This window comes from Cervus elaphus, chromosome 23 (genome assembly GCF_910594005.1).
Source record: "Cervus elaphus chromosome 23, mCerEla1.1, whole genome shotgun sequence".
Classification (NCBI taxonomy): Eukaryota; Metazoa; Chordata; class Mammalia; order Artiodactyla; family Cervidae; genus Cervus; species Cervus elaphus.
The window spans coordinates 61,614,987-61,731,949 of record NC_057837.1 but is presented as its reverse complement, the minus strand read 5'-3'; the positions used below and the strand labels follow the sequence as shown (position 1 = coordinate 61,731,949).

At 48.0% G+C, this 116,963-nt stretch overlaps 4 protein-coding genes, 3 long non-coding RNA genes, 1 other non-coding gene and 1 pseudogene across 16 annotated transcripts; 4 read left to right on the top strand and 5 right to left on the bottom strand.

Moving 5' to 3' along the window:
- Positions 1 to 5,337: 5,337 nt before the first annotated feature.
- On the bottom strand, positions 5,338 to 40,527 carry DNMT3B (DNA methyltransferase 3 beta). Of its 8 annotated transcripts, none has more exons than XM_043883644.1 (22): positions 40,196 to 40,527; positions 27,765 to 27,945; positions 26,971 to 27,032; positions 25,403 to 25,510; positions 24,387 to 24,512; positions 23,544 to 23,753; positions 22,397 to 22,555; positions 19,999 to 20,106; positions 19,024 to 19,168; positions 17,328 to 17,453; positions 17,171 to 17,215; positions 16,001 to 16,080; positions 15,586 to 15,698; positions 15,043 to 15,226; positions 14,476 to 14,560; positions 13,458 to 13,603; positions 13,063 to 13,153; positions 12,603 to 12,751; positions 11,502 to 11,587; positions 9,011 to 9,080; positions 8,196 to 8,314; positions 5,338 to 6,908 (listed from the first exon to the last, which is right to left on the bottom strand). In XM_043883644.1, exons 2-22 carry the CDS (start codon positions 27,937 to 27,939, stop codon positions 6,767 to 6,769), a joined length of 2,529 nt encoding a protein of 842 aa, XP_043739579.1. In that variant the 5' UTR covers positions 27,940 to 27,945; positions 40,196 to 40,527; the 3' UTR covers positions 5,338 to 6,766. The 8 variants fall into 8 exon arrangements, with proteins under 8 accessions (XP_043739579.1, XP_043739580.1, XP_043739578.1 ...); XM_043883645.1 differs by lacking the exon at positions 40,196 to 40,527 and adding an exon at positions 39,898 to 40,091; XM_043883643.1 differs by lacking the exon at positions 40,196 to 40,527 and adding an exon at positions 28,111 to 28,554 and having other exon boundaries at positions 27,783 to 27,945.
- On the top strand, positions 39,714 to 43,967 carry LOC122681493. Its single transcript, XR_006337010.1, has 3 exons — positions 39,714 to 39,790; positions 41,987 to 42,169; positions 43,834 to 43,967. It is a non-coding gene; the product is annotated as an uncharacterized LOC122681493 (long non-coding RNA).
- LOC122682278 lies at positions 43,456 to 43,560 on the top strand. The gene has a single exon (XR_006337296.1). It is a non-coding gene; the product is annotated as a U6 spliceosomal RNA (small nuclear RNA).
- On the bottom strand, positions 43,863 to 52,553 carry LOC122681492. Its single transcript, XR_006337009.1, has 4 exons — positions 52,426 to 52,553; positions 50,908 to 51,009; positions 48,066 to 48,122; positions 43,863 to 43,992 (listed from the first exon to the last, which is right to left on the bottom strand). It is a non-coding gene; the product is annotated as an uncharacterized LOC122681492 (long non-coding RNA).
- On the top strand, positions 52,377 to 75,777 carry COMMD7 (COMM domain containing 7). 2 transcript variants are annotated; one of them, XM_043883650.1, is made up of 9 exons: positions 52,380 to 52,780; positions 60,657 to 60,710; positions 60,808 to 60,910; positions 72,303 to 72,359; positions 72,442 to 72,479; positions 72,910 to 73,000; positions 73,315 to 73,364; positions 73,986 to 74,034; positions 75,025 to 75,777. In XM_043883650.1, exons 1-9 carry the CDS (start codon positions 52,697 to 52,699, stop codon positions 75,099 to 75,101), a joined length of 603 nt encoding a protein of 200 aa, XP_043739585.1. In that variant the 5' UTR covers positions 52,380 to 52,696; the 3' UTR covers positions 75,102 to 75,777. The 2 variants fall into 2 exon arrangements, with proteins under 2 accessions (XP_043739587.1, XP_043739585.1); XM_043883652.1 differs by lacking the exon at positions 73,986 to 74,034 and having other exon boundaries at positions 52,377 to 52,780; positions 75,042 to 75,777.
- Positions 75,778 to 83,823: 8,046 nt separating this feature from the next.
- LOC122681929 (coiled-coil domain-containing protein 167-like) lies at positions 83,824 to 84,131 on the bottom strand. The gene is given in 2 exon segments (XM_043884529.1): positions 83,824 to 84,074; positions 84,077 to 84,131. Coding segments are annotated over 2 exon segments (273 nt in total). The 3' UTR covers positions 83,824 to 83,856.
- Positions 84,132 to 85,478: 1,347 nt separating this feature from the next.
- On the top strand, positions 85,479 to 95,148 carry LOC122681930. The gene is made up of 2 exons (XR_006337149.1): positions 85,479 to 93,121; positions 93,513 to 95,148. It is a non-coding gene; the product is annotated as an uncharacterized LOC122681930 (long non-coding RNA).
- Positions 95,149 to 96,408: 1,260 nt separating this feature from the next.
- Positions 96,409 to 101,926, bottom strand: LOC122681103 (annotated as a pseudogene).
- LOC122681762 (60S ribosomal protein L38-like) lies at positions 100,007 to 109,411 on the bottom strand. Its single transcript, XM_043884191.1, has 2 exons — positions 109,093 to 109,411; positions 100,007 to 100,017 (listed from the first exon to the last, which is right to left on the bottom strand). Exon 1 carries the CDS (start codon positions 109,325 to 109,327, stop codon positions 109,115 to 109,117), a length of 213 nt encoding a protein of 70 aa, XP_043740126.1. The 5' UTR covers positions 109,328 to 109,411; the 3' UTR covers positions 100,007 to 100,017; positions 109,093 to 109,114.
- Positions 109,412 to 116,963: the final 7,552 nt, after the last annotated feature.

The window sequence follows — 116,963 nt, the reverse complement described above, 5'->3', positions numbered from 1 at the left end:
CTAGAATGACCCTGTAATCTCATCATCCGTTTTTTTCTTAGTATAGTCATCCCGTTTAATTGTTTATGCCTTTATTGTCTGCATTTCCGTAAGTTCCACGGAAGAAGAATCTTCTCAATCCTGTTACCACGGTGTCCAAGAGCCTGATATTTGGAGTCTTAGAGACTTGTTCAAAGAATGAGTTACACCCACTTTACAGAAGAGAAAACTGAGTGTCAGAGAGATCCGTTGCCCTGCATCACAAAGACTGATCCAAGTTTTCAGCTGGTTTTCTTGTCAAAGTATCATTGATTCATGTGTTCAGCAAATATTTCTTTTCCCTGATTAATCAAACCCTAGGGATTTGGCGGTAACCAAGAAACAGACATAGCCTCTGAGCTCTTAAAGTTTCCAATCTGTCAGGGAAGGCAAAGCACATCACTAATTACACATCACTATTTAAGTACAAGGGCTTCCCTGCTGGCTCAGCGGTAAAGAACCAGCCTGCAATGCAGGAGACATAAGAGACACTGGTTGGATCCCTACGTTGGGAAGATCCCCTGGAGGAGGAAATGGCAATCTACCCCTGTATCCTTGCCTGGAAAATGCCATGGACAGAGGAGCCTGGCGGGCTACAGTCCAAAGGGTCACAAAGAGTCAGACACCACTAAGCACAATGAGCATGTTTAATTACAAACCAGACTTAGTTAGACAGGAACGGGCTGTGGCAGGAGAGATAGCACCTGCGTTGCAAGGAGTAGGGGCCTAGAGGCCTCTTCTGGGCTGGATCTCACCCAAGTAGTTGCTGAAGCAGGGGGAAATGTTCAGGGAAGACTGGGTTAGGGAGCTGGGGCAGGAGCTATTTATCAACTGGTCTGGAGGCATTTCAATATTTTAACCACCAGTACTGCTGGGTTGTCTTGCTGGTTAGTAGTGCTCCAAGAGTATATAGCAGGAAAAAACCTGACCTCACCTAAACAGTGTGGGAAGGCTTCCTAGAGATGATACTTGCCCTAAAATATAAGATGTTAACCTAGCGAGAGTTAGGATAGAAAGACAAACAAAAGGATGCAGCAAAGAACCCTATAACAAATGATTATAGTAATAGTAGTAATAGTAGCACTATATGGATAATTGAATAAAAATAGTCATAAGTGATTTGGGCATTTGTGTTAATTACCCCCAACTTATACACAAGGATGTTAAGTTTCCAATGCTTTCAGTAAATTTTGTAAGTAGCAAAGCCACCAAGTTTGGGTTCAAATCCTGACTCTGCTAGGGGTTAGAATCAAATGAGATGTATATAATGTTCTTAGACCACTCCTAGCACATAGTATGTGCTCAATCAATGTTAATGATTTCAAAGTCCCTTTCAGTTGATGTCAATATTCAATTTCTGTCAACTGATATGCTGTCAGCAGTACCTGAAAGCCATTTGGGGTGGGGGAGGAATGGGTGTGGGAGATGAAAGTCAAGTCAAGAAGGGCCTCAGGTGTCGGACTAGCATTCGAACCTGATTCTGGAGACACAGGACATCACAGGTCTCTGAGCTAGAGCCTCAGAAATAAAACTCATCTGCCCTCCCAGACAACAGCAACCCAAAGAGATGAGAAAGGGCCACGTGACCTACTTAGGCTCCACCCTCCTATCTGAGAAGGGGGTTAAGCCAAGGTTGTCTGAGTCACATTAAGCTCTAACTGTGAAAGACCAGAGGGTAAAAAGAAAAAAGAATTTCCATCCAGTAGGACAAAGTTGGGAGATTTTACTATGTGCTTTTAAGTGACTTTTAATATATGTGGTAATCTCTAAACTGTAAGTATCCTCCCTGAAAACAAAATAAATAAAAAACTATGACTTCAAACCTGAGTTTTCCAAATGTATGACAAGCTTATTGAACTAAAAACTGGTGTTAGGAGGGCTCATCTGCCTTGAGCACCTCACAAGCTCATGGAAGAGATGGGTACAAAAATAAGTAATACAGAGTACTTTGTGCTGAGATATTCTTCTATCAGTCCACAGGGAAGGACAGCTCAGATTAGAGGATGTCTCTTAGTGCTGCCTAGAATGGGGGCAAAGAAGGCTTCCTGGAAGAGGTGAGAACTGAAGGACCAGGCAGAGGGGAGAAGGCTGTTCTGGGGAGAGAACAACATGCGCAAAGACTCAGTAAGCAGCCACCAAATCCAGTTAATAAAGTTAAACAGAAAGAAGAAAGGAAAGAAGGCAGAAAGGAGAGAAGGAAGGTAAGTTGGAAAAAAGTAAGAGAAGGAAGCAAGAAAGGTCAATTGTATCATAGGCTGCAAAGGGCAGCAGGTAATTTCAGAATCCAGACACACACACATACACACATACACAGATGCAGGGGAGACCAATGGATTCACAAAACAGATTTCAACTCAGAACTTCTTTGCACTGGCTGTGTGACCTTGGGTACTCACTTCTGAGTCTCAGTTCTTTTACCTGGGATCATGGTAACCACTGCCTCACTTCAGGGTTGCTGGGAGGACTCTAGACAGTAAACAATAAAGCAGCTGCTGTGTACTTAGCACTCACTACCCACAAGCAGTCTGCATGTGCTTCACACACACTGAATCACTTGATCCACACATCAGCCTTATGAAGTTATTATCCCTGTCTTAACAGCTGCATAAACGGAGGCTCAGAGGGGCTACGGAGCACATTCAAGGTCACAAGCTAGGAGGAAGTAAAGCGAGGAGAGGCATCCAGTCTGGCTGCAGGAAGGAGGTAAGGACCAACCAAGCACAAGCCTGGAACAGAAAATCACTCAAGAGCCGGTTGACTGGAAAACCAGAGGGACTGAGGTAGGGTGGGGGACCCCCTCTGTCCAGTGCCGGTCCCCCACCAAATAACCATGGAACTGTTCAGAGGTCAGTCAAGTACCCCCAGGGAAGATCCCTTCCACAGATCTCTGGGGTACCAGACTCCAAAGCCACCCATACTCACTCTCCCTAACAAGGGGCAAGGGGACCCCAACATGTTGAGGGTGGGCTGATGGACACAATTTCAGCACTAAATACAGCTGTTGCTCAGCTCTTTTGCAACACCTAGATGAAAATTACCTGTCCTTCTTTTTTTCAGATTTTACTAATAATTAATATTGGATGTTACCATCACTATAAGGGTTTTGTTATCGCAATGCCATTCAGTACATGTGAGGGCTTACTGTGTGCCAGGCACCAGGCAAAACAACTTACCCAGGTTACAGCCTTGAACATTCACAGCAGCCCTAGGAAGCAGGTAGGATTTATGATCCTCACCTTTTAGAGATGGAAAGTTCCAAGGGTCACCTGCCCAAAGTGATACAACATGTGAGCCCCCAGATACAGCCCCAGGCAACCAGAAGATATTTTTAGAAAAGGTCTACTTGTAGTATCAACCCCAGCTGCTTCCCCAAGATCAGAATGTCCATCACATTCTCCACTTGGTCCTGGTCCTAGGAGCCCCTGAGATCCAAATCTTGAGAAAACAGAGAACTTCCCCCCACAGACCCTCCAAGGTCTCCCCTTAAGGCTGCTCACAAGCAGGCCACAACACCCCTCACCTGGAGGGCTAGTCCATCTCCTCTCTTGGGGTTTCGAGGCCGAGGCTGTTTATTTCGCTTCATCCTGTCCTGGCACTTGGTGCAGCACTGTATACAAGATGGCTTAATAAGGCAACCAAGGCCCCTGGGGCCTGAACACCCGAGCAGAGCACCAGCAGGATTGGCTTGCTAATTGCCAATGTCTCACCATGGTGACTTGCACCCAGCTGTTCTAGCCTAAGCTAAGTTGCTTCAGTTGTGTTCGACTCTTGTGCAACTGCAACCCCATAAACGGCAGCCCACCAGGCTCCCCCGTCCCTGGGATTCTTCAGACAAGAACACTGGAGTGGGTTGCCATTTCCTTCTCCATGTTCTAGCCTAGTGGTGCCTAAAAACAGTTTCTCATGCTCCACTCCAACTCTGGGCCAGATTATTTCTGAACTTGCTTTTGAGTTATTAAGGCTCATCACTCCAATAGTGGGCTTCCCAGGTGGCTCAGTAGTAAAGGAGCTGCCTGCCTGCCAATGCAGGAGATGCAGGTTCACTCCCTGGGTTGGGAAGATCCCCTGGAAAAGGAAATGGAAGCCCACTGTTGTATTCTTGCCTGGAAAATCACATGGACAGAGAAGCCAGGTGGGCGACAATAAGAGGGTTGCAAAAGAGTCGGACACAACTTAGCAACTGAACGGCAGTGATTACAGCCAAGCTTATGTGAAGATACTGAGGCTCAGTCATGCCAACTGAGATATTCAACTGATGCACAAGGGCATCCCTCTTTCCTCTTAAAGGAACCAGATGACCAATATTAACCCCTGGAAAGCTACTGGAATCTTCAACAGGACCATTTCACTAACCAAAGGCTAGAGGTAGTGACACAGAAAGAATTATGACATGATGGACTCTGAGCTTTGGGAAACCTGGCTGGGTGGGCCCAGGTGAATTACTGAAGGGAGTTGCAACGTTAAGCTTACAACGGCAAGAAACAGTCCACCCAAAGAGTTGGGGGCCACAGGCAGCTGTGTTAAAAATTGAGCCTGGGTCATTCCCCAGGAGTCTTCCCTCACTGGAGCCAACTCCCCTCACTAACCATGGCTCAGTTATGACATGACAACTTAGGAGCAGTGGAACAAACTGCGGGAGAAGCCTACAAAGGGACAAGGAACTGGACGGTCAACCCTGGGATTTAACTCATCTCAACCAGCTACCCAATAGCTATGAGAAGTAACCTGGACATGACTGTTCCAGACATCAAGGCTTTCAATGAACTTGTTATTTGGGGAAACAAGGTTTAGATATCCATTCACTATCCCAGATTGATCCTTGGGCATAGAGGGTGGGCATAGAGGAATTCTCAGGCTCCACTTCAGAGTTAATGCATCAGAAACTCTGGGGGTAGGTCTTGTTCTCCACTGAACAAGCCTTACAGGAGATGTTGGAGTTTGGGGACCATTGTACTAGACTTGGGGGGCACCTGTGGTACTTAAAAGGGCTTCCCAGGTGGCTCAGAATCCACCTTCAATGCAGGAGACACTCCCCTGGGTTGGGAAGATCCCCTGGAGAAGGAAATGGCAACCACTCCAGTATTTTTGCCTGGAGAATCCCATGACAGAGAAGCTGGGTGGGCTATAGTCCATATGGTGGCAAATGAGTCGGACATGAATGAAACGACTTAGCATGCATGCACAACTCAGCTCTCATGCACATGAAACTTCTGCACTGGACTTGAAGGTAGGTAATTTCAACCAACTATCTTTCCACTTTCCCTCACATGCCCCACCCACCCATTTGATCTGCAAAAGAACAAAAGGGACACCAGATTGTTAGAGAAATACTGATTTTAATTCAACATAAAGTAAACTCTAGGCATCTGTCATCTTTCAGCCTAAAAATTAGCAAAACTGTTGAAACAAGGCACAATTTTTCCCCATACTTGTTACGTGGCTCCAGTTACAAAAAAAAATTATGAAAATGTTTAAACAAAAATAGAAGTCTGAGATTTTTTTTTAAAAAGTGAATAAAAAAACCTCCCACAAAACCTGTCAACATTGTTCCTTATTCTACAAAATAGCACCAGTAAGAGTAAAAGGTGTTAAAAACCATTACGACAGCATTTCTGAAATGCAGCTTGTCTGACCTCCCATTCCCCCTAAAAAAAAAAAAAAAAGATTTATCGATTCACCTTGGAATAAAAAAGGACTTTAAAATCTCAGGAGGGAGGGAGGGTTGAGCTTTTATTGCAGTTTTCCCCCTGCAGTCTCTTAGAGAAGGGGAAAGTGCGAAGACTGTGCTTCTGCCCCTGGCTGAGAAGTTGGGGTGTCATACTGGGGACCTGTGCCTGCAGAGTAGCCTGGAGGGGTGCGGGGTGGGGTGGGGGGAGGGTCTTATGTAAGCTTCCTCCTCCTCTCACATGGGTATAAAGGGGGAAGACAGTGAGAAGCCATACCTGTCTATACCAATATATGGCAGCTTATAACCCAGCCCACCCCTTCCTGAGTTTCCAGAGGGTTCTATTGCAGTCACTGGGAGGGATTTAGCTAAGGGTAGCCCTGCCCTCGGATTTATGGGAAAAACATAGCCCTGAATGTGATGATGATGTCATCCCTGCTGAAATCATCATCCTTGTGGAAAATACTCTAAATGGGCCAGAGATCCCAGCCCTTTACACTGAGGTGGGGGCGGGGGAAGAGGGGTGGACGACGAGCCAGGGAAAACTCAAGACAGACATGGACATCATGTCCTCTCATGCTAGCCCTAGAAAAAAAAACATACTGGGCCCTTCAAAGGTCCCTTAGCTACCTGTCTACCGCTGCACACTCCTGGAAACAAGGAGCTGCAGACATTTTAAAAAATTAAAGTCTTGCAGTAACTGTCTTGGGTGATTTTTCAGCATCAACCTGAGTCTTGGAGAGCTGTCGGCACTGTGGTTTTGGTATCTTAGCCATCGTTTCTCTGAGCGGTAAACCCAGAAAGGAGAAAAAAAAAAAAAAGCCATCTTACTACCTATTTCAAGTTTTAAAGTTTTAGGAGAAGATAAAACGAGCACCATGTCTGGCCACTCCGAGCGGCCAGGTCTGTATTGTGCAGAAGGAGGTGGCACCTCGGGGTCCCCCGGCCAGGAAGGGGACAGGCAGCTCTGCTCCCAACGAGGTACTCGGCGCGACCCCGCAAGCACAGCTGGGCTGGCAAGGGCAGAGCCAGGCTGCACCTCCTGGGTTGTGGCTCTGCCCACCCGCCCTGGTGCCTGGGGGACTATTCACAGGCAAAGTAGTCCTTCAGGGGGGCGAAGAGGTGTCGGATGACAGGCACACTCCAGGACCTCCCAAGCAGCTTCTGACGGGCCACGCGGCCCATGTTGGAGACGTCTGTGTAGTGTACAGGGAAGCCGAAGATCCTGGGGGCGGGGTATCAGAGTGAAAAGACGGGGAGTCAGATGCGCCCCCACCAGCGTGCTTAGCGCCTCTGGGAGACTCCTGGCTGTGGCAGCCCATGTAGCTCTCTGCTCTTCCTGCCCTTTGACCCTTCCCTTCCGCCAGGCCTTCCCATGAGCCCCCTTTTGACCCCCAAGGTCAAGTCCACCAGGTCTTCGGCTCACAGATACCCGTCAGGAGGGCATGGTCCCTCTTTTGAGGACCCCCCTTTTTTTGTGCATGCCCCCACACTTGCACTGTACTGTTGCCACAGAGCTGATGCTCGCTGGACTTTTCTTGTATGAATGACTGAATGAATGCCAAGATGGCCAGCCAGCCAGCAGACAAGTACCTATCTTCACATCACAAAAGGTGAGAAAGTTAAGCCATTGCCTTACTAAGGAATAGGGACTCTCACAAAACAGAGCTTATTTCCAATCATCAGATGCTCAGGTAATTGACCATGAGTAAACTGAAGCATTCTGCATTTTCTTTCCCTCTTCAAAGCAAATTGCTGGATCAAGGCCCAAGCTGGACTTAAATGGCAGATGGCAACGAAATATACCAACAGCCTCCTGAGTGGAATTCTACCACAGAAGAGGTACAGGCCTGGAAAGAGGCTACAGATACACTGGACCTCACTCTTTCCCAGGTTTACAGTCCTATACTACAAATTAAACCAAGAAATACATCCAGTTATAGAACTAAACTATCTGGAGTGAAAATACTCTATCAAAATAACCCTAAGACACTGCCAAAAATGTAGTGTTCACAACCCTTACTACAGTCTCATCACAATAACAAAATAAAACGAGGAAAGAAAAAAGTTAAATGCAGAACAGGAGAAATTAAATCAAAGAGTTGGTTCTTCAAAATGGATAAAGTTCCGACTTAGCCAAATAAACGGATAAGGGAACAAGCAACTCAGGAGGAATCCTGAGAAAGAAGCAACGGCTTGCTGGTAGAACTTCCTTTAGCTGGATCCTCATACATCCTAGCGTCCCAGCATGTTAGGGCAGGCAAATGCCAGGGAAACACAGCCAGATGAGACAGATGTACTGTCTCATGGCCTCAGGTTTCAGATTCCTCACCACCACAGCCCTTTGCCATTTCTGCTAGGAAATAAGCACCAACTGGAAAGGTTACTCCCAGCCCTGCTAATGTAGAAGGTCAGCAAGACTACGTGGAACACGCTGCTGGCTTTAACCATGGTTTCTACCCCTTTTCTCTCTGTCTGCTTGATTTCCCTTTCCATGAACATCCTTGCTCACCTTTCTAGCTCAGTGCACCACAAAATATCTTCTTTGCCATTCATGACAACGGGGAAAAGTTGGTTTTTCCCCTGTCTGATCGAGTTCGACTTGGTGGTTATTGTCTGTACTTTCTTTAACTGGAGAACAAAATGACATCATGGAGTGAGCACAGAATGAACGGTTCTGGGTCAAGGCTCAGAAGCACCTAGGGAAGGTGGAGGAGGGAGGGCAGGTGGGGGAGAGAGGGTGGCAGGGCCAGGCTCGGATAGGGAATGAGAAAAGTTGAGAGATGAAGGACACACTCTGTGCTTCCCACAAAAGCCAAGAAGTTAATGAGCAGGAAGGACCAGCCTCAGAGAGAACAAAGAGATAAACAAAAAGTGACCATAAATGAGATCAGATGGGCGTCAAGGAAACAGTTACTGATCAAGCAAGATTAAGCAAAAGGAAAAGTTCCCCCAGATTATAGAGGATGGTCAAGCAGGGTTTGAATGAATGGAACTTAGCTTAATGGAAGCTTTGAAAATTAAGTTTCTGGAGATATTAATAGAATTATTTATAACTTAATAGCAGATTTTTTTTTTTTTTGCAAAAGTGTACTCATTTCTCACTTGGGAGTCTCCATGGAGTGTGCATTCACAAGAGGAAACTCTAGTTGCCTTCTCTCATTTTTGTTTATCAAGAACCTCTCCTACTCTGTATTTGAAGATGTGATAGAACAACTGTGTGGGGAAGGAAGCCCGGCACCAGGGAGTCGTGTGGGGGGAGGACACCAAGGTCAAGTCCCATGGAAAGGTCACCGAGTGGTGGGCCAGGCACAGAGCACTGCTTACCTTTGCTGTCCTATTGAACTCCAGGCAGTCCTGCAGCTCGAGTTTATCATTCTTGGATGCTATCACAGGCCTGGGAACATCCAAAACCCATTACTTTCTACCTCCTGGAAAAGGGCCTTGGCTTGGTGCCTCCCAGGGTGGGAGTGAGAGCCCAAGCTGCAAAATGTGCTCTGGCCGTAAACTTGCTACAGATATATGATAAAAATGGCCCAGGCGTGAGCACAAGCCTGGCTGTCAACTCAGGGACAGGCTAGCTGCTTGGGGCAGGGAGCCCTAGGTGCAGCAGTGAATGTTCCCCCTACCCAATGGTAACAGTAGTCCAAGCTCCTTCACTGAGGAGAGCAGGATGGTGAAGCATATGGTTAGAGGGGTCAGGAGACACCTCAGTCTCAGCCCCACTGCTCACTGGCTGAATGAGTGACCCTGAGCAAATTCTGCCATCTCTGAGCCTCAGGAGCCTGGATGAAGTCTTTGTGGGTCTACTCACTACAAGTAGCACATCAAACCCATGATTTGGTGGCTTATTGCTGGAACACAGCTTCAGGAGGCTTTAACAGTGGGGCCCAGGTAAGGACAGTAGTTAAGAGGTTCACTTAAGGGCTACAATTCCCCTTGTAACTTTCACCATTGAAACCTGCAAATGCAGAGAGAGGCAAACAGATGCTTGACAAGGAGAATGGATAGAACTTTAGATACTGAAGTGGTTAAGCAGGTCCAAAGCAGAAAACTAGGAAGAGGTCTGAATGCACAGGGGTGATGACCACCACAGCATCCCTGGGTAAGGAACTCAAGAGGCCAAAAACAAATCAGATGTCAGATTGGACATGGTGTCCACAAGAGGAGCCACTGAACACAAAATACCACACTGACCTCACCCTCTCTCCATTCCCAACTCTTCCATGGACTAAGGGAGCTAAGGGTTCACAGCCCTGCCCTACATTCTGTTGATTCTAGGACTGAAATCTTAAAAACCAAGGTGTTTAGTCCAAGGGCTAGATTTGGTCTGTGACCTACGGTTGATGTTGTCACTGATCCTATAGATCCCAACTGTAGCAGCTCACTGCTCATCCCAACTCGAAGTTCTGCAAATCCCAGTATCTAGAATCTGACCCCTCTTTGCACAGGACGCCACGCTCACCGATTTTAGTGCACGTGGATGGTACTTCTTGGTACCGACACAAGCACAGAGCTGTCCTCCTCTGAAACACGTCTGAGCTGCCTCCCCACGTCTGTTCTCATAATAGTCTATTCTTCCACCAGAAATCCCAGAGAACAAGAAACACATCTCATGCACCGAAAAACTCACCTGAACTCCCTGAGCCAGAGTACATTTAACTGTTGCCATGACTACAGGCCTCATGTAATTTGGCCCATTTCACCCTCCTCTCCCTGAGTCCTAGAACACTGTTTTTTGGACTGCGATCCCTGACCTTTTCACTCTGAACTTCATGCCTCTGGCTCCTCCTCTTCCGGTCCTGCTGGGATAAGAAGCCTCCCCATCAACTTTTCCAGTGCCCCCTCCAGCCCTGACCCTGAATTCATCTGTCTTCCCTGTGCCTACCCCACTGGTAGGGTCAGCTCTGTTAGAGCCAAGACTGGCATTGTCACTGAACAACTGGCAGCAGGGACTACAGTGTCTGGCAGAGTGAGAGCGAAGGAGTGGAATGAAGAAGCAGTTCCCGACCTGGACACTGCTCCATGTGACAGGCAGATTAGCCAAATGAAAATGTAATATACCCAATAGAAATTCCAAGCTATTCCAGTACCTTCTCACCTCTGTCCACACTTTGCGTAAATGCCTAAGTTATGCTTCCAACACTTCCTTTTAAAGAATCTTTTTTGTGAAGCTAATTCATTTGCAAGTCCTATCATCATCACATTTGGTATCTTAATTAGCAGATTGTTCTCCCTGAAGCTACATGAAAGAGATAATTAATCGTCAGTCATGCCACTTGTTTTTTGGCTTTCAACATGACAGGACTAATGAAAAGTTGGGTAAAGAACTCAGTTAAGAAAAACCAAAGAAGACAGGCTTTGGGCTACTGATGGTTATCTCAGCTCAGCTCTGCCACCTGATTGGTTACCTCAGGTCTGGTCCAGGGATTATCACTTCATCCTGGAGGTAAGGAGACTGGGAAAGTTCATTTCCCAATGGACCACAACAGGGAAGTGGAGAAGCATCAGTGTCCCTGGCTGCAACAAAGCCTGCTCCAGCACATAGTTACCAGGTTTAAACACCAGGCTCGTGGGCAGAGCAGGAGAAAAGTATATTGTGGAATCCTGGCCTGAGTCTCAGGCAGTTGCTCTACAACCTAACAGGCTTCAACAGTAACACTAAGGGTTGGTCTGAAGCAGAGGGTGAGGCCTTTCTCAGCAGAGCAGCTCTTTATACAAGGTTCCAATGTGTCTCTCTCCTAAGAGTTGGTGGTTATGGCTCAAACCATTATATTTAACTTGGCTGTTACTGGTCCCACTGGGAGCCCCTTGTTACCTGTTCATCCCGGGCAGGTTGCCCCAGAAGTATCGGGCTCTGTGAGCAGCAGACACTTTGATGGCATCAATCATCACTGGGTTACACTGTGGGGAGAGAGCAGGGCAGCTGCTGGGAGCCCAGGGCAGAATGCAGGCAGCACTGGAGACATGGCTGTCCCTGACTGTGGGGGAGCTATGACTCCTGCCAGGCAAGGGACTGACCACCCCTCAAAGTCTGAAGGACCAAGCTTGTGTCTCTCTGTTAATGGTGTGGCAAGAGACCAGATCAGACTGGCTACTCTAAGAGGCGGTATTTCCTTGGCATGTCAGATCATTACAGAAGCTCTGGGTATGGGTGGTGAAGGCAGCTCAAAACTGAAATCCAGCAAAATGGATGCGGTCCTGGTTATGGAAATGCAGTGCTGGCAAAATCTGCCTTCTGTCACTGATTGGCCAACGTTCACAAGGCATGAGGAATGGACCAACCAATTCCAGAACCTCCCTAGCAGAACAGAGGCTTTAAAGTCGGGGGGAAGTAAGTGTATATGTGTGTGTGTATGTGTGCTCAGTCTTGTCTGAATCTTTGCAGCCCCATGGACTGTAGCCTGCCAGGCTCCTCTGTACATGGAATTTTCCAGGCAAGAATACTGGAGTGGGTTGCCATTTCTTCAAGATCTCCCTGACTGAGGGATCAAAACCTCCTGCATTGGCAGGCAGATTCTTTACCACTAGCACAACCTGGGAAGCCCTTATATATATACACACATATATATATACATTTATAGTATTTACTACAATGCTTGATGCATACTAAGCAGTAGGTAATTATCTTGCTTATGATCCCTAAAGCAGAATTTCTGAACATACAGGAGAGAAAATTTCTGGTAAAAATGTCTGGTCCGCTCTCATGGTGCCTCCAAAAGTATGCTAGTTTCATCATCTTGACTTCAGTGGGTTTGGAGTGAGGCGAGAGATCAAACATTTCCCACATACTCTCAGAACTAGCCACGCCCTCCATGGGAAACCATCAATTCCAACCCTGGAAATAACCCTCACCCCAGTGCCAGCAGGGCCTTCCCATTTGTGTTATCCTGAGAATCAAGACTCCAGACATCCTCACCTCTAAAAACCGAGAGATGTCCCGCTTGTCGCCAACCTTCATGGCCACCACGTTCTCAAACATCCAGAAGAAAGGCCGGTCTTCACCCTCCTTGGGGCGAGTGTAATTCAGCAGGTGGTAGAACTCAAAGAAGAGCCGTCCTGTGCCCTCTGAGTCCACGAAAGACAAGGGCAAAGCCAGATTCAAACCCTTCAGCCCAGTCTTCCATAGTAAGAACAATGTATTCCCAAAGACTAGCTATGCTGATGACTTACTGTCCCCTCTCCCTGCTACCCTCTAGACGCATCAGCAGTGTGAGACTCATTCTTATCTCTGGGAATTGAGGAGTCACAATGAGGCATGAACAAAGCCAACAAGTACAGCTGGCCAGAAGATTACAGTTCCTCCTCAGGGCACTCTTCCTATCTAGCAGTCAGGGGACATAGGGTCTCTTGGGGTCTATGTGAGAAGGGATGCTCACCATACAGGCCTTTCCTGGCAGGGTTCACATTGGAGAGATCATTGCACGGGCTTCCACCAATCACCAAGTCAAATGGGCCCCATTCTTCAATCTGCAGAAGAAAAACAGTCAGGGCTGGGGCTGGGGATGGAGAGATTAACAGCCTGGATTCCAGGTAACTAGCTACAAGAAAACCCACTTCCAAGTCTTGCTTGGTCATTTAAATTTCCTAACTTCACTTTTGACCCAAGAAATCCAAAAGCTCAGGCTTCTCTGAGATTGATTTACATCTGAAGGATTTTCAAGTTGTAACCAAAGCTGCTCTTCTGCCACAACCCTGGGCAGGTAGGCGGTGACCAGTTGGTTGTAAGGATGTGTGGGGTTCAGGGAGAAGAGGAACGGGGTCTTTCCCTCACGTTTTTCTTTGTGATGTTCCTGACGTCATTCACATATTTGATGTTGCCCTCATGCTTAACGGTGCCAACGGCAATGGACTCTTCACACACTTCAGAGGCCACATATTTCTCCACTTTGATGCCCAGTTCTTTGAGGACCAAGTACCCTATAGGGTGGGGGGGTTGTCAAGGGGGAGAGAAAATGAGTCAGGATTGTCCTGCCCAGGGCCCATCCTTCCAGTGATTGTCTGGAAGCCATCTCCAGACAGTCTTCAGAACTCAGACCAGAGACATAAAGATCGTGGCAGTCCTCAAGGGAACCCGTGCTGACAGCAATGAAACTGGGCTCCCCAGACCCTCTGCTGTGTCCACTGGCAGTTATGTAATAAAAGTGACTGGTGCATAGCCAAATGCAAGGCAAAGCCTCAAATCTGGCGAGCTATAGTGGGAATAAGCCATTGTACAAACACAAATAGGAGGGGAAAACAAGCCACTGGTGATGACCTGGTAGTCTTTTAACGCTGTCAGTATTTTAGGCAGGGGGACACTGGTGAACAAAAATACATATTGATACAAGTGATGCTAAATGCACAGCAACTGATTCCCACTGCTTCCTACTCTGGTAAAAGGGAAATGTTCCTAACAATATATTATACGGCACTTCTGAGAAATGAATCAGGCAAAGCCCCCAGAGCCAACACATGTTGGCTATGCTAATTCTACACATGGGAAACCTGGGGGAAATGGGAAGGAACCAAGACTCAAGATACTAGGTGATGAGTTCAGAATTAATCTCCAATATATCTATGATATGAAACAGAAAATAATTTCCCAAGATTGCTAAACATAATAAAAAATAAAATCCATGCCTTTAAAGGAGGACCAGTTGGGTGAAATGATGGAGAAGTTCAAGGAGAGAAACAAGGAACCAATGGATTTCTCAGAACAGGTGACCAATGGGTAATCCCAGGAGTCTTTCCTAACATTGAAATCAGATACCTGAGGCAGGTAAACATCTCTAGGTGAACTCTAAACTCACCTGTTGCAATTCCATCAAACAGTGACAAGACTCGAATAGGCCGCCTTCGGTTTGCAGGAATCGCAGGGTATAACTTGGGGGCTTCCTGCCAGGTTAATTAAAAAAAGAGGTCATAGAGGTGAAGCTGTGGAGGTGGGGCTGGCCTTCCTGAAGGGCTACAAGCCATGTGTTTTAACCTTTCTGAGCTGGGATGCCCTGAGGAGCTTCAGCACAGATGACCCTTCTACCCTTAGGACATGGAGTAATGATACTTTGACACTACTCCAGACATGTGTTCCTCCATGAACCACAGCATGCAGCCCAGGAAAAGCCACTTTCCGCCAGACCTGAGAGTAAGTCTAAGGCTTCCCTCCCCGCTGCAGTTCTACTAAAACTAAGACTGGGTCGATTCCATCTTATTTCTTCAGCAGGCCCTTGAAAACCCAAGCCAAGGAAGGGAGGGATGAACCCCAGAGCCGCCTGGGAACTGTACCCGGGACCATTAGCCAGGTCTCCAGCCTGAGCTCTCAGATGCTCCTTTGGACAGCGGAGCTTTGTTTGACAGACTGGGGCGGACGCCAGGCTTACGTATTCGAGCCCAGGGTCACTGGTGAAGAAGGCCTGCAGACGCACACTCCAGTCCTTGCGGCGCCGCAGGACGCCGTGGCAACGCTGCGGGAGACACATGTAGCAACTCCAGGGCTCCTGCAGCTTGGCCTCCGCCGCTGTGCCCGCGCCCACCAGCACCTCCAGGCACTCCACACAGAAGCACCTGTGCCAGGCAGCGGGGAGGAGGGTGCCTGTCATCCGATGGCTCTCCTGCAAACCCACCCTCCCCATGGAGATGGCTCATGCTGGCTGAAACCTTCTCAGGCCCCTAACTGCCCTCCCCATGGGCGGGAAGGCCTGTGTCTTTCTTGGCGACCCATGCCATCCCCAGAATTGGCTGAGCTCTGGGGTTGATGGAGAGTCATGCCAAGCCTGTCCCTACATCCTAGTTCTACTGTAGGGATGCACAAGCACTTCAAGGACAGGACCCCACAGAATAATCCTGCCTCCGGGTCCTGGCTCCAGGTTAGCGAGGCGCTGGTCCCCAGGCCTGGATCCCGGTGGGGGAGCTCTGTGGCTCACCGGCAGCAGCTAGTGTTGCTACATAGGAGTAGCTCGCGGCCCTCGCAGCACACGGTACAGTAGGACTGGTAGCCGTCGTCATCGTACATGTAGAAGAGCTCAAGGAAGCGGTCCTGGCAGCCAGAGAGAAACACCTGTGAAATCGGAGACTGGGGACAGCCAGCCAAGCCCGGCTGGCTCAGCTGCCCTCGGACGCAGCCACACAACAGTGGCTTGGTGACCTGGCGGCTTGGTGCTCTTTACAGGGACAACTGGCCGGGTCTGCAGGCCAGCACCCCTGGGAGGGAAGGGTAGGGAGATCGGCTCCCCTAGAACCTTTCCTGCTGCCTACACTCGGGAGGCTTTTCCTGAGTAAGTGTGGGAAGTCACGGAGCAGGCAAGGGGCAGGAAAGTTCAGGGTGGGGATTGGACTTACCCGGCATGTCTGGCAGAGCCCACCCTCAAAGAGAGGATGGAAGGACACGGGGTTTTTCCTACCACAGGACAAACAGCTATCTGTAAGAAAGACAAGGCCGCTGCTAAAGCCTTGGGTCTCACTGCGCTTTACTCCATGCTAGGATTATGCAACAATTTGTCTCTGGAACCATCCTCGATCCCACATGGAGAGGGCTAAATCAACAGCTCCAAGCAGAAGGTGCCACAAGACAGGCAAAGGATCGGCCCAGAAGGAAGACGCAGGGGGCAGGGGTGGGGGGGTACCTAGGTGTGCTGGGGGGCAAAGAACAAGTAGCTGCACCAGCAGAGGCATATGCTTGGAGAGTCTGGTATGAAAATCTTCACAGACTGGGACTTCAATTTGTGGTCATGCCAATTTGCCCATTGTCCTAGGATAGGACTTGCCTGTGACCAATCCTACACACAGCCTGTAATCTGTGATTTCAAGAGCCAGGGTCCTTTTCCTATTAGGCTTTCCTGCCTCCTGTCCCATCAGCGGGTCTTATAGATCTGACCAAGTGGGCCAGGCCTATCGAATACCAAGCACCCTCACCCCACGCCAGTCCAGGAAGCAGACAGATGGCCGAAGGAGTCTTGAGGGCTAGGGAAGATCATGGGTCCGCATCCTAAGGATTGTCAGGGTCTGCTCCAAAGGTGGACTCCCTGGGTCAGCAACTGTGGTTTTCTGACCCTGAAGTGACTAACCATTTCATATGTTGACTAAAGGACATGGGGCTGAGGATGCAACAGATAGCCTTCCTCACACATTCCGAGGTCCTTTAGAAGTGTACTGGGTTCCCAGCCAGGGCAAAGGAACCAGAGCTGGTTTGAGAATGACAGTCTTTCACCTCTGAGCCAGTTGCAGTGCTTATTCAGGGGGCTCAAGAGGCCACAGATCGTGGTTTCAGGTTTGTGCCTCTCCTGGCCCAAGTGTCACTTCCTTCCTGTCCCCAAGTATCCTTCGTGAATCATCCTCTGTGAAAATCGGGCAACTCACTCTAAGTAGCACCTGAGTAAGGTAGGTGTCTACACCTTGCCCCAAGGTCGAGGCTCGGGGTTAACTTCTGCAGGGCAGGGCAGACCAGCAGCACGGGAGCACTAGCTGGGAGCACCACTGAGGAAGGGAAGCCAGCAAGGGAGAGGGCGTTACCTTCCAGATTGCCTTTGTTGCTGGCAACATCCGAAGCCATTTGTTCTGTTAAGAAAAGACAAGGTAAGGTCAGAGAGCCTTGTGCGGGCTGTTCCTCCCTACCTGCCCACAACCAACTGAGGTTGGATGGACCCCCAGCCTCCTGCCCCATAGTCACCTCGACTCTGGTCCTCCTCTCCTCGGTCTTTGCCATTGTTATAACAATTTGTCTTGAGGCGCTTGGCTGGGGGACAGTAGTCAGAGGTGGCTGAGTCATCAGCTGTGCGTCTCCGCGTCTTATTCTCTGTGAAAGGTGAGGAGAAGGCAGCCGTGGCTGGGTGGGAGGAGGGTGCTGGGAGCAAAGGACCCTGTGTGCTAGCTGCACCCGGCTGTGACCCGCTGGGTGTCACATGGCCCCTCTATGGACAACTTGGATGAATTATCTGAAACTCACGTGCCTAACCAATGAACAGGACCTCAAACAGCTATAGGTGCAAAATACCTCCTCTAGATCCAGCACAAGGGAAGTAAAAACAGCTCAGTCTACAGATGTAACCGACTCTGCCCAAGATCTCTAATAAGCTGAAAGCCACAGGTAGCTACTGAGAACTGGCAATCTCACCAGTGTGGCTGAGGGACTGGGTTTTAATTTAATTCTGATGCAAATTTTAAAACTTTTGATAGATCCCATTAACTAGTCCATTTGGAACAAGTTGGACATTGGTGAAAACAGAGATCAACTGTTTGTGATGAAAACTCAAGTGTCCCAATTGAGATGTTCTAAGACACTTAATAAGCTATGGAAAATAGACTATGATTTTTTATACTAAATGCTGGAAACAGATTAAGCGTATGATCAATATTAATTTCACTTTAAGCTTTTTGAGGTGGCTACCGTTTTTATTTCTATAAATTCTATGTTTTATTCAAGCTACACAGCATAATCTATTAAGGGACGTAGTTTAATTTGACTCTGTCCCTAGGAGAGAAAATTACACAGCCATTAATATCATAAGGACACTTCAGTGAAAAAATGACATTTAACAGTGTTTATACCATAAATATTGAAAAATGAAGGGAAAGCAGGAATCCAACCAGTGTATAGAAAGAGCTGGAAGGAGGTGCACACCCAACCACAGTCACCTGGAAGGCAGTTGTGAGGGTTGGAGTGAAGGGGGAGGTAAGAGTTCAGGGTGACTTTTAAACAGATTTGATTATTTTCAGAGTACTTTATGTGCAAACAGATTGAAAGAAAGTGCAGAGAAAAGAGTGCATAGTCAAAAGATGGTGAAGGAATACCGTGTTTCCTGGCTTCTAAGCTCCTACTGCCTGTACGACGAACCTTCGATTTATTAACCACTTTTTGGGGGGGAGGGACAAAACAGAACAGAGAACACTGCGTTAAATGGAAGGATGAGAAGACACATCCTGGATTTCTGGAGAGACAACAGGAAAGCAGCTGTCTAAATATGGAGGCACTGCGATATTGGTCAACATGAGGGTAGATGGTGCCCCTTCCTAAAGGGAGGTGACCTAGATTTGGGGTGTCTAGTTTTCTCCAATATGCAGAGCTTAATTTTTTCCCCTTAAAAAAAAAAAAAATAAGGTGCTAGTGAACATTCCACCTTGAGTCTGTTTACTGAAGCTTTCAGAACAGATTCAATCTTTGTTATTTGTACTTGACCGTTTAGCAGGAAAAGTAGCCAGTGAAACTAGAAATGTTTGGGTTGTTTTGGGGGAAAAAACTAACTAGCCAGCCAGGGATAGCTGACTGCTGGGAAGCCGGGGTGAGGTGAGAGGCAGCAGGCGTGGCTGCACCGCCCAGGAAGCCCTCACCAGCAGCGGCGGGGTGTGCCACAGGGACTCACTCTCACCTGGTTGCTTGTTGTTGGGTTTGAGACCCTCAACCCCAGTGGGCTTAAAGCCTCCATGGGCCCACTCCAACATGGGCTTCAGCTGATCCTCCAGTGAGTCTCCAGGGCTGCTGGTGAATGTCTTGCCAGCCCGGATTCTGGCTTTCTGCCGAGATAGAGATAGAGATAGAATCTGATAAATAGGAGGGGTGGGTATTTGCCTGGCTTGCCCCACCCAGGCCTCCCCTTGCTGGGGCCTCATTCCCCTTCACACTGGGCCCTTTCATAGTCGGACAGCTGTCCTGAGCTGTGGTATGTGACAGGGAGGGAGGAGCAGGGACAGTGTCCCCGCAGAGGCACCAAACATGATCTCTTCCCTGTAGAGAACTGGATGGTCAGCTCAGAATTAGCTGGGCCACTCTTCGCTACAGGAGAAGTATCAGTCAGCGCTGGCTCATGGTCTCTGAGAAAGCTCCAAGTTATTAATGAAGGTGTGGAGGTGAAGCCTTAATGATGTCTAATTAAGCCTAGTGCTTGGTCTCACCCATGCTGGACAGATGACTCTGATGCCTGCAAATCCTAAGTGAAGGTAGAGGAAAGGCAGAGCCTGACGGGTCCCAAGGACAAGGGGAGGAAGCAGCTGACCTCAGCAGCTGCATAGTCTTGGCCTTTTGAACCACAAGCTCTGAAAAAGCTTGCTCACTAATGCTGATATCGCCTCCTCCTTCCCAGGGCTCCTCCTTCCTCATTCTGAGCACAGTTCAGACAGACACCAGCGGGACACAGGGGCAGCGCTGGGAAATTATGGACAGTCTCAAACCCCTTCCTTCTTCTCAGCATAGCCCATTAGACCACTGTCTTTTAACCTCCTCCCACTGGCTGCCCAGGTCCCCTCCAAGTCATTCTTGGCCACACTGTGAATTGAGTTGGCTTTCTGTATGTTTCTTGCTTTAATCCCATTCTTGGGGCCAGGCCAGCCACCCACTGCCAAGTTACCTCCAGAGCATGGTACATGGCCTTCCTGTAAGAGACCAGCTTATTGAAGGTCGCCAGGTTAAAGTGCTGGCTGAACAATCCCAATGCCACCAACTTATCTGCTGGAATCTAGAAGAGAAAGTTGTCATCAACATCCACCCACAGCCTGTATCTGGGGTGCCCTGGGTTTCTCTTGAGTTTATCTCTGGGGATCAAGTTTACAGATATTTTAAGAGCAAATGACCTAAATAGTCCCTGGCGTGGCCCCCTTGCAGCTCAGTTTTACTATTTGCCATGGATGCTCCAACTTTCAAAGGGTTTGGCACATGTTCTTACCTCCTTCCTAAGCATGACAAATAGCTATGATTACTATTTACTATTTATTTCAGCCATTTATTAATTGAGCTAAGGGATGGGATTAGAGAATAGTACTTGGCACACAGTTAAGCTCTTTTTAGTAATTATGATTTGCTGATACATGAATTCCACTGGGGCTAATGATCTAAAAGTCTCATTCCCACGTCCCCAGGTCATGCATGAACCATTCAGGTTGCCAATGATGAGATGAAACTGGGCATTCAGGTTTCAGAGCTCAAGAGACATAAAATGTCTCATTCTCCTCAGTGCTGGCACTCATGATCACCTCTATTTACATTTCTAAGTCTGGTCACCCATAGGTCTGTCATCACCACTGATGAAAAGAAACTGGGGTTCAACAGCTGTGCATGGAAATGCAGGTGCCACCGCAAGGCCAAACTGTTTCAATATAGCCTACAGCCTAAGCAGGCCCCATATTGCAATCACATCCTGTAATGCTAAGACAACAGCATCTTACTAGAATCAGATGCGGTTGTGTCTGATTTTATGTCTCACTCGCCAAAGAAATTACAAACTTTCCATGTTTCTTTTAATTTCATTTCACACAAGTCATTGTCCACATTCTTAGAATTAGATGCTTCAGGGGGCGCACAGGTCCCAGATATTTGTCCTTTGGCTCCCCCTGCTGGCCAAGGAGGACCTCTACATGTGAACTCTCCCTATCAGGGAGACTTCAGGTCATAATTGTTACCCTTTGAGAACAATGTTGCTAATGGGAAAGATCCAGTGAGAAAACCAGAGTCTCAACTTACTAGCTGGTCCTTCATTCCCAGATCTGCCTCCATCCCTGCCAACCTGCGAACTTGTTCCTCACCTAACCTCTGGACACACTGAGGGATGAGCTAAAGACAACATCACAGGAAAAGTATTGTTCATTGCATTCTAATCAAAACCTGGGGTCTAAGAAGATGTCTTCAAAGGTGGAAGAATCAAATCAACCTGATTCATCCCCAACACAGATTCTCAGTAAGAAAAATAAGCTTTAAATGGCTAATATCAATAATTAAGAAACGCTGAAATCTCCAAACGACTTTCCCATAACTGTCACCAAGCAACCCTGGATTCATCTCTAAACCCAGCCAGGTGGAGAAGGAAATGGCAACCCACTCCAGTATTCTTGCCTGGAAGATCCCATGGACAGAGAAGCCTGGTGGGTTATAGTCCATGGAGTCACAAAAGAGTTGGATACAACTTATCGGCTAAACAACAACAATACCATTCTAAAACAAAAAAATAGTGGAAAAAAATTTGCCAATCTAATCATCAGAAGAGGTATTTTGAGCTTTCCTGGTGGCTCACTGGTAAAGAATCTGCCTGCAATGCAGGAGACCTGGGTTCAATCCCTGGGTTGAGAAGATCCCCTGGAGAGGGAAATGGCAACCCACTCCAGTATTCTTGCCTTGAGAATTCCATGAACAGAGGAGCCTGGCTGGCTACAGTCCATGGGGTTGCAAAGAGACATGACCAAGCAGCTAACATACTGAAGAGGCATTTTGTAGTTATTTTAATTTGCATGTATTTAATCATGTGTGAAGCAGAACATTTTTTCTGCATGTTTATTTGTTAATCATTTTTTCTCTGTTTTTGTATTTCCCGTTGCTATCCTTTGTTCATTTTCCTAATAGGTTGTCTTTGTACTTTATATAAATTAAAGAAATTAACCCTTAAAAAAAAAATAAAAATAAAAAAATAAACCCAGCCAGGGATGCCCTGGACCCCAGGGATAAATGAGTCAGAGACACCCCCTTCCTATCTCTTTCAGGCTTCTCAGATGGAATACTTTGAGAGTATTTTCCCAGGTGGCCACTCTCGCCCCTCAGAACCTATACTGGTGACTGCCACAGAGAAATAAACCGGAGGCCAATTTGTCATTGATCAGAGCTCTGAGCTGATGTGAACCTCTGGACAGATGGAGTCACTGAGCCACATCCAGCACAGAGCGCAGGCTGTTGTGTTAAAGGGCAACTGTAAAAGTAAGTGAAGGAAACCCTGGCTCTGTCCATCAGCCCATTAAGTAAGGTCCATCTCACCCTGGACTCACCTCAGAGAACTTGCCATCACCAAACCACTGGACCCACCGCATGCCAGACATTGCCTGCCGCTTGGAGGTAGCCTTCCAGGACACCACCATGGCAGGCCACCAGGAGAAACCCTTGATCTTTCCCCATACAAGATCTCCTATTCCAAACTCTTTCCCATCCTGCAAGAAGAAACACCACATGAACAAAAAAATCACAATGAGACAGATTGGCTGGACTGAGGAAAAACCTTCCTTGTTCCACTGACCCTGATGGTAATTGCCTTAAGAGTCCAGCACAGGGCTTCCTGCAAGTGCAGGCAGAGTTCCTCAGGAAATTCCCTACCCCCTCCAATACTTCCTGGTTGAAAACTCAGAAGAACTGCCTGAAAATAAGGAGCAGAGGATGGGCAGGTTTTGTTGCATGACAAAAACATGGGCTTTTACAGATTGGACCTACAGTATGTCACCTGTAACATCTGACTTTGTATCTGGGAAACATGTTAAACTGCAAACTAAAAAAAACCTGAAAACTCACAGGAAGAATTCAGCAAAAATCCTGGATATTCCCAAAGGCCATCAAATGGGATAGTACAAGTCATTAAAATGAAAAAAGAAAAATTTTGCACATAAAATACTTGCTACAACAAAAAAAGGGGAGATGCCCATGGAATCATGCAAGCTATTAAAATGTTTAAGATCTACTCTGAAGTCATGTACTCAGAAAACAGATTTCTATATGTACATACATAGGGAAATACATATGTAGCAAAGCCTGAGTGAAGCCAACAAGCTCAACTGGTTGATGATGAACAAAACTCGATGGATTAGACATGAAAGTGAGGTAACTTCAGTTCCTAAGGAAAAGAAGCCAATCAAAAACTGTGTTTATATATATATATATATATACACACACGCACATACATGATGAATAGAATTATGAATTATCTATGTATATACATTTCTAAGCACAAAGATGTAATAATGTTCAGAAAAAAATAGGAGGCAAACTAATCTGGTGCCTGAGTTAATGTCAAGATAAGGATACAGGAAGGGCCACTCAACACATGGAAACACACTTGGAGAATGAATCAATTATTGTGATGAAAGTGACAAGTCATAAGTCACCTCTGGGTAACTTTTCGCTGTACTCAGCCCTTCCCAGTAGTACCTGATACTCAGTGCTGTCTGCATCTCTGCTCTCTGCGTCCACCTGCGAGGTCTCCATGCTCTCCTGCTGGCTGTCCTGGGCCAGGCGGGCGTAGGGTGTACTGCTGCTCTGCGGAACCACATCCTCGTCTGTCAGGTCGATGGTGAGGTAGGGGCTGGCAGGGGACGGCCACGGCGTGCCTGCAGAGGATCCTGTCCGTCGCCTCAGGGACTGTGAACACAAGGACGCACAGCATGGGCCACAGCAGACCAGGGCGGTGACCAAAGACAGAGGCGCCAGCAGAAGTGAAGCAGAGTGAAGACATAAGTTCATGGAACAGAGACCAACAGGGATAGTTTCCCAGGAACAAGTACGTGTCTCTTAGGTGGGGAGAGAAACAACTTCCGGAAGAACAAGGACAGAATTAAGGACCAAGACAGGATAACAAGTGATGCTCAGAGAGGGCTTCCTGGTGCCTAGCCTTGCCGTAGGAGTTGAGACTTGCTGTTACCCATGGGGTTGGCTCTAAAAGAGTTACTGAAGATACTAGGGAGACAAGACAGTTCTGAAATCAGCGGTGTGAGCTTATTCTGAGGAAGTGTAAGGACCTAGTCCACAGGAAATCCTTGTACTTCCCACCAGGGTTCCATCTAGGGATTAGGCCAGGAGAGAAGTCATCAGGCTTAGGAAGAGCTTAGCCAGCTCCCAGGAGAGAAAGGAAAGGCAGGAACCTGAAAGGGAGAGGAGTGTGAAGAAAGGAAGCAGGTTATATATATAGCAGCCACTTGGCATGGTGAAAGGGGCAGAGTTTCCAGTTAAGAGACTGGGCGGGGGGCTAGGGATCTGAGCATCCGGGAAACCAACCCTGGTAGTTGAGAACTCCACGGGGGACTCGTCCACGTGGTTGCGGCCCTGCCGGCCTCGGGTGGAACGTGGGGAGGGCCTGTGCCTCTCCCGGCTGGAGGTACTGCTGTTATTTCGGGTTCGGACCTGGAAGCAAGAGCGGATAAGCACAAGGCCTTTGGTGAATGGAGGCAGGGGGCTCAGCCCGTGGGCCCAGAGGACTAGACTTGAGAGGCCGCCTCAGGCCAACAGGAGTGAAGGCAGTGGTTGAGTCGCTCTGGTCTGGTCACTTCCCACCCCTGAATACCCTAGTAAGTGGAATAAGGGGGCAGCGTGGCTGGCAGGGCTGCCTGACAATCCACAGCAGGTCCCACTTGGCCTGGTACAGCTGAAACTGGCACCTGCAAGTTGAACTGACAAATAAAATCCACATTTATTCCCAAAGACTTCTTTTCTGCAAGCATTATTACAATTGTTGCATTCTTCAAGACAGATGAGAACTCCCTTAGGCTTTCTTCTCAAAATGGCATGAGCTTGAGTGTTGCAAACCGTGTTCAAATCCTGCACACAAGAGTTAATGCTTAACCATGGGTAAACTACTGACATTTTCTGTCATCTGTAAAAAAAAACAGGACGATACACATCATGTGCTGGATAAGATTATCAATGGCACATGCCATGGTCACCAAGTGTCAGTCTGCTTTCTAACAGCAGGCTGGGTGACCATGAGCAATAACTGCCTTCCCATTTCCAGACTTTTTAGTCATAGAATCCACCTACATAAGCAACTCGGTCCCAAAGGTAACTGCACCACAGTCATCCACCTGTAAACTATACCCCTCGGCACTTCTTAGAATGCTCCCCAGAAAAGTAGAGAACTGCCATGTGAAAACCATCACCATCATAATTAATGAGGTTTGCTGTCATTTTCCAATTTCAGAACACTTGTTCAAAGTTCCTCAGGGAGATCCTAGACAAGGCTTTCAATGCAGGCATGTGTGTGTTTGAAGTGCCTCAGCTCAGGGGTAGACACTTACAGCTGGGCTTTCAGACCGAGTCCTGGTTTCCCGGAAGAGCTTTGGCATCACTGGAGTGTCAGAGCCATCCCCGTCTTCTCCCTCGCCATCTCCATCACCCGTCAGGTCCTTTATAAGTGAAAAATTGTGAATTTTAGGTGTCGTATAACCGAAATAGTTTAAAAATGAAGAGTCAATCATATTGAAAGCAATACTGGTCTGAGTGACTTTAAAGATCTGCAACCTCATTTTGTTCAAAAGATTTTATAGGTATGGGCACAAAAGGCTTCACGATGCCCTTTGCATTGACACCTTTTCTTTGGTTTTCTAATTCCACTGGGGTTTCTCCTGAATTCAAAAATCATGATTTCATGGTTAGACTAACTTGCTATGCCCAGCAGGGAGACCTGGTCAGTTTCCACAATTAACAGCATCTGGGAGAAACAGGCTTGAGGAAGATGCTTCCTGATACAATAACCAAGAAGAAATGGCACCAGTCCTGTGTGAAGTACACGTCCCATGCTGCACACCAAACCCAACAAAAACTGAGCACAAGAGCCAGAGAGGTGGGGAGTGGCCCCATGTCTGGTCAGCGTGTGAAGAACTTGACTTTTCCCTTGCCAACTAAGGTATTGAGTGGATCCATTCCTCTCTTTAAAACTAGTACAATGTTTCTTCCCTTATAGCACAACAGAGTTATAGTGAGAATCAAGTAATGCATGCTTGGCAAGGCAGGGCACAGAGGAAGTTCCAAAAGATCAGAATAGCTGTTCTGAGCCTCTGTTCCAGTGCTGTCCCTACCGGGTCCCCACAGCTCCTGATCCTCATTATCTGGGTGCCCACTGGTGGTCCTCCATGAGGACAAGACAAGCCGTATGAGGGGGAGTTTTCATTGTCTAAAACTTTCAACCGTGACTTTGTCCCCAATGCCTGATACCAATCCTTTGAAAAAATTAACTGAATTAACAAAACTCTAATATGATTCATAGGAAAACAGAAGGCATAAATAGTGTCAGGAATAAAAAAAAAACATGGAAAAGCTACAACTTGGAAGAAAGTAATCAAGTAGAAACCTTGCCATTGCAACATTGGTAAAAGATTTCAGTGATTATTGAAAATCCCCTAATAAGGCAGGCACGTTCTTTCCAAAAGGAAAAAAAGTCCTTGAGGCCACAGGGCCACAATCTTGCTATCAAACCAGACACAGGTGTATTATAAGAAATAAAATCATACATTCATTTTACTCATGAATAGATGTTAAACTCCAAAATAGATCAAATTCAAAACATACCATGAGCAAGCTGGATTCCTTTCGGGGATAAAAAAAATCTTGTTACAGTATAAATTTATCAGTCCAATTGATCATCCAGATTGAGAAAAACATTCATTTCAAAAACTCAGCATGTGACAGCAGCAAATGCCATTCTAAGTGAGGTTGTTCTAAGTCTTCTGTGTACCTAGCAGTGTTGAAATTCCTCATTCAGCAAGTATTTGCTAGCCACCAGTTTAAGTGGGCCTCAGGTTCCCTACTTAATATGCAAACCATAGAGTTCCCCTGAATCCCAGAAATGTGACCACAGAACCAGTACCTGAGTGTAACTTAGCAGGCTGGAGACCTCCCTCTTGGACAGTCGTGAGCTTGATCTGCGGCCTGGAAGAAAGAACCAGAGTCTGTTGTGAGGAAGGGGCTCTCCTGGTCTCCCTAAACCCACTGACATCCTCAGGGGTTAACTCCTAGCCCTTGAACAGTTCCTTCCTATGCTGCCCAAATCAGTGGCCACTAATTCTACTAAAGGAGCAACCCAGTGCTCACATGTGGCTCCTCGCTGTTGTGTGAACAATGCAGAAAGAGAATACTTTCACACTCTAGAAAGTTCTATGGGAAGGCGTAACTTGAAGAGTTCGCTTGACAGCAGGATGAGACAATACAGGGATTTCCAAACCAGCTGGGCCAGAAAATCTCAGCAGGGAGGATCCCAGGTGATGTGATCTGGGAGCAGCAGAGGGGAGGGCAAGAGAGAGGGTGGGAGACTGGCAGCAAGCCTGGGATGCTAGCTGCCTGTTTCCTCCCAGAAAAATGACAGGCCAAGCTGCAAGGGGAGAGGGGTGTCCCCCACAGAAGTGTCAAAGACCCCAGTCTACCTGTGCTGTGTCCACCCCCTTGTCTGGAACAGAAGGGCTCATTGGCTTGGGGTCACCTACTCTGTCCCAGCGGAGGGGACAGGAGAACAGGCAGCAGCTCTTACCTTCCCTGGGGCTGGGGCAGGAGTTGTCAGAGGAACAGGTCGTCACAGCCTGCCCTGAGCCTGCTCAGGGGCCCGTGTCCCAGCTGTGGTCCACCATAACCACCCTCCCCACCCCTCCTGCCCACAGGCCACGCCACCTCTGCCACCTCTGCCACCTCGGATCTCAGGGGTGCTGATAGCCTCCAGGATCGGGGGCGAGGGCGCATCCTTGGAGTCAGAAGACTGGTCGCTGCAGCCCCCATTGGTGAGGATGGAGTCTTCCCTCCTGCTGGCGTCCTCCTCTCCGTTGAGTTGTCTGGTGTCTCCCTTCATTGTCTCCTGTCGGAAGGCCAGAGTGAGGAGGGTAGCAGAGATGCAAGGGTGGAAGGGGGTAGTGTGCCCCCAAACCTCTGCCAATGTAGCCAAGTCCTCAGGCCAAGAGAGGGCCTGTCAGTGGTTCTCAGGACCCCACCCAGGCCGCCCCCCAGAGCCTGCCCCCCTCACCAAACTCGGAGGCTCGGGACTTGGTTCCATGTGGCCACTCGACCCGAAGGCTCAGAAGCCAGCACCCAGGACAGAAGAGGGGGCTGGGCCGTGGTCTGAGGCTCAGGCTGCTCTGTGCAATTAGCCGGCCACTTCAAACAATGCCATCTAAGGCCGGCCTGCCTGCCGCCAGCCTTGGTCCCCTCTGCCCCTGGCGCGCTCTCCCTGCCCAGTCTCTGCAGGGCCTCGGGAAGTCAGTGCATTATTTTCCCTCCTGACCCCTTTGTTTGCTCTCTCCCTTCCCCTCAATCTCCAGGTCCTCTTCCCACCGTCCCCTCCTCCCCCACAGAACAGCTTCTCTCCTCTCCATGGCAGCACAAGCCCCGCCCCATCACAACCTCGGGGGCCCATTGGTCTGCTGGCCTGTCGCTCACTCTCCTCCTCCCTTACCAGCTGGGGCTCAGAGTCCCAAGTTCCCAAGAAGGGAAGGAATGGAGGAGACACAGGGAGAAGGACTGGGACGGGTTATCCAGGAACATGTTCCCCATCTGCTCCAACCCCACCCCACCTCTGGGCCTTTGCCTCCCCTCCCCTGTCCACCCTGGTAAGTGCATCATCACTAGGCTATTAAGCTAAGACCAGCTCCAGCCAGGTCTTCAGGCATGCATTGGAGGGCTACCTTTGACCTGACCCTACTGCCTGCAACATGTTGGCCTCAAGAACATGCACCTTGCTCTCATTTATTCCTCTTAATGTGATTGTGGGCCCATTTTATAGAACAGGTAAACTGACCCACAGACCTGGTCAGTCTTTAACATCAAAAATAAAAACCTCACATGTAAGAGGAAGGATGAAGCCCCAAATGGAGGTGAAGTATTTGGTGCCACAGCCTCCTGGTCCTGGAACCCTGCTTGTGAAGTTTCCCCAGCTAACAGCTGCCTATGGGCGCTGAGCACTCCTGGCCTGTATTCCCTATCATGGAGACAGACTCACCACATAGTACCCAATGACCCAAGCAAGCCTCCCAGGGTACCTTCTAGAACCGTCATCTAGGCTACAGGGCTGTGAGCTGCAGTGGGGATGCTGCCAGCACACCCACCAGGGGGCGCTGTAGGGCTCACTGATGAACTTCTCAGCGCCCCCGGGTGGATATGCAATGTCCTGGCAATGGCACCCCACTCCAGTTCTCTTGCCTGGAAAATCCCATGGATGGAGGAGCCTGGTAGGCTGCAGTCCATGGGGTCGCTACAAGTCGGACACTGAGCGACTTCACTTTCCCTTTTCATTTTCATGCATTGGAGAAGGAAATGGCAACCCACTCCAGTATTCTTGCCTGGAGAATCCCACGGACGGGGGAGCCTGGGGAGCCTGATGGGCTGCCGTCTACGGGGTCGCACAGAGTCGGACACGCCTGAAGCGACTTAGCAGCACCATGGATTCTCAATTCCACACTGGGAACCAGTCCATCCCCCAGGTAAGTAAACCTGATACTCCCCACAAGGCAGAGGGACCACGGAATCATCCTGCAGAATTCTCAGGCACCTACTAAATCAGGATCAACATTTTCACAGGATCCCTTGGTAATCAATATGCAAGTTAAAGAAACACTGCCTTGGAATTCCCTGGCAGTCCAGTGGTTAGTTCTTTCGCTGTGGAGCCCGGGGTTTGACAGAAATTCTGCAAGCTGGATTTTGAGCAGATCAATGAAAAGGGAAAAAAAAACAAAACTGCCTGGGTCACAAACGCATACACTGATAATAGAGCGTTTAACTAACCCAAGTGGTCCAGAGTGTGCAGGTTCACAGTTCCTGGTGTATTTTCACTCAGTTCATATTAAGGAATCTTACCAGCCCCAAGGAAAGGGAGGACTGCCTGACCCAGCCTGATTAGCTGCTTCTCTAGCCCTTTTTTACTCTCAAGCCCTGACCCGGAAGAACAGGTTGTCTGACCCCATGACCAGTTCCTGTCAGTCCAAGTGGCCAGTATCTCAGGAAAACTGCTGGAGTGTAGTTCAGAGTAATCATTAATTTCCAGTGTTTTGCCTCAGGCCAAACCAGTGAACTAAGTCACCTCGATGGCCCGGCAGAGGGTGGGAGACTTGGCTGTGGGGTGCAAGACAGCAGGAGGCTCCACAGCGAGCTCTGGGGAGGGGAGAGGGGCAGACTGAAGACAGGGCTTCGGTCAGGAGCGGGGAGCAGGTCAGCAGCTGAAGTCTAGGGACAAGGCTTCCCTCTTATGCGGGGCTCAGAGCTCCCTCAGACAGTCCCCACCTGGGTCAACAGGAATCTCCCTCCTAGACAGACCCATCTGGAGCCTGCAGCCCAGAGCAGACAATGATTAACTATGACTAACCACCTCAGGCTTCCCTGGGGCCTCAGCAGTGCCAACTTGTCTGCCAGCCTGCTGGAGGGATGGACAGGTGAGCAGAGCTCCTTCCCAAAGCCAGATCTCAACAGTCAGGAAAAATTCTGCCCCTAGAACCAAACCCACAGGGACTGGAGGAAGATTCAGGGAAGGAAACCAACCTGCTCTAAGACCAACTACCTGGGTGCCCTGGGGTGAGCTAGGTAGGTAAAATATTCTTACTTCCAGTGGCATCATTCAATGTGATTTCATTAAAAGTTCCTTCCCTGTAGTTTTCACCAACCAGAATTTGCAATGACATTAGATTCCTGGGTCGGGAAGATCAGCTGGAGAAGGGCTAGGCTACCTACTCCAGTATTCTTGGGCTTCCTGGTGGCTCAGCTGGTAAAGAATCCACCTGCAATGCAGGAGACCTGGGTTCAATCCCTGGGTTGGGAAGATCTCCTGGAGTAGGAAGCCAACTACCCATGCCAGTATTCTGGCCTGGAGAATTCCATGGACTGTATAATCCATGGGGTCGCATAGTCGGACACGGCTGTGCAACTTTCACTTTCACTTCACTAGTTACAACACACACACACCTGAGTCCAGAACTGGCAAGATTTAAAGATGCCCAGCTCGATTCCTCAACATTTTACCCACATTATATATCTCCTCCACATTATATACATGACCCAAACAGCTGCAGGCATGTGCTACTGTTAGGCCCTCAACCTGGAAGCCCCATCACATATTCAGATTTCAGAAACCACAGGTCAAAACAAGGAAGGCTTCTCTCAAAGGCTTCCATAAGTAATCATCTGGTCCTCAAGAAGATCCACAAATCTTGATCACTTTTCTCAGTATTTACTACCATATGCCAGGCACCCTTCTGTGCTTTACCTGTATGAATTCACTTAATCCTTACATAACATTAATGTTATCCCTGTATAACAGATGAGCAAACTGAGGTTAGGCAACATAATACGTACTCACTCAAAAGAATGCTCCCAGGGAAGAAGGTGTGAATTTTAACCACATGCTTTTGGCAACAGGAAGATCTTAGCACCAGGGATTGGTTTGTAATGGTAGATAATACATCTCCCTCATGAAGTTGTTTAGCTTCTAATGAGTCAAAATTGGCATTTCCCAGATAATGTGGCCCCCAACACAAGCCAGTTCCTTTATCTAGAGGGATCCCAACCCTGAGAGGTGGCATCTTTCCCAGGGATTTTCCCAGAGGGGCTGACACACCAGCTCCAGGACACTTGCCACTTGGCTGTTAGCACGTCCCAGGCCCCTCCTGTCTGCTAAAGGCAGAACTGACACCTCTTAACCCCCACCCCAACCCGAGGCAAGTCCTCTCATCTACCTGCTCTCAACAGGCTCAGATGAATTAAGTCACCCAGCAAAGTGGCAGTGCCAAACTCATGCCCAGGCAATCCAGGGCACGTGCCTGCACTGAGAAGAGTTGTGAACAATGAACCATCCGTTCCAGGAGCTTTAGGAGCTGTATGGCTGAGGGACTTAACACCAGCTGAGTGTTCACCTTCACAGGAGGTGGTGGTCCAACCTCGTGACGCAGGTGAACTCTGACCCTTTCCCAGAGGCTGGGGTCCAGCACGTGACTTCGGGGTAGTCAGCGGTGCCGGGTGGGCTCACAGGCAAGGTTCCCTCTGCAAGACCCTGCCTCATTAGTGCAGGATGCTTGTGTCCTGACTGAACCAGGTCAGACGTGTCCAAATGCAATGTGGCAGACAGAAGGGTGGGTGGCACCCCCAATTAGACTCAGGGAGGAGGAGGCCCAGGGACTCCCCACAACCCAGCTATAAACCTGAGAAGTGATGTCATTCATTTCCTCCAGGCTGGTACCAGCAACAGAACTATTTCCTGGCACCCTGTAAATGTTAATTGCATTAATTAAACTTACAGTGCAGGAAGGGGGTGATGGTGGGCTTGATGGCAAGGTCAGTGGGGAGGATATTGGGCATCCCTGTCCCACTCTGTCCACCCAGGGTTTAAAGATTTGTGAAGCAAAAAAGGGAGAGAGGGTGAAAGACATTCCCACCTCCCCTATTTAAAAAGCTCCTCCTCGGGCTGTGGGAAGGGAATCGACTCCTGACTCCTCCCCTTGAAATGCTCAAGTATTTCTTAGCTGTTTCCCAAAATGGCTGAGATAGAGCACTCAGCATGTACCGCAGAAGAGTTAGTTACTCTTATGATCCCCATTCTGCAGATGGGGAATCAAGCTCAGAGGAAAGAGATAGGTGGCTTCCTTGATGAGGTTCCCAGAGTGACTGCGTGATGGAGACTGCGGCCTTAATCCAAGAGGCAGATCTTAAAGACATCATAAAACAATGCAGTACACACAGTTTTTAAGTTTAAACAGTTGAAAAAGCTTAAGGCCGGGGAGGGACAGCTCGTCCAGGTGGGTGAAGAGAAGGGAGGCAGGGGAGACAGTGCAGAGTCAAGGACAGAAACAGCTGTCCCCCTGGCTGGGGACAGGGCACAGGGTCCCAGGTCCCTGTGCCTGATCAGGAATCTCCAGTCAATTCCATAAAAAGGATCAGGTTCATAGGGAAGCAGGGAGAAAATGTCCTCATTGTCCTTCTCAAGCCTCAGTCATACAGCCTAGGCAATGAAGTGCCCTCATCTAATTCCCTAGGTGGTTGGTGCTACAGATCCCAAAGCAGATGGCAAACCCTTAAAACCTGGAGATTACACAGTCTTGTGTACTGTCGTGCCAGATTTCCCAGCTTAGGCTCACAAAGGGATGCATCCCTTCATCCATGATGACTCAAGTTTGGAGAATTTTTCAGTGCCTCTGGGTCATGGATACATGCACCACTGCCATTGTACGGTAATAGTTGGGCCTGGGCATATTTATCAGAATCATCATAAGGACTGACCCCAGTAGTCAGTCTGGGCAAGTATGAGAAAAGCTGTCTATGAAGATGTTCCTTTGCAACACTGCTCATTAATAGCAAAATAATAAAGAAACATCGGTACAGCTGGATATTTGTCAATAGACTGTAATAAAATTATATACCATTAAACTTCTAGATAATTTACAGGAAAACCTAGGAACTTACAGAAACCTCTGAAATGAGAGCTTCAACTGGAGTTTGGAGTCAAACTTTTTACCCTATGGAAACAAATTGCAAGCAACTAGCCCCTTCTGCCTTCAGGTTATTTGAGAAGCCCTAGGAAGGTCATGCAGATGGAGACAGGGAACCCATGGGTCACCCAGAATGCCAAGTGGGGCATCCTAAGGCCGAGGATTTGGGAGCTGCTTTACCCACTCCTGTGGCCTTGTTCCTCTAGGCAAAATCCAGCCAAAGTGTCCTCTGCCCTCTTCCCAGCAGGGATGGAAGAAAGAAGACCGCTATTCTCAAGGTCACTCCCTCAGCTCTGCCCCTCGCAGCAGCCTGCACCTCTTGCTACTACCATTGCCTAAAACCTCAGCCCATCTACATACCAATGTATGTATGCTGTGGGGATACTGATTCAGTATTGAAGATGGCAATCTGACAGCATGACCTCAAGTGCCAAGTGTCCATATCCTGTTATACAGGAATGCTACTGCTAGGAATCCACTCAGCGCAAAGCTCTTCCCAAAATCTGTGGGCAAGACTGGCATTGCTTTCATTGTCGAAGTAAAAGCTACCAACAAATGATCAACGGGAGACTGTCTAAATTACATGCAGCCACACTGGGGAGACCACCGAGAGGCAAAGAATAGGGCAGCTGTTGCTAGATGAAACCATGTAAAGTGAAAAAGTCCACCTAACAATACAATCGCATTTAATAGGTTACTGTGTATATTAAGCCATGCTCCTCCAGCAATTTTTAACTTCTCAGGAAGGTGGCTCGTGGAAGAACTGACAACCATATCCCCATGTGACTTTTACAATCAAAAAGTCAACTTTAAGATGTCACTTTTGAAAATGACCATTTTAGTCAATCTGAAGTTTTTTTGAATGGTATAAGGTAGAACTCTCAATTTTCTCTACAAGGAAAGTCAGACATACAATGACTAGTATGACCTAACTCTACCTCCTCTATATGATTCCCCTATATACATGGGATGTTTCTGGTTTCCCTTCTCTTTTTGGTATTTAGCCCTTGCCACCTCTTTTAATCACGATACCTTTACAATAAATGCTCATATCTGCTTGGACAAGCCTGCCAACATTAAAGCTTCATTGATTCTCAATTTCACCCATACCTCTATGTACATTTGCTCAGAACTGTCCATATCCTATTGTCCAGGTACACGCTGCCTCCCTGGTAACCAAGAAAATCCCTGAGGACAGCACCTGCCCATCCAGGCATCTCGCCTAACACTGCACATCTCCCTATGTCCCAGGTGAGGTTTCCTTTTGCTCACCTGCAGTGTCTCCTCCGGTTCCAGTGCTTCAGCTACAGGACACCCAGGCTTGTCCAGGGCCTGCTTTGGGTGTCACCCAGCACACATTCACGGAGCCAGGACGCCAAGTGCCCCAGCACCATGCTGGCCGCTGGGAACATCCACTGGGAAGGCACCATCCCTTCTCCAGGAGCTGAAGGGCAGTGGAAGGCCCTGGCTCTGACCCCAGAAGAGCCATTTGCAACCAGAAACAAATGCAACTGGAAATAAATGCTGCTTAGGAAGCCCCATTAACCTCAGAAGGTGGAAGTACAGGAAAGGACGGAGAAGAAATAGGTGGTCATTTCTCCACCCAGGCTGCAACACCAGAGACCTGACTGAGGGGAAAAATTAATGCCAGACTGAGAACTCCCTGGTCCCTTTTCTAGCTGCCAGACCTGTAGCACTGGGCAGGGCATTGGACCATCCCTCTGCTCCAGGGAATGGGGAATAAGACAAACCAATATCAGAGAGCTACCTTCAGATTTTGGGAGACCCAGAGACAAGTTACAGTCCATGTCCCACAGTAAGCCTCCAGTTTTAAATCCTTCTCAATATGGAGATACAGTTCAAGACTAAAATATGAAAAACAAAAACAGTAAAAAAAAATATTGGATGGAGCTCTACACACTAAAATTAAGACAAGGGGATAAAGGATGTGTCCAAAAACAAGATGAAGAAACCATTACAAATGAAATTCTTAGGACAAGAACCCTTCAAAACACAAAAGCTGAGGACACCAGAAGGCAGAACTAAGAACAAATGGCCAAAATGCCACCAGGCCAGGAGGGGCTGCATCTGATGAATGAGTTGTACAGAGTACAAAAAACAAGGGGTGTGATAGCTGAAGGAAATTTATTCCCTCAACTTTAGGATAGGAGCCCTCAGTGACACTGAGCCCTTCTCCTCCCACACCATCTCCTCATACACACCTGGTCAGCATCATCTATCCCCGAGAGGAAATTAATTGGTTAAGAACATTTCCCCAGGACCTCTCCCACCCATCAATTCTTAACAATGCATTTTTAATTTCCTGCTCATAATTTCTCAATGACTAATGCTCTACCCACAAATTTCATAGACTATTAAAGGCCATTTTTCTAGAAGATCTAAGTATGATCCCTGTGTCAAAAAACTGAAAGGCTGTGGAGGGGGGGCAGGGGGAACACCACCACAGGCAACAGCTTGCCTGGGGCACAGTCCATAGACTGCATCCTTTGAATGGAGAAATCTCTGCAGGGCTTCCCTGATGGCTCAGCGGTAAAGGATCTGCCTGCCAGTGCAGGAGACCCAGGTTCAATCCCTGGTCCGGGAAGATCCCACAGGGCAACTAATCCCATTGTGCCCCAACTATTGAGTCTGTGCTTGAGTCAGAAGCCCTACTACTACTGAATTCACACTCTCTAGAGCCACTGTAATGAGAAGCCCACACCACCAACTAGAAGAGAGTACCCGCTCACAATAGGGAAAAGCCGACACAGCAAGGACCCAGAACAACCAAAAATAAAATTTTTTAAATATATATATGAAGGTGAAAAAGTTACTCTAAAAAAAGAAGAGAAAAAAAAAAAGAGAGAAAAACCTCTGCAGGTGAAGTTATTTAGAAAAACTTGGTCAGGCTGAGCAGGGAAAAGAGCAGAGGCCAATGGTTCTCTAAAAGTCCTCCCATTCACTTGGGGAGCTGGCCCCAAAGATGACCACAGTGCACTGGGAAACCTCGCCAGTGGAGGGCCTTTCCTCCCCACACCGCACTTTCCCTGGGTTCTTGTCTTTTTACTTAGGATGGACTGCTGCTTCTCTCTATGCTTTCTCCACTTCTGGAAGAAAACTGAGAAGGCCCCCAAACATTGATTACCTTGGAACTGTGAGATTACAGGCCATGATCTGTTTTTTCTTTACATCTGAAGATGGCAAATTTGATTTTCATTTGTATCAAATACAATGAAAATCCTTTTGATGAAATATTCCAATTCCCTACACAAAACAGATCCTCCTCATTTTTCACTTACTTCCTCAGGAATGCTAACTAGGACTGTTTCTCTCAGCAAGTAAATAATGACCACTAGCCATCATCTCAATATTGACTACACAATGTGACATTTATCAAATCCTCATTATGTGCACTTTTTAATAGGATCTCAACTGACTTCAACATCCCTTTAACTGGGCAACAATGCATCCCCATTTTACAGATGGAGCAACTGAGGCTCAGGTCACTAGCTTATAAATGTAGTGAATTGGATATAAATCCTGATTTGATTCGGCAGCCCAGGCCGCACGAGTATGTTGATTTCAATGACTAACATCACCTACAATATAACAGACTTTTTACAATACTTAGGGGCCCCCACCTAACTTATTTTGAAAAGGGCCTAAGTCCTAAAAGGCTGCTGAATTCCATTTCATCCTCCTTCCAACTCTACTGGGGGTGTGTATACCTTCACTCACTTCACATACAGGTAGTAATCAGCACTGGGTCCCCACATGTGGTCTCCCTCTGCATTTAGGAGGCCACTTCCCGCTAGCCACAGCCAGATACATTTGAACACCTGGACTTGGCTTGTTCCCTTTTGGAGGATCACTCTTGTCCTGGGATAGTGGCAGATGTGAAAGCTTGTAAAGCACTCATCAGCAGGCTGCCGAAGTACCTGCAACTCTCGAGTTCCATCAGCGGCAAATTTTTGACCCTGTGAGAACATAGCCCATCGCTTTAGAAAGAGAGTGCTGACAACATGAGAATTCGGTACTCCTGCAGCCCTGATCTGCCATGAAACTGGAAAAAAAAAAATCACCCTAAATTCATGATTTTAAAACTCCAAGAGTGTGCCTGTACCTCCAAAGGGTTGGGGTATAGGCCCTTGCCATGGTGTCAGACCAAGCAGCCTTTCAGATTTAGCGAGGATCATCTCAGGTGAAATGGAAAAGTATCTGAGCCTGGAGGGACAGCAAGCAGGAGAGTTGGTCTCAGACAAAGGAGTTAGTCCCGGGGAAGTTTTTCTGGGAAGAACTCACCCAAACCCTCCATCAAGGAGCTTGGAGCTGTAGTATGAGAAAGGGAGACAGGCCCCTCTGGGCTGCAGGCCCCACATCGCAGGAGGAAAGGAAGGAGGGGAAGCAGCTTCTCACATCCCCCTCCCTGGCTCCTCCCCTGCACCCCCTGCAGCTCCCAAGTATCCTCCTACCCTCCCTGAAAACTTTGCAGGGGTGGAGGTACTGCTTATGGCTTTAAGGAGCGGGATGGAGCAGGCCCCGGCCCCGGCCCCGGCCCCAGCCCCAGCCCCAGCCCTTGTCTCAGCCTTCTCCACCCTAACAGAAAAGGAAAGGCTCTCCCATGGTTCTGCACCCTCAAGGCAGGTCCCAAACTTGGGTGGGGGTGTAAAAATGGCCCCAACCCATAAGACAAAAACCTGCTCCTTTCAAAAAGGAACAAAGGCACACTTTCCTCCAACTTCCAAATCGAGGACAATGATTCGGAAAACCTTCCATAGTTGAGAGGAGTACCTTGGTGGGAGGAGAGAAGGAGGGGATGGCAGAGTTGGCCTGCATCCTCCCCAATTCTCATTAATGGCCACCCTAAAAAGAGGGGCTAATGGTTAATACAATACCATTCACCACCTGCTATACCAAGCACTAAAGTATTGAGTCCTAACCCAAGCCTAATGTGATAGGAATTATCACATCATCTGAGGAACACAGAGAGTTAGAGTTTAAATTGTATAAAACTGGTTTCCTTCTTACCCAACTTGGAGATATTAATATGCCTGTTCCTATTTCACAAATGTAATAGGCACAGAGGGCCGCAGGTTTACATGGACAGACTTAAACACATGGCAAAGATCTATGCATCCCCCTAAAGGTAGCAGCCTACTTATCCCACATGATAGATAAGGAGTGGCAAGACTTTATTGGGGGATTTCTGTATGCCAGCCCTATAAAATAGGTAGCATCATTTCAAAGCTGGAAAGACCAAGTCTGCACCTGGGGATTCCAATGGCTGGGGTGCAAGAAGTCACAGCAGTCCTGGTGGAGAACAGAGGCATTTCAGTGTCCTGGATCCTGGAAATGGGGGCCCCAGCAGGGATCTGGCTCCCTAAAACAACTGCCACCAGTTTGCCAAAACTCACAGCATCCAGAAATCAGGAGGCAGAAAGTCAGACATCGTAACCTTGTCCTTAATTCTCTTTAATGGATACACCTCTCTGCTCGGGGCGGGGAAGCATCAGGGCCCAGCCAACCTCTTTCAGCCTGGGAGTGAAGGAGGCAGCGTGGACAAGCTGGCCTGGGCCCAGAACTCCTGCAGCCCTTCCCTGCCACAGGTGAGTGACTCCAGCAGGAAAACCCAGGCGCAAGAGCAAGCAACTCTGTTGCTAACTTGCTAACTCTGCCGGCTCTTCCCCAACTTCCTTTCTCCTCTTGACAGTGGGACTCAAAACCTACCCACCCGCGGCAAACAATCTCACTGGGCACCGAGGTAGCGCTGGAGGCTTTCAGGCCTCAGTTTGCAAGTTTGCGAAGTGGGACCAGGCTGACTCTTGGAAGAGGGGGGAAAAATGGAAAGTGAGGCCCCAGGGCAGGCAGCGTGGCCAAGTAGGGACGCGCCGCTCCGGGCCGGCTCCTCCCCGGCTAGGTGTGCACAAGCGTGAAGGCAGCCTCTCCCTAGGGCATCCCCGCAACCCCGCCGCACCTCGGTCTCCGTAGGTTCCCCAGGGGGGACCACGCGAGCCCGCCCCTCTGGCACATGCCCCTGGGAAGCGCGCACATACCGGTCCACCTGCTCTCCCGCGCCCATCCACTACCTCTCCCCTGTCCCCGGGAGGCAGAAAGAAAAAAAAAGTTCCTTGGCTGAACCCCCAAGTCCCAGTTGTAAAGGACGGACGCTCGTCTCCTCGGCAGAACTCTCTTCTGCTCCGTCCCCCTTCCCAAGTAGACTCCCTCTGTAGCCGAGGCCAGGTAAGAATACCCCTGCTTCACTAAGTCCACTTCTCACCAGTAGGAGACCTCCTCCCCTCGACTCTAGACCCCGGGAAGGCCGCCCGGCGCCCTCCCTGGGGACGAACCTCTCTCCTCCTCTGGGTCTCCGGAACACCGCAAGTATCCCTTCCACTGGTCTCCCTGTAAGACACATGCCTTCGCCGTCGCCAATTTTATCCTCATTGCCCATTTCCCCGCAGTAGGATCAGGGACTTCTCCTCCCCAACCATGCCCGGTCTCCAGTCGTGCGGGAACCGCCTCCCCAGGACGTCCCGGAACGGGATTCCCTCCCTGCGGTGCCGGGACCCCTCCACGGTCCCTTCCCCCACCAGCCCACGGAGCCCTCGGTCTGGCAAGCCTCCCCGGGGGCCACGGGGCGCTCACCTGCCGAGAGCTTGGCTCGGGCGCGGCTCCGCGGGTCGAGCCGCGGGTTCGGACAGGCGGGCGGGAGGCCGGCGGGCGGCCGCGCAAAGCGCTCGGCTTGCGAATCTCCGGCGCCGATCGCCGAGCTACGTTTACTTGGGTCACTTAACCCCCGCGATGCCGGCCGGGCGCGGCCGCCCGCTCGCCTGCCTGCCTGCCTGCCTGCCTGCCAGTGAGCCGGTGGCGTCCGTCGGGGGGCGCTCGGGGCGTCCACGAGGGCAGCTGCAGCCGGGCTAGGGAGGGGGTGCGGCTGCTGCGATGAAGCGGCGCGGGCAGGACCCGGCAACAGGAGTGGGTGGGGAGGGGGCGGTGCCGAGTCCCCTTGTAACCCCGGCCCGGCACTCGCCCCGCCCCCGCCCGGGGGCGCCCCTGCCGCAGCCACTCAGAGCCGGGCCTCGGGCGCGGGGGGCGGGGGGCGGGGACGAGGGAAATTTGAAATCGCTCCGGGGCCTCCCCTTCGCCCCTCCTCCACAGGCGCCGCCTCCCGGCCCCCCCCCCACCCCCACACACACACTGGTCGGTTAAATCTCCACCCGGATAACAGGCGCGTCTTGGGGACCCCGCAGACGTCGCCCAAGTCTCGAGACTCCTCCCGGGGCCCCTCTTCCCCGGCCCCCACCCCGACCTCGGACATACGCGCCGTTCTGGATGTCCGGGGGTGGGGGGCGGAGAAGGAAGAGCCCCCCCGCCTCCCCCTCACAGAGTCACACAACAGCCGGGTCTCCCCTTTACCCCAACTCCCAGTCGCAAGGCCACCTGGGCGCTGCGGTGCCCCCGCGGGTCAGTCAACCCGCTCTGGACCCTCAGACTAGTCCTTTCTCCCTTCCTCCCACCGCGCTGGCCCTTTGTCGGCCATCTTGAGCGGAGGGGAGGGAGAGCGGAGGAGCCAAGGTAGTCAGGTCCCTGGCTGGCTTCTGGGGTACAGTCGGCATTACTTGAGGGAGAAGCCCCACTCTGTTAGCAGGTCTTGATGGCCTCTGCCCTTTAAGGGACATTGTGTGTCAGTCGCTCAGTCGTGTCCGACTCTTTGTGACCCCATGGACTGTAGCCCGCCAGGCTCCTCTGTCCAAGGGATTCTCAAGGCAAGAGTACTGGAGTGGGTTGCCATTTCTTTCTCCAAAAGGGGCATTGAACTATTGGAAAACGCACTTCCTAATGTTTCCCACACCTGGCATCTGCACTTACTTACCTGCTTATTTTTGTGTTAGTCTGCAATGCAGGAGACCTGGGTTCGATCCCTGGGTTGGGAAGAACTCCTAGAGGAGGGCAAGGCAACCCACTCTAGTATTCTTGCCTGGAGAATCCCCATGGACAGAGGAACCTGGTGGGCTGCGGTTCACGGGGTCACAAAGAGTCGGACATGACTGAGCCATTACGCACAGCGCGTTATGTGTCTAGGTATCTGACCGTGAGGGCAGTGTCTCAGTATGTCTTAGCACACAGTAGATGCCAAATAAATGTTGAATGAATGAGAGAGCAAATGAATGATGACACGATGGCCTGCAAAGGCCCTAGGTGAGCTGGTTCCTGCCTGCCTTCCCAGGCATCTCCTATCCTCATCCCTCCCTCACTTCACTCTAATCTTCTAATCCTTGCTGTTGATCCTCAAACGCATCAAGCTTGGCTCTGGGTGTTCTTTGTCCAGATCTCTACCATTCAGTTTTCTCCCAAAATGTCACCTTCTGGACAGACTTTTCTGACTAAGCAACCTGAATAGTCCTCTCATTCACGCCTATTTCATTCTCTCTGTAGCACGTATAGCTATTTGGTGTTGGAAATGTGAAAGTGAGATGGGCTCAGTGACCAGGCAAGCCTCATGTAAATGAGTGACAGGAACTCCTTGACCTTCTGGCACAAGCATCCAAAACTGGGTTCCAGTCAGTTGGTGCAAGAAGATCTCTCAAGAGGGCCTGTCGCTTGTTACCACCATCTGGGGTAAGTCTTCAGAGGAAAGAAATTATATATGAAGCTGGTGGGTCTGTGGGGAGGGCTGCTGGGTCTCTGTTTTCTGATCCATAAGCTCTAAGACCTCCATGTGTCAAAGGATGTCTGTATACCACCGGGAATGCCTGGAAGGTATAGTTAAGATGACAAAGAGTAGGGTTCAGGGGGACATGGCAGACATTTCTGGGGACATCAACGTGCCTAACTCCAGGAAGAAAAACAGACAAGGTCTGAATAAGCAAGTGGTCTCTGTCCTGTCATTTGGAAAGGAAGTGAAACAAAAATGGCATGTTTCCCTGTGGCACAGAACTTTACAGTTTACAAAGTTCATTGATCATATTCACTACCTCCTTTGAGCCTCTCAGCCACTCCACGAGAAATCAGGGCAGAGAGAATTGGGTGCTCATTTCAGATTAGGTGACTGAGGCCCAGAGAATAGAAGGACTTGTGTGAAGTGAGTCAGCCATGCAGCCTGACTTTGAGCACCTACTACCTGACTAGGAATTCAGAAGGGAAGGTTCAGAGCTTACCTGATGGTTGGGGAGGGTAGCTAAATCTGGGGAGAAGATAAAATGGAGACTGGAATGATGTAGCCAGGGGAAGACCCAGGTCAGGATCCAGCTTGGCGTGTGGGAGGGACAGCCAGGAAGCCAACGTGGCCAGGGCATAGGGAGTAAGGCGGGAAAAAGTAACAGGGGCCAAGCTGTGGTGGCTATGTCCCCATTTAAGCCACGTTCTGACTCAGATGATTAAAACACACCTGAGTAGGATGCCAATCAGTATTTATTAAGGATACAACAAAAATTCTGTGATTAAAGTACATTTGTTTTCAAAAAGATAGATAGATAGATAGATAGATAAGAGGGAGTACTCTGGTGGTCCAGTGGTTAGAAAGCCAGGCTTCCAGTGCCTTGGCCTGGGTTCAATCCCTGCTCCTGGAACTGAGATCCTGCAAGCCAAGAGGCATGGTCAAAAAAATAAACAACAACAAAATAACATAGGGAAGAGAATACTCTTAGGAAATAAACAGGAAAGTATTGAAGCATAAATGGGCACAATATTATCATCAATTTGCCTATAAAAAGGTTCAGAAACAATAATATGCATATATATGGCAGAGGGAGAGTGGATAGCAAATGGGGCAAAAATGTAAACAAATGGAAAATCTGCTTTAAAAAGACATTCTTGAGTTCCTTATGCTAGTCTGTAAATTAGGAACTATCTCAAATTTTTAAAATCCTTCTCCTAAAAAAATTGACATTAAAAAGAAAAAAACAGTGCTCGCCTCGGCAGCACATATACTAAAATTGGAACAATAGAGAGAAGATTAGCATGGCCCCTGCAAGGATGACACGCAAATTCGTGAAGCGTTCCATATTTAATAAGAAAAAGAAAAAAACACACATACCTTACACCCTTAATGCCCTCATGCTAATAAACCAACGGATGATGGATTTTTGCCTGTGTTGAGATTAAATATTCTGTATGTGTGGAATTGTACCATCCTCTTTTCAGCAGCTGCAGCTTTTCCATAACACATGAAAGTGCCTGATGCCAAGTAGGCTCTCCGTATATGGTCGGTATTTTTTTGTTTGTTGGTTGGTTGGTTGGTATTTTTTAAATATTATTTTTGTTTATTTATTTGGCTGCACCAGGTCTTAATTGCGGCATGCGGGATCTAGTTCCTTGATCAAGAATGGAATCCGGGGCCTCTGCATTCGGTGCATCTTAGCCATTGGACCACCAAGGAAGTCCCTATGGTCGGTATTTTTATCAGCAAGTAATTTCATCTCTGTGTGCCTCAATTTCTTCACCTGTAAAATGAAAGTAGTAACTCCTTCACAGGGTTGTTGGAAGATCTGTATGGGTTAATACATGGGAGGCATTTTGAACATGTAAACGACCATAAAAGTGCTTATTAAATTATAAAACTACCTTGTTATTAATGATGAGTATGTGCTACACTGGGCCCCTGGCTGGTACAGAGATGAACATCCATCCTTCCTCCTCAGGGTCACACAACCCAGTCCCTTAGGCTCCCAGCTGCTGAGGCCAGCCCAGTTCACCTCTACGAGCGGAGTCTAGTAGGATGAGCTCCATCTTACAGATGAGACTGCGTAGTGAGGTCGTTAGGCTGAGCCACAGCTGGTGGGTGGCAGCTCAGGACTAGACTCCCCGCTCAACCCCCACTCACTGTGACCCCCCCCCCCAACTCCTCGTGTGCTATGCTAAGGAGTTTGAGCCTCAGTCTTCCCCTTCTAATTGGAATAATAATAATAGTGATGCCTACTTCCAGGAGTGACTGCGGGGATTCTCAGAGCCCATGTATGTGAAAGAACCCCATTGTAAAGTACTCAGTCTTAATTGCAGTGTCATTAGAGGCCACGTTCATTTGCAAAGTGGGTTCCTCACCTTCCCTTTTCAACAGGAACACCCAGACTTCTTCCCTGATTGACCTGCTACCAGGGAGCTCCTAGACATTTTCAGTTTTAAGAATTACTGTTAAACTGTCACAGGTGACTGACTATATAACAATTTATTAATTTTTATAATGTTCTGACATTTTACTATGAAAACGTTCAAGTATTCAATGAAGTTGAAAGAAATTATGAAGAACACTCTTATACCCACCAAGCTTCCCTTGTGGCTCATTTGGTAAAGAATCCGCCTGCAATGCAGAGACCTGGGTTCTATCCCTGGGTTGGGAAGATCCCCTGGAGAAGGGAAAGGCTACCCACTCCAGTATTCTGGCCTGGAGAATTCCCTTGACTGTATACTCCATGGGGGTCGCAAAGAGTCAGACTGAGTGACTTTCACTTTCACTTTCCCTTATATCTACCACCCAGCTTACACATCTATACTTTTATCCATCTTACTTTTAGAAGCATTTCAAAATATAAGTTGCAGACATCAGTATACTTCCTCTAAACATTTCAACCTGCATATTACTAACGGGAGTTTATTTTTGTTTACAGTTGCTTTGTCTCCAGGGTAAATTTTTCACACACTGATACACACAAATCTCAGATGTACATTTGCTGAACATTCATATACACACACACATGCCTGTGTAACCCATCCCCTATCAAGATATAGAACATCACAATCTGATATGTAGTAATAATAACAATTATTGTTGCTGTTGAGGGACTGGAAAGGAAGAATTCTACTTCCTGAGTTTGCTCTGGATCTGGACTCTGCCTCCTCTTTTATTTCAGGATAAGCATAGAAAAGATGGAATCCCCTTGTCCAGACCTGCCCTTATCTCTTCTGGGCAGGCCCTCTCCCTCCAATCTGCAGGAAGTCTATACATACAGGGTGGCGATAACCCTGCCTGCAGGCTGGGCTTTGGAAAGTGACTGTGAGTTGTGGAGTAGTGAAAAAGGCTGGGTGACATGCTTAGGGCCCCAGGACTTCCATCGGGTTGTTTAATTCATATGTTCAAGGCCTGAGGACCCTGCTTAACTTTCATCTGTCTACTCATGCCTGGCTTCTTCTACCCCTGTCCTCACTGAACCTGCCCACAAGTTCCTACTGTCTTCCTGGGATTTATCCAGGAAGTGACTCTTGTATAAAAAGTGACTCTTCAAAAATACAGCATGTCTCCTCCATCAGATTGGGAGCTGCACGGAGGCAGTGCAGTAGCCTGTCTTGTTCACTGCTATGTCCGGGGCACCTAGCACAGGGCTGCCTTGGGGAAGAATGGATACATGTATATTTATGGCTGAGTCCCTTAGCTGTCCACCTGAAACTAACACAACATTGTTAATGGGCTATATTCCAATATAAAATAAAAAGTTTAAAAAAAAAGAGTATCTGCTACTTCAAAGAATCAGTAGGCTCCTCCAGGTTTCAGATAATCAAAATGGTCTAGAAGAGAAAGTTCCCCAGGGACTCCTCCAAGGTTACACCCAGGTTGTGTTCACAACACCCAGCAGCAATTTGCATTGCAGTCCTAAATTGGGGCCCAGGCCAGGCATTCACTTTATAATCATCCTGAGGAGAAAAACAAAGCAGACAATAGGGATCCAAGGCCTCATTTTCTCAAGCAAAGTGAATCCCACCTTGAATTTGAAATAAGTGGTGAGATTCCGAAAGGGTAGAGGCATTATCACCCCCACCCTCAAAACTAGGAAGTGCCAAAGGGCCCTTTAAGAAGCAAATTTCTGGAGGGGACAGTGTAAATGTCCACTGGAGCTAATGCCGAGGATCTTAAACAGGTTTAAACTTTACCCCAGGAATTCCACTTCTCAAATTTGTCTCAAGGAAAAATCTTGAGATTTATTAGAGAAATATTTTTGAACAGACAAGTTAAGTATTAATACATCACCACATCCTATATAAAAGTAAAAAAACTGAAACTGTCCTGGGAGTCTAATAATAGAGTATTGTTTACATTCATTTACATGCATAAGGATAAAAAACTAAAAGTGGAATGACTCCTCTCCCAAGGTTTCTTTGGTCCACAGGGTCGCAAACAGACTCAAGTAACTCAGCATGCACGCATGCACCCCTGGCTTCCAGCAAGCTCAGAGCCCATTTAAAAAGTAATCAGTAATGCCTCCAATGCCCCATGTGTTAGTAAATTTGCTCCCTACCTGGTCCTGATTTACTATCTTTCTATTTTTTAAATCTTTCTATTTTAAGCTCTTTATTTCCTCTGCCCTTAATAGCCTCCCAACCAGGGCATTTTTGCCTAGCTCACTGCTTTGCCCCAGCATCCAGCACTATGCCGCATAATAGGTGTTCAGTGAAGATGTGTCCCATGAATGGACAGATGTATTCACAAAACTGACTCCAAACCTTCTTGGGCGTTTGGCAAATCCTTCCAAAATGGAAGCTACTGACCCAGTGAGAATTCCCTAGTCGTCCAGTGGGTAGGGCTTGGCCCTTTCACTGCCAGGTCCCAGGTTCAATCCCTGGTCACAGGGATTGAGGGGCCTGACCCTAAGTGCCCTGACCGAAAAAAAAAAAAAGGTACCGACCCAGCAATTCCACTCATTAGAAAGCAGCTATCTGTATATGTAGGAATGTCCCCTCTAGCTTTGTTCTTAAGTTTGTAATAGTGCAAACATGGATAAACCCTAAGTGTCCATCAGTGGTAGCCTGGTTAAATCAGGTAGGATTTATCCAGGCTATACAGCTGTTATTAAAGGAAATAGCAAGTCTGTAAATGCTGATGTGGACGGAGCTACAAGATATACTGCTAAGTGAAAAGGCAAGATGCTAAGTGCTGTAAACTGTGTGTGTGTGTGTGTGTGTGTGTGTTTCGTCGCTAAACTGTGACTCTTTTGTGATCCCGTGGACTATATAGCCCACCAGGCTCCTCTGCTGATGTGGACGGAGCTACAAGATATACTGCTAAGTGAAAAGGCAAGATGCTAAGTGCTGTAAACTCTGTGTGTGTGTGTGTGTGTGTGTGTGTGTGTGTGTGTGTGTGTGTTTCGTCGCTAAACTGTGACTCTTTTGTGATCCCGTATATACTGCTAAGTGAAAAGGCAAGATGCTAAGTGCTGTAAACTCTGTGTGTGTGTGTGTGTGTGTGTGTGTGTGTGTGTGTGTGTGTGTGTGTGTGTGTGTGTGTGTGTTTCGTCGCTAAACTGTGACTCTTTTGTGATCCCGTGGACTATATAGCCCACCAGGCTCCTCTGTCCATGGGATTCCCCAGGCCAGAATACCGGAGTGAGTTGCTTGTTTCCTTCTCCAGAGTATCAGACCTGCATCTCTTGCTTGGCAGGTAGATTCTTTACCACTGCACCACCTAGCAAGCTCTGTATATATGAGTCCATGGTTAAAAAAAAAAAAAAAAATATGGAGAAAGAAGTCTATTAGGCCATTCCAGAAGGATCCTGAGAACACCTTTGGGAGGTTTCAACCTCAGTCCTACCTTTAATCAGCAAGTGTCCTTGATTAGCTCCTTTCTTCTCTAAGTGTATCCCCCCTTCTACAAAAAAAAAAGACCAAGGTTAAGTTAAGACTTCCTGGTGGGGTTACTGCGAGGATTAAAGAAGAAAATGCATAAATGCCAGGCACCTCACCCAGAATGAGTACTCAAAGATATATTAGTTAAAAAAGAAAATAATTTATCATCTGACAGGATGTGAGAAAAAATCCTTTAAAATATATTCTGTAAATAAACTGAAATTTACAAAACAGTTGCAAGAATAATACAAAGAATCCATGTATATTCTTTACCCAGTCACCAACTGTTAACATTTGACATATTTGCACTATCCCCTCCTCATTTCTTAAGTCACTTTATCCCTGTTTACCTTAATACATTCAGCTTGTATTTCTTAAGAAAAAAAGACATTATCTTACATAAATCAAACAAAAAGATCAAATTCAGGAAATTAAACATTGATACAATATTATTATCCAATCTATAAGTTGTATTCAAATCTCATCAATTGTTCCAATAATGTCATTTTTAAAAATTGTGGTTAAAAGAAAAGCACATCACATAAAATTTACCATCTTCTTTCATTCTTTTAAAATATTTCTTGGCTGTGCCATGCAGCTTGTGGGATCTTAGTTCCCCAACCAGGGACTGACCCCAGGCCCTTGCCAGTGAAAGCTTGGAGTCCTAACCACTGGAGCACCAGGAGATTCCCTTAGCCATTTCTGTGTACAGTTCAGTAGTGTTAAGGATATTCACATTGTTGTGCCAATAATATCTTTTATAGCAATCATTTACCTCCACCCAGGGTCTTACATTGCATTTATGTAATCACTTTGTATTTTTCAGTGTCTTTTAATATGGAAAAATTCCTGCACCTTCCTTTGCTGATGACTTTCATAACATAGGTGTTTTGAAGAGTCTAGGGTAACTGTAGTCTTGTGGCTTTTGTTACATGTTTTTATAATAAAGAAGATAATATTGAAAGTATGATGAGGATAATCACCAATGGAAACATAAAAATATCCATAGCATTTTCCCCCTAGTTTTTGGTAGAAGAAGGATCTGGAGTTTGTTCCTTCTGTTAAAATGCAGGATCCCTGTGGTGATGGAGATGTTCTGTATCTTTGTGCCAAAGTCAGTATCCGGCTTGGGAGATTTCACTCTAGCTTTGCAAGATGAGATCTGTGCTCAGAGAGAAACTCGGAAAAGAGTACAGTGGTCTCTCTCTATGATTTCTTACAAGTGTAAGTAAATCTACAATTATCTCAAAATAAAAAGTTTAATTTTTTTTTTTTAAAGATGCCTTTTGGCATATCAGAGCCTGAAGTGTCAACCATTCTCCTGGGGAGAACCTAGCCCCTTGGTGAAATTCCCAGCAGGAATCCTCTAGCTTGAGAAAGGACTTCTTAATGAACCCCTTTCACTTGCAGGGGTGGGGGTTGGGGGCCTCTTTTGCCCTCCGCGGGGACATTTTAAAGTGAATGGAGGGAGCAAGGTCCCTCATTAAGGCTGAAATGGGAGCTGCTGGGGCGGGGGTTCTCTAGAAGGAGGCTTGGCCCCAGGTCTGCATTTCCTGCTACAAAGTTATCTCATTAACAGTAATCACCACTCCTTTCTGTCTGAGTGGGTTGTGAAGGAGAACATTGGAAAGATAATTTTTATCTATTGTCTTTGTTAGTTGCCAAATTCTTAATAAAATTGAAAAATTGTAAAGACCTGAACAGGCAACCAATGGGGATTCGTTACGAGCATATTTTCACTCAGTAGAATATTATGCCGCATTTTATGATGATGTTTTTGTAGCATTTATAATTGAAACCAAGATGCTGTTGTGTGAGGTTTTGAGGTTTCTCTTAGAGGACTTGGAATTCTCAGGGCTGAGAGATGCAGGTTAGGGAAGCAGGGTCCTCTTCAGGGAAATAAGCCAGGTTTCTGTTCAGGCTGAAATGCTAATTTCCGGGTGTTCTCAATCATTGTCTAGTCTGTCCCTTACTTGAAAGTTTGTCAAAAAAACACACACACACACAAAAAGAAAGTTTGTCATCCTAGCACTATTTTGAACCCTGAACGTCTGAACATAACATCCTTTGACCTTCTAGGAATTTCTCCTCTTGGAATAATCAGATGTGAAAAATGAATGTGTACCAGCATGCTTATTGCCATGTTCTTTTTATAAGATTCAAAAATTGGAATACTATTCCTAACAAGCATTTGCTGAGCACTTACTGTAGGCCAGTTGCTGTGCCAAGTGTTTTACAAGCATTATCTCATTTCATCTTTTCTAGTAGGTTCTACCATTGTCTCCACTTGTACAAATGAAAAAAGAAATGGAAGCACAAAAAGGTTAGTAATTTGCTCAAGACAACATAATTAGTAAACAGAGGAGACAGATGTATAAATGATAGCAAAAACACAATGTGATAAACATTAAAGCAGAAATAAAACGAGGGACACGACGTAGACAATTGGAAGTATTAATCTCATACAAGGTGTGTCTTTGGGGGCTTAAAATAAAGCCCAGCATGTGGTGGGCATTTTAAAACGGTGATTATTTGTACCTCAAACTTGAATGTGATCATGAGTCACCTGGGGATTTAGTTTAAAATGCTGGATCAGCAGGTCTGGGTTAAGCCTGGGAATCTGCATTTCCACCACTCTCCAGGTAATGTCCTAGCTGCTGGTACAAGGACCACACTCTGAGTACCAGAGATCCAATAGCTTGGCAAAGTGGGAGAGCCCCAAATATGTAAAAACGAAACAAATCACAGAAGCCCCAGTGACCTGTGAAGTAGAAAAAGACTGGAAAACAATACAATTATTGTCTCACCTATGGTATTGGGCTGCAATTTCATGTGAATGTCTTTCCCTTTATCTATTTTCTGTCACATTCAATTCCACGAATATTTGTTGAGTGCCTCAGCACCAGCCACTGTGAAAGCAGAAATGAAGGAAATCTAGTGGTTTCCGCAAGGTTCTTTTTTTTTTTAAGTTAAAAATAATTTAAAGAAACATACTAAAAAAAAAAAAGAAAAAAAAAAAAGAAACATACTTAAAATGGGAGCATTTCACTGTATATAAATTACACCTGAACAAAGTTGATTTAATACTCAAAGATATGAATAAATATAAGGCCCTGACAGGGATCATTTTTAATAGGTTAAGACTATTTTAAAATTAAAATTCCTGGACGGTGAGTCAGGGGGTCTGAGCTCAGTCCCTGTCTGTCAGTAACTTGAAGGTTTACTCTCTTCCAGGTACTTCGGACTTGGACAGGTGCCCTGTATACATTCTCAAAGCACTTTGTTCCTCTTGGCATCAGTTAATAATTTCACACACACACACGTGTGTGTCTGTCTCCCAGATTACACTCTGACTTCTTCTAGAAGTCATGCACTACATCTGATTTTGTCACTGTGGAGTCCCAGCACCTGTCAGGACATGTGCCCCAGGGGTGGCACTCACTCGGATTATCTGTTGAATAAATGCATGAAGGAGTTTTGTTCATACCTTTCCAGAAGGGATTTTTTTTGGAAGGGTAGAGGAATGCCAGTCTTCTCCACACTCCCCTACCCAGGTTTCTAGGCACCCACTCCCTACTCTCAAGTCTGGGCTAAGAGGCAGGTGAAGATGCTTTGGGGCTTTGGTGTCAGGACCTAGATTCCAAGGAGCATGCCTTTGTTTTCCCATCTGCCCAATGGGAATCAGGTAATACCTGGGACTTCAAGGGATCCTTGGGAAGAGAACATGGGGGTTACAGTGTTTCAAGGACTGCAGTGATTGTCACTGTCCCCCAACTCTCCCCTCCACCAATCTGACCACCTTCCTCTTCTGTGGGTCAGTTTCCTCCACGCCAGAGTTTCCCCAAGTGTGGTCTTTGGGAAGCTGTTGGAAATGGAAAATTCTCAGGATCCATCCCAGGCTTTTCTAAGCAGAGCCTTTGGAGGTGGGTCCCAGCAATTGGCATTATAGCAAGCCCTCCAGATGACGCTGGTGCAAGTCCAAGTTTGAGATTTTATTGCTTTGCTCTGCTCTGACCCAAGCTCTCTCAGGGACACTGGGCCTGTCTGTTCACTTTTCTATGGCCAGTGCCTGGCATCTAAGAGGAGGCATGCACTGAATATATGCTGAATGCATCATAACGATGATAATGATAGCAGCTAGCTATTGATTGGGGACCTTCAGTGTGCTTGGCTATCTTCTGAATATTTTAGGAGGGTTAGCTCATTTAGGGCACCACCCCCGCGATCGTTTACACGGAGAGTGAAGCAAGTTCCAAACGGGCAAGCGCAGTGCACAGGGGTCATCCAGCGGCGGCAGAAGACCCCGCTGGGAGTCCGGGTCTCACCGCTTTGCTGCTCAGGGTCCTGGCCTGGGCACAGCGATCGCTGGTATCCTGGGCTCCACCAGGGCGCCGCTGCCCTGCCCCACCCGGGGTCCGCGCGCGAGTGCGCGGCTCGGCCAGGGCACCCCCGGGGGACCCGCCCGGGAGGAGCGCGGCGGCGGCGCCCGCGCCGGTGGCGAAAGTGCTACTGCGGAAGCGCGGCCAGGGAGGCCGCGCGAAGGAGGAAGTCGGGGGAGGCGCGGGAGCCTGGGGCCTGCGGGGCCGGGCGGACGCCATGGGCCGGCTGCACTGCACACAGGACCCCGTGCCCGAGGCCGTGGGCGGCGACATGCAGCAGCTGAACCAGCTGGGCGCCCAGGTGGGCCGGGCGGCCGCGGCGCGAGGCGGTGCCCGGGGAGGGCTGGCGGGTTAGGCCGCGGCAGGCCGCGGTGCGGGGTGATCCTGGTTGCGGGGGCGGAGGGGTTCGGAGGGGGGCGGAGGGGAGTTAAGGGTCTCAGGCCAGTTTTGAGGGCCGGTCGATTAAGGGAGGCCTGAGGCCAAGCTGAAGGGTCCCAGGGAAACCTCGGCGGCCCAGAAATGGTACTAGGAGACTTCCGGGGGTTCTGGGGACGAGAAGAGTTTGCAGGATCCCGGAAGAGGGGCTGAGGGGAGTCTTGATGTGACCGAAAGGAGTTTAAAGTAATGCACTATGCGCTTTGGGAGGCCGATGGAGTTTGGGAGAGCCGTGGAATTTGGTAGGTCAGGTGAGGGACTGAGATGTTTAGTAGGAAGACGGGGGTAGGGGGATCTTGGGGGAGACTGAGGGGGGTCTTAAGATCTCAAGGGGGCAGAAGCTGCCTGGAGTGGCATCTGGGGATGGGATGTGGGTGCAGGTAATGGCCAAGCCAGAGTGGCTTTGTGGGCAGGCTGGTGATGACATCCCTTCCTCATCTCCACCCCCACCCCCCAGTTAAGGGAGATACTGGTAGTCCATGGCAACCCTCTCCAGTATTCTTGCCTGGAGAATACCCATGGACAAAGGAGCCTGGCGGGGGCTACAGTCCGTGGGCTCGCAGAGTCTGACACGGCTAAGCACAGCACAGCGCTTGTAGTCCCCAAGGAAAGAACCATGTACCCTATACAGTGGAGGGCAAGTCCTTGATGGTAGTGGAGCTGTCAAAGGCTTTTTCTTACTCTTCAGGCTGCAGGTGCCAGCCAGTCAACCTTGAAGGCTTCCTGCCCCTGTGTTGTTTGGGATGTCCCTTTCCTACCACCAAGGCAGCCAAATTAAGCAAGTTAAAATGACAGGTCTCAGGATCACTGCAAAGCTGCATCTATTCCCCCCACTGCGTTGTAACTTCCCAGGAGGTGGGGCCACTCTCTGTCATCTCAGCACCTCACAACTTGGTATTTTCTCATGAAGGAACACTAACTGTGATGGCAATCATGTTCTACGGCCATAGTGTCCAAGAGAAATAAACTACAAGCCGCAGGTCTACTTTTACATTTTCTAGTAGCCACATTTAAAAACTAAAAGAGGAAATGAATTTAATGTGCTTTCTTTAATCCACTATATCAAAGTATTATCATTTTCAATGTGTAACCCACATAAAAAAATAGTGATGAGACGTTTCACTTTTTTTTGGTATTAAGGTTTTTGATTCTAGTGTGTATTTTAAAGCACATCTCAAATTGGATTAGGTTTTTTTTTTTTTTTTTGGATTAGCCTTTTTCAAGTGCTCGATATGGTTAGTGACCATTGTACTATATAGCACAGTTTTAAGTGCTTTTATGTGTATCAAGTCACTGAGTTCTTGCAACTACCTAGGTGTCAGGTACTATTACCATTCCCATTTTACAGATAAGAAAAAATGGTTTAGGGAAATAATTTGACCAGTTTAAGAGCACACAGCCCTTATCAAAGCCCTTTGGGCCATTTTCCCTCCTTTTCTTGGGTGGTCAGACTTCTCTGAGTAGGCACTCTATTAGCTGGCTTTCATTAGCTGCTAGTCTGGCTATTTCTATTAGCTATTACTTATTAGCTATTAGCTATTTCTATTAGCTAGTACTTTCATTAGCCTTTTACTTGAGACCTAGGCCTCAAGGAGAAAAAGAGTCATTGTGTTAATGTCCGCATCACTATTTATTGCTTATTTGATAGATGTTTATCTGAATGCCTGCTATGCACCAAATAGCCGCTAAACCCAGTAAAGTTTACGAAGTCTTGATGAATGAGGCCTGTTGTGCTGGGAAAGTTGTGATCTGCTGTGGCAGGTCAGAAAATGGAGACATGGTACATTACTAAGTGAATCTGCATGTTTTCTGTGATGCTGTGATCAGTTCTAGGTAACATGGAGCCTTGAGAGTAGGTGGGATTAAAATAATCATTTTTAGCATGGTTATCAGAGGAAATTAAGAAAAAATATAAAGAAGGAAACAAATGGTTGACAGTCTCTCACCTAGCAGCACACAAGTTCAGAAAATTCAGAGAGTACTGAAAGATACAAAGTTAAAATAAAAATGCCTATTTCTCTTGTCTCCAGAAATCATCATTTTAATAGTTTCTCATATATCTTTAAAGAAAAAAATCTGCATCTGCCATCACATTTATGGGTATCCTTTAAAAACTTTTTTTTTTTTTACAGTAAAGGCATTTTGTGATATTCCTTGAAATGGATATAGCATAATTTAACCAGTCCCCTGTTAATAGTCACTTCAGTTGCTTCCAGTTTTTTTTTTTGTTTGTTGCTGTCAACAAACTGCCTTGTTTATGTCTGGGTTTACTTTTTGGGACATCTCTGACGGGTATGCTTCATGCAGTGGAATTACTAGGTCAAAGGGTTTGATCATTTGAAAAATTAGACATGGATTGCCAAATTGTAATCCAGAAAGTTTGCTCCAGTTTATCTTCTCAACAGTGTGCAATCACATCTGTTACTTTCCAACCCTGGTGCCATCAGACTATTAGTTTTGAAGATCTGACAAATGAAAAATGGTATCTCCTTTTTCTGCTGATTTGCATTTCTCATCTGGAATAATCTTGGGCATCTTTTCATATGTTTAACTGGTGAGAATTCGTTAAGATTTTGATTTCATGGGTAGTCCTGAGCAGGTAAGCATTCCAGGGAGAGAGAGTTATGCAGGTACAAAGGCAAAGAATGGGGAAAGTGTTTAGAGAAGATTTGTTCAACAGATACTTAACTATGCACTTACAATAATTAAGATACTATGACCCTAAGAAGCCGGAGGAGAAACCTTCTTTGTTAAGACAGGTTTGTACTCCTTATCAAGATTGAAAATTCTAAGTGCCCCCAGGTGAGGTTCCAAGAGGGAGCCTCAGAAGTTAAGAATCTGGGTAGGTCCCTTTCTTGTTGGGAGAGTCCTGGTATCTGGGCAGGGCTTTGAAGGATAAGGAGGGTTTGGAAAAGTGGAGATAGGGGTGGGGGTTGATAACAGCCTACAGACCAGAGTAGCTTGAGGCTGCTCATGGGAGGAAAGGCAGGGATGAGGTCGCACAAGAAGCTCCATTCTGAGTGTTAGGCTGAGGCCTGGAAATGAAAGAGCAGCTGGAGGCCCTCTCAGCCACCCCATTTTTTTTAAAGGCCCTAGTGGTATAGGAAACAAGGTTGGCCAAAAATGTGACAGTTCCACAGATCTGTAGAAAAAAAAAAAATTAAAGGAATAGAGCAAAACTCAGTTTGAGAACCCATTCTCAAACTAGTCTTAACTATTTTTGTTTTTACTCTGTCAACATTTGTGCAAGACTGATACCCAATATCATAAATATCACAGAAAGAAAAACCCTGGACCAGCAAGGCTAAAGTGTTTCTGTGGAATATCCATGGAGTTTTGAGGAAGCAGAGACTTCTAAGATACCATTAGCTGGTGGGAGTGTAAATCCATGCAACTCCTCTACAAGGCAATTTGGCAATATTTTCTCAGATTTTAAAATGCATGTATCTTAGAGAATAAACTAGTGGTTTCCAGTGGGGAGAGGGGAGTGGGGAGGGAGATAGGGACAGAAGGTTAAGAGACACAAACTATTATGTAAAAAATAAATAAGCGATCGTTAGGATGGGCTTCCCTCTTGGCTCAGTGATAAAGAATCCGCCTGCTAATCCAGGATATACGGGTTCAATCCCCGGGGTCGGGAGAATCCCCCAGGGAAGAAAACGGCAAACCAGTCCAGTATTCTTGCCTGGGAATTCCCATGAACAGAGCAACCTGGCGGGCTACCGTCCATGGGGTTGCAAAAGAGTCAGACATGACTTAGCAACTAAACAACAACAATAATTATAAGGATATAATGTACAATACAGGGAATATAGCCAACATTTTATAATAACTATAAATAGATATGACCTTTAAAATTTAGCAATTACTGTGTTGTATACTTGAAACGGATATAATATTTTACATCAGCTATACCTCAATTTTTAAAATGTATATAGGACTTCCCCAGCAGTCCAGTGGTTAAGAATGTGTTTCCACTGCAGTGGGCACAGGTTTGATCCCTCACGGGGGAACTAAGATTTCACCTGCCATATGGCATGGCATGGCCAAAAAAACAATTTTTTTAAAGCGTATCCTTTCACCTAGAACACATTTTAAGAATACATCCTATAGACATACATATACATATTTCACAAAGATGTGGGAGGATATTCATTGCAGCATCGTTTACATAAGATCAGCACATACACACACTAATGTTCATTTCTAGGGAGCTGAATTCTGCTGTCTTAACAGTTGAATGCCATGCGGTTGTTAAAAGAACTGAGTAGATTTATATATGCTGACATGATTGATCTCTAAAGTGTAATTGAGTGGGAAAAAAGGTGAGGTGCAGGGAGTGGGTTCAGTATGATCCCATTTATATTTAAAAGAAACTAAAGAAAAATGAAATGATGGGAAGGCCACAGGGCTGTTAGCATAATTACCTGTGGGTAGTGGGATTGAGGTGGGGGGCAGGGAGAGAGTGAGACATTTTATTTATATATTCTTTTATGCTACCTGGGTGGGTCTTTTTTAGAACCTTGCATGTATATTACTTTTACATTTTCAAAGACTAGTTTTATATCTTAAAATAGAATACATTTTAGAATAAAATAATACAGAGCCTTGCCAGGGGTTTGTGTAAAGTTTATATGTCATGGGAAAAGGGGCAAATGCATTTGACAGTCATATGTACAGTTTTGGGGGCTTTGAGCCACAATATCTGCCTGTTGTCTCTTTTGTTTAAATGTTAAAGGTGGATCTAATGGCATAGTGACTTTAACTGTGGCTGTGGTAACTGCTACACATACATACATACATACTAGAGGCTTGTTGAACCTCTCGTCTGACACTGTACTGGAGGCTTTGTACGAGCCAATTAGTACTGTTCTGGAAGCTATGTATTATTACCTCTGTCTTTCTGATGGCGACTGAGACACGGTGAGGCTAAGTGACTTGCCAAGGGTCACCCGGATGATCAGAGGAACAGTGATCCACATCTGGGCCTTTTAAACTCTTGTGTCGTGGTTTCCTTCACCATGCCACACACACCGTGTCCATCAGGAGAGAACATGGGAAAGGAATGGTAAATGTCTCAGTCTGTGTGAGCTGCTGTGACAAAATACCACACACTGGGTGGCTTGGACAACAGAAATTTATTCCTCAAAGTTCCAGAGGCTGGAAGTCCAAGATCAGGGTGCCCACAGATTCATTTCCTAGTGAGAGCTCTCTTCCTGGCTTGCCTTCTTCACGCTGTGTCTTCATAACGTGTGCCTCACAGAAAGAGCTCTGGGGTGACTTCCTCAGAACTTCCTGGTGCTTACAAGGGCACCAGCCCTACCAGATTAGGGCCCCACCATTACAACCTCTTTTTTTTTTTTAAAGAATTTTCTTAACTTTACTACTCAAGAGGCTCTCACATATATTTTCTTTTTTTTTTTTTTCATTTATTTTTATTGGTTGGAGGCTAATTACTTTATAATATAGTAGTGGTGTTTTTGCCATACATTGACATGAATCAGCCATGGATTTACATGTGTTCCCCATCCCGATCCCCCCTCCCGCTTCCCTCCCCATTATGACCTCTTTTAACCTTGTCACCTCTTCACAGGTGCTGTCTCCAAATACAGTAGTATTGGGGTTCAGACTTCAACCTATGAATTTTGGGGCACACAGATATTCAGTTCTTAGTAATATAGTGCTGATAAAGAGGTTCACATGCGCAAAAGAATAAGTGACTGGCAACCCACTCCAGTATTCTTGCCTGGAGAATTCCATGGACAAAGGAGCCTGGCGGGCTACAGTCCATGGAATCGCAGAGTCAGACATGACTGAGTGACTATCACTCACTAAGATAATGTATAATAACGTGTTAAAATTTGCTGTTCTGTCACATACTCAACAAGATGTTTGTTGTGGGGGAGAGAAACCCAGAAAACATGGATAGACAAAACAGAAGAAAATAAAAATCACCTAAAATCTTGCCACACAGAAGCAACTGCTTTCAAAAGCAGGGCAGAGGGGCTTCCCTCTTCCCTGGTGGGCCCAGTAGTTAAGACGCCATACTTCCAGTGCAGGGGGCTCATGTTCAATCCCTGGTCGGAGAGCTAAGATCCCACATGCAGGACCCCCCCTCAAAAAAAAGTGAGGTAGAGAAAAAGTTCGTGTAGTATGTTACCATTTGTGAGAGTGAAAATGGGAAAAATTATATATTTGGATTGATTTGTGTTTGAATAATATGTGGAAGTATAAGCAAAAAGAGCGAGTGTATATGTGCTTAGTCGCTGAGACATGTCTGACTCTTTGCAACCCCGTGGACTGTAGCTTGACAGGCTTCTCTGTCCACAGAATTTCCCAAGCAAGAATATTGGAGTGGGTTGCCATTTCCTCCTCCAGAGAATCTTCTTGACCCAGGGATCGAACCCACGTCTCTTATGTCTTCTGCATTAGAAGGTGGATTCTTTAGCACTTGAGCCACCTGGGCCTTATCAAATAAAAAGAGAAGAAAAAAAATAAAAACCTATTTCAGTGATTTTCCCTTTCAGATCTTGTTTTGGGGGAGGTGTTAGAAGGTATTTGACCCCTTGAGATTTATGTGTGAACATGTGTGCGCACTCAGTCTCTCAATATGTTATCTTGTAAGCATCCCAACAAAATATATGAGTTTTTCAGATAATCGAGTGGTATGGTTAGATGGACACTGCTGGTGGGTGTTGTGAATATTTGTAACTTTTTTTTTTCTTTTCTTAACTGAAATATAGTTGACATAGAATATGTTAGTGTCAGGTGAACTATATACTGACTTGACATTTGCATACATTATGAAATGATCGCCATGGTAAGTCTAGTAACCATCTGTCACTATGCTAACTTTTTACAGTGTTATTGACTATATTCCTTATGCTGTATATTACATCCCTATGGCTAATGTCCAAACCTCTTAATCCCCTTAGCCTGTTTCATACCCCACCCCTCTCCCCTCTGTGTCTATGAGTCTATTTTTGTTTTATTCGGTTTTTCACATTCTATGTATGAGATCATATGGCATTTGTGTTTCTCTGGCTTACTTCGCTTAGCATAATACCCTCTAGATCCATCCATGTTGCTGCCAGTGGCAAGATTTCATTCTTTTCATGGCTGAATAATATTCCATTGTATGTATGGAGCATATCCTTATCCATTCATCTGTTGATAGACACCTAGGTTGCTTCAGTATCTCAGCTATTGTGCCTAGTGCTGCAGTGAACATTAATGTGCTTATATCTTTTCAAATTACAAATGTTTGTAACTCTAAGATAATCAAAACTGATATCAACATCGATGTTCTCTTTACTTCTCTTTTTTTAAAAAAGATGAATTGTTTTATTTGGCGTCGCTGAGTCTTTGCTGCCAAGCAGGCTTTTCTCGAGTTGTGGTGAACAGTGGCTACTTTCTCTAGTTGCAGTTTGCAGGCTTCTCATTATGGTGGCTTCTCTTGTTCTTAGGGGGCTTCAGTACTTGCAGCACGTAGGCTGAGTAGTTGTGGCTCCTGGGCTCTAGAGCACAGGCTCGGTAGTTGTGCATGGGCTTGGTTGCTCCGCAGCATGTGGGATCTTCCCAGTTCAAGGATCAAACCTGTGTCTCCTGCATTTGCAGGCAGACTCTTTTCCGCTGAGCCACCATGGAAGTTCCCTTTTCTCTAAGGGGCTGTGGGTTGGATAGGACAGGGAACACTGATCAGGAGTAGAATTTTCTGATGTTCTGTGTTCTTCTCTTCACAGCAATTCTCAGCCCTGACTGAAGTGCTCTTCCACTTTCTAACTGAGCCAAAAGAGGTAAAGTATCTTGTGATAAGGAGAGTTCCCAAGTGTGGGTCTGCGGTCCTGAGGTGCTTGAAGTGAAGGCCTGGTTTGTGCTGTCCCCCGCCTGCAGGTGGAAAGGTTTCTGGCTCAGCTCTCTGAATTTGCCACCACCAACCAGATCAGTCTTGGCCCCCTGAGAAGCATCGTGAAGAGCCTCCTCCTGGTTCCAAATGGTGAGTAGCCCCTCCTAGCAGCCGAGGCCAGAGACATTGTTTGAACATTCCCTCAATCCACCGAGTTGGCAGGCATGCTCTGGGCACTGAGCCAGAGCGTTTGGTAGGGAACCAGACATGGGCGGGACTGCAGTCTAGGCAGGGAAGCCAGGTAAACAGACAGCCGTGGGAGAGCATAATTGTAGTCTGCATCCCCACTTCGGTCCCCAGGCTTACCTTTCCTCTACGTGGTAGGTGCAAGATTGAGAGTAAGGGTTTCTAAACTTTTATAGCAATTTGACAAAGTTTCTCTCTTTTTAAAAATATTTTATTTTATTTTTTTTTTGGCTGCCTTGGGTCCGAGTTGCAGCATTCAGGAGCTTCATTTCGGCACACACTCACTAGCTGTGGTGCACGGGCTTAGTTGCTATGTGGCACCTGGGATCTTAGTTCCCCGACAGAGGATGGAACCCTCGTTCCCTGCATTGCAAGGCAGATTCTTAACCACTGAACCATCAGGGGCAGTCCCTTGAAAAAGTTTCTTGAATCTACTAATTTTAAAAAATGGGGTTTGCATTTTTTTTTAATGTGGTAGAATATATGTAACATATAATTGACCATTGTAACCATTTGGAGCTTTTTTGTTTCCCCATAGTGTAAACATTAATCAGTACATGTTTTGTGGCCAGTTTTGGATACATAAAGTTTTTTCTAGCAGGGTAGCATGCCTGCTAAACAAAAGTGAAGTTAAATGCAGCTCAACAAAAACCTGAACTAATGAGAGTCTCACAATCTTTTAATGATTTATTAGGGTAATCATGGCATAGAAATTTATCTGAATTTAAAATTTTTTTTGATCCAGTTATTGGATGAGTCTCTAGCTCAGTTATCCTCACCCTTATCCTTGCTAAGACTTTAGTACATATTTTGTAAGAACAAGAACATTTTCTTTCATAACTGCAATGCAGTTACCAAAAGCAGGAAGTTTATACTGATTTAACACTTCTATCTAATCTGTGATGTGTATTCACATTTCACTAAGAGTTATTTGGGGCTTATATTTTGTAAGCGTTTTTTTCATTTCATATTTCTAGAAATTAATTTTCATTGTATGGTACAAAAATATCAGTCCATGGGAGATTGAAAATTTTTAAAATAGGTTTTTTGATGCAGATAGTTTGAGAAATGGGGTTTGCTTTAGAGCAATCAGGGAAAGATTCTAGCCAGGAGGGAGGTGATCACAAAGGTTGAACTGCAGGGTTATCTGTCGTAGCACTGTTTATCACAGAAAAATTAGAAGCAATCCAGTTACCCAGCTGTTGAAAATTGGTGTGATGTGCTGTGGTCCAGTTTTGCAGAGGAGTATGGTGGTGGTGCTTGTAGTAAAGAACCTGCCAGTCCGTGCAGGAGACGTAAGAGATACAGGTTTAATCCCTGGGTCGGGAAGATCCTCTGAAGGAGGACATGGCAGCCCACTCCAGTATTCTTGCCTGGAGAATCCCATGAACAGAGGAACCTGGTGGGCTACAGTCCAGAGGATCACAAAGAGTTGGACACGACTGAAGCAGCGTAGCACACACGCATGGTAGTGATCAAGAATTCAGTCTGAGTTAGTAGGAACTGGGTGTGAACCCCAGTCTGACCCTTGATAAGTAGTGTGGCTTTGGTACCCAGTCTCTTTCAATCCCTAGCAATAACCCTCCCCCAGCAGTTGTTCCACTCCATCTAAGCTTGTTTTTGGTGTGTGCAGGGGGTTGTTTTGAAGATTAATTAAGATAATAGAAATAAAATGCTGAAAAAATATTAATAAATAAATGTCCACCGACTCAATGGACCTGAGTTTGAGCAAGCTCCTGGAGTTGGTGATGGACAAGGAAGCCTGGCATGCTGCAGTCCATGGGGTCGCAAAGAGTCGGACATGACTGAGCAACTGAACTGAACTGAAATAAAATGCTTAGCACAGTTCCTCAGCAAAAGGTTCTTATTTTTCATGTTATGTACTAATATTAATTTTTTTAACATGTTGTTGAGAAAAATGTAATGATATGGAAAACCTTTCACAATATTCTGTTTAGTTCTGTCTGCCACAGTCCTATTTTTGTATAAAAAAAAAAGAGAAGTTAACTGTGGCTCTGTCTGGGTGATAAGACTGCAGATTATTTTACTTGTTTATTTTTAGCTAAGTATTGTCTTAAAAGTTGCTAGAATTAATTTGGCAATTTAATTAAAAGTTAATTTTATTTAAAGAGAGGTGACATTTGAGCCCAGGCTTAAAGAATGAATAAATGTTGACCTGGCTGAGAGAAGGTAAAGCAGCATCCCCAGTTTGCATATTTTAAAAATTAGTAATAAGCTGATCTTCCCAAGATCTCAGCCTAATGGTGCATTAAAAGTTGGGAACTTGATTTGTTTGTACCTTCTGGTATATTCTTCGTGCAGATCCTTTTCTTTGCCCTGTCTTGTGCTCCTGAGGGTTCAGGGTGTGAATTAGAAGATCCCTGAGGTTTCCAGCTGTGGAATTTTATGCTCCTCTGTTTGTGAGATTCTTGCCTTCTTTGCAGTCATGGGCAGTTAAAAGCATCAGAACCACAGGCTGGATGGGAATTGCAGTCTTCTCTGGTGGTTCAGATGGTAAAGAATCCGCCTGTAATGTTGGAGACCTGGGTTAGATCCCTGGGTTGGGAAAATCCCCTGGAGAAGGGAAAGGCTACCCTCTCCAGTATTCTGGCCTGGAGAATTCCATGGACAGAGGAACCTGGTGGGCTTCAGTCCGTGGGGTCACAAAGAGTCAGACACAACTGAGTGACTTTTACTTTCACGTAACACAAGAATTAATTTTCATTGCAAACTTAAAACTGCAGAGCTCTGGACAGTCAAAAGGGAAATTTCCTTTTTACTCTCGCCCGACTCTTGTCTCTAGAAATAATCACAGTATAATTTTGGCATGTATCCTTTTCTATTTTTATGTACACCGACAGACAGAGCCATATATATTCATGTCGTTTTGTTTTTCATCAGTGGCGATAAACCACAGAATTGCTGTGCGGCTTGCATTTTTCCATACCTAGTACATTGTGGAGATGTCCCCACATCAACTTCATTCTTTTGGTGACTGCAGTGGACCTTGAACTGAATTAATCTTCTTTTACTTACACCATTTCCTATTGCTGGACATTTTAGTTCTGACCCTTCACTCTTAGAACTGTACTGTACCGCAGTGAAAATCCTTAGGGAATCTATGTATTTAGCATGTGTGAGCATTTCTGTAGGACAGGTGTCCAGCTTATAGAACCAGGAGTTTTTATCCTCTGTATTCTCATTGTCCAGCCTAGACCTGTGGGAATGAGGAGACCTGTGAGTTGTTGTGGGCACTGACTTTTCAGGAGACCTCTGTCCGTTGTCCCTGCCTCCATTCTTTCCGGTCTTCATCCTCTCTGCTCCCTGCCCCCACTCACTCCTGCCAGACACCCTTAATTGTGCTCAGTTCTGTGCTCCAGCCCCAGTACTACCTCTGCAGAAAGTCTTCCCAAACCATCTCAATCCATGCTGACCTCCCCTTCCACTCCACAATGGAGATAGATTCTTTTATCTGCAGCCCTTTTTGAAGCTTAATCATTTAGTCATCTGTTGATCATGCTGTTTTGTATGTATCTATCTCATGGCCCTAACAGATAGTTCCTTGAAGTCATGGGCGGGTCTGTACTACTTTCCTAAGCCGCAGTTAAAAGTAAAATGATGACATAGAACAAGAGCTTTTGATTCATGCTGGGTGACTTGAGCTGAACTTGGGAGACCCTGTGACCCTCCCAGGGGATGTTGGGTGTATCTTCTTCAAGCAGGATTGATGAGCACTGTTTATAGCAGACCATTTTCTGTAGGTCCAGAGAACACTGAGGTGTGCTGAGTTCCAGGGACAGGCTTTGCAAGCTCACTTGGATTTGAGTCTTGGACATATCACTTTAGGTAGCTATTCGGCCTTGGACAAATCAGCCTCTTGGGACCTTGGTTTCTATTTGAAAAACGGAGTAGTAAGGGCAGTTTATGGTGATGGCTTTAGGAATAAATGAGTTAGTATCCATAAAGCACCTATACCATGCCTACTGAACTTTACATTGTTTATTTATTTATTTTTGGCTGTGCTGGGTCTTCATTGCTGTATAAGCTTCCTCTAGCTGGGGTGAGCAGGGGCTACCCTCTAGTTGCGGCATGTGGGTTTCTCATTGTCGTGGCTTCTGTGGTTGTGGAGCACAGGCTCTAGGCGCACAGGCTTCAGTAGTTTCAGCAGGCTAAGTAGCTATAGTTCCCAGCTCTAGAGCACAGGCTCAGTAGCTATAGTTCCCAGCTCTAGAGCACAGGCTCAGTAGTTGTGGCTCATGGGCTCAGTTGCTCACAGCATGTGGGAACTTCCCGGACCAGGGATGAAACTGGTGTCTCGTGCACTGACAGGCAAATTCTTTACCACTGAGCCACCAGGAAAGCCCTGCATTGTTTATTGACAGTTCAGTTAGTTTCTCTTCTGTGCCTCGATGTCAAATCACCAGATAAAACATCCCTTCCCTTAATGGAGAGGATCTGAATTCTCTTGACTGTTTAATTCAATTCAGTTCAGTTCAGTTCAGTTCATTCAGGCAGTCATGTCCAACTCTTTGCAACCCCACGGACTGCAGCACACCAGATTTCCTTGTCCATCACCAACTCCTGGAACTTGCTCAAACTCATGTCCTTCCAGTTGGTGATGTCATGCCCCAAAGCTTTTCAAGCTTTTCAGGTTCTAGAGTTGAAGTCTCAGGTTTGCTGAACTCCTCAGTAGCTCTCAACAATTTCTGTTTGTTTTACTCTTTTTTTTTTTTTTGTTCTCATGCACTCTGACTTTCCCCTTCCTGCAGACTTCAAGAATGCTGCATTTCTTCCAAAGCATCTGCTAATCATCTGAGGTAGCTTGTAAGTCTCTTGGCCTCTTCCTCATCCCTTGGCCTGATGAGGGATTATCTTTTCAGTCCCAAAGGCTGCCATCCCAGAACAAATTCTCGGCGCCTCATGCCTTGTTATGGCAGCAGCCTCTCCACTTCTGTTTCCCATCCAGATTCTAGTTTGCCCTGGAATACAGAACAGCTTGGACCCTGCTGCTCCTCTCAACTGTTTACTTTGCCTAATGGACTCTGCAGTCCTTAACTTGGCTTCGAGGCCTTCCCCTGTCTAGTCTGAAAGTTCCCTCTTTGCCTTCTCCTTGCTGCATCCTGGTGTGGCTTGTGCAGTAAGACCTCGCCGAGGTGTGGCTTGTTGGAGTTCAAGGGACCCCAAAGACCTTCCAGATCAGTCTTCCCCAAATCGGTGTTTTCATCCAGGAAAGACTTCAGTGGCCAGGCAGGGTCATAAAGTTCTGTCCCTGCACCTCCCAGCCTTGGAATCTTGGAGATTCACACACATATTAACATATCTCAGTCTCTGAAAAGCCCGGCAGTAAACTGGTTAACCTGCTTAACCAGTATCTGCAAAACAGTTAACCCTGGAACTCGTCTTTTTGGGGGCAGGAGTGAGTGGACAAGGGGAGGGTTAAGTACAAGCTTTGTAAAGTGCTGATCTAGTCTGATCTTTGCCTTGGAGATAAAGAAACAGAGCCCTAGAGAGGGGAAGTGACTTGCTTTAGATCTTATAGAAGAAAAGCTGTTGCTGCACTCTCCTTGATTAGCTCAAAGCTTGTGGGTTTTGGGGTTGTTTTTTTTTTTTTTAATGTTTTCTTTTACTCTTTAGTATGTAGTTCTTAAAAGCACCTGAGGACTTCCCTGGTGGCTCAATGGTAAAGAATCCACCTGACAATGCAGGAGACATGGGTTCGATTTCTGGTCTGGGAAGATCCCACATGCAGCAGAGCAGCTAAGCCTGTGCCCATAACTATTGAGCCTGGGCTTTAGAGCCTGGTTACTGCAGCTACTGAGCCTATGTGCCTTAGAGCCCATGCTCTGCAACAAGAGAAGCCACCACAATGAGAAGCCCACGCACTGCAACTAGAAAGAGTATCCCCTGCTTGCTGCAACTAGAGAAAAGCCCTTGCAGCAACAAAGACCCAGCACAACTAAAATAAATAAATAAATAAAAATAAGTCCATGAAGAATTGTTCTCTTAAAAAAAAAAAACCTGATTTCAGTCATTATCAACTCATATCCAGATTGCTTCACCTGTGCCCTGCCTACTTCAACTCATTGCTCTCCAAACTGGATTATTTTTAAACAAATCTCAGACATCCTATCGTTTCATTCAATTCCTAGTTATGTATCTCTAAAACATAAAGGACTTTCTCTTCCTTATCAAACCACTATGCAATGATCATATCTAAAATTAAAATACAAAGTCAGAGTTCAAACTTCCCCATTGTCTCATCCATTTTGTTTGTAAGTGTTCTCATTAAGATCCAGATAAGGCCCCCACCTTGCATTTGGTTCCTACGCGGCCCTTGTATGCTTACTTCACAGCTCTGAGACCTTGAGCCAAGTCATGTAGCCACTTTGAGAATCAGTTTCTTCAGGAATAAAATGGAGCTAATACTAGTAGTTCATATTGTTTCAAGAGTGGAGAAAGATGGCAATCCAGTGGTTAAACTTCGCACTTTCAGGGCAGGGGTCCCGTTCAGTCTGTGGTCAGGGAACTAAGATCCCACAAGCAGTGCAATGCAACCAAAAAAAAATAAAAATAATTTTTAAAGAATTTCTTTAAAAAAAACGGAGAAAGATAATAAATGTAAAGTGCTTGCTTCAATAGTAAGTGGTTGTAGCTTTACTGCTGTTAGTATTGATTGTCATTATCATTGTGAGTTGTCACCTAGAAAAGGTTACAGATAACTTTGCTGTAGGGTCATAATTTAAGCTGGTTTCTACTTTAATATCTGGCCCTTGTGGGTGCCCAGTAACTGGTTGTTATTTATTCATTTATTTATTTGGCCACGCCAGGTCTTAGTTTCGTCATGCGAAGGGATTCTCTTGTGGCGTGCAAGCTTATTTGCTCCTCAGCATGTGGAATCTTCCCAGACCAGGGATCAAACCCATGTCCCCTGGATTGCGGGAGGATTCTTAACCACTGGACCACCAGGGAAGTCTCCACGGGTTGGTGGGTTTTGTTTTTGTTTTTTAAAGAAAAAGTGATAACTCCCTTTTCCCACTCCCAAAGGAATCTATCTGGCTGGGCCAAAAAAGGAACAGTCAGCATTGAACAATAGTCACAAATGGTATTTAATCAAATGCTGGACTAAGTTCTCTGCGGGTTCCCAACCTTACCCTGCTCTATTTTCTGTGTGGCACTTCTCAGTAATACTCTACATGGAATAATACTCTATATAGAATCCACTGCAATGCAGGAGGCCTGGGCTCGATCCCTCGGTTGGGAAGAATCCCTGGAGAAGGGCATGGCAACCCACTCCAGTATTCTTGCCTGGAGAATCCCATGGACAGAGGAGCCCAGTGGGCTGTAGTCCAGGGGATCGGGAAGAGTCTGACATGACTGAGCAGCAACTAACACTTTCACTGTATGACTTACCTACTTGTTACCTTATTGTTACAATGTATTATATGTGTTATATCCCAAAAGATTGTGAGCCTCAGGAGGATAGAGTTCAGTTTTTCATGCATTCCAACATCCAGCTCAGTGCTGGCACATGGCAGTCTCAGGACATCTGTATACAGGGACTGTGACCTCTGTTTGCACGTGAACCTCGCAGGGCTGGATTCAGCTGGTGAGCCTTCAGGGTCAGTAATCACTGAATGAATGGGACTCACGTGCTCTCCCATCTGATTCACCAAGGCTTGGTTCTGTTCCTTGGACTTCCCTTACTACTCTGAAAAAGTTACGTAGGTTTTGGCTAGAAGAATAGTGTTTGCTAACTTTCCAGCCGTTTCCTGAAACCCTCTGCTTTGTCACCCACACTATTTGATGGCAGTGGGGGTTTGCCTAAGGCAACTGTTCCAGTGAAAAGTGGAGCTCAAGGACTTATAAACCATCCCAGATGGTTATCTGTATTTAAAGGACATTCTCAGATTTACCCTAGTGACATGTTCTAGTGACTACAGCCCTGGAGTTCAGATTTTTCGGACTGACATGGGGTCAAGGCTGCAGCCCTGTCTTGTGCTTACAGGACAGGGGAATCACCAAAGGAAAAAGCTGAAAAAGAAGCTAAGGGCTTGAGGCCTAACATGATGCAGATATGTGTATTTCTTTTTTTTTAAGATCATGGTTTTTTTTTTTTAAATCTTTATTCATCTATTTGGCTGCCCTGGGTTGTAGTTGCAGCATGCAAACTCTTGGTTAAGATGTTGGATCTAGTTCCCTGACCAAGGTTTGAATCCAGGGTCGTTGCATTGGGAGTGTGAGTCTTAGCCACTGGATAACCCAGGAAATCCCTCTATGTATGTTTCTAGAGTATGGTTCCTACCTGTCTCAGGTAGGGAGGTGCCATCAGGACAGAGAACTTGCTTTGGTCCCTGCAGCTCAGTAGCCTCAGGTGTCAGTCACTGTCTGGTTGCGGCCTGGTCTTACTCCCCGACAGCATCTCAGAATGACCTGGAGTGGAAAGAGCCTGAATTTGGGGATCAGCTGCCCCATAAGCTACTTTCTCTGCTACTTGCCTGCTTCGTGGCTCTGGGCAATACATTTAACCTTTTTTCTTGGAGCGGGGGGGGGGGGGGGGGGGGGGGGGGGGCAGGGCTTTTTTTTTTAATTATAGAGAAGCACAGGAAAGAAAACAAAAATGACTCACAGTTCTACTGCCTTCCTATTAAATAAGAAGTAACATGCAGCTAGGATGTTTTTAAATGACACCAAGGAAAAAAAGTCCCACTCAGTCCCTTTCCTCAAAGGTATCCTCTGTTTTGTGGATATTTTCACCAAAAATGTACCTTACATCTCTCAATTTAGCCATAAGATAAGCATGTAATTAAAGCTATAAGTAAGAATAGATAATATACCCTTCTTTGTTTATGCAAAAGGGACCACACTAAGCAGACTGTTTTTAGCTTTTCTTTTCTTTTAATTATATTTTGCAAATAGGCAGGTCAGGAGCTACCTTGTATAGCATTCCGTTGTACGGATTCTTTCATTCAGCATGTGTTTAATGAGTTGAGGGCCAACCAATGAACAGTGCCTGGCACTTTTTTTTAGTAACTGGGGACACAGCAGTGGGCAAAACGGACCAAGTCCTTGTTCTCAACAAACTGACTTTTGTGAGAAAATTGACAATAAATATGTAGCATGAAGTTGGGTAGTTATAAACGCCATGCAGAAAAGGATACTTGAAAATTGGTCAGGGACCCTTTCAGAGGAGGTGCAATTCAAGCAGATTCCTGAGGAAAGTGAGGAGTGAGCCTGTGCAGATTTGAGGAAGCGTGTCTCTTGCAGGAGGAACTGCAAGGGTGAATGCATAGAGGTAGGAACCTGCCTAGCAAATAATGGGAAAAACTGAGTAAGAGGGAGAGAGCAGAGGGTTCTACAGAAGGACAGATCCACAGGGCGTCGTGAGAACTTCGGGTTTTACAATGAGTGGAACAGGAGCCATCTGAGGGTTTTGAGCAGAGAGGAGACACGGTCTGATTTAAGTTTTAACAAAAGCACCTTGCCGCCCAGGCTACTCGTGTGGACACACCAAAATCAGTGGACTGTTCCTGAGTTTTCCTCTCTCCTGCCCACACTGCTAAAGAGCTTCCCTCGCAGATCTGAGTGTATTGGGCGGGGGTGGGGGTGAGGGGCAGAGCTATAGTGAGCTCTTGGCAGTGCCGTTGTCAACTCTGGATTTGCCAGATCCTCTCCCCGCAAAGCTTAACCTTTCTCATCTTTAATTTCCTGGTAAATTAAAAGTTACAATGGTATTCTCCACCTTGGAGTATTTGGGGATCATCAGACAGAATGTTGGATTTGAACTGGGTATAAACTAAGGAGCGGCATGCCAAGAGTCGATTGGAGTGACTGGATGTAACAGCCTTCTTGGAGAGCTTTTATGGCCAAGGTTTCCTGGGGTCTCGCCTTTTTTTTTATTTCCCTGTGGCTTCCTTGCTCAGTCTGATTTTGGAGATAAAAGGTTTCCTCCCTTTGTTGACACCGTTGATTTTGCAGGGGACAACAGCCTTTAGGATTGTTTTTCTGGAGTGGGATGGGGGTAGGGGCTCGGGTTTAGGGTGTTACTTCAGGGCCCTCCCTGGACCGTGGTAGACAACTTCTTATTCTTTGATTAGTCATCTTCTGGAGGACTAAGAAGTGGAAAATTTTAAAGCTGTTGCCAGATCGTGACTGGAGGCTGTAGCCTGCAGGTTAAAGGTTGAGAAGACCCAGATTGCTGGGAGCACTTTATTTTCAGAAATGAGAGCCTACGAGCAGAACAAAGGAGGTGGGTGCAGGGCAGGAGTAGGAGGGTGGGGTTTCCCAGGGCTCCTGAGGGGAGGGGCTGTCAAGCCCCTCTGCAAGTGACTTGGCAGCTATAGAGGCTGAACTGCTTAGTCCATCTGGGTTTGCTTCCTGAGGGCTGACCTTCTGGGGCAGGCTGTCCCGTATGAAGACAAGAATGCTCTGTAATCCGCCCTAACCGGTGCTGTGACCACTGGGCCTGTGTGGCTCCTGAGCACTTGGAGCAGCTGGTGCAGCTGAGGAACAGAACACTCCATTTCCTTTCATTTTAATTCGTTAACAGTTAAAGAGGGGAATTCCCTAGCGATCCAGTGGTTAGTACTTGGCACTTTCACTAACAAGGGCCTGGGTTCCATCCCTGGTCAGGGAACTAAAATCCCACAAGCCATGTGGCAAGGCCAAAAAAGAAAACGTTAAAGAGCCATGTGCATTTGGTGGTTACAGATGGCACAGTGCCAGCTTCGGGCTGTTACCCCTGTGCCCGTCTGACCTTGAACTCCCCCACTTGGCTCCAGGAGTCTGTGGCCTTATTTCCTCAGATGAGTCACCCCCTCCCCAAGTCCAGACAGTCTTTGGTTTTGTCTGTAACTTCATCTATACTTTCTGCAGGGGCCAATGCTTGTGTGGTACCTAAAGTGAAGTGGAAGTTGCTGAGTCATGTCTGACTCTTTGCAACTGTATCATGCCAGGCTCCTCTGTCCATGGAATTCTCCAGGCAAGAATACTGGAGTGGGTTGCCATGCCCTTCTCCAGGGATCTTCCCGACCCAGGGATTGAACCCAGATCTCCCACATTGCAGGCAGATTCTTTGCTGTTTTGAGCTACTCAGGAATCTGCCAAAAACGCACCCTAAAACATGCTGCCTTGTTCCCCCTCGTCTCCTTCCTGCCTGGCTGGACCGAGATCATGCCAGAGTGAGTTGAGTCTTTGTGTTCCCTTTGTCGTCCCTGTCATTTAAGTTGTGCCCATTAAATACTTCCTGCCAGCAGACTGATTGATTTGCCCTCTCTGACTGATTTTTCTCATCTCCCAGGTGCCTTGAAGAAGGGTCTCACAGCCGAGCAGGTCCGGGCCGACTTCATGACTCTGGGTAGGTGACCACCCCAGGTTGCTCAGGTGACAGGCCCTGCGGCCCTTCCCTGTGGTCATGTCTCCCTTCTGTTCTCTTCCAGGTCTCAGTGAGGAGAAAGCCATCTACTTTTCTGAAAAGGTATCAGGATCCCTCTTAATCAAAGTGAATTAAGATTGTTTGCTTTTATTTCCTGAAAACATACAAATGGAAAACACCGACCAAGGAAAAACCATCCATCATCATATGTCATTTCCTAGCTTCAAGTTTTTCACTTGGTTTCATGCAGAGGACATACATGCATGAAAAACTATTCTGTGCATCTAATATTTTCCCTCTGATTTGATTAAATATAAATATCATACAGTTTTTGTTCCAACCTGGATTAAATCTTGAAATAAAAGAAGATTCCTGCTGCCCCTCTCGACCTGGATCTGTGCACACAGGCTGAGCCCATGCCTCTACACTCTGCCCACTGTCTGTGTAAAGACTAAACACGCTGCATTGGGGGCAGTATGAAGAGGGGTTGTTTTTCCATTGTGATGACTTTGGCTTTCTGCTTTTGTTCCAGTGGAAGCAGAATGCCCCCACCCTCGCTCGATGGGCCATAGGTCAGACTCTGATGATTAACCAGCTTGTAGATATGGAATGGAAATTTGGAGGTAACCAGTTAGAGCCAGTCCTGGGTCATTTGGGTGATGCAGGGTTGGGTGGCAGAGGCTCTCAGATGACTTCACTGGGGAAGCGGGATTCGGTCCCCTAGGATGGTTGGGTCCAGCAGCTGCTTCCCTGTGTCACTGTCCACATTCAGCAGCTCTTTCTACCCACGGCTGTCCGTGAGTTCACTTCCTGAAAAGCACAGTCTGCTGTCTTCATCCTGGCCCCCACATGTCTCCTACTTTACAACTTGCAAGATTGGGCTCTTCAGAGTTGGTCTTCAACCAGCCACTTACTATTTTTCTCTTTTGTGTCACAGTGACGTCTGGGAGCAGCGAACTGGAAAAAGTAGGAAGTATTTTTTTACAAGTAAGTCTTTTTCTGATCTCTGAAAATTGGGAGATTTTTGACTTGGTTATAAAGTATTAAATCTACATTCTACAATATTCTAATACAATTACTCACTCAGTCATGTCCAACTCTTTGCGACCCCATGGACTGTAGCCTGCCAGGCTCATTTATCCTTGGGATTTCCCAGGCAAGAATACTGGAGTGGGTTGCCATTCCCTTCTCCAGGGGATCTTCCCCACCTGGGGGTTGAACCTGGGTCTCCTGCATTGCAGGCAGATGCTTTACCATCTAACCCAACAAACCTACCTTGGGTTTCTTTAATATCCAATTAAACGGATGTTCCACTGAAGTGCCTTGTGTATTTCAGAGCAATGTGGTCAGCCAAAGATGTGATTACTGACACGCTTTCTTTCAGATGAATAGGATCTGGATATTGTTCTTGAAAGTTTTGATTGTTCCTGTCATCATGGGAATTGTTAGAAGCTTTGGTGTTGGACAATCTAGACTGCTCACGAGTAACTCTCAAGACACTGGATGCTTTAATGTTTCCATGAAAGTTCAGGTTTCAGGAATTTCTTTGCCCAGTTGTCATCATTTTAATTTAAATATTTTATTTCTTTTTTTCCTTTTTTGGCTCAGTTAAAGTTGGTGATTAAGAAAGGAAATCAAACTGAAAATGTATACATAGGTGAGTCCAAATTCCCATTTGAGTCTTTCCACTTTTTCTGTTTTCTTCAGTCATTAGGCTCCTGAGTGTGTGTTAGTTGCTCAGTCGTGCCCGACTCATTGCGACCCCATGGACTGCAGCCCACCAGGCTCCTGTGTCCATGAGATTTTCCAGGCAAGGATACTGGAGTGGGTTTCCTTCTCCTTAGGCTCCTGAAGCCCACCACTAATCATTTTTCCATAAAAAAAGTTATAATCGGACTATGGAATCTCCATTCTGCCAACTTTGCTCTCCTAAATGATAAGCCATTAGCAAGTTGGAGACCCCACAGTCAATGAACTTTTTGCTAACAGGAAAGGATGGGGTAGGAATGTGAGCGAAAGTCGCTCAGTTGTGTCTGACTCTTTGCGACCCCATGGACTATACAGTCCATGGAATTCTCCAGTCCAGAATACTGGAGTGGGTAGCCTTTCCCTTTTCCAGGGGATCTTCCCAACCCAGGGATCGAACCCAGGTCTCCCACATTGGAGGTGAATTCTTTACCATCTGAGCCACAAGGGAAGCCCAAGAATACTGGAGTGGGTAGCCTATCCCTTCTCCAGCAGATCTTCCGACCCAGGAATCAAACAGGGGTCGCCTGCATTGCAGGCAGATTCTTTTCCAACTGAGCCATCAGGGAAGCTTGGGGTAGGAATGGTGAATTTCTAAGAGCAAGAAGCTCTGGGGCTATGGGAATCACATCAGCTGTCCTGAATGGCACTCTTTCATCCCTTTGTGCTGGGGAGTTAATGCCATTTTAAATCTCCTCCTCCACTTTTTTTTTTTTTAATGGAGCTGAGAACTTTCTGTGTTCAAGGCTTCAGTTCTTTATTATGATCAATTACCCATCCAGAACTGCTTAGAAGTATTAAGTCAAAAAATAAAAAGGAAGTCTCTGGGTGGAAATTCGTTTTCTTGGATGATTCTGTGGAGTTGGAAGCATTTACCTGAAGCCGCGTTTTCTCTCCCCAGAATTAACCTTGCCCCAGTTCTACAGCTTCCTGCACGAGATGGAGCGAGTCAAAACCAGCATGGAGTGTTTCAGCTGATTTCTGTCCCCGCCTAGCATCTCCACCTCGCCCCCTCCCTGCCCCCTCCTCCTCTTTCCCGGTGACCCGCTCTGAGAGGCTGCGTGGCCCCCAGGCCTGTGGCCTCTCCTCTGGGCCTTCCTGCTTCTTGGGAGCCCAGGTGCAAAGGTTTCTGAAAAACAAAGGACTAAATTCTTAAGGAGCCGGACAGGATGACCCTGAAGAGTCTTCGTGAGGCACCCTCCACCGCCTATCTCCCAGGTCACTGTTTAGATAGTCAGAAAGGTGATTGCATCTCAGATGCAGGGGAGGAAGTAAGCCAAGTTACCTCCCCTTCAAAGCTCCAGAGTACACAAATAGTCTGTTGCTCAAGATACCAACACTGATGACCTTCCCCACAAGACAGCAAGGGCTTGTTTATGACTAAGGAAGAGGTGGATTTCATGAATGACCCAAAGGGAGGTCCCAGCAGAGTTCCTACAGGAGTTTGTGGTGGTGGGGCCTTGCTGATTGGTCTTTAGTGGACACCTGTGTAAGAGTATGGGCTGGGTCTGCTCTGAAAAAAAACAGGCTTCACTTCAGGTTTTGCCCCATTGTGTGTAATGAGGCGGGCCTTTTGAGGTTATTTCAGCTTGTTTTGGTTCAAGCTGACCTTCTGTGGTGGTTAGATGAAGAATAAAAAAGGTTCTGAAGAACAGGTCTGCATCCGGTTGTCTCTATGCGTGGATTAAAGAGTCATTTGCCTTGCAGAGAACTAGTGCTCTCATCTTCAGAAATTATCTTCCTGGTTTTAGTGAGGGCCCTGGGTCTTCCATGAAATTCACTGTAGTCCCAAGTGGGCGTTTGTAAGAGCAGTTCAGGGGAAACTCAGGTCAAAAATATGAAAAGTGGAGTAGATGAATATTTTGTGTTCAGATAACTTTAGTACCAACCTGGCATGTGACTTCTCTTCCTCCTACCTCTCCCCTCCGCCTCAGAAATTTTTTAAAGTTCTGAATGGATAATACATGCCCATGATTCGAAAAATACAGTGTAAAGTAATTCCTTCTCCTGCCCACTCCCCACTTACCTAGTTTCCATCCCTGTAGGGAAGCCCTGTCTTTAGTTTATTCTGTGATCATGCATTTGCAAATGTATAGGCACAGAGTTTGACTTTTCTTCGTACACAGATGGTAGCATCCTATACACACAGCATCCTGCATCTTGCTCTTTCCCACTTCATTTGGAAATCACATCAGAACAAAGAGAGCAGCCTCATTCTTTGTAACAAATGGATGATTTATTTAACCGCTTTCCTGCTGATGGGGTATTTAGGTGCTTTCCATTCTTATGAATGATGCTACACTGAATTTTTAAAAAATATTTATTTTTGTTTTTCTTATTTGGCTGCACCAGGTCTTAGTTGTGGCACTAGGGATCTTTTGCGGCATGTGGGATCTATTAATAGTTCCCTGAAACCGGGGGTCAAATCTGGGTCTCCTGCATTGGGATTGTGGATTCTTAGCCAGTGGACCACCAAGGAAATCCCCTGGGTGTTTTTTTCTAATACATAAAATACCATTTTGCATGAGACGAAGTGTATTTATAAGGTAAACATGAAAGTGAAAGTGAAAGTTGCTCAGTTTCTTCTGACTCTTTGTGACCCCATGGACTATACAGTCCATGGAATTCTCCAGGTCAGAACACTGGAGTGAGTAACCGTTCCCTTCTCCAGGGAATCTTCCCAACCCAGTGATTGAACCCAGGTCTCCCACATTGCAGGTGGATTCTTTACCAGCTGAGCCGCCAATGTACGGATATGGAATTGCTGGGTCAAAGAATACGTGCATTTATCAAAGAAGGTAGAAAGAATAAAGCAAAAAGCCCCTCTGTCTGGTTTCCCATTACTCAGTTACCCCACTGCCGTCCTCCCAACAGGTAACCCTGCTGTCAGTTTCTTAGCTATCCTTCCAGAGTTTCCCCTCCACACACATGTAAGCAATAGGAATTTTAATATTTTTGTTGCTTGCACAATGTACACATTATTCTTTTTTTTTTCACATTATTCTTAATATATCTTGGAGATCTTTCCATGTCAGTACATAAATAGACTGCATCGTTTTCTGTGACTACAGCGTATTCTGATATGTGGATGGGTTATAACCAGCGTTTGCAATTTTGATAAATAGTGCAGGTATTAGTCAGTGTTCTCCAGAGAGCAGAACCAGCTGTGTGTGTGTGAGAGAGAGAGAGAGAGAAAGAGAAGGAGAGGATTGATTTATTTTAAGAATTGGCTCACAGGATTATGAAGGTTTGGTAAATCCAAAATCTGTCGGGTAGGCTGGCTGGCTCGAGACCCAGGGAAGAGTTGCAGATCCAGTGCAAAGGCAGTCTGCTGACAGAATTCCTTCTTGCTGGGAGGAGGCATGGGAGTCAGTCTTTGGTCTAATACGACCTTCAACTGATCGGATGAGGCCCACCCACATTATGCAGGGGAATCTACTTTACTTTAAGTCCACAAATTTAAATGTTAATCTCATCCCCAAAACACCTTTGTAGAAACATCCAGAATAATGTTTGGCCAAATATCTGGGCACAGTGGCTCAGCCAAGTTAACATACAAACCAAACCATCACAGTGGCAAACTCACCTTTTCAGTGTGTGTGTTAGTTGCTCAGTCGTGTCTGACTCCTTGCGACCCCATGGACAGTATGTATCCTGCCAGGCTCTTCTGTCCATGGAATTCTCCAGGCAAGAATGCTGGGGTGGCCTGCCATTCCCTTCTGCAGAGAGTCTTCCTGACCCAGGGTTTGACCCCAGGTCTCCTGCATTGTAGGCAGATTCTTTACAGCTGAACTACCAGGGAAGCCCTGTTCAGTTTATGGCAGATCACTGCCCACAGGTCCCAAGGAAGAGCAAGTCAGTGCCTTTGAACAGAACTTACAAATGTGTCCATGAGGTTTCGTGTGCCTGACACCATAGGAATCTAATATAAAAAGAATTCACAGAATGTCAGAACAGGAAGTTACCTAAAGTGCAATCTAATTAAATCCATTCGTATTACAGAAGGGGAAACAGACTAGAGAGCGAAATTGGTTGCTGGCCAGTGGTCTGGGCTGCCCTCTGAACCATGGGGTCTGCCTGGTTCAGAAACAGCAGAATCCTGAGAGACCCAAGAGGATCAGCCCAGCAAACTCCCCAGGGCTGGTTTGCATCTCTGTAAGACCTGAACCTGGCTCCACTGGGTGGATTCTGACCAAGGAGTTCCTGGCCCTGCCCAGTTCAGGCTCTCCTGCCCACCTGCACCGCCACAGTGGCTTCCTGTTGGTTCCACCCCAGTTCTCAGCTTTCCAGTTTCTATACCCTGGCCTGTCCCTATGTGAGCATTCTCCTGGGCAAGACTCACAACCAACAGATCCAAAGCTCATGGCTCTGCTGGGGTCCTGGATAAAGTGCGAAAGCCTGACAGTCTGGCCCTGCTTGTGTCTCCCACAGCTCCACTTCCTCTGGCTCCTGGCAAGGTCCTACACCAGAGGGTCTGGTCCACCATGAGACCATCGGCCCTTGGGATCCAGTGCCTCCCCACACCTCTGGATGTAGCATTCTTGACAGGTCTGAGGGCCTCCCCTGACGGTGCCAGGCCTCGGCTCCCTATCGCTTGGCTGCAGGGGCCAGGAGTGCCGGTCCTGGAGTCACGTCTCTTGGGTTCCTTTCCTGGCCCCTCTACTCACTGCCTGTGTGACCTCAGGCAAGCTCCTAACCGCTCAGAACCTTAGTTTCTTCTTTTTAAAATGGGCATATGGGGCTTCTTTGGTGGTCCAGTGGCTAAGACTCAGCTCCTATTGCAGGGGCCCCAGGTTCAATCCCTGGTTGGGGACCTAGATCCCATATGCAGCAACGAAGACGCAGTGCAGCCAAATTAAAAAAAAATAATAAAGTGGGTACAGTTCTGGGACTTCCTGGGAAGTCCAGTGGTTAAGACTCCATGCTCCCACTGCAAGGGGCATGGGTTGGATCCGTGGTCAGGGAACTAAGACCTCGCAAGCTGCTTTCAACGTTATGGGACAGGCCACTTAGCACAATGTCTGCTCGACTAACGGTCAGCTCTTCATTATCAAATTAATATCATTGCTTCCAGAACTCTCTTGCCCACTAGTGTGTGAACTTCTTGATAAGAAGTTTGCTTTTCAGCTCAATCATGCCAACGCCTGGTATCAGTCAGCTCTACTCCCTCCTACCCCTATCTGGTAATGGGGTAACAGGCCCTGTTGTTAGTTTTTTTTTACTTATATTAGAGGGTCATTTTTATTTTATTTATTTATTTTTGGCTGCTGTGGGTCTTCATTGCTTTGCGCCGGCTTTCTCCAGTGGCACTGAGCAGGGCCAGTCTTCGTTGCCAAGCGCAGGCTTCTCATTGCTGTGGCCTCTCTTGCAGCAGAGCACAGACTCTGGGTTCTCGGGCTTCAGTAGTTGTGACACACAGGCTCAGCAGTTGTGGCTCCCAGGCCTCAGAGCTCGGGCTCAGTCGTGTGGTATCTGGGCTTAGTTGCTCCTCAGTATGTGGAATCTTCCTGGACCAGGGATTGAACCTGTACCCTCTGCCTCGGCAGTGGCCACTGTGCCACCAGGGAAGTCCCTGGAGTACAGTTGATTAACAACGTTGTCGTTAGCTTCAGGAGTACAGCAAAATGATTCAGTTATACACATACATGTATCTATTCTTTTTTTCGAATTCTTTTCCCGTTTAGATTGTTACGTAACAGTCTAACAGTTACGTAGAATAGGAACTTACGTTATAAGGCACAGTTCCCTGGCTTATACAGTAGGTCCTCCATTGTTTATCCATTTTAAATATAGAAGTGTGTACATGTCAATCCCAAACTCCCTGTGTCCCTCCCCTCACCTGTTGTTAGTTGAAATGAGGCTGTGTAGACCCTTGAAATGACGCTGTGTAGGCCTGCCACGGCAGACTGTTAACAAACCTGCGTGGCTTTATTTTTTATTTTCTGGCTGTACTGCAGCATGTGGGATCTTGGTTCCCTGATCAGGGATCAAACCCACACCCCCTGCCGTGGGATCTTGGCATCTTAACCCCTGGACCATGCAGCAATTCCCTGCATGGCTTTAGAATAAATCAGGGGAAGCCCGTTTGATTGTTGATCATTTTTAACATGGATCGTAGATGAGTCTTTAGCGTGAAGAGGCTGGGTTGAGCACCCTTCTTCCGGGGGCCATCTTCCAATGCCTTGTTCCCTGACTCCACAAACATTCTTGGAGCGCCTCCTATGGGCCAGAGTTCCACCAGGCCCTGTGGGAGCAGGCTATAAGCTGTGCATACAGAGAACTGACCCTTTCTTTTCAGCGACCTTATTTCTCTGAAAGCGATTATATCCTCACTTCCATTTGTAGTTCAGTTTCCATCATGAACTCCAGGAACTACTTCAATCCCTTGATTGTATTGGAATTTCATCACGAATATAAGCTATTGGGTCAGGCGCATTGATCAAGGCCACAGACAGCAGGGCAGGGGTTTCGCCGAAGTGCTATGAGCAGATTCTTTTTCACTGTTAGCACTTCATCTTTGCATTGATCCCCTCTTGTTCCTATTCTTATTAGAAATCTGCTATCCGTTAGGGTAGTTTTTGGCTGCAGGTTATTCTCGTTTATATTTTATTTACTTTTGGAGCATGGTGTTCTTTAAAATGGCAGTGGTTAGGCCAAGAGAAGATCAACCAGAGAGACGTGTATTCTCTCCCTGGACGGGAAAGGCTGTCCTGGTTGGGATGGAAGGGGGCGTTCCCTGTTCTTTCAGTTCTGAAAGAACTGAAACCGTTGTTTCTTTTTCCTCTAGTGATGTTTAAAAAAAAAAAGGTGATAACAAGGAGAATCCCCAAATAGTCCAAATGGTCAGCTGTTCCCCAGTGAGACCAGCTGCCCAACACATGAGCATTTGCTAGAATGTAGAAATGAGCTTTCCAAAAGGCAACCCAGTAACACTTATTTTGCTGAGCATGTTTGGTCTTTTCGAGATTGTATTTTTTACATTTGCCATGTTTCACAAAGGTATTTCAGAATTCTATGAAAAGTACTATATAGATAGTGCCTGATGGATGGTACTTTATACTTGGGAAACACTACACCTTTTTTTTTTTTTTGGCCGCACTGCATGACTTGTAGGATCTTAGTTACCAGACCAGGGATTGAACCCGGGCCCTCAGCAGTAAAGTGTGGACTCCTAACCGCTGGACTGCCAGGGAATTCCCTAAACATTGTTTTTTTGAGGGGAGTCAAAGTTACTAAGGCGGAGTTTACATACAGTAAAATTCACCCTCTTTAAGGTGAATTTACAGCTCAATGAGTTTTGAAAACTGTAACCGCCACTGCAATCAACATGTAAAATACTTCCACCACCCCGGAAAGTCCCTTCATGGGCCTTTTTTTAAGGTTTATTTTTTAATTTTAACTTTGGCTGTGCTGGGTCTTCACTGCTGTGAGGGGCCTCTGTTTAATTGTGGTGCCTGGGCTTCTCCTTGTTGTGGAGCACCAGCTCTAGGCACAGGGGCTCAGTAGTTGTGGCGCATGGGCTTAGTTGCCCTGAAGCATGTGGGATCTTCCCTGAGCAAGGATCACATCCATGTCCCCTACACTGGCAGGTGGAAGCCCCCCTCAGGAGTTTTTACAGTCAGTCCGCTTCCGTCACTCCTAGCCCTGGTAACTACTGTCCCCACAGTTTACCTTTTCCAGAATGTTGTATAAATGAAATAACTCAGTACATAGCCTTGTGTGACTAGCTTCTTCCACTTAGCACAATGTATTTCAGATTCCTCTATATTATTGACATGTCAGTAGTTTTTTTCCTTTTTATCCCTGACTTAAGGCTACATCCCAGTTTTTATTTTAATTTTTTTTTTTTACATCCCAGTTTTTAAAATCTAGAATGGGTTATTTCTTGCTTTAGTGATTATGAGTAGAGAACTGCATTCATTCCTTCAGATACATCATCTTGTTTGAACCTCAGGACACTCAGAGTTTCATATTGTTATACCAGTGTCGGAGAAAAAGGACACACCTAGAGTTACACCACATGAGGTCACGTGGCAACAGGTGGAATTTTAGTCTTCTACCCTCCAACTAGAAAGGATTTTTGTTTTTCACCAAGATACAATTCACATTCCATAGAATTACAACTAGAAAGGTTTTAGTTGAACTTAATGTAAGTTAAGAGGTATTACAAAATCAAACCCATACTGAAACATCTCCATGAGTATTTTATTTCTTGATCCAGTGGGGCTCTTTCAAACCATGGGTAACCCAAAAATGAATAATGTGATATAGCAAATAATGAAAATTGATATATAGAAATATAGAATATAGAAAATTGATATAGCAAATAATGGAAACAATCTAGTATCAGGCAATAGATTAGGTATATCCATTATGGTGTATGTATGTAATGGATGAGCATGCAGCCATTGAAATGGATATTGAAGAAGACAGTAAAAGGACCTTGGTCATAATATACAGCTAAAAAAAAAATCAGGTTACAAAACAATAAAATCAAGGTGAACCTACTCTTGTAAAGTTTACATAGAAATAAATTAGTAATTTGATAAAGTGAATATAAAGGAAAATATTATCAGTGGTGATTTTTGGTCCATGGAATAACAAGTTTTGAATTTTTTCTTTTGGTTATCTGTAGTATCTAAATTTTTCAATGTAAGCATCAATTTGTGATGTTTAGTCGCCGAGTCATGTCTGACTCTGCCAGTCCACAGACTGTAGCCCACCAGGCTCTTCTGCCCGTGGGATTTCCCAGGCAAGAATACTGGAATAGGTTGCCTTTTCCTTCTCCAGGGGATCTTCCTGGCCCAGGGATCGAACCCACGTCTCCTGAATCAGCAGGCAGATTCTTTACCACTGAGCCACCGAGGAAGCCCAATTAGTGTGCTCTGTTTGTAGAGATAATACATGAAAGGTGCGCAGTGACAAATTCAAAGAGAACTCCTTCCCTACCCCCTAGATTGCTAAAAAGAACATCTGTTTTTGTTTTTTTTTTAAGTTTTCTCAACTGAAACAACTACACTTCCTCCACCCCACCTACTTGAATTATTTCTAGATGCCTCATCTCTGATGAGGCGGGGTGACGCCCTGGGGCTGATGTGGGCCCATAACCTGGGCCTTGTCTTCACTCCTCTGGCAGGTGATTCTCTGGGGCCAGCTCCTCCCTACTACTTTTCATTTCTACTCCCCTGGGTCAGACCCTGAACCCTGACAGGAGACTCAGAGAAGATTTAGTCAGATTACTACTTTCATAGAGAAAAGAAACCAATAGAGGAAGCGGTGGGGGGGTGGGGGGATTGGTGTCAGCGGAGGAAAGAGGGAGAGAAAGACTTCAGTCTTTCCCACCCCAGAGCTTCCATAACCTCCTTCAGCGCTTCCTGCTAATGTGGTGGAATGAGTCTGAGCTTTGGCGTCAGACGTGGGTTCAAATAGCCATCTATGTTCACAGATGCATTCACTCGGTGAGAATATTTTGACTCTTTTGCCATGCACCCGCTCCTGGGTGAAGCAGTGTGCGACCTTGAGGAGGTTTGCTTCACCTCTCCTCTCTGGTTCATTGGTAAAATGGAGACAGTGTCAACCTCACAGGGTAATTGTGAGGATCTTTTTATAATTAATGTTTGATTTTTATTTTTGTCTCTGCTCGCGTGGTGAGCAGGGAAATAATGACTCCAGGACTCTATTAAATATTGCCGCACTGACTGGAGAAGTCTCAGGCTCACCAGGCCCAGGAGGCTTAGACGAGGGTCAGGAGGAGGAAGGTGGCCACAGACAGCAACACGTTCTTGTGGTTCTCCTGCCGAAGCAACTTCAGCTCCTTCTCATAGTTGGAGGCTTTGTTCATCAGGCTGCTTTTCTCCTTCTCCAGAGACCTCCTGGCCTCTGAGCTCAGCTCCACCCCACAGAGCCTGGAGTTCACAGCCTCCAGGTCTCTCCGTCATTGTGACAACTTCTTTCTAGCCCATGAATCTCTAGAGCGATGCCCAGATTGTCTCGCTTCTTTTTAGTCATGTTACTTGTCAGGTCCCTGGAGCCATTATTTCCCCGCTCTGGTTGCAGTGTGCAGGCTTCTCATTGCGGTGACTTCTGTGGTGGATCATGGCCTCTTGGGCGTGCAGGCTTCAGTACTACAGCACGTGGGCTCAGTAGTTGCAACTCCCAGGCTCTGGAGCACAGGCTCAATCGTTGTGGCGCCCTGGCTTATTTGTTCCACGGCATGTGAGATCTTCCCAGATCAGGGATCAAACCCGTGTCTCCTGCATTGGCAGGCGGATTCTTTACCACTGAGCTACCAGCGAAGCCCAGTTGTGAGGACTGAATGAGGTGGTCTCCATGGGGCACGCAGCCTGCACCATCACCCCCCCCCCCAACTTAGTACTGAGCCTGGTATTCTGAGAAACGGGGAAACCAAAACAAAACACATTCAGTGGCAGTAGGTGGCCGCTGCACCCCTGATAGTCTCACCCTGGGACTAAATGAGTGGCTAGTCTGGAGGTTCTCAGAGTGTAGTCCCAGGACCCACAGTGTGAGCATCCCCTGGGAATTCTGGAGAAATGCAAGTTCTTGGGCCCTGCTCTAGACCTACGGATCAGAAACTCCGGAGTTGTGACCCAGTGCTCTGTGTGGTAACCAGCTCTCAGAGGGTGACTATGATGCATGCCTGCCTTTGAGGGCCACTGGCCTATACCACCCCCTGCCCTTGAGAGATCACCAACTATGTTGTTAATAAACACAGGGTATATGGGATTTCCCTGCTGGTCCAGTGGCTAAGACTATGAGCTCTCAATGCAGGGGGCCCAGGTTCAATCCCTGGTCAGGGAACTAGATCCCACATGCCACAGCTAAAAGATTTCATGTGCCGCAACTAAGACCCTGTGCAACTAAATAAGTTAAATAAATAAAAATAAATATATAAAAAAAAAAATAAACACAGGGTATGACCAGCCCGGGGGAGACCCTCCAAGATCCTACTGTCTAACAGAAACACCTCTAGATTGGGCTGTGAAGCCTTGAAAGCACCCCAAAATTTAGGGACATCCCCTAAAACACCTGGGCTTCCTTTCAGGAGCATCTGGTGACTCAGCCTTGAGTTTAGTGGAGTTTTCGTCCATACTCTTGAAATAAGAAATTCCTGGATGCATGAGACAAGTGCTCGGGCCTGGTGCACTGGGAAGACCCAGAGGAGTCGGGTGAAGAGGGAGGTGGGAGGGGGGATCGGGATGGGGAATAAGTGTAAATCTATGGCTGATTCATATCAATGTATGACAAAACCCACTGAAATGTTGTGAAGTAATTAGCCTCCAACTAATAAAAAAATTTAAAAAAAAAAAAAAAAAAAAAAGAAATTCCTATTTTTCATCCTGCTGAATGAAACAGAGAAGCTGTGAGACTTCGTGGGTGCTTTGGTCTGGGCAGCAGAGAAAAGGGGAGACAGACTCTCCCTTCGTACGTACCCTGGGACTTTCAGTTCAATCAGCAGTTCTCTGAGCTGCTCACTACGTTCTTGGCAGCCCCAACTTCAAATATTCTGCCCCTTTGTCCCTTTGGGGACCCTTATACTTGTTAGATCTTTCCCGTGGGTTTTTGATTTGGAAGTGATGGTCCCTGTAACTGTGTACAGGGCACGGTGCTGGGATGGTAGGGGACGTGATGAATCAGGACCCCTGCCACTCACCGTCGAGGAACTTGAAATCAAGAAATGCACAGGAAATCATAAATCCACGTGGGCAAGCTGTGAGCGGTGGAGTGGAGGAGGACACTGGGTCACAGCGCCCTGGGAGGAGAGGTGGCCAGGCGCTCCAGACTGGTCCGGAGTCAGGGCGTGGTCACTTTGCCCTGACAGGCCCGAAGAGGGGGATCTGAGGGCCACACTTCCAGGTCACGTGGCCTGTGCGTTGTGAGAGATGAAGAAGCTGCCTCTGGCTTCTTTGGAGAGCCCCCGTTTACCTACTGTTGACTAAATAAAGGCTTAGAGAGGCTTATGGAATAAGGCTGCTTTCACATCAAAGGGCTCTTACAAAACAGCTTGGTGATGAGTTAAGTACAAATGAATCAGAAACAGATGGACTCAATTTCCTCGAAAATACCCCTGGGCTTCAACAAGAAGAGAGAAAGTGCTCAGCCAAAGGCATTGTGGGTTTTTGCTGATCCTAAAATATGCTCAGTGATTTGGCCTGAAACAGAGCCGAGATGTAGGGACTGTCAGACTCCAAGTCATTACAGGGTCCAGCTGGCGTCTGGCCAACACATCAGCTGATCCCCAGCAGCCCCTCCCCACTCTCCTCGGTGGCCCAGGAGGAGACCCCATTGGCTTGGTCCTGCTCTGGCTTTGCAAGCCCGGACAGAAAAGCCAGTGAGACCTTTCTTTTCCCTGGCTCTAAAATGCAAGAGTTAATTTAGATGATCTCTTAAGGCTTTTTCAGCATGGGTGTTCCATGAGCAATAATAACAGTAATAATTGCCAACATTTACTGAATGATTCCTTATGCCAGGCACTGCTGTGTTAAAAGCTTTATATACATTGGCTTGTTTTACTTCTTTCAGCAGCCTTGGGCTAGCACTATAATTATCTCTATTGTACAGATGAGGAAACTGAGGCTCAGAGAGTTAGATAACTGGCCCAAAGGCCCACAGCTAGTACACAGTAGAGTCTGGATTTTAACTGAGTGATAAGGTATCTCTTGGTAATATCTAGCCTGTCAAGTTCTGGATTTCCATTCTCATGGCAACTTTCTAGTCCTTGAGTTGGTATTGAATAGTCTCCTGACTACCCTGCCAGAGGCTGTCCATTCTCTAAGAAGTCTTTAGAACTTTGGCCAAAGTAAGCCAAAAACACAACTTGCCCTTGCTACCCTCCTCTCCCCCAAAACCCTTAAGTGCCTGTGTTAGATGCTGGGGACACCCAGCCTTGCTTTCCAGGAGGTGGACAGCGACTTCGAGGCAGCATGAAAGATGCCCACTAGAGGAAATGTGCAGAACACGCCCTAGGAGCCCCGATGGAGCCCTTTGACCCACTGAGTGAAGCCCAGCAGGAGTGAGGAAGGCTGGTGAGTGGAGATTAAGGATGCAGCAGTAGGCATTGGCGGGAGCTCCCTTGGCACGGAGATGGGAAAAACTTGTGGTGCTTGTGGAAGAACTGGAGGTCATTGAAAATGAGGAAGGCCCTGGGGTATGTGTTGGGGAACCAGAACCACAGGAGAGAAGGCCAGGAAGATAGTCAGGGACCAGATCTTACCAGGTGAGCCTTAGGACTTGGTCTTAAAGGGAGTCACGGACAGGGGTTAAGCAGGAGAGCGGCAGGAGCATCAGTGCCCACCCGCCCCCAGCCTGGTCCCCCTCCGGGCTGACTCCCAGCTCCAGTGGGAGTGGAGGCTTTAAGGGCAAGGGTGTGTCCAGCACAGCTCACAGCAAGCACTCAATCAGTGTTCACCTAACATCCACCACCCACAAGAAGAGCCAGGTCCCCTGACTTGGGTCAGCGAAAGCAGTCTAGAAAGCAAGGACCTGGGCAGTGGTTCCTAACCCTGGCAGCCCTGTAGAATCACCTGGGGAATGCTTGAAAAGCCCCAGCCCTTGAGTCAGGATCTCTGCACAGAGGGGCCTGGCGTCAGTGTTTTCCAGAGCTGCTCAGAACACTGCAGTGTCCAGCCAGCGTTGGAATCACTGACAGCCTTCAGTGTGCATCAGAACCTCCCCGGGTGCTCACCTTGCCCAAGCTCAGACAGACCTGTGAAATCAGCATGGGCCTGAGCAGGCAGGGGTCAGGGCATCTGCAATTTTCACAGGATCCCTGGGTGATTCCAATGGATGTATAACGTTGAGATCCTTGATCCTCTCATTTGGGTATGTTTGCCTCAGCTTCTAAAGTAGGTCTGAGTGTTGATGGGTCAGTGCTGATCAGCAGTTGATCAGAAGGGTGACCCAGATGTAGCTTGAAACCCTTCTCATGAAGCAGTGCGTGTTTGCCGACGCTGCCACTCCTGGGGGCACAGAGAATAGAAATCAGGGCAGTTTCAGAGAACACTCTCCTACAGCACCCGCAGCTCCCTGCTTAGCTGGGTGGCACCAAGTGGCCCTGTTCCTGGGCTCCCAACTCCTGGCTCCACCCTCACCCTCCAGGGCTCTTCTGAGTCCCTCTGTCATGAACACCAAATAAGAATGACGAATGGGGAAGATGTGTTCTAATCATTTAACTGCTCAACTTAGTGGTATGGTCAGAGGATAAAGGGACTTAAGTGCCAGCCTGAGGGGTTCTGATGGTACACAATGAGAAATCGTTCATTTTTCATGCAACAAATATTTACCAAGGGCCTGTTTCATACCAAGCATTGTGCGAGGCCTTGCGGACATCATCGTGAGTAAAACCAACCTCACAGGCTTACTTTCCCCAGGGAGACAGGCAGTTGACAGGTGAAGAAGTACATGATTAACTTGTACTATGGATTAGAACGGGAGTAGTTTTCATGCACCTGGTAGGCTGCAGTCCATGGGGTCGCTAAGAGTCGGACACGACTGAGCAACTTCCCTTTCATTTTTCACTTTCATGCATTGGAGATGGAAATGGCAACCCACTCTAGTGTTCTTGCCTGGAGAATCCCAGGGACGGGGGAGCCTGGTGGGCTGCCATCTATGGGGTCACACAGAGTCGAACACGACTGAAGTGACTTAGCAGCAGCAGCAGTTTTCATGCAAGGCTAGGGAATAGTGTTGGGGGGGTGTTTCTCGCGATGGTCAGGGAACGTCTCTCCAAGGTGACATGGAACCTAATCCTGCAGAACACTAGGGAGCCTGACATGTAATGAATGGAAGGGAGAAGGAGCAGGCATGTGCAGAGGCCCTGAGGCACCCTTGGTATGCTTGAGAAACAAGTGGTTGCAGAAGGAGAGTGCATGGGGATGTGGTGAGGGTGGAGGGAAGCAGGGCCCAGGCACACAGGGCTGTGATAAAGAATCCAGTTCTTCAGCAGGAGAGTCACCTGCCTTTTATCTCCCAAATGAGAGAGCGCATTGGGGTTTGAGTGGTGGGAAGTGAGAAGAATGTGGCATATCATTGGCATTTTGAGGATGTGGGCTTCCAGTTTGAACTCACATGTGACCTGGGGCAAGTTGCTGCCCCCCTGGGCCCCCCAGTTTTCCTCTGTCCGAGGACTGGGCATGTGTGGTCCGTGTCTAGCTATGCGAGTGAGGTGCCCTAGGAGCCTCCAGCTATTCATACAGAAACTGAAGATAAAGAAGTGCCCATGACCCGCGTGGCCATGACATGGAAAACGCTTTGGAAGCTGTGTCACCGACTTTTGTTCATAATTGAGTGAAGTAGTCGCTCTTCTTGACTCAGCTGTTGGGCTGTTGTCCCCAGGGCAGGCGACCCATAAGTAAATACTGATTTATGGAGGCTGAACTGGCCTTATTTCTTGTAATCCCAGGAGAAGAGTACAGAGTGGCTGGGGGGTGGCGGGAGGGAGGGCTGGAGGCCCTGTGGTTGTGGGGATGGGGGCAGGGGGGACAGCGGCTGGGGTGAGGCCAGGCGCTGGGCGCTGGGAAGGTGTCATATTTTATGAATGATTTCCTGACAGGTAGAGCGGCTGACTCAGCTGGCAGCCTCCCATGGGTTGGTGTGTGGGGCCTGCTTTTCCGGAGTCGAATGCTAATCTGCTAGGGGCAGCTGGCTGGGGGGAAGGAAGGGCCCCCAGCTCCGTAGGCTGGGGCGGGCAACTGTGCATCTTTGGCGGTTGTTCTCCCCGAAGAGCTTTTCTTAGCTTGTCCGGGGTGGGCCATGGGGGGTGAGCAGGACTCCCTTCGTCTCTTCTCCTCATGTCTTCCTTTACCTTCTCCCCGCTCCTCCCCTCCACACTCCTCCTCAGAGGCCTGCTGTCAGCAGCTTTCAGTTCCACTGGCCGCCTAGCGCCCTGCCCTTCGCCAAGGGAGGGGGTGAAGGCTGCTCCCCAGGAGCCCCTCCCCCCAGCAGTCCCCCACCTCCCCAACCCCCCGCCCCCGCAGTCAGGAGACTCTTGGGGGATGGGGGGAGTGGGGGCTGAGCTCTCAGAAAACCAGGGTGGCAGAAGGGAGGCAGGATCCTCTGTCCGCTACAGCCCCTGGGAGCACTCTCTTTCAGGAGATGTCCATCTCTCTCTGCATCTCCCCCGCCACCCCCCTCCCCACCCCCCACCCCGGTCAGAGAAGCCATCCAGAGAGAAGCCCTGTGCTTGAGGCCAGCGGGGGAGGATGTTCAGGCCTGTCGGAAAGGCCGGGCAGAGAACGTGTGTTTCTGAGTTTGGGTGTATTTGCCATCACAGAGCGAGACAGGGAGGAAGTCCACAGAGTGTCTGATGGTCTAGGGGGTCTCAGAAAGGCCAGCCAGGGCGGGGGGAGGAGTGGTCCATCCCACAGACACCTTATTCCACTGAATTCTCACCACAACATTAAGAAGCAGTTATTCCTCTTTTTTTTTTAAGATCACATGGCATGTGGGATGCTAGTACCCCCAACCAGGGATCGAACCCACACTTCCTACATTGGAAGCACAGAGTCTTAACCACTGAACCAACAGGAGAGTCCCTTTTTCCTTTAAGAAGTAGTTATCTTCCCCGTTTTAAAGATGAGGAAATCTGACTCAGAGAAGGAAATACATTCCCCCAAAGTCACACAGCAATTAAGTGGGGGAGCGAGGCTTCAAACCAGTCTGCCCAGGTCCAAAGCCATTCCTTACACACCACTTCCTGCCTTTGGAGAGAAAGCCTGTGAAGAAGGAGAATGGGGAGGAAGGGCCCCTCTTATTGGTGAGAAGTAAGGGATGGGGGAGTCAGGGACTTGCATCTAAACTGCCAGGTGATCCTGGGTGACCTGTACCTTTCTCTGCTCCTCTGTTACCCTATCTGGACCAGGAAAAATTTAAGCTAGATGCTTGTGAAATCCCTGCTCCTTTTCAGCATTTTCCTCCTTAAACCACCTCGCCAAGGCCCAGAGTTTCGGAAGAGGCTGGATGCTGGCTGGCCTGAGAGTCCTGGCCAGCTGTGGCCAACAGGGGCATCTCCCTGTGGGCCTCCCACTCTCCTTGTGAGGCTTGCTCAGCTCAGGGAAGGAGCGGTGCCGCTTGGCCTGGAAGGGTCCAGTGACCCTGGCCCGCCCGGGTCTCAGAGAACCAGGCCCAGGACCCCCGTTCTGCCTCCATCCTCAGGGTTCAGAAGGATGCCCAGGGAGAGAAGGATGCCCAGGGCTCTAGGACACCCACACCCACACCCACACCCAGGGCTCTAGGACACACACACACCCTGCTTACACACACACACACACACACACGCACATCCTGCTTCCTCCCTCTCAGGTGTTGATTAGATGATTGGGGGCCTCCAGTAATTATCAACATTTGGCAATTTGCAGGCTACTGACGCAGGCGGTGGGGGCAGAGGAGAGCAGGCACCTCTGGAGGGCAGAGGAAACCTAGTGACTGTGAATCCCCCGGGTCACGCCCCTCCTCCCAGGCTTGTCTGCAGGCTGAGTCAGCCTGGCCCCGGGTCTGGTCTGTGTGTCACACCTGGGAAGAGACCCCAGGCTGTCAGGCCGGGATGAGCAGAGTAGCAAGGGTGGCTAGTGATGCTGACAATAAGACGGGACCAGTTGGCAGGTTTAAACACACTGGCGCCTGGAAGCCCCGTTGCCATTACCTTGGGGGAGCATCTCTGGAGCAATGTGCCAGCTTCCTCCTCCCAGACCTCCTCTTACTGCCTGGGGGCCCGTGGGCAAGTTGCTCACCTCTCTGTGCCTCGGTTTCCTCATCTCTGATATTGGAGCCATGGCTATTCTGGAACTGTGGGAGGAATCCATGACGACAAGCGTGTGTTCTCGGGGCGCACGGTGAGCCCGTCGGTGGCAGCCGTCCCTGCTGGGGTGGCTGTCATTATGGCTGGTGTGACACCTCGCCCAGCACCCCTCTTGCTGCTCCCGAGTGGGGACAACCATCTCCCTCATCCCCTTCACCTCACCACACAGTGTCTTGACGGGGCTTCCGTCCGAACACCTGAACTGTACTTGCTTCTTTCCATGTCTGGCTCCTAGACAGCACAGTCCTGGAATTCTAGGGCCGTGCATCACAGCCGACACCCAATCTTGGTGGGTGGACACTTGGACCATCTCAGCAGAGGGAGGACAGGAGGCGGGCGCCTCCCGCTGGGACTTCTCTGCACTGCGCCTTCTCCACCAGGGTTCCTCTAGGTGAGGCGGCCACTGTCCCACCACTGGGAGAAGCAGCGGGCTGCCCGGACGACAGCCTTGGCCTCGGAAGGAGCCCAGCGGCAGCTCATGTACTTCCTCTTCCTCTCACACCTGCCACATCCTGAACCGAGCTTTCTGTTCCTCTACAGGAGCTGATAAACCTGCCCCCATCACACTTCCCCCAGCTGAGCTTTCTAGAAGGCCCCAAACCTCGGAGGTGCCTGGTATGGATTGCTGGATACCTGCTCTCACGGGATGGGGTTTTCTTCCCCAGGCACCAGCAAGGTAGAGGGGGGCAGCTGGCTAACCAAACAGCCCCCCAATCACCTAAGACATCCTGAAGCGCCGCTCTGCCGGCTTCTGCCCTTGACGTGTGAACTAGTATTGGGCTTACTGGGATGCAGATTAGAGGTGAAACCCGAGTGCGGGGCTGGTTTTGGAGCTCTTCGGGGACCCGCAATGCTCGCAGCCCCACCAAGCCCCCGCATCGTGATGACAGCTCTAATTAGCAGTAAGCAGTGAGGGCCAGGAGGGCCCCTGGGCACAGATGCAGCCGCTGCGAGGCTGACTCTGCCTGTGGGCTGTAACTTGGGCCAGGGCAGCCTCAGCACAGCATGCTTGCTCTCAGGGGCCCTGCTGTTTTGCAGGTGTTGGGCGGCATCCTGGAGATGCGATGCCGAGATCCAACTCAACAAATGCTATGAGTGTCTACTACACACAGGGCACTGGGCCCCTGAAGCGGCCAATGCAGCCCTGCCCTTGGGAAGCCCCAGGTGGACACACGGCCCGCACCAGGTGACTCAGATCTGTTTGAACAGAGAGTTCGTGCCTTGTGTGGGGGCAGTTAGGAAGGGAGCAGCCACCTAGCCGCAGGGCCGTGTGCAAGTCACCTGGGCCTGCCTCGGTTTCCCCATCTGTCAGGCCATCCTGCACGATCTAGCCCCCGCTTCTCCTGTTGTGTCCCGTCCTGCCAGCCTCCCCATCACTGCCTCTGCAGTTCCGGCCTCCTGCGGCCTCCTGGGCTAACTCTTCCTCCTTAGTCACGTCTCAGCTCAGGCGTCACCTCCTCCCGGGGCCTGTCCTGACCACCCCGCCTCTGCCTCCTCCCCTGCCCCACTGTTCCTATGGCACTTGCGTCAAGTCCGACAGTATGTTTATGTGCTGCCACTTGTCTCTGTCTCCCTAGCCCAGAGCTCGGCACTGAATACATATTTGCTGAATGAATGAATGAATGTGCGAGATCCCATGGGGCCTTGCTCATCATGCCATGCTGCTCCTGGAGGGTGGGAAAAGCTTGAAGGATTTTAATGAAGCAGCAACAACAAGACCACAGTTGTGTTGTTAAAAAGCCTTCCTGCCGCCCTGTGAGAGTGAGGAGAGAGGGAGGCGGGAGACCAGCCTAGAGTCTGTCACTGCCTCTTTTCTGCCTCCTTCTCCTCCAGGCCCCACCTCTTCCAAAATGGATTTTTTTTTTTTCAGCTCAGAGCACAGTTCCTCATGAACTGTCATTGTAAATAAGCAGCCTGGAGGCCAGGAAAAAGATTCTTTTTTTCATTCTTTTTTTCCTCCTTGAAAGACTAGCTTCCTGAACGAGCCAGGAGCACCCCTGTGGCCCTCAGGGTGGGTGCCTGATGCACGGTGTGACTGAGAAGTGAGTGTTGGGTGTGTCCTGGCATCTGAGCAGCAACAAGAGGGTCGATGCTGCAGGAGGCACCCTGAGCCCTTGGGGCCGGGGCAGGAGGAAGGCCCGTTGGACACCTGGAAACTCAGGAGCAGCTTGTGGGTGGCTGGGTTCCATGAGGAGACGTCCTCACTTCCTGTCATCAGGTGGCAGGGCGGGTGGTGGACGCCATGGTTAGCTCACCTTAGACAAGCCTCTCCTCCGAGCCCAGCATCCCGGCCATGCTGTAGAGGGGTTCCTAGGAGAGGGTGTCGGGTAAGAAGGACTCTGGGGGTTGAAGTCTTTTTTAAAAATATTTATTTATTTGGCAGCATCAGGTCTTAGTTGTAGCATGCAGCCTCTTCCAGTTGTGGCTTGCAAACCCATAGCTGCAGCTTGTGGGCTCTGGTTCCCCAGTCAGGGAGCAAACCCAGGCCCCCTGCATTGGGAGTGCAGAGTCTTAGCCACTGGACCACCAGGGAGGTCTCTGATTATTTTAGCCACGCAGACAAGGGGAGGAATCCTTGCCTGAATTCCCTGGGGTGTGACGGGGGGAAGGGGGGAACATGGCCCACCAGGAGGGCCCCAAACTTGTGGCAGACAGAGATGATTGGCAGGCTCCCAGCAGATAGGAGAGATTGAGTCCAGGGACATGGAAACACAAAAATGCAGACAGAGGAGAGGTTAGCGGGCTGAGCAGGAACTCAAAGCCTGGGGTCCCCGCTTGGGGTCAGGGCTGAGCTCATTGAGTTTATCTGAGTTTATCTGGGTTCTCTCCTCTGGGCTGTTGTTTGTTGTGCAACATGGGCTGTGCCAGCCTCGGTTTCCCCACCTGTTCACAGGAATAATAAGATTTGTAGCATCCATTTGCCATGAAGCCCATGAAGACATTGCACAAGTCAAGTTCCAAATTCTAACCATCTGAATTCTGACTGAGGAGCTTTGAGAGAAGAGTGTGGCAGAGGATGAGGTGGTTAGATAGCACCACTGACTCAATGGATGAATTTGAGCAAACTCGGGGAGATAGTGGAGGACAGAGGAGCCTGGCACGCTGCAGTCCATGGGGTTGCAAAGAGTCAGACACGACTGAGTGACTGAACCACAACAGCAAGCTTTGAGAGATGAAGATCTGGAGAGAAATAAAGCCAGAAGAACAATGTAAGGATGAAAGAGTTAAAATTGTCTTTTTTTTTTCTTTTGTTCTTTTTTTGGTAAGGGGAGTTTTTTTGTGAGGAAGGGCAGACATAGATACCATCTGTAACAAAAGTTCTGAAGGTGGGATAAAGGAACACTGGCACATCCTTTGAGGTGGGCTGGGTATTGTTACTTTTGTCCTATAAGTTCAGGCACTCGGGACTTCCCTGGTGGTCCAGTGGCTAAGACTCTGCACTCCCAATGCAGGGGGCCTGGGTTCGCTCCCTGGTCAGGGAACTAGATCCTACATGCTGCAACTGAGACCTGATATAGTCAAATAAATATTTTAAAAACAAATAAATAAATCTAGGCATTCTGGGGACTTCCCTGGTGGTTCAGTGGTTAAAACTCCACGCTCCCAATGTAGGGATGCATGGGGCCAGGGTTTGACCCCTGGTCAGGAAACTAAGATCCTACACATGTGGAGCAGCCAAAAAAAAAAAAAAATCCAGGCGCACTCCAGGCTAACCTGACGGAACCCCTGACTCAAAGGCGCCCCCTGGTGGTCGACTCTAAAATCACTGAAAGTTCTCCCACTTGCTTTTTTTCTCCTTTACTATTGAGCTTCACTGGTGGCTCAGCTGGTAAAGAATCCACCTGCAATGCGGGAGAACTGAGTCCAGTCCCTGGGTTGGGAAGATCCCCTGGTGGAAGGTATAGCAACCTGAACCAGTATTCTTGCCTGGAGAATTCTCTTGCATGGAGAATCCCCATGGACAGAGGAGCCTGGCGGGCTACAGTCCATGGGGTCCCCAAAAACAGGACACGACTGAGCGGCCAAGCACAAAGCAAAGTAGTGTGCTTTTTTCTGAACACCAGACTAATACATCCAAAAACAACATATCTTCTGTAGGACAAGTTCCTAGAAGCCCCAGGGCTGGGTTGGTAGATGTTAGCATTTTGCATGTGGGCAGGTGACATCTAAGTCTCTTTCCAAAATACTTTGGTTCAGATTAACATAAACACCAAGATGAGACCAGGTGGGTCACTTCCGCCATGTGTCCTGGCCATAAAATGCAAGGGCTGGATTTTTTTTTTTAAAGAAACAAAGTAAGGAAACCGTCTTCTCTGAACAGCGAAGGCCCTGCTTTGTGCTCACAGGTGGGAGTGTTGAGACTCACCTACAGCTGAACCAGCCAAGGCTGGAAGAGGCTGGCTAGGCAGTGCCCTGCCCAAGCTTGCACAGCTCATGGGTCTTCCCAGACCTGCCTGATCTCCAGACCCTCTGCTACTCCACGACCCCACCCTCCTCCCCAGCTTCTTCATCCATTCTGCCAGCAAAACAGCGCTGCTTGGACAACAGAGCCAGGCCCTCTGCACCACGGAGGGGACGCCACAGGAGCAAAAGCAGACGTGTCCGTGCACACTGGAAGAATCTCACAAATAAACACACATGTGCAAACAGAGCCAAATGGTGGGGCAAGAGGCACAGATGAGTGTGGGGTCAGGGGAGCCTGGAGCTGGCCAGCCGGTCCTTATGCTGAGGGCACTGGGTCACTGTGAGGGATTTTAAGCAGGGGAGGGGGTGACCTAGTGAAAATCAAGCAGAAAGACCAGCATGTGCTTCAGAAGCCACCATCTGTCCATCACATGTCCCTTGGAGCCCCACCTGGGTCCCTGGGCCTGGGGGACCTGCGGTGGCTGCCATGTGGGGAGCCTGTGGCCGTTGAGCCCACCTTCGGCAGCCAGGTCTGAGGAGCTGGCCACTTCCGCCCCCTGCTCTCCCTGTGGTTGGCTGCTGGGGCCAGGACACCTCGGCCAGCGCAGAGGGGAGTGGGTGGAGGCAGCGGGACGGCCCGGGGGAGGGGGGGGTGCTGGGGCCTCCTACCTCCCAGCTGTCTGTGGTTCTCAGGGCCCGGTCAGCCTCTTCCTGCCATTTGTCCCAGCCCTGGGCCTCATCTGAAAGGACTCTTTCCACGGCTTCTCCCCACCCCCTCTCCTCTGCCTCTCCCTAGGGGACAGGGAGGAGTGTGGGTGGGTACAGAGAGGTGCCCAGCCCTCCTGACAGAGCGGTCTTGGTCCTGGGAGCGGGCTTCTTTTATGGACACTCCTTCCAAACGGTTTCCACTCTTCCCTTCCCAAGTCCTCCTGGGTCTCCTGGGCCCGCTGCCAGCGTTGCCTCCCCAGGTCTAGTCAGAATCCCCTTTTCACCCAGCAGTGTGTGCCAGGCCCCCACGTGATGCCAGGGCTAGTTAGACGGGTTGGGGGGAGACCAGGACAGAGGGTGGGATGCACCCTGCCCTTCGGAGCTCACAGCCCAATGGGAAGATTCAGGGTCAGCTCCAAGTAAGAGAGAGAAATATTCTTCTAGAACTGTGTGTGCAAAGCGCTGTGGGCTTGAAGGAAGAAGGGGAGGTGGGGCTGTGATCAGAGAAGGAAGAGTCCATGACTTCCTCCCCTAGACTTCCAGACATAAGGTCTGGTGTGATGAGAAATAGGGAGGACATGGAAAGCAACCCCCCCCCCACACACACTCACACGCTGTGGCTCATTTCCCCCACAGAACTAAGGCTACTTAATTTGAAGGACTATTCTTCAGTCTGAAATGATAGCCTTCCTGTTTTTTTGGTGTTTTGATGTCCTTTCCAGAAGGTATTTGGTTGTTGTTGTTTTTTATTGTGGTTGAAGAGGCCATAACATGAGTTATGCTCTTGTAACAAATTGTTAAGTGTATGGCCCAGAATTGCTAACTGGATGCCCAGTGCTGTACAACAGATCCTTAGAACTTAGTCCTCTTGCTTCACTGAAAGTCCACCCTCGCTGACAGCAATTCCCCTCCCCTCGGCTCCTGTCAACCACCCCTCTCCTTTCTGTTTCTATGAGTTTGACTGTTCTAGGTGCCTCGTTTAAGTGGAATCACACAGTATTTGTCCTTCTGTGACTGGCTGATTTCACTTCGCATGTCCTCAAGTTTCCATCGGTATTTAGCGTCAGACAGGATTTCCTTCTTTTCTGTGGCTGAAGAGCACTTCATTGTATGTGTCCACCACATTTTCTTTTTTTTTTTAATGTGCAACTTTCAATTATTTATTTAAACATTTTATTTACTTTATTTAAACTTTTTATTTCTTTATTTTTGGCTCAGGAGTTGTGGCACATGAGCCCAGTTGCCTGTGTCGGATCCTCCTGGACCAGGGATTGAACCCAAAGCCCCTGAATTGGCAGGTGGACTCCCAACCACTGACTACCAGGGAGGTCCCACCACATTTTCTTCACTCTCGTCCATCCATCAGTGGGCATGTAGGTTATCTCCAATTCCGTTGCAATGCTAGAGTCAAATGCAAATGTATTTTGGGGATCCTGATTTCACTTCTTTTGGCTATATGTCCAAAAGTGCGATTGCTAGATCACATGGTATTTAATTTATTTTGAGGAACCCCCATACTGTTTTCCCTAACAGCTGCACCATTTTACATCCCCACCAACAGTGCCCAAGGGTTCCCTTCTTTATATCCTCCAACACTTGTTAACTCTTGTCTTTTCGATAATAGCCATTCTAACACATGTGAGCTGATATCTTATTGTGGTTCTAATCTGCATTTACCTGATGATAAGGTGTGTTGTGCCCTTTTCACACGCTTGTTGGCCGTCTGGGGTCTCTCTGGAGAAAAGTCTGTTCGGGCCTTTTGAATTTTTTTTAAGATGTGTTTATTTATTAGTTCACTTATTTATTTATTTATGGCTGGGTCTTTGTTGCTGCACAAGCTTTTCTTCAGCTGCGGCGAGTTGGGGGTAGTCTCTAGTTGTGGTGCATGGGCTTCTCATTGCTGTGGCTTCTCTTGTTGAGGAACATGGGCTCTAGAGCACTGGCTCAGTAGTTGTGACGCAAGGGTTTAGTTGTCCTGAGGCGTGTGGGATCTTCGCGGAGCTAGGATCGAACCCGTGTCCCCTGCATTGGCAGGTGGATTCTTTACTACTGAGTCACCAGAGAAGCCCCCCTTTGCCCATTTTTAAATTTGGTTATTTGGGTTTTTGCTATTGAATTGTAGGAGTTTCTTATCTATTATATGAGTGCTATGTGCTAAGTCACTCCAGTCGTGTCTGACTCTTTGCGACCCCATGGACTGTAGCCCGCCAAGCTCCTCTGTCTGTGAGATTCTCCAGGCAAGAATGCTGGAGTGGGTTGCCATGCCCTCCTCCAGGGGATCTTCCCGACCCAGGGATCGAACCGCATCTCTTACGTCTCCTACATTGGCAGGCGGGTTCTTTACCACGAGCTCCACCTGGAAGATGATCACATATATGGCTCACAAATTTCTTCTGTAAGTTTGCCTTTTTGTTCATTGTTTCTTTTGCTGCGCAGCAGCTTTTTGGTTTGATATAGACCCACTTGTCTATTTTTCCTTTTGTTGTCTGTGCTTTTGGTGTCATACCCAAGAACTCATTGCCAAGACCAATGTTATGAAACTTTTCCCCTATGTTTTCTCCTAGCAGTCCTATAGTTTCAGGTCCTATGTTTAAGTCTTCAATCCATTTTGAGTTGACTGTATATGGTGGAAGATAAGGGTCCAGTTTTATCCTTTTGCACATGGATATCCAGTTTTCCCAGCACCAGTCGTTGTTTGATTTTAAGGGCCTACTTTGGCAGAATAACAAATTTTCAGTCCTTTGACGGTTCCCTAAGGTTTCCTTAGAAATGTTACTGGTCTGTGAAATCCTGTGAACCAGATTTTTATTATCGTGACTAATTAAATTTTAAAAACTAGGATGTGTGGTCCAGTATACACATGCCTCTTATGAAAAGAGTGGGTCAGTCAGCAAGGTTCCAGAAAATCTGGACCGTAGGAAGGGTCCATGTCCTTGGTGGCCACATCCCAGTCTGACTGGTGGTTCATTCCTTCTCCCCACTCAGACCGTGAGCACTTTGGAGTTCACAGCTCTGCAGAGGAGGTGCTCATTAACATCTGTTCACTGCCTTGCAGCCAGGGGTGCCGAGATCAGAGAGGTGAAGCCCTTTGCCCGCATCACAGAGCGGCTCAGGCAGAGGGGGCCCGGCCTGGGGTCTCCAGTTCTCGGGCCAGCACTGTTCTGACTGCCCTGTTATCAGCATGTGTCTCTCTGCCTGCACTGAACAAAACCTCCCTCCCCTTGTAGTCCAGGTTGGCTGACAAAGAGCTCTTTTCCTTCTGAACTGGAAAGCCTTGATATTGTAGAGATGGAGCTTGTGCCATCTCAGTGTCTCCACCAGTGGCCAGCATGGCACCTGGCACATGAGGAGAACACGGTAACTGTCTGAACGAAGGGATGACCAGCATTTCCACCTGGAAGCCAGAAATCAGAAAATTTAGATTCTATTTCCTGCCTGGCTGCAGGTTTGTTCCGTGACGCAGAGCAGGTCCCTTCCTGTCCCTTGGCCTTAGTCATCTCATCTGTTAGTAATAATAGCATCAATCATAATAGATAACGTGTAATGAGTGCCTCATATGTGTCAGGCATTATGCTAGCCCCCCCCCTTTTTTTTAAATTGCACAGTTTTTTTTTTTTTTTTGGCTAAATTGCACACTTTATTTTTAAGAAATTTTATTTAATTTTTGGTTGCACTGGGTCTTCATTTCTGTGCTTGGGCTTTCTCAAATTGCAGCAAGCGAAGGGCTACTCTTCGTGGCAGTGCAGACTTCTCACTTCTCACAAGAGTGTGGTAGCCTCTCTTGTGGATCACAGGCTCTAGGTGGGTGGGCTTCAGTAGTTGTGGTACACAGGCTTAGTTGCCCTGCAGCATATGAAATCTTCCTGGACCAGGGATCGAACCTGTGTCCCCTGCACTAGCAGACAAATTCTCAGCCACTGTGCCACCAGGGAAGTCTGCTCGCTGCGTTTATAGCTATAAACCCGTTTATTCCTCCCAGTCACCCCCAGAGGTAGAGATTATGATTCCTCTGGAATACAGATAAGGAAACACTTGCCCAAAAGGGTCAACTAGCTTGTCCAAGGTCACATGGTTAGTTAGAAAGACAGCAGGGATTCAAGAGCATGCAGGCTGATCCCAGAGATCACCTCATCACTAGATGATATTGAGCGTTAGAAGATCTATCTTTTCTTGCTCAGAAATGCAGTGATTCTTCGAGATACAGAAAGTGGCAGCCGTTTCAATTCTGGGCCTTTGGCAAAATGTTTCTGGTTGAGTTCCTGTAGACTTTGTTAAATAGCAACTGTGCAGATCTCTTCCTGGGAGGAAGGCAACTGTTAAGACAGGGTTACATGTCTATCACAGGGTTATAATGATAATTTCTATATTGACTCTATGTTGAAATGATAATATTTGTGATATATTGGGTTAAATAAAATACATTATTAAAATGAAAGTCACCTGTTTCTTTTTACTTTTTTTTTTTTTTTAACAACAATACTGGTATTTATTCTGAAAGATAATTGTGTGTTCCAAGTAGCATAACAACTTCCAACATGATCTCTAAACCTCTAGGGATAATTAGTGGTTCTGAACCATGCTTTGGAAAGCATTTCCAGCTGTCTGTGCGGGATTTATCTCTGTTCCACCATTGGAAATAGGTGCACTTGTTGCTGAAGGAACTTTAAATTCTTTTGCTGCAAACTTTAAGACTGTTGTGAAAGGTGTATTTTTGGGAACATGAGTACTCTGTAAGGCAGCCTTGGGTCCAAGGTCAGTGTGATCTTAAAGGAAACTGTGGTGGAACCAGCCTGGGCAAACACCCCATACCAACTCCCTCTTTTTCCTTCTTTTCCTGTGGCTACTAGAAAATTGTAAATTGCACATGTGGCTGACATTCTGTTCCTATTGGACTGCGCCGCTCTAGCCGCGCTGGCTTTCCTTCAGCTCCTAAAGGGCGCCAAGCTCTTCCCAGCCCCTGATCCTTCTTCCCAAAGCTCTTCTCCACCCCCTTCTCAGCTGCCCCGCCCCAGCCCCACCCCTGCTGCCTGACCACATGCCTCCTTGCAGGACCACAGAGAACCCTTCTGTCTGCATGTTTGTTGTCTTGTTTTAAGCATTTTTCTCTTTTTGGCTGTGCTGGGTCTTCATTCCTTTCTCTAGTTGCCACAAACAGTGGTGTATGGGATTCTCATTGCGGTGGTTTTTCTTGTTGCAGAGCATGGGCTGCAGGGCACTTGGGTTTAATAGTTGTGGCGCATGGACTTAGTTGCCCCGAGGCATGTGGGATCTTCCCGGACCAGGGATCAAACCCGTGTCCCCTGCACTGGCAGATAGAGTCCTAACCACTGGATTACCAGGGAAGTCCTGTTGGCACGTGTTTTTCATTTTTCTCCCCCCAGATGGTGTGCAGACTCCGGAGGCTCTGTTTTCAGTCCAGTACCTGGGTCCTCGTTGGTCAGGGAAGGCCCATGGTCAGACGGAGGCCTGAGTTCGGGGGAAGGATGAGAGCTGGTCCACACTCCTCCCCCTGGAGATGGGGGCGGGGGTCTTAAGTCAGAGGGCTCCTCCTGCTGGTGGCCAGGGTTTCCCTGAAGCAGGAGTAGGCAGTCAGTGGCTCTGAGCGGAACACACGGGCTGAAAAGGAGCTTTGGGCTTTTCGTGGGGTGCTGGGAACCTGCTGCCTGGGTAGACCCCATGCTGCAGAGCTCTCAGGCTTCGTGAGAACTCAGCTGGCAGCCGGGCCAGCTGCCGCCGTCTGCCAGGCCCTCAGGAAACACCAGGGCAGCCCCAGAGGGCTTGGGCTCTGCTGGGGTTCCCCAGGGTCTGTCTCAGCTCTGCTGCTCACCAGCATGTGACCTCAGCGGGTCACTCAGCTCCCCTCCAAATGAGTCTTGGCTTGCTGCCTGGGGCCGGTGAGGACACAGGGAGGGCTGTCCTCTCTCCAGCGCCGACGGGGCATCGTGTGGGAACACACAGATGCGTAGGCCACCCCAGGATCCTTGTGCCCAGTGCTCCCTCCCTGCCATCAGCCGCCCCCGCAGGGTGCTGGCCGCCGTGGGGACAGAAGCAGTGCATGGCCTCCGTTCCTGAGCAAGACCCCCCCCTCCTGCTACGCGAGGACCACTAGGTCACCACCCCATTCTGTGTTCTCATCCCGAGGACGCCGACCACGGCAGGATCTGGAGGAGGAGGCGGCACCACCGTTTCTGTGAAGAGTCCTGTGGGTTTTAATTGGCCACAAGCTCAGAGGGAGCCCACGGGTGACCTGATTGCTAAAATAGCCAGGGAGGAGGACAGAAGCTTCCAGAACCGGGAGGAGGTGGCAGAAAGGAAGTGAGGGCACTGTTCTTGGAACTGGTCCCCCTCTGGAGAGCAGGGAGCCCCCCCCCCCGCCCCCCGCCTCTGGAAACCTCTGCTAGCCCAGCCCCTGTGGGTGAGAGCAGGGTGGGGCAAAAGTAGGTGGCTGCTAGCTGCAGGGCTGGGCCACTGGGGGCAGGACAAATGCTGCTTTCTGACTCTCCGGTCTTCTCCAAACACTGCTCTTGAATGAGTCCAGATGGCTTTTCTAAGACAGGGCCACTGCCCCTGGGCTTTGGCCGCTCAGGTTAGAAGCAGCCGGGAGCGTTGGGATTGGAAGGGCCCCGGGGGACCAGGTGGGCTGGGCATTCCAATCCCATACGGGGAAGCTGGGAGCCTGCCTGAAGATGACACGGGCCAGCTCTCCTTCAGCCCTCCTGCTCTCTGAAAGAAACGCAAGGAACAAAGAAGACGGCTTCTCTCATAGTAGATAATGAACGTTCAGATTCTCAGCCCTGGGAAGGATCATCTCCCTGGGTCCCCAGCCAGGAAATTTACAGACCCTTCCAGAGGGCCTGTTGTGGGGAGCCTGGGCCCCAAGAAGGCAGTGTCCCCTTGCTGGTTCCTCCATGGGCTGGGGTGGCTGGTGAATCTCCTGCCCTCCGGCGAGGACAGAGCCCAGCGGGCCCCCAGCTTGGGGTGGGGGAAGGGGGCAGGTGGGGAGGGTGAGCTTGGGCTAGAGCAAGCCCCGACTCTGCTTTTTGTTTTATGTCTAATTATAAAAGCAATTTGTACTCATTATAAAATTTGGGAACTACGAAAAGGTAGAAAGGAGAAAATGAAAGTCATCCGTCATCCCAGCGCTCAGAGATAACACTGTTGCAGTTTTTTTGTAGTTCTCTCCAGCCCTGTTTTTCTGCATGGGTCACACACATGTATATTAGCATGTGTTTTAATTGTAACCGTACTCTATAGCTGATTCCTCCCTCCTCCCCCCGCCCCACATTACATTATATTGTGAACACTTTTTCACAGCATTCAAGTTTCCTTTAAAGTTATTTAATGGCTGTATAATATTCTATTAATAATTTATTTAGCCATTCTCTCCTTTTTAATTCTTCTCTTTTGACTCTCTCTTTTTTTTAACCAAGGGAATTGGGCAGTTTTAAAACTTCCACGTGAAAATATAAACCCAGCTTTTCAGCTGCCAAGATGGAGCGACCCTGAGCCATGCTGTCTGCTGGTCACACTGAGAGGGACCCTTGGTTTAACATCTCCGAGCAACGGCAAAGGATGAGCATTTGGAAAAAATAAACAATAAAACCCAGCAGCACCACCGGGGAGGGTGAGGAAGAGGGCTTCCCTCTGTGCCCGGAGCCATGTGGGTGTGCCCATCCTCTGGGCAGCGTCCTGGGATGCCAGGTGGAGGAAAGGGTTGGGCTGTTCGCTGTTCACTCTCTGCTTGTGATGAGCTGACGTGTGGACTCAGGCAAGTCCTCTGACGGCTTCGTCTCTCCTCTCCCGAGGCTGTAATGTGGACTTTATGCTGGAGTGGCTGGAATCAAACCCCATGATGGTGCCTCTGACCCAGCACTGCCTCAGTAGGGACCAAAGGAACCAGGGCTTGGTGGGGCCTGTATGAGCCATGGACCCTCTCCCGGCTCTCAGACTCTCTGTGGTATCCCCGGCCCCCGGAGTCTGTGGCTACCCCCTGAATTGCTGGCCCTTGGCATTCCGGTTGTCCAGACCGGATGACTCCAGACCCCTTGGAATACCTCTGGCCTCCCCGGGGCCCTGATTTCGTCCCTAGCAAGGCACTTATTGGGCTTCCCTGCCTTTTCCAAATCCCTGCTCAGCAGCCCAGAGCCGGGCCTCGGTATGACCCATAGAGAACCCTGAGGTCTGCTGCCTCCCCCAGCATTTCCCGAGAAATTTCCTGTTGTAGTTGGGGCTCAGGAGTCATGCAAGCAGGGTTTTTTGGGGATTCAAAGCTGGACATTCTAGAATGTACGCTTTAGGAGGGCGGGAACCATGTACCCTCAGAGCCCAGCACCAGGCCTGGCCTGCAGTAGACCCTCAGTAACTACTAGCGGATCGAGGCCAGCAGGGGCCTCTGACTGCTTCAGTTCTCCTTTCCATCCTGCCCCACCAGGCCACGAGCTCTGGGAGAGCAGAGATCAGCCAGGTTTACCTGAGTCTTCAGTGCCCAGTAAAGACACTGGCACATGAAGAGGGTCCACGAATGTGCAGAGGAACTGAGACCAGATGGATGGATGAGTAAGTTATGTCCCAAGAGAGTCAGAGCTCACCATGCCGGCCCTACCTTCTCCCCACCTCTTCCATATGGGTCCCTTCCCTCCCACTGAAGGGTCCCTTCCTCTGTCCCTCCTTGGTTGAAACTGAGGCTTGCTGGCTGTGTGACTTTGGACAAGTCACTCAACCTCTCTGAACCCCCACTGCGTTTTCTGTAAAATGGGGCTGATATTGAAAGCATGGGGAGGCTTCAGTGGCTAGCACAGTCAGCGCCCGGCAGGCGGCCGTCACTCAGGAAGAAGCAGCCCCTCTTGTGGGCAGCAGTCTGGCCTCTCTAGCGATGTGAGCCCTGTGACACCAGCTGGCTGGCTGCTGACTGATGAAGTGTAGAAGATGCTCTTGGGCAGAGGTCGTGGAGGGTTCTGGATCCCATGAGACCTGGCAGCTGTCCCCGGCACTCCGCCCTTGGGTGTCCTCTCTCCTGCTGGGAACGTAGGTGGGGGAGCTTGGCCAGGAGGGGGACCCGCTCCTTTGGAGAGCAGCGGGAAGGAGGCTGGCTGTATCTTCTCCCCAGGATTTGGCGCCCGTCCCCCCCGGGGCAGGCCAGGGACAGCAGCTGTGTGATGGAGGCTCCAGGTCCTCTAGGCCCCCTCACTCAACCCTCTGGGCTTCCAGGCTTTAAAATGGGGGGAAATACAGCCAGACTGAAGATTTATAAGCCTGTTGAAAGCAGCAAATAGGAGGGTGTCCATGAAAGTGGCTGCTGTCATGCATGCTCCTGAGATTATAATACAATCACTAGCTCGACTAAGAGCTGGTCCACGGAGGCGGGCACATGCCCACCCCCTCAAAGCTGTGAGAGGCTGCTGTCCCTCCCACACAGGTGCTGTAGGGCGTGGGCAGCTGACTTCCTCCCTCAACTTCTGCATCCTCACCTGCAAAGTGAGGGCAGCCACCCTCCAGGGATCCTGTGAGGAGGCACTGCAGCTGTAAACGTGAGGGGCCTGGCTAAGTCCAGACTCAAGGATAGTGACTGCTCCGGGGGCCTCCCCAGCCACGCAGCTCGCAGGATCTTCCCCGACCAGGGAGTGAACCCAGGCCATCACAGCAAAAACCCAGAATCCTAACCATTAGGCCACAAGGGAAGTCCTCCCTGGCCTTCACTTTGCCCACCTGTAATATGAAGATGACGATCCCACCCACCCTTTATGTCATCTGCTGATGGTGGTGGTGGCTAAGTCGTCTCTGATTCTTGCGACCCATGGACTGTAGCCCTCCAGGCTCCTCTATCCATGGGATTTCCAAGCAAGAATACTGGAGTGGGTTGCCATTTCTTTCTCCAGGGGATCTTCTCGACCCAGGGATTGAACCCATGTCTCCTGCATTGTAGGCTGATTCTTTATCATCTGAGCCATGAGGGAAGCCCCAGGTTATTTGGAGTTCTCAATAAAATGAACCATACGACCCCCTTCCTCCAGCTCCAACCAGCATGAGTGCCTAGCATGCAGAAAGTGCTCATTTATCTATTTTCATGGGAATTTTGCTGGTGGTAGCAAAGCCAGGCAGGGTGAGAACCTGCCCCACACCTCCCCCGCCTGCCTTCTGCCTGCCGCTCTCCTCCTTGGCCCACGATAGGAGACTTGGACAGATGGGAGCAATGTGACCTCCATCCAGCTCGCCAGGCCAAACTGCGTTCCCAGCATCTTTGGAGCACGAGGCCAGCATCATGGCCTGGCAGCAGCTGCCACCTGCAACCCAAAGGTGGCCGAGTGTCCAGGCTGGGCCTTGGGGTCTTGGCTAGGCCTGGTCTTCTGCTGCGCGGCCCTTGGGCCATCTCCCAGCTGCTCAAGGCCATCACAATCTCCCTTTCCGCTCACAGTGCCAGAGCTCCAGGGAAATATCCGAGACACAGCAAAAAGCTTTATTCTTTTTTTTTTTTTTCTGGCTGTAAAAGTAATTCTGTTCATTGCAGGGGGAAAAAATAGAAAAATATAAAAAAAGAGTACCCCAAATTTCAAACTTCCAATTGTTTTTCTGCATATCCACATATAGAGGTAGAGTGTTTTTACAAGAATGGAACCCTATGACACTCAATTTTTAAAAATTGGAATGAGTATATTTTTAATTTAAGAAATTTGAAATTATACCCTTTAAAACAGTGTTTAATTATTTATGTATTTCTGGCCATGCTGGGTGTTCACTGCTTTTCTCTAGTTGTGGCGAGCAGGCCCTACTGTCTAGCTGCAGTGCCCACGCTTCTCATTGTGGTCGCTTCTCTTATTGCAGAGCATGGGCTGTAGGGCGCATGGGCTTCCATAGTTTTGACATACAAGCTCAGTAATTGTGGCACACAGGCTTTGCTGCTCTGTGGCATGTGGGATCTTTCCAGACCAGGGATCAAACCCGTGTCTCCTGCCTTGGCAGGGAGATTCTTTACCACTGAGACAGCAAGGAAGCCCTACTTTATTTTTAAAATATATATTTTTTAATTATTTATTTATTTGACCACATCAGATTCTAGTTGCAGCATGCAGGACCTTTCGTTGTGGCTTTCCGACTTCTCTAGTTGTGGTGCTTGGGCTTAGTTGCCCTGCAGCATGTGGGATCTTAGCTCTCCAATCAGGGATCAAACCCTCGTCCCCTGTACCGGAAGGCAGATTCTTAACCACTTGGCCACCAGAGACGTCCCTTTTAAATCTTTTTATTGTAAAATATGACACATACAGAAAGACTACATAAAATGCTTGCTCTGCTCGACATATAAGGCAAACACCCTTGGAACCTCTGCCCAGGTGAAGAACTCTGCCCGCCCCTGAGAAGTCCTCAGTGTGCCCCATCTCAGGCACGCTCCCTACCTCCGCCCCCCAAAAGTTTCCATTATCCGGATTTTTAAGATGATCACTTTCTTGCTTGTTATCACTCAAGTGTGCATTCCTACATATGCTATGCTTAGTCGCTCAGACCTGTCTGACTCTTTGTGACCCCATGGACTGTAGCCTGCCAGGCTCCTCTTTTATTGAATTCTCCAGGCAAGAATATTAGAGTGGGTAGCAATTCCCTTCTCCAGGGGATCTTCCCAACCCAGGAATCGAACTGGGATCTCCTGCATTGCAGGTGGATTCTTTACCAGCTGAGCTACCAGGGAAGCCCTAGATGCTATAATTTTGCTTAAAAAAAAAATCTTGCCTTTTAAGTCCCTTTATTATTTCTTATTTTTTAAAAAGATTTGTTTACTCGTGGCAGCACGGAGTGTGTTGCTTGCCTGTGCTTCCTCTAGTTGCGGCAAGCAGGGGCTACTCTTCGATGTGGTGTGTGGGCTTCTCACTGCAGTGACTTCTCTTGTTGCAGAGCACAGGCTCCAGGGCGTGTGGGCTTCAGTAGTTGTGGTGCACCGGCTTAGTTGTTCCGAGGCATGTGGGATCTTCCCGGACCAGGGATCGAACCCGTATCCCCCACATTGATAGATGGATTCTTTTTTTTTTTTTTTTTTGAGAATTTAAAAAATTTTAATACAGTTCAAAGCAGCGTGCGTGGTTCATTTCAGTTCCTTCACGGCCAAACCTGGGGGCAGGGACTGCTTCAGCTTCTCTGCCTTCTCTTTGTCTGTGATGACCAAGGTGTAAAGGTATCTGCTGCACCGAACTTTAAACTTCACATTATCCTTGTTTTTCTTGATCTTGACGGACTTGGCATCCTTGCGCCGGGCCGTGAGCAAGAAGTTCTTGATTTCCTCAATTTTGCGAGGCATAGCGACGAGGCGCGGGGCGCGCGGCCGGAACGTCAAGGGGCAAGAAGCGAAGAGAGCGGGAAAGCGATAGATGGATTCCTTATCACTGAGCTACCAGGAAGCCCCAAGTCCCTTTAATCTACGGGTTTATTTTTGTAACTTGCTTTAAAAAAATTAAAAAATCTTGGCAGTGTATCCTGGGCCTTGTCCTTGTGATTCTCATTTTTAATGAATCCATTTTTCCATCCCAGGGATGAACATAACCAACTCATTGCCCTACTGATGGACACTTAGGTTATTCTCACAATTTTGCCGTTACATATAATACTGTGATGGAAAGCTTTTTGCATATGGTTTTGTGTACTTGAATGATTCCCTAGAAGGAGTTTCTAGAAGTATTATCGTGGGTCCAAAGGACAGGCTCTTTTTTCAGATATGATGCACATGCCATATGTGTGTATGCGCAGTCTGTCTTGTCCGACTCTGTGCGATCCCATGGACTGTAGTCCACCAGGCTCCTCCATCCATGGGATTCTCCAGGCCAGAACACTAGAGTGGTTGCCATTTCCTTCTCCAATATAGCGTATAATTCACCCATTTAAAGCAAACAATTCAGTGTTTTTTAGCACATGCTGAGTTGTACAACTGTCACCACAGTCAATTTTAGAACATTTTCATCATCCCATAATGGACCCCACTCCCATTTTCCCCAGGCCTCTCCACCAGTCTTAGGCAGCCACTCCTATAAAACACAATCTTCTTGGGACTCCCCTGACAGTCTAGTGTTTGAGACTCCATGCTTGCAATGCAGGAGGCACAGATTTGATTGGGAAACTAGAATCCCACATGCCGCATGGCCCCCCTAAAAAAACAATTTTCTTTGTACCTCTCTGGATTTGCCTGTTCTGGACATTTCCTATAAATGAAATCATACCATGTGTGACCCTTGTAACTGACTTTCAGTTAGCTTAATGTTTTCAAGGTTTATCCATGTCATACATGCATCAGACTTAATTCCTTTTTATTGGTGAACAATATTCCATTGCATGGTCATACCACAGTTTATTTATCCATTCATCAGTCTATGGACATTTGGGTTGTTTCTGCTTTTAGCTTTTATGAATGTAAACATTCATGTAAGTTTTTGTGTGAATGTATGTTTTCATTTCTCTTGGATATATATCTCCTAGGTGTGGAATTGTTGGGTCATATGCTAATTCTTTGTGCCAATACTTTGGTCACCTGATGCAAAGAACTGACTCATTGGAAAAGGCCCTGGTGCTGGGAAAGATTGAAGGCAGGAGGAGAAAGGAACTACAGAGGATGAGATGATTGGATGGCATCACTGACTGGATGGACATGAGTTTGAGCAAGCTCCGGGAGTTGGTGATGGACAAGGAGGCCTGGCGTGCTGCAGTCCATGGTCGCAAAGAGTCAGACACGACTGAGCGACTGAACTGAACTGATGCTAATTCTGTTTAACCTTTTGAAGAACTGCTTGATGATTTTCCAAAGTGGCTGCATCCTTTTAAATTCCTTCCAGTAGTGTGTGAGGGTTCTGATTTCTCCACATCCCTGTCAACACTTGTTATTATCTGTTTTTTTTAAAATAGGCAACCAAGTGGTCATAAAGTAGTATCTTGTGGGTTTAATTTGCATTTCCTTGATGGTTAATGATATTTAACACTTTTCATGAACTTGAGGGCCATTTATATATCTTCTTTGGATCAATGTCTACTCAGATCATTTGTCCATTTTTAAATTAGTTTATTGTCTTTTATTATTGAGCTGTAAGAGTCCTTTATATAGTCTGGTTATGATTCCTTATCAAATACATGATTTGCAAATATTTTCTCCCATTCTATGGATTGTCTTTTACTTTCTTAATGATATCCTTTGCAGCACAAAAGTTTTTTTATTTTGATGATGTCCAATTTTTCTATGTTTTTTCCTTTTGTTGCTGTGCTTTTGATGTCATATTTAAGAAACTCTTGCCTAATACTAGGTCATGAAAATTTATGGCTATGTATTCTTCAAAGAGTTTTACAGTTTTAACTTTTACATTTGGGTCTTTTATATTTACTCATTCGTTTTGAGTAAATTTTTGTGTAGTGTGTGAGGAAGGGGGCTTCCCTGGTGGCTCAGTGGTAAAGAATCCACCTACCCATGCAGGAGACACAGAAGACAGGTTGAATCCCTGCATCAGGAAGATCCCCTGGAGCAGGAAATGGCAATCCACTCCAGTATTATTGCCTGGGAAAGCCCATGGGTAGAGGAGCTTGGCAGGCTACTGTCCCTGGGGTTGCAGAAGAGTCGGACATGACTTAGCAACTAAACAGCAACAAACAACAACCAGTTGTCCCAGCACTATTTGTTGAAAAGACTGTGCTTTCCCCCAGTGAATTGTCTTGGTACTTTTGTTGAAAATCAGTTAACTGAAAATATGAGGCTTTATCTGTGAACTCTCAATTCTATTCCATTCATCTATATGTCTATCTTAATGCTAATACCACTCTGTTTTGATTACTGTAGCTTTGTAGAAAGTTTTGAAATCAGAAGTGTGAGTCCTCCAACACTGTTCTTTCTTCAATATTGTTTTGGCTATTTGGGGGTCACAAATTTTTGTATGAGTTTTAAGATCAGCTTGTCAATTTCTGCAAAGGTGCCAATTGAAATTTTGATGGGGATGGTGTTGAATCTGAAGATCAATTTGGGGAGTCTTGCCATCTTAATGATATTAGATCTTCAGATCCATGAACATGGGATGTTCTTCCATTTATTTAGGTCTTCTTTAACTTCTTTTAATGATACCTTATAGTTTTTATAGTATGAGTTTCATACTTCTTTTGTTTAGTCCTTTACATTTTATTCTCTTTGATGCTAGTGTAAATGGAATTATTAATTACATTCTTGAAGTGTTCATTGCAAATGCATAGAGATGCAATTGACTTTTGTATATTCTGCTTCTATCCTTCAACCTTGCTGAAACTGTTTATTAATTCTAATCTTTTTGGGTGGATTCTTTAGGATTTTCTATACACATTAGTCACCTGAAAATAGAGATAGTCTTGTTTCTTCATTTGCAATCTTAATGCCTTTCTTTTCTTGCCTGAGTGCCCTGGCTGGAACTTCCAGTACAGTGCTGGACAGAAATGGTGAGAGTGGATGTTCTTGTCTTGTTCTTGATCTCAGGGGGAAACCACCCAGTCTTTCACCATTAAATGCAGTACTCGCTGTAGGAAGGCTCATTTTAAGATTTCCTGGGAGGTTGGCTGGGTATAGTCTTACCACTAGTGTGTATGGGAAGGATCTCAATCCCTTTGCCCCTTGCCAACATGGTAGCCCCAGGTTTTAGAGGTGAGGACCCCAAGGCCATGGAGGGGAAGTGTTGCATGCTCCATGACACAGTTGCTCAGCCGCCTTCCGTCCAGCTGTCCACAGTCACTGGAGAGTCAAGCCTGCTGGACACTTAGCCCTCCTTCCCCTAGTAGAGATGCCTTGAGACCCACCAAGGGCAGCCACCGGTACAGAGGGAAGCCTGGGTTCTGTTCTTGGCCTGACCGCTAAATTTCTGTATGATCTTGGGCAAGTCGCTCCATCCTCCCTTCCCTGGGCCTTGGTGTTTCCATCTGTGCAGTGGGACAGGTGAGCCACTCAAGTCCTCCCGTTTCTGACTACCCACCCGGAAACCCACAGCTGCTTCGGCCGCTCCCCAGGAAGACCACCAGAGGGCGCCCCAGACCAGCATTTGGCCCAGCTCCGGTGCAGGTGGCCCCAGGGAGGCTGAGAGGCAGGACGTTTTCCTGGAGCCACTAGTGGTTATGCATCCCTCTGGCTTAGCACGGATCTCTGAGGAGGGAGGATGGAGACATTACCTCCAAAGCCAGCAACCTTGCACTCATCTATGTCTGCTTTGGGTTGGCCCCATAAGGCCCAGACGTCCCAGTGTCAAGGCCAACAGCCTTGAGTTTCTCTACCTCAAAAGGTTTCCACTGTCTCTAGGCCCCTTATGGGTAATGCACCCTTCCCATGTCGCATTACCCAGCAGTAGGGAGCCCTTATCCTGGGGAGTGCCTGGCCACCTGGAAGGGACACCTCACAGCCCGTTTTGCCTATGGATGGATTCACAATGGGGGCCCTGGACAGTGTAATCTCAGAAACCACAGTATCTGGGCCCCTGGATACCTCACATGGCAGACCCCAGAACTGCAGAAATCGGGACCATGGACCTTAGGGACCACCTGGAACTTCCCAGAGCAGAGTATGACCCTGTTTGTGAAGGATTCTCCTGAGAACACCAGAGGGGCTCCATCAGGCTCCCTCCAGACTCTTCTAACGCTGACCGGACCCTCAGACAGAAGCAGAACCTTTGCTTTGCCACCAAGCTCCAAAGCAGCCTCTCTCAGCGCATGGTACGGAGGGATGCCACAGCCCCTCACCTGGATGCCTGCAGTTCGCCTTGGTTCCACTACTTGTGTGTGCGTGTGTTATTTATTGCTGGGTCTTCGTTGCCATGCGTGGGTTTTTCTTTTAGTTGCAGCAAGTGGGGGCGCTACTCTCCATTGCAATGCATGGGCTTCTTACTGCGGTGGGTTTTCTTGTTGCAGAGCATGGGCTGTAAGGTGTGTGGGCTTCAGTAGTTGCGGCTTTGGGGCTCTAGAGCACAGACTCAGTAGTTGTGGCACATGGGCCTAGTTGCCCCGGGGTATGTGGGATCTTCCCAGACCAGGGATCGAACCCGTGTCCCCTGCTTTGGCAGGCAGATTCTTTACCTCTGGCCCACCAGGGAAGCCCATTACTTGTGTTTTTCTCTCCCCTTGCAGACTGGCCCCCTTGAAGGGCAAGAGTGACTCTTCGCTTCTCCTCAGTTCCCTCCGTGGTGATTGGTTCATGACTCGGGGTCCCACCCAAAGGTGGGGGCTGCCTCTGCTCCTCAGTTAGCCACAGGGCTCTGGGCCCCTTGCTGAGCCCTCCTGAGCTTTCAGTTTTTGTCTTTGCTGCTTTGCTTCCCTCAGGAGGTTGTCGAGGTCAGGGAGGATGTGAGAGCCCCGGTGTGAAGAGCGACACTCTCTCCCCACGTCAAGTGTAATGGTCCTCAGAGCACGGGGCTGCCCGCGGAGGTCAGGTGGAGGCGAGGCGGGCGTCAGGCCACACCCGCCCGCCTGCCCCAGTTTTCCCATACCCATGACCGACACTTCCTGGGCCTGTTCCATGGACCGGACACCGTGCAGAGCATCTCACCCAGACTCTCTCTCTCTCTCGATCCCCTCTGGGAGTCTTCGAGTAGGCAGCATGACCTCCCCCAGCTGTGCGGACAGGGCCACCAGGGCACACAGCAGTTAAGCTATGTTGCCTAAGGTCACACACTTGACCGACGGTGGGACTGGAACTTGGACCCTGGCATCTGGCCTCCGGAGCCCTGGCTCTTAGGTACTGTGCCTCCTGGTTAAGCCAACGCAGGGCAGAGAGAGGCAGCCCTGGGGTCTTCGTGTCCACTCTCTAGGAATCTCCAGGGGTCAGAGAGCACTTGCTCTGATCGGCCTTTTTTGGCACTGAAGCACTGAGGCCCAAAAGAGAGCTTCCCTCGGTCTCTCTCACGCCCACCAGGCATCTGAAGCGAAGCAGGAGCCTGGCAACATCTGCCGGAAACCTGGGTGATGCCTAAGTCTGTGAGTCTCAGCGGCTACGATTCTAAAAACTGTCCTGGGGCCTCGTTCCCAGCAGTCGGCCGCTGTCAGGGTTGGACTCCTCTGCCCAACTCTGGGGTCTTGAAGGGAGGGGGTGATCGGAGATTCAAGGGCTCAAAATGATGCCCACCCACCAGGCTCCTCCTCCCCAACGCCCAGGTCCTTATCAGGAAAGCAATTTGGGTTGGTGGGGAGGGGAAGTCCGAGGCCCCGGGCAAGGTGGGGAGGAGAGATAGGGAAGTGGGGAGGGGGTCACAGGGCTCCTACTGGGAGGCCCAGAGCCAGCACCATCCTTGCTGGCCCGGCCCCACGACACGGTTCCAGGGCTGCCCCTGCCTTCCACCCTTGCCAGGCAAGACGCCCGCACCTTTAATTAGCAAGCCGCAGCCTCTCCCCGATTCATCACAGTCACTGTTTAATTAGCCGCACACAAGGCACCCCTACCCCCCCAGCCCTGGGCTGAGCGGCCTGCCTCTCTCACAGAGGCTGCCACCACCTCACGGTCTCCCCTGTCACCACCACCAACCCCCGCCCCCGTCCTTATTCAGCTCCCCAGAATGGGGGATGGGGTGGGCACGCCTGGCTGAAGCCTCAAGGAGATTCTGGGCACTGACACTCGTATTGAAGGCATCCAGCAAACATTATTAGGGCCTGGGGTCTGTGCCGGGCTGGTGCTGGGTGGAACCCAGGCTGGACTGGGGTGACTGTCCTGACTTTGTGTGACAGCTGGGGACAGCTTTCCCCTTTGTGTTGCTCCCACCCCACATCCAGAAAGGGATGGTCACGTTTTCCTGTTCTCCCTGCCCCAGAGCCCAGCAGGCTCCCCAGAGAAGGCTGATCCTCCGGGATGGAGGGGGTATCCATCCTCCCGCCTACCTCTCCTAGCTGCAGATCCCGGAGGCCCAGGGCAGAGGCGCGTGCTGGGGGGTCTCGCCCCACTCCACATCTGCAGGGCCCTGGGAATCAGGGGCACACGAGTGAGCCCACAGTCTGTGGCTGAAGCGGGCGCTCTGTTTCCTGGGAGCCGGGTGGGGCTGGTGGCCCTGGCAGCGACACCCCACACCCTTCCTGAGGAGCCAGGGCAGCTGCCACCGGGGGCACCAGCTGGAGTGGGGAGGCTCAGGTTCCAGCCCAGCCCTGCGCTCCGGTCCATCTGCAGCTTCAGGCAAATCAGCCATACTGGGGCCTCAGCGTCCTGGGTGCCGACAGAAGGGTGCCAACCTCCCAGCTCTGATTCGGATGTGGATGGACTAAGGACGGAGAGGATCCACGTTTATTCTGATTCCGGGCGTAGGTACCCGGGCCTGCCCACCCTGGGCTGACCGTCTGTGTGGCCTTAGCCTCCACCGAACTGTGCTGGCCTCAGTTTCCCCACAAGTAGCTGCTACCTCTTGGGTTGTCATGGGATGAAGGGATTTACAATGTTTAGTGCACTTGGAACAAGAGCAAGTCCTCAGGCATTGTGGCTGGTTTTTTTTTTATTTTTTATTTTTTTACCATTATTTCCCTTCCTTTTATCAATCAGTATTAATTGCCAGGTGAGGAAATGGCAAACCACTCCAGTATTCTTGCCTGGGAAATCCTATGGATGGAGGAGCCTAGCGGGCTATAGTCCATGGGTTGCAGAGTCAGACATGACTGAGCAACTTAGCACCATGGTGAGGGTGTTGGTGGAGAGTGAGCGAGGCAATCCCCTTGCTTTCAGTTTTCCTTCCAGTGGGGGAGGCAGCTGAAAACAAGCAGTCAATAAAGGGAAAGTATAATTTCATCTGAATTAAATCTGTAGTTTAGTTAATGGTAACACACTGGTGTTAATTTCTTCGTTTTGACAGAGGTACCACCATTAGGTAATGAGCTGACATTAGGAAAACGGGGTGAGGGAGACACAGGAACCCTCTGTACCGTCTTTGCAACTTTTATGTGAATTTAAAACTAGTCCCTAAAAAGAGCTTATTCAAAAAGACAATTTG

Bases quoted from the DNA above. Each gene is read 5' to 3' on its own strand.
- COMMD7 (XM_043883650.1), top strand. From the start codon at position 52,697: ATGGGCCGGCTGCACTGCACACAGGACCCCGTGCCCGAGGCCGTGGGC. The intron at 60,711-60,807 runs GTAAAGTATCTT...CCCCGCCTGCAG, and splicing joins TTCTAACTGAGCCAAAAGAG to GTGGAAAGGTTTCTGGCTCA. The intron at 73,001-73,314 runs GTAACCAGTTAG...TTTGTGTCACAG, and splicing joins TATGGAATGGAAATTTGGAG to TGACGTCTGGGAGCAGCGAA.
- LOC122681762 (XM_043884191.1), bottom strand. From the start codon at position 109,327: ATGCCTCGCAAAATTGAGGAAATCAAGAACTTCTTGCTCACGGCCCGG.
- DNMT3B (XM_043883642.1), bottom strand. From the start codon at position 28,140: ATGGAACCAAGTCCCGAGCCTCCGAGTTTG. The intron at 17,454-19,023 runs GTGAGAGTGAGT...CACCTTTCACAG, and splicing joins ACCCAACAACAAGCAACCAG to AGAATAAGACGCGGAGACGC. The intron at 13,604-14,475 runs GTGAGTTTAGAG...CCCACCCTATAG, and splicing joins GTTTGATGGAATTGCAACAG to GGTACTTGGTCCTCAAAGAA.